This window comes from Thamnophis sirtalis, unplaced genomic scaffold, assembly GCF_051295495.1.
Source record: "Thamnophis sirtalis isolate CommonGarterSnake01/CBP01778 unplaced genomic scaffold, rThaSir2_p1.2 scaffold_2, whole genome shotgun sequence".
Lineage (NCBI taxonomy): Eukaryota > Metazoa > Chordata > Lepidosauria > Squamata > Natricidae > Thamnophis > Thamnophis sirtalis.
Window position 1 is genome coordinate 86,729,841 of NW_028261382.1, and position 144,179 is coordinate 86,874,019.

General features: G+C 43.6%; 2 protein-coding genes across 2 annotated transcripts in view; one reads left to right on the forward strand and one right to left on the reverse strand.

The window, feature by feature from the left end:
* Positions 1–16,757: 16,757 nt before the first annotated feature.
* Positions 16,758–85,970, forward strand: ROBO4 (roundabout guidance receptor 4). Its single transcript, XM_087706315.1, has 19 exons — positions 16,758–16,883; positions 23,444–23,767; positions 32,179–32,336; positions 33,469–33,589; positions 33,759–33,897; positions 35,671–35,798; positions 37,591–37,721; positions 38,804–39,023; positions 40,204–40,325; positions 42,742–42,913; positions 44,181–44,375; positions 44,788–44,830; positions 45,802–45,941; positions 46,777–47,112; positions 49,758–49,871; positions 60,323–60,461; positions 68,178–68,417; positions 77,625–78,031; positions 84,815–85,970. The coding sequence occupies exons 1-19, from the start codon at positions 16,817–16,819 to the stop codon at positions 85,129–85,131; spliced, it is 3,513 nt and encodes a 1,170-aa protein (XP_087562441.1). The 5' UTR covers positions 16,758–16,816; the 3' UTR covers positions 85,132–85,970.
* A 16,886-nt stretch (positions 85,971–102,856) lies between these two features.
* The window catches only part of ROBO3 (roundabout guidance receptor 3), a 233,956-nt gene continuing 192,633 nt past the window's right edge, over positions 102,857–144,179 (reverse strand). Inside the window, exons 10-28 of the mRNA XM_087706316.1 lie at positions 137,721–137,802; positions 135,147–135,315; positions 129,237–129,403; positions 127,759–127,880; positions 127,388–127,604; positions 122,495–122,619; positions 122,050–122,221; positions 120,718–120,912; positions 120,158–120,181; positions 119,996–120,041; positions 117,968–118,125; positions 115,386–115,661; positions 114,721–114,889; positions 112,729–112,956; positions 111,774–111,955; positions 109,870–109,977; positions 107,650–107,829; positions 104,989–105,143; positions 102,857–103,371 (exon numbers count right to left, since the gene is read on the reverse strand). Of these exons, the coding sequence (XP_087562442.1) occupies positions 103,360–103,371; positions 104,989–105,143; positions 107,650–107,829; positions 109,870–109,977; positions 111,774–111,955; positions 112,729–112,956; positions 114,721–114,889; positions 115,386–115,661; positions 117,968–118,125; positions 119,996–120,041; positions 120,158–120,181; positions 120,718–120,912; positions 122,050–122,221; positions 122,495–122,619; positions 127,388–127,604; positions 127,759–127,880; positions 129,237–129,403; positions 135,147–135,315; positions 137,721–137,802 (2,787 nt within the window). The 3' untranslated portion in view covers positions 102,857–103,359. The remainder of the gene's footprint in view (positions 103,372–104,988; positions 105,144–107,649; positions 107,830–109,869; positions 109,978–111,773; positions 111,956–112,728; positions 112,957–114,720; positions 114,890–115,385; positions 115,662–117,967; positions 118,126–119,995; positions 120,042–120,157; positions 120,182–120,717; positions 120,913–122,049; positions 122,222–122,494; positions 122,620–127,387; positions 127,605–127,758; positions 127,881–129,236; positions 129,404–135,146; positions 135,316–137,720; positions 137,803–144,179) is intronic.

The window sequence follows — 144,179 nt, forward strand, 5'->3', positions numbered from 1 at the left end:
TCACCCAAGCAGGGACAGCACTGAACCAGTTTTGGTCCATTGTTGATGGACCTATATCCATGCATTTTTCTTGGTAGCATGACACAAAATTCATTCCCTTCGTCCAAAACAATTTTTAATTTCCCAACCTGTAACGTGCTCTACATGGGGCTGCCCTTGAAGAGTGTTCGAAGACTTCAGTTAGTCCAGAACGCAGCCGCGTGAGCGATTGTGGGTGCACCCAGGTACACTCATGTCACACCTATCCTCCGCGAGCTGCACTGGCTACCCATTAGTCTCCGGAGCCGCTTCAAGGTGCTGGTCATCACCTATAAAGCCCTACATGGCATCGGACCTGGGTACCTGAGAGACCGCCTCCTGCCGATTACCTCCCATAGACCGATTAGATCTCACAGGTTAGGTCTCCTCCGGATTCCATCTGCCAGCCAATGTTGGCTGGCGACTCCCCGGGGGAGAGCCTTCTCTGTTGCAGCTCCTGCCCTTTGGAACGACCTCCCCGTGGAGATCCGGACCCTTACTACCCTCCCGGCCTTCCGCAAAGCCACCAAGTCCTGGCTGCTCCAGCAGGCCGGGGGGCTTATGAAATATCCAGCCCCACAGTAATTGCTAATGTTGTATATTTTAAAGTGTTGTTTTGTCTTATTTATCCCCTTCCCTTGTTTATTGTAAGCTGCCCGGAGTCCTTCGGGAGTGGGCGGCATACAAGATCAATAAACGAAACAAAACGAAACCGTAACCCTAGCCAGAAGAGGGATTCTCAGTTAATTCTTCCATGAAAGTATTAACGTGGTAATGCATTTTGATATATTTACAAGCCAAATGGGTTTGTTAATTTCTCCTGTACAGATATAAATAGCTCAACAATCTTAATTCTAATAATTAATTCTATTAATTCTATATTTATTTATTATAGCACATCAAGATATATGTCGCTAATGCTTTATTTGTTCCAGCATGGCTACACCCCTTGGCCAAAACATTGCCGTGATAGAACAGCCAAGATGGGTGTAATTTAAGGCTAATTCTGTCCTGTTAATGTGAGCCCTGATACCAACATCTTACATAAATTTTCCCAATGATTCAAGAAATATGATGTATTATCCTCTTAAACTGCTCCTAGGAGGGATATTAAGAGGAGGTAGATTCAGATTATTATCAAAGCGATTGCAGTGAAGAAAACTTGCTAATACCCACCTTTTCCCAGACAACAATGCAAATCAAGGGAATTTCTTTACACAAACACACCCACTCTCAAACACAAGTAATGACTATTTCTCAAATAGTTCCATTCAGAAAGTGTATACAGTGATAACGCTCTTAAAAATGGGTCTATCTGCCTTTTTAAAAATGCAGATTCTGGTGGGAGAAGAATCTCTCTGGGAAACCTACAGAATGTATGTATGTATGTATGTATGTATGTATGTATGTATGTATATGTGTGTGTGTGTGTGTGTGTGTTTGTGTGTGTGCGCGCGCGTTATATTTGAGCTGATAAATAAATAAAGGGAGACTAGTATAGATCTATTTCAAGCTATTTAGGTCTCATCAGCTAGCCATACCTTACTGAGATTTGAACCTGTGCTGTTTACATATTAAGCAGTTGTGTTAACCACTAAGCCACAAGGTTCTCCTCCTTTATCAGCTGAGCCAGGATAACAATACATACCTATTTCCCTGGCTTAGCTGATAAAGGAGAAGAGCCTGTGGCCTAGTGGCTAATACAACTGCCTAATATGTAATACAGCCCAGGTTCGAATCCCAGTAAGGAAATGGCTAGCTGATGAGAGCTAAATAGCTTGAAATAGATCTATACTAGTCTCCCTTTATTTATTTATCAGCACAAATGCAACACACACACACACACACACACACACACACACACACACACACACACACAGAGCTCTGTATATTGTGGAAAGCGATGACTAAGAAAAGAAAGACCGGAATGCTACCTTATTAATGCAAATAAGAAATGGACTGGGTTAAAACTGATCAATGCTTTCTTAGCCTCAAATAAAGAGTCTGGTGGGCTATTATAAGGGGCAAAGACAAACAACAATTCAAGAAAGGGAGCAGAAGGTCCACAAGAAGGCCAGGGGTCCTGTCACTTTGCTACCTACCTACCTATAATTTCTTGGTGATCATGCTACGATTGGAAGATTTGCATTCCAGCAAAAGTGATCTGGGAAGACCCTGAACAACATCAGATCTAACTTCCAAAGACGTCTCTCCCATCATTGCCTTTGCAGTCATTAGACTGACCCTAACATGACCCTAAGGAAAACAAGGACTAAACCACTTAATCTTTACTGGGGTTCATGGATGCCTCTTTCAAATGCCAGCCTCTCTGCATCCTGGCAGATTCCCCCCCCCCCCCCTGCTCCGGCCATGACCTGAAGCTGCCAAATTTTGACCTTTATGTTGATCTTTCTACTAGACACAACCCAGCTGGACTAGGAGGTGTGATATAAAAGGAAGAGGTCATTTCATGTCCATGGCTACAGTCCTAGTTCCCACATCTGTCAGGTTTGGGGGACAGGGTGGGAGACAGCAAGCTTTTAACACAGTGCGCATAAGACCTCTAAAGAAATAGTCACAATGCTAGAATGGCCCTCTTTGCATCATCTTTCTTTGGCTCTGATTCATAGGGATCAAACTGTTCAGAAACATGTCTTATGCCCGGTAGAAATCATCTTACAATACCAACAACTATTGAGGCTTGCAAGAAACCGCAGTAAAAATTAGAAGGTAAGAAGTGATAACTGATTTCAGATTAAGACCTTGAGAACAAACCATGGGTTTGTGAGGAGCAGAGACCAGCCATCCCTTTGGGCATTGGTAGACTTGCAGAAACGTGCATTGCTTGTTTGTCTTGCTACTTCACCTTTCTCATCACACTGCATTTCTTTGTAGGGTTATTCATAAAAAAACCACTGTTTTCAAAGTAGAACTGTAGGTCAAAAGCCTAGATGGAGAAGAGCTCTCAAACGTAGCAGAATTGTCCGTTCAGGTTCCATGGTATGTGAAGTAATGCTTTCTAAATCCCCTTTAACCAATCAGTCAACATTTGATAGTTCAACCATTATGCTTAGAGCAGGTTTTAAGGGATTCAGCCTTGGCCTTTGGTATTGATGAAAGAAATGTCCTTCTGGGTTCGGCTCCAAGTGGGGAAAAACACACTGGAGACACGGAGGCTGCTTGGAAAGATGGTTTATTGGTGGACAGGTTTATTGGTGGCTTGAGTCCTGAACAGAAAAGGTGATCATATGCTTCAATGTTGGTAGAGGAGAAGATACGGAAGGACTGAGATGCTGAGTCCCTGGTTTTATGCCCTCTCTGGCCTTTGATCTTGAGCTTGTATTCTGATTGGTTGTCAGACTCCCATGGGGCCATGCAGGGACAACTCTCTAGGCTGCATTTTGAATCCAGGTTTGGTTGAGTTCTCAGATGCCATGTGATCAGTTGAGTAAAGGGCCAATATTATCATGCTTTTAATCCCATCCCCCTGGGGCTGCAGTGAAGAAGTCTTTATTATGTAAAAGGACTAGCTTGACCTTCTTAATGGCCCATTGACAAGTGGGGATGGGCAGGAAGCTACAGGCAGCTATTCTGCCTTTTAAAACATGTTTCTTTCTTTTCACACCCAGAAAAAATATTCCGCCTTTTCAATATTTCCTAGGATATTTCATTTTTCTGGGAGAGGGCTGGGTGATAACTCCCTACAGTCTATTAAGTGACTAGGGGGTCACTGATTAACTTTATTTAAAAAAAATGCTGCTTGGACTTTATGGTAATAAGGGTGCTAGCTGAAGTAGACTTTTGGTGAAGTCTAGTGCTGAAAAGAAGGTTTTCTTTGAGTCCAACATGACTTCGGTTGACTTTCTTGTCTCTCAAAAGAGATTTGCTATTGACTTCTTTAAATAGCTCAGGGTTCTCTGGAATTGGAGCAGGTGATAAATACTGTAAATAAATAAATAAAACCCCAAATCACCCCACAAGCCTGTTATTCTTTGATGGTTTTCCATCCTAAAAGAAACTGTATCTGCAACTATTTAACTTTGTAATATCAGCCAAAATCAGTTGCACAATTCTCCTTAAATTCTCATTTCCTAACACAGGTAACGCTGAACCCAAGCAAGGAAGAGGGATTGCCCGTAACTTGTTCACTGGGAAGGGCAGTTAAGACAGCTCCTGGTTAAAAACATAATTAGGCAGCCCAGACGGGTGAGTTAAAGGGGGGGAAGGTGGGGGGGTGGTGAGAAATCCCTGCTAATTGAAAGTTGCTAAAGTGGGTGGGCAGGAAGACACGGGAGTGAGCAACACAGCTTGGAAAGAGTAAGAATGATAAATGGCTCGTGCATTGGAGTTAAATGGCAGCAAATATCTTTAGGCCAATTAAGTTGGTTAAATCTGTTTTGAATCAATAAAAAAAAAAATCTCGAAAAGCAGGTCGTAAGAGGAAAGGGAGGAGGCCGGGGAGGAAAACTAGGTACAGTAACAGCCATGTCAATAATAATGGATGCAGAGCGGCTTCCTATTCTGAAATGATGAAATAATTGGCAATCATGCAATAAATGTAATTGTAACCATCTCAAACACTGTGTGCCTTTGTGGATAAATGAAAATGTTCCAGGCCCCCTTCGGGGCACCCTGTTTCCCCACTGGATTGACAAAGGGTTTGCCGACAGGCGGTTAAATCTATCAAGAGATGGTCAATTTTGTTTGAAAACAGTCCTTTCTCTCCCCCCCCCCCTCTCTCCCAAAGTGGTGAGCCTTCTTTTATGCAGTCAATCTCCTCTTGCTGAGATGGCTTGAAATCAACTTTTTCCTTGCCTGTTCCCAAAGAGAGGAGAGGAAGAAAGAGAGGGCATTTTTCATGGAACAGGTTTTTCTTTTAAAAAAAAGAAACCCACAAAGTTTATTGGGGGAGGAGAGGAGGGGAAAGGTTGGGGAGGGGGGTCCTGAGATGAGAAATGTCTGGCAATCCAGAGAGAACCCACAAAGAATGTTTCTCTTTTCTTCGGTGATCATTTAATTTAGTTCTTCACAATATTGTGGGAAGGGCCGGCTCGGCCCGGCTGGGGTGGGGTGGGGGAGAGAAAGACCCCCAAAGAGAAAAACCTGGTGGGGATGCCCCCTCCCTGCTTTCTGATGTCACAGATGGTGCAGAGAGGCAGTCTGCTCACAGCATGGTGCCTATATGCTTTTCTCCCCCATTGTTTGCCAAGTTAAAAAAGAAGGGGGGGAGACACAAAAGCTGTTGGAAAACATGCTTAATAACAAATTCCAAATAATTTCCCCAAACAGAGGACTTCAGCTAAGCAGAAGGCAGCATTGTTCGGGGCCGAAGGAGAGAAGGAGGAGGGAATCACCTGCCCCTGGGGCTGTCCAACAAGAGATTCTTTGAATGCTACCACTGAGAAATTGTTGGGCTCTTCCCCCCCTGGAGCCATCTCTCCCTTGTTGCCTTTCTCCTCCACAGGATGCTGCCTGGGATGCTCCTGCTGAGTTTCATGTCCTTGCCCTGGATTTGGGGGGCTCAGGTGTGTCAGTGCCACTGCACCTGCCTGCCAGGACACACCAAGAAGGTCTTGCAGGGACCAAGGAAGCAGAACTGGCAGCTTCCACACAGCTCTCCTCCTAGACACAGGCTAAGAGGTAAGAGACCCACCAACAACTTCCTAAACCAAATGAGATCCCAAGAGTCCTGGGCTGCCTTTCTCTTTGGCTTTCAGACCCACACCTGCTTCAGCTTACCCAGGGTGGGAATGGAGAAAATCTAACAACTTGAAACATCCCAAGAGATGGATCTTAGTGTTGGGGATGGCAAAGCTGAAGCTACTTCAGTGACCTGTGTGAAGTTTGCTAGGAGCAAAGATACTGGTGATGGGAGAGATATGGAAGGACCATGGAAAGGGACATTCAGGGTAGCAACTTGCACAATTAAATAGCATGAACGGAACTTACTTGGTAGCTAAAGCTGAATCAAAGTGTAGCAATGAAAAGCAGAAAAAGAACTTTTCAGTAAAGAAAATGCACATGGAGCCCAGATGAGGAAAGGATGGTTTCAGGATACCCTTCCTATTTCTTGCGTGCCTTAGGCATTATTTGTGAGGTTTGTAAGATTTGGGGGACACAGCCTAAAGGAAATAAGCCGAGAAGACAGGACATGTGAAGAATAGGTGGATTCAGAAAGAAAAAAAACAGTGTAGGAGTTCAACCATAATTTCTCCTGTGGGATGGCGGTCTGAACTTGTATGAAGGAGACAGTCTCAGTGAAGGGATGACTAGCCTGCTGCAATATAGGCCAACTGAAAAGAGCCATAGAAATCCTCTTAACACCTAACAAACACAATTACTGGTGCCGGGTCTAAGCTCACAGACATCAAAAGAGGCTTTGATCAATTGCTTGAAAATGACTTTTTGGGGTTTTTTTTTGTAGAAAACCTAGAATTGCCTTAATTGTTGTTTAACCTTAACCTTCTTGCCTCAAAGGTTGGGTGTGAGTAATGCTGTTCAGCTCCAGACTCAGTGCATTTAAAGAAAGGAAGGAAGAATTAACACATGCCTTTCAACAAAGCAGCTACTGAAACAATGTTCAATTTATAACATTCTTTTAATATAATGGCAGTAAGAGGATAGGAATGATTTAAAAGGAAAAGATCTGCAGCCACATCTGTAGGCAGATTTTATTTTGTAATGCTTTGTTTCCTTTGGATATTCTTGCTGACCCCATAACCATTTTACTCTCTTGCCAAATAAATATTAATTTTCTATTCTTTGGGTCGAGTGCATTCTTCATATATTCCCATGTCGGAATAAATATGAAGGACCCAGTTTTAAGTTTCTAGGGAAATCGAAAGACATACAGAAAATAAAGACAGTGGATAGAATCTAATTACATGGTTTATTTTTTTACATTATATCTGGCACTCATCTCTCATTTTCTCCTTTCACAAATGACCATCCCGAATTTTGGTCCCGCGTACTAACTCCTTCATTACGTTGGCTCTCTGAATTGAGGGGAGATTTTCTGATGTTTGCTTGGATATATTCTGATATTGGGTTGTCTGAGAATTTTAGGTTTATTAATTGACAACGGATGGTGGCCACATTCCTGCTACTTTTCTTGAGATCTTATTACAGTGCAAAGCAGGTTCGTTGACAACTCCATAGAATGAACCAGTCCATCTTCTTCCCGTGACCCGTCAAAACCGCGGAGGACAAAATTTGACGTCATCACAGCGCGACGAAAAAAAATAAAAATTGAAATAAAATTAAAATTAAAGCAAGCCGATTCACATAAAGGTAAGGGTTAGGTTTAGGGTTAGGGTTAGGGTTAGGTTAAGGGTTAGGGTTAGGTTTAGAGCGTTAGGGTTACGTTTAGCGTTAGGTTAAGGGTTAGCGTTAGGTTTAGCGTTAGGTTAAGGGTTACGTTTAGGGTTAGATTTAGGGTTAGGTTAAGGGTTAGGTTTAGGGTTAGGTTTAGGGTTAGGTTTGGGGGGGTTAGGGTAAGGTTTTCGCTTTATTTTTACATTTTTCGATCACAGCACGATGTTTTCGTCGTGCTGTGATGACGTCAAATGCGCGCTTTCGTCGAGCGAGATTTTGTCCTCCACGGTTTTGTGGTGGAACCCTTCTTCCAGTGGTTCTATTGATTTTCAAGAACTGGTTCTGAAAAACGGCATTTTCTGTGCCTAGACTGAAATACTAGATACCATGCTTTCCAGGAATAGATGAAACACACACAAAGTAGGCAAATATTTCTGTCCACTGTCTATAGATTTCACAACCCTTACAGAAGCATCAATGGTAGTTGAGCTATTTCATAGAGAAGTAACGAGACAGGACATCATCCTGGGGATTTGTTTCCCCAGTGTTGCAATGCTTTATGGACTGACCTCAAAGTGCCATCTCATGGCTTCCTGTGGTCACTGCAGCCTCCAACAAACCATATTTAAATAACTGCTATATCACCTAATCAACCTGTTTCTTCCTATATTTGGCAGATCGACTTAGAGAAACAGATAATCTATGTGTAACTACTAGTTCTTGAACAAAGAATTTCCATGCTATTAGAGCAGTGTTTCTCAACCTTGGCAACTTGAAGATGTCCGGACTTCAACTCCCAGAATTCCCCAGCCAGCATACGCTGGCTGGGGAATTCTGGGAGTTGAAGTCCGGACATCTTCAAGTTGCCAAGGTTGAGAAACACTGTATTAGAGGATATACCATCTTGTGGATGTGATGATCATTCACACAGAACAAGAAGAGGAAACAGCTTTCCATAACAGCTGCATTTTGAAATCAATGCAGAAACATAAATATAAATCCAATAAATATCACTTTGAATGAGTCACCTGTGTACCTACTTAACTTCTTAGAGATTAATTCTTGGTGGGCACATTGAAATATTCTGCTGCCTCTTTTTATGCTCTCTAATAATAGAATTCTTTATTGGCCAAGTGTGGTTGGACCCACCAAGGAATTTGTCTTTGGAGCATATGCTCTCAGTGTACACGAAAGAAAAAAAAATACATTCATCAAGAATCATAAGATACAACACTTAGTGATAGTCATAGGTTACTAATAAGCAATTAAATCATACTAGGAAACAAACAAAACAATATAAATTGTAAAGATAACAAGCAACAAGGTTATAGTCATAAGTGGGAGGAGATAGGTAATAGGAAGGATGAGAAGAAGAAGAGTAATATCGTTTTAGTGTTGTGGGAATTAATTGTTTAGCAGAGTGATGGCATTTGGGGAAAAAACAGTCCTTGTGTCTAGTTGTTCGGGTGTGCAGTGCCCTATAGGGTCGTTTTGAGGGTAGAAATTGAAACAATTTATTTCAGGGTTTTGTGAGGGGTCTGTAGATATTTCACAACCCTCTTTTTGACTCGTGCAGTGTACAGGTCCTCAATGGAAGGTAGGATGGTAATAATTATTTTTTCTGCAGTTCTAATTATCCTCTGAAGTCTGTGTCTGTCTTGTTGGGTTGGCAGAACCAAACCAGATAGTTATAAAGATGCAAATGAGAGCCTCAATAATTCCTCTGCAGAACTGAATCAGCAGCTCCTTGGGCAATTTGAGCTTCCTGAGTTGGCGCCGAAAGAACATTCTTTGTTGCGCTTTTTTGATTACTTTTTCGAAGTTAGGTGTCCATTTTAAGTCTTGAGATATGATAGAACATAGAAACCTGAAGGTCTCTACTGTTGATACTGTGTCGTCTACTATTGTAAGAGGTGGTAGTATAGGAAGGTTTCTCCTAAAATCTACCACCATATCTACAGTTTTGAGTGCGTTTAGTTCAAGATTGATCGGGTTGCACCACAAGGCTAGTTGTTCAACCTCCCTTCTGTATGCAGATTTGTCATTGTCTCAAATGAGACCAAGCACTGTTGTATCATCTGCAAACTTCAGTACTTTAAGAGAGAGATCTTTTGAGATGCAGTCATTGGTGTATAGCGAGAAGAGAAGTGGAGAGAGCGCACAGCCCTGGGGGACTCCTGTGCTAATTATACAGGTACCTGATGTGATTTTGCCCAGCTTCACCTGCTGCTTCCTGTCTGTTAAGAAGCTTATGAGCCATTTAGTCTGGTCAGGTACAGCTATCTTTTTTAGTTTAGTTAGAAGACTCTCTGGAGTGATGGTATTGAATGCTGAGCTGAAGTCTACAAAGAGAATCCTTGCATAGAGCTTTGGAGATTCAAAATATTGTAGGATGTAGTGCAGAGACATATTAACAGCATCATCTGTCAATCCAATTTGCTCGGTAGACAAATTGCAAAGGGGTCTAACAGCGGCTCTGTGATGGTTTTCAGGCGGGCCAGCACTAGCCTTTCAAAAGTTTTCATAACTACAGATGTTAGAGCAACTGGTCTGAAGTCGTTCAGTTCCTTGATGGAGGGTTTCTTCGGCACTTGGATGCATTTGAAGCAAGAAGGAATATAGCACTTCTCTGGTGATTTATTAAAGATGGGGATGAAGATGGGGGCCAGCTCGTCAGCACAAGTTTTTACGCAAGAAGAGCTATCTTGTCTGGGCCTGGTGCTTTTCATGGTTTTTGTCTATGAAATAGACTTTGCACCTCATTCTCTGTAATCAGCAGAGGTGGTGGGCCCAATGGGATGGGGTCAGTTGTCGAAGGCTTGGCTGTTGTTGGTGTGACTGAGATGGGGATTGTGGAGATAAGTGGCAGTAGTTTTCTCTCAAACCTACAGTAAAACACATTCTGCCGTTGTTGATTTTTGCTGTAACCCGTGATATTTTTAAAAGTTTTCCACATGTTTCCTGATTCATTTGTTGAGATATATATATTTATAACTGATACTTTATAAGGTTATAAATTCATACATAAATAAACATGACTAAATAATATTAAACAAGAATTAAAGAGACTGTCAAAGGGTGGACATCTATGCTAGCACTGATAAAACTTGTAGGCTTCCTAAAACATTCAGTTGGCACTTCTAGGAGTAAGGTTGAATTAATATTGATAAATATTCAACCTGATCCACTAGGGATCTTTAAATATTCTTATATTAATAATATGAGACAGATACTTAGCTCAGGGGTGGGTTTCAGGCGGTTCGCGGCGATCCCCGCGAACCAGTTGGTCGGCGAACCCGGAAGTAAGTAACTTCCGGGAACGCCGAAGGATCCACCCGCCCACCCGCGTTTCTTACCCGGTTTTGACGAGTTCTGCGCTTCCACGCATGCGCAGAACGCATACAGCGCCTGCACGATCCTCCAGGAGCAGCTGGAGCATCGCACAGGCGCTAGTACGCATGCGTGCACTGCGCACATGCATGAGGACGCCGCCGGCCTCGTTCCAACCGAACCGGTTGGAACGGGGCGAGAAACCCACCCCTGACTTAGCTGCAGTAGAATTGTGGTCTGTTCCAGAAGGAACTACCCTTGTCAGAAAAATAAAAAGTTCCAAAAACTGTAATTCAGGAATCTCATTTTCAGTGTTTCTGCTTCATCACTATGGAAGCATATCCTTTTTTTTTTTGTTCATTTAAAGCTGCAACTGACTTTGTTTCCTCTTTGAATTATTCAATCAGTCATTGCTAGTAAGAGTCTAATACTTAGTTCTGGAGATAAGTATTGATGCTTTCCAGTTGTTCAAGATTTCAACTCCAGCCAAGATGGCCAGTTGAAAGGGGTTGTGCAAACTGTAATTCAGACTTGATGTTGGCACCATGTAGCTCAATTCATAGCTGATTAGAATTTTTGCATTTAAATCTCATGCTCTATTTCAATCAGGTTGCCTTGACACTATTATTCAAGGTTGAATAGCTGTATTGTCTAGTTTTGATAATTGTGTTGTTTTCCAGTTAATGTGCTACTTTGGAATCCAGGGGTGGTGAACCTGGCCCTCTTTGGCATTTCCCCAAATATCTGTCTGAATGCATCATTTCTTTTACTTTTGTGGAGGGAATTTGTGCCTGGGAATTATTCTTTTGGCTTATTCTTCTGGGGTCAATAGCTCACTGGCAAAACATATGCTATGCATATAGAGAGTCAGGATTTAAACTCTATAACCTGTAGTTAAATAGCAGAGCATCTGTATGGTGCAAAACCATATAAACAAATGTGATCTATAGCTACAAGTAGACATGGCTGCAGATGACAATTTTTGGCAACTTCTCTTTTCCAAATCTTTTCTGAATGTTGGGATGGATACTCTGGAACAAGGGTCTCCAAACTTGTCAACATTAAGACCTGTGGACTTCAACTCCCAGAATTCCTTAGCCAGCTGGGAGTTGAAATCCACAGGTCTTAAAAATTGCCAAGGTTGGAGAACCCTTCTCTGGAATGTGGGAATGGGAGGTGGCTATATGGGAATTTGGCAAAAACTGTTCATCATTCTTACAGTTACAAGAGAATCCAATTTTCTTAGATTACAATAGAACATGAGATTCATCTTTTTGAGTTAAAAAAAGTTTTGAGAATGATTGTTAATAGTCTTGCATCTTTATATTAGAAATATACATTCTTTATTAAAAGTATGCAATGTAGATGGAGATTCTCCATCCAAAGATTTAAAGAAGACTTCTATTGATGGATCTTAGGATTCCCCAGTTCACCTCCCCACACCAACATTGCAATGCTAAATGGTATTACTTAGTACTGCAGAAAAATTCTAAATTCTTTCAGCTAAACAGAGAATTTTCTTTTGAATTTTCATTTATAGGATAGATAACATTGGTGAGATTTCCTAGAGCAAGGCTGATGTCCTTAGGAATGTTTTGTTATAACAATAAGCCTATTTTTTTTAAAAAAGAAGTTTTTTATTGACCAAGAAATATGGAGTGATGACCATCATGAGTGATGACCATCATCATGGTAATCAATCAGGATTGAGCTTTAAAAATTTGGCCGGGATCAAGTCCCACCCATTCCCCTTCCTTCTGCTGAAGGCATACATTATGGATTTCAAGGAAAGACACTGGGGACCAACCTGGAACATAACCTGAAGGTAACTCAAATAAGATTTAATACTCAGTTCATAGATTCAACCCAAACCTCAAGAGAGATCATGAGTCAGAGGCTTAGGAATTCTTACATTTGAATATCTAAGCTGGTTTAGCGCTAATTATCTAATAGGACCCATCCTTAGCAATGGGATTTATAAGATTCTTTCAGCTCAAGAGCTAATTCCCATAGATGCTTACCATTATTAGCTCCAGAAGCCCTATAAACATTGACTAATTCGGCCTTAGCTATAGAAGGCGTCCTAATGAATCAGGGCTTGGAGTTGGACCCAAGTCTGAAATTCTTCATTGGCATATTAGCCATTAGCAACTTCTATAAATTGCTTTTCAACCCCCTTTGTCTGCAGGGAACGATCAAAAGCTGCCATTGAACAGACCCATAGGACCAACTTTGCAGTTCTGTCCTTCGTAGATAGTAAAAGCAGCAATTACATGCCTGCTACTACAAACAGCTATGAAGCCAAAGTAATTAGTCCTATGCTTTATAAGACTTGTTCTTATAAAACCCAAGATTCCTTGAGTTGGTCCAATCAGAACTTTAAAGATCTGAAGTCCAAGTGTCTTGTGTATTGTCTGCATCTTAAACTGAAGCACAAATGATCTTGTAGTCTGCATTTTTTTCTGGAAATCCATTCATAACTCCTTCACCCTTTGAAGGATGTTCATCCCAAAGTGCATAGCTAAATGTCTATGGAGATTCTCAGTCATCATGGTTATCCCAAAGGTGCTTTTTCAAGAAGCAACTGGATTTTCTTGCTTTAATATACATCCTTCATCATCACCATTCAGTCAGAGCTGTAGAAGCTTCTTGGAAAAAGCAAAATGTTTTCAAATAAAAACAAGAAAGTCCAATTGCCTCTTGGAAAAACACCTTTAGGACAACCATGAAATGGAAGACTGAGATTCTCCAGAGACATTTGGGAGAACATCTAAACATTTTTGGGGAAAAAAACCCTATGGAACTTAACTGTGTTTTCAATCCAATACTTTGTTCCATTAAGGCAGTGTTTCCCAACCTTGGCAACTTTAAGATGGGTGGATTATAACTCCCAGAATTCCCCTGCCAGCAAGGTCAAAGCTTGTGAAGACCAAGAAACACTGCATTAGGGTTTGAGAAAGTTGTTCTCAAATTGAAATAATGTCATTTTAACATTCGTCTATTATGCATTTGGAGGAAAATAGATTCCTAACAGCAAAAGCAAACGTCTTTCTTTCTTGCCTATTGCAATTTGAGAATGCAGAATAACTAGGTATCTAAATCTGCAAAGACGGTGTCAAACTGATAGAGAAACAAGAAAGAAACCAAGAATCTCTATATTTGGCACATTCTTCATTTACGGAACTTGGCAATCAGATCTGCTGTTACACTCACTTGCCTAAACAGGCACGGAGAAAACTCACCTCCTTTTAACCAATGGATTTGCAAAAATATTTAGAGCAGTAGCCACATTTTGTATCATTGCTATTTCTACAATAGATGCCACTGTTTAGGTTTTCCAAAGATGAACATTCTATACAAACTATTTTTTGTCACACCACGCATATTTTAAATTAATGTCTAATCCTTAGGAATGTGTATTGTTTGGGCAGCTGGTATATGACTTTTCTATAAGTTGAAATTAATTTTTTGGCACACTCAGTAAGTTACCAGTTCTTGCAACTCAGTGTCTACCAGCTGTTCACCTGATATAAGAAGCCCCATGGATGCTTGTTTTAAGTCTTTATCCATAATGCTGCAAATGTAGTTTTTTTTTGGGGGGGGGTGTTAATCTCTTATTTCTTAAGCCTCTCTGTCCCTCTCTCTGTCTCTGTCTCTGTCTCTGTCTCTATCTCTGTCTGTCTGTCTGTCTCTGTCTCTCTCTGTCTCTCTCTGTGTCTCTCTCTGTCTCTCTCTCTCTGTCTCTCTCTGTCTCTCCTTCTGTTTGTTTGTTTCAAATACACTTCCTGCCTGCTTTGCTGCATCCGACTATTATTCTGCTCTACATTCCTGGCAAACTCTGGCTTTTTCTAAGGCATTATATTAAAACTTAGCAGGGAACTAAAAACAAAACAAAGAAACCAACGTGTTTTAAATCTCTGTGGACCTGGTGCAATCCAGAGATATTTACAGGATATGATAAAGAAAAGTCAAGATGACAAAAAAAAATGGTTCAATCAATAGCAATAGCAATAGCAGTAGACTTATATACCGCTTCATAGGCCTTTCAGGCCTCTCTAAGCGGTTTACAGAGAGTCAGCATATTGCCCCCAACAATCTGGGTCCTCATTTTACCCACCTCGGAAGGATGGAAGGCTGAGTCAACCCTGAGCCGGTGAGATTTGAACCGCTGACCTGCTGATCTAGCAGTAGCCTGCAGTGCTGCATTTAACCACTGCGCCACCTTGGCTCAATCAATGCTCTGCCTGTCCTCCACCCCCCACCCCCTCATGTTTGCATCTTTAGAGTTAATTTTTTTAAATCCTACCTTTGTTTTTATAAGTAACCTAAGGCAGTGAACATACATAATACTCCTTTCTCCTCCTATTTTCCTCACAACAAACCTGTGAGGTAAATTGGGCTGTGAGAGAGAGTGTGACTGGCGCAAAGTTACCCAGCTAACTTTCATGCCTAAAGCAGCACTAGAACTCACAGTCTCCTGGTTTTGGTCCTGGTGCCTTAATCACTAGACAGTCTGATTCTTGTGACATGTAAAGCTTGAAAGGTTTTCTCTGTCCAGTCATGACCAACTCTAGAGATTGGGTGATCATTTCTGATTCTCATCTGAGGGAGCCTGCGTTGTCTGAGATATGTGTTTGTTATCATCTGGCCAGCATGAAAATACAGAATGCAGTAACTTTCCCACCAAAGTGGTACCGATTTATCTATTCCTATTTATATGGTTTTGAACTGCTGGGTTGGGCAGGAGCTGAGGTGAGTAACGGTGCTTATCCTATCATGTGGCACTTGGGTCTCGAGCCTGGGCTGTCAGCTTTCTGTCTGACAAGCTCATTGTTTTAACCATGAGCCATCACATCACCCTCTTGTCGTATGAATGCAGTGCTGCAAGGTTAATTCCGCCGACTGCCAGAAGTTCGATTCTCACTGGCTCAAGGTTGACTCAGCCTTCCGTCCTTCTGAGGTGGTAAAATGAGAACCCAGATTGTTGGTGGCAAAATGCTGACCCTGTAAACCGCTTAGAGAGGGCTATAAAGCACAGTGAAGCGGTACATATGTGCTATTGCTATGCATGACACACTAAAGAAAAGTGGAACTTTGAATGCACCATTGTGGATCCCATTTTTGACTTTATGATCCTATTCTGCAAACGTTCCTAGGGGATCTATGTCTTGCAAAGGAAAATGTTGTTCTGGAATTAAAGGCAGTGCACAAAATGCTTAACAGCCTCATATTTTCATACGGTTCTTAAAGGGTGTGATTATATCTTGATGAACGTCTTAGCGGTTCATGAGAAGTTAATTTCAGAACCAGCAAAGCTTTCAGGCAGCTGACATTATCATGTAATTGTACCTTGCATTGTGTATATTCAACTACTGTATAAAAAGTAAATATATATTAACATTTTGAAACGTAGGACGCACTACAATTTAGAGATAAGTGAGTGCTATATAATCAAATCCTGGACCCTGTGGTGTTTCTGAGTGCCACCAATCCCTGCCTTAGTCTCATCATAGGCCTACTGTAAACGCCTACTACACTTTTAGCAAAACAAGAAAAAAAATCAGATTTTGGGGAGGAGGGTATGAAATTATAGTTTGGATTTTTACATTGGCAAAGTGCTTAGCTTGATGATTAGAACCCATTGTGCTACAAAACCGTTTGTATTTTCACCATATTGTTTGGCCTACATGCACAAAACAGGGTTGAGGTAGAAATAATTGAAGGAAGGGAAATGGGAAGGGGAAACAATCTGCTTGAAGAAAAGTTCTGGGTTTTTTTTTCTGTTTAAAAATAGGACAGGGTCCCACTGTGAAGCAGGAATTGACTAGAATGCTTGTGTGTAGACTCATTTTCGCGCAAAAGTGTGATTTTTAGGCAGCTGGGCTTTCCAACTGAAGTTGGAAGATAGCTGCAGCTGAAATTCACACCCAGTTCCACCCCTTCCTGTATCCCGTGGCCAGGAAAGGAAAAATATACGTACATGGACTCCGGAGTGGAGGAGAACTGTTTGCAGTGAGTGAAACTTGGTGTGTGTGTGTGTGATGTGTGTGGGACTAAACAACCTAAAAGTTCTGGCGGTACAATGGAGTGGCAGTGAACAGGGTCTCACCCAGTGACTCTCTTTGGGTGACATCTGCACAACAACTAGGCAACCATGTCAAGACAAAAGCACATTGAGCCCTCAAGGCTCTGGATTTGGGCATCGTTTCTCTTAATGGAAGGTGAGTGGACAGATCTCATGGGTAGAATCTCATGGGTCTACAGAAAGAATGCTCTCTATCCTTGCTTCTGAGACAATGCGTTTAAGGTTTTGCTATAAATTGAGCAGAAAGCTCATTGGGTTCCATAAACTGGAATTTAGGGAGTTTGGATAGTTTGTAGTTTTTTTTAGTTTGTAGTTTATTTATAGGCCGCCCTTTTCCCTGAGGGGACTCAGGGCGGCTTACAATCAAAAAAAGGAAGGGGAGTGTAGGACAATACAAAAAAAGAAATGTGCACAAAGTAAATTAGACAATAAAACTCAACATTCACTCAGCATTCGGGAGGGGCGAAATAAGATTATCCCCAGGCCTGACGGGTTAGCCAGTTCTTGAGGGCTGTACGGAAGGCCTGGACGGTGGTGAGGGTACGAATCTCCACGGGGAGATTGTTCCATAGTGTCGGAGCCGCAACAGAGAAGGCTCTCCTCCGAGTAGTCGCCAGTCGGCACTGACTGGCGGATGGAATACGGAGGAGGCCAACTCTATGCGATCTGATGGGACGCAGGGAGGTAATTGGCAGAAGGCGGTCTCTCAAATAGATGAGTAACTCTCAACAGCTCTTAAATTTACATATTCCTCGCATCCTAATAACTTCGCATGATGAGGTTTGTTCTCCCTTGATGTAATTGATATTATGGCATGGTGTTTACAGGTGCTTTAGGTTTCAAAGGGTTTCTATGCTGATATAGGTATGAAGTAGAATAATTTCAGTTGCAAATCAATTGTTCTGTGCTATGTTGGGCACTTTGCATTTACATTTTCTGTATTTGGGGCATTATATATTTGTGACATCTGGGCCCTTGCAATCCATAATCCGGAACTCAGCAGGAAGCAGAGATGGCAGCTCCTTGCCATCTGCTGTTTCTTTCTTACCACGAAAAACAAGTTTTTAATATCTTGAGCATCAGAAAAACCCGATACTTGTGAGGTTTGTTTGTTTGTTTGTTTGTTTATTGGTCTTGTATGCCGCCCACTCCCAAAGGACTCCGGGCAGCTTACAATAAACAAGGGAAGGGGATAAATACACAAAACAACACTTTAAAATACACAACAGTCACAGTTTCCGTGGGGCTGGATATTTCGAGAGCCCCCCCGGCCTGCTGGAGCAGCCAGGACTTAACAGCTTTGCGGAAAGCCGGGAGGGTAGTAAGGGTCCGGATCTCCACGGGGAGGTCGTTCCAAAGGGCTGGAGCTGCGACAGAGAAGGCTCTCCCCCGGGGAGTCACCAGCCGACGTTGGCTGGCAGATGGAATCCGGAGAAGACCTAACCTGTGAGATCTAATCGGTCTATGGGAGGTAAATTGTTAGCTTAGATTTCAGCAATTCTAAAACCAGCGAAAACAATGCTTGTAGCATGGTTGCATGGAAGAGGCTCAGTGGTTGCAAAATGGTGGTTTGCTTAACACAGGGTTTTAGAACTGTGCATTAGCTGGGTTCACTTATTACACAAATTCATAGACTATGGTTTATAGATTAGAATACAGAATCACAGAGTTAGAAGGGACCTTGGAGGTCTTCTAGTCCAACCCCCTGCTCAGACTGGAAACCCTATACCATTTCAGATAAGTGGTTGTCCAATCTCTTCTTTAAAAACCTCCAATGATTGAGACCCAAAATGTATGTATGTATGTATGTACGTACGTACGTACGTACGTACGTGTGTGTGTGTGTGTGTGTGTGTGTGTGTGTGTAAAAATAATTATAGAGTTTAATGATGAATAGACAAAGGTTAAATAGCAATTATAAGCATTTCTATTTGGGAATGAATTTGAAAGGGAAAAATAAAAAAAACTTTATGGCAAAAAAAAAAAGATTGAGCACACACAACTTCTGGAGGCAAGTTGTTCTACTGGTTAATTGTTCTAACTGTCAGGAAATTTCTCCTCAGTTCTAAGTTGCTTCTCTCCTTAGTTTCCACCCATTACTTCTTGTTCTACCCTCAGGTGCCTTGGAGAATAGTTTGACTCCCTCTTCTTTGTGGCAACCCCTGAGATATTGGAACACTGCTATCATGTCTCCCCTGGTCCTTCTTTTCATTAAACTGGACACATCCGATTCCTGCAACTGTTCTTCATATGTCTTAGTCTCCAGTCCAGTTTGGTGTATTCATACAATACACCAAACCAAAATTATATTATCATAGCTGCAGTTTACTTCACATTACCAGCTTGATCATTTGACAGATAGAAGTTGCATATTTCTACTCCTGGGAAAACTATGATTGACTGTCTATTTCTCTGGATTTTTTTAAAATTAAAAGACAGCCTGTTCTGTACACATTATTTTCATATCCTTTTACTAAAACTGCCTATTATGTTAGGTGGGGCAAAAATCCTGATTCATTGCTTGTTTCTAGTTGGATTTGTCCACAGACTAGAGATAGGGCCACGCCTAGTTTTTAAAATCTTAGGCAGCAAACTTTATTGAATTTGCCAGCAGGTTTACCTCTGTATTCTTTCCCCAATTTGATTTATTTTGAAATTATGAAAATAACAGCTCATTTACTCTTCTCCTATGTGTAATGGTATGTGGGCATGATTTGGGGAGACAGGAGGAAGAGCTGCTAACTAGACAAGAGGCAGACAAGAGGCAGGTGAGTCCTCAGAAGGAATGTGGTTGTGGCAAACATCTCAGAAGGGACCCCCCCCCCCCTACTTTCTTGGACTGTAAAAGTGAGTGGGGAGAGATGTACTTCCAGACTTCCAAGATTCTGTTAGTGTAAAATTACAATAAAGTTAGAGCTGGATGTGCTCCTTGTCTGGATTACCTCACAAAGCTGACACTAAGATTTGGTGTCTTAATAAAGGAGTCTTTCTATATTCCTTAGACCAGGGGTGTCAAACTTGATTTCATTGAGGGCTACATCAGGGTTGTGTTTGACCTCAGGGGGGGGAGGGGCATGGCCAGGGTGGGCATGGCCAGCTCGACATCACTCATGTCGGGGGTGCCTGTGGTGGCTCGAATGCCCTGCCAGCAAAAACAGGCTCCGAAGCTTCAATTTTGGCTGCAACGGCTTCCTGCAACTCTCTGCCAGCGAAAATGGAACTCCGTTTTCACTGGCAGAGGCTCCGCGGGCTGTTCCTTTGCTGTTTCTAGGGCAGCCCTGCGGGCCAGATCTAAGCACCCCATGGGCTGCATCTGGCCCCTGGGCCAGTGGTGGGATTCAAATAATTTAACAACTGGTTCTCTGCCCTAATGACTATCTGGGTAGGTGGGGCTTGGTGGTCATGTGACTGGGTGGGCGTGACCAACTCAACATCACTCACGTCAATGGATGCTTTGCCTTAGCTGTTACAATGTAATAAGGGTTAAACGGAGAGGCAGTTTCTGTAAGCAGGGCAACAAAGATTAGGCAAGAAACAACACCAGAATGTTTCCTTCGGTTCACCGACAAAAGAGCGACCGACAAAAACGCGCCCGACTAAACTGCGGTGACAAAACCGTGAGTTCTGAACCGCGCCAACAAATGAGCGCTGAATCGCACCGACAACAGCGCGCTGATAGAAGCGCACTGTAAACCTAATCCTAACCCTAAACGTAACGCTAACCCTAACTCTAACTCTAACCCTAACCCTAACCCTAACCCTAACCCTAACCCTAACCCTAACCCTAACCCTAACCCTAACCCTAACCCTAACCCTAACCCTAACCCTAACCCTAACCCTAACCCCAACCCCAACCCCAACCCCAACCCTACCCTAACCCTAACCCTAACCCTAACCCTAACCCCAACCCCAACCCCAACCCTACCCTAACCCTAACCCTAACCCTAACCCTAACCCCAACCCCAACCCTACCCTAACCCTAACCCTAACCCTAACCCTAACCCTAACCCTAACCCTAACCCTAACCCTAACCCTAACCCTAACCCTAACCCTAACCCTAACCCCAACCCCAACCCCAACCCCAACCCTACCCTAACCCTAACCCTAACCCTAACCCTAACCCTAACCCTAACCCTAACCCTAACCCTAACCCTAACCCTAACCCTAACCCTAACCCTAACCCTAACCCTAACCCTAACCCTAACCCTAACCCTAACCCTAACCCTAACCCTAACCCTAACCCTACCCTAACCCTAACCCTAACCCTAACCCTAACCCTAACCCTAACCCTAACCCTAACCCTAACCCTAACCCTAACCCCAACCCTAACCCTACCCTAACCCTAACCCTAACTCTAACCCTAACCCTAACCCTAACCCTAACCCTAACCCTAACCCTAACCCCAACCCTAACCCTACCCTAACCCTAACCCTAACCCTAACCCTAACCCTAACCCTAACCCTAACCCTAACCCTAACCCTTACCTTAACTTAAATCACCCTTCTGTCGACGTGCTGTTTTAAATTGCCCTTCTGTCGCCGTGCTGTTGTCGGCACGTTGATGACGTTGCGGTTTTAGCGACGCGGTTTTGTCAGCACACTTTTGTCGTGCGCGCTTTTGTCGGGTCACGGTTTCCTTCCTGCCTTCCTTCCTTACAGGATTAGCCCTGCGAAGTGGAAAAAAAACAAAAGGAGATTTCTTCCAACAACCGGTTCTCTGAATTGCTTAGAAAGTTAACGACCAGTTCTCCCGAATAGGTGCGAACCGGCTGAATCCCACCACTGCCCTGGGCCTTGAATTTAACACCCCTGCCTTAGACCAGGGTGATTCTGTAACTCAAGCATTCAGAATTTGTCCTGGGTGCCTTATTCCTATGCTTCTGTTCAAGGCCCAGGTATTGGATTGATGTAAAAAAGTTATTTACGTTTACAATAAGTAGGTAGAAGTATTTAGATTATTACTTTTTGGGGTCCCTGTGTCTGTCAGTATGTGCTGTGGCCTAGCCCCTGAGCAACATTTACAGACATACGTGCACATATACATAGCAAGACACATAGGTACACATGGGCTTGTCCTTTACTTTTTGGCAAACTGAACTGCTATTTCCTTCTCTCCATACTACTGCGGAGAAAGAAAAGCAAATACATCCTTTCAAAAGATGACGTTTTTTTTAAAAAGGTCATTTTAAGCATTGTGAAAGATTTAAGGAACAATTTTGATGAAGTCATGATTGGGAAAATTAGCTGCACCTGGACTAGAGGAGCAGCGGGAACCTATTGTGTTTGAAAGACCCATGAGACTTTTCATTGTGGCTGGTGGTCCATGACTCTCAGCCTCCTCCAAGGTGACAATGTCAGGAAGCTTTGCAGAGGAAGTTCCAGAAGAATGACTGTGGGCGATAACAAAGAGTTTGACTCTCAGAGAATTCATATGCCTAGAATATCATTGTACATGCAAAGGGGTGGAAGATGGAGGGAGGTTTTACCCGCTCTCATTAAATCCTGATGCTTGAAGGCTAAAGATATCTATTTCCCTTTTTTAAAAAAAAATGGTTATTGTTTAATAATATTCTTTGGAACACTAAAAATGGCAGTTGTTATCTCAGGACTTAGAGAGTTTAGAGTTTAGAGTAGTTTATTTATATGCCGCCCTTTTCCCTGGGGGGGACTCAGGGCGGCTTACAATTCGAAAGGAGGGGAAAACAAACAGATTAACACATAAGACAGTACATCATTAAAAGCACAACATTCATACAATTTGGGTGGGTTACAGTCTTTAACCCCAGGCCTGACGGGATAGCCAGGTTTTGAGGGCTGTGCGGAAGGTCTGGAGGGTGGTGAGGGTACGAATCTCCACGGGGAGATCGTTCCAAAGGGTCGGAGCTGCCACTGAGAAGGCTCTTGTCCGCGTGGTTCATCTTTAACTTTCTTGTAAGTGTACTCCACTTTTCTCCATCTTATTCAAGGGCGCATCCATGATCTTCTAAGGTTTAGTGTCAAGCGTAAGAAATCAGGAGCCAGAGAGCTTCAGAAGAATACAAGTTTATTGTATTCTAAAGCTCTCTACAAGAGCCTGAACTACTAATGGTCAAAGCAAATTGGTGATAGATAAGAATCAACAATGAGCTGGACTTAGATCTCTTGTGAGCAGAAAGAGACTCGAGACTGATGATGTGCTTGACCCCTCCCTCAAGTTCAGCCTGTATCTAACTAACATCTAACTTCATAATAACCCTGGGAATCAAGTTAGATAGGCAGCAGTCTGGCTATGCCGTAATTCATAAGTTATGGAGATACATGGGCCCTTAAATTCTTTCTAGAGGTCCTATCTCCGTCATTCCCTTCCAGTATCAAATCTCTAGTTAAAAGCTCTTACCTCTCAGCAGCAACTGTTCAGAGGTAAAGCTTTTGCTTAATAACCTTAATATGTTCTTTGTTCACCACCATAATCTTCTCACTATAATAAAGGAGGAAGGACTGAAGGTTAGTAAGGAACAAAAATGCACCCCAGCTCTTCCCATCGAGACTAACAGAGGAATAGAGACTGCCATCACAATGGAATTCTAACAATTTGACAGAGGAGATGACGCTACTACCATCAACAGCAATAAGTAGAGCAAGGAGAAGGGAAGAGATTGGCTGGGGGGAAAAATGATCGATATGTTTCTGCTTCCCCTCTCCTTTCTCGTTCTTCCAGGTTCAAGGTCTCGCTCCGTGGAATTTGCCCCACAGATTCTTGATCATCCCTCCAACCTTGTGGTACGGAAGGACCAACCAGCCACCCTGAACTGTCGTGCTGATGGAAATCCAGCACCCACCATTGAATGGTATCGCAACGGAAAGTATGTGAAACCCAGCAAAGATGATGCTACTTCCCAGCCTACCCTCCTGCCAGATGGGTCCCTCTTCTTCCTCCGAATCAGCCAGGAGAAGGGAAAATCAGATGAGGGTATATACCATTGCCTGGCCAGGAATCATCTGGGTAAAGCCATGAGTAAAAATGCATCACTCTATTTAGAAGGTAAGGCACTGAAAGTTCCTGAAGTATTTGCAGTAGTAGTAACATTCGGGCAGTGGTGGGTTTCAAAAATTGTTTGAACCTACTCTGTGGGTGTGGCCTCCTTTGTGGGAGTGGCTTGCTGCCCATGTGACCGGATGGGAGTGGCTTGCCACCCATGTGACCGGATATGAAGATGCCGACGACACTTGTCAGAACCACCTTAAATTACCTCACACACAGCACTGGCATGCATGAGAATATGATGTAAACTTGCTTTTTAAAAGGCATCTTTGGTTTGCGTTAAAACAACTTCAACACACGCAATGTTCTGATTGCACCACAAACGCAGTAGTCATCCTTACCTTTCACAGAGGCACTGAGTTTTATAAATATGAGCATGATAGTGTAGAATAATCATATCCAAGGACCAGTGGTGGGTTTCAAAAAAATTTGGAACCTCTTCTGTAGGTGTGGCCTGCTTTCCGGGTCCACTGGTGGAACCTCTTCTAACCGGTTCGGTAGATTTGACGAACTGGTTCTACTGAATAGGTGCGTACTGGTAGGAACCCACCTCTGCATTCAGGAAGAAGCCTTGTTCATATCACATCCCAGCAACTTTGGGCTGAGTTTGTTTCTTTGAGCCTATTCAATATGAAGAGATACTACTGTCTTTTCTGTATTGTTCTAGCCAGGGCAAAGAGACAGCTATGTATCAACTGCAGTGGTTGGCCATTTGTTTCAGGTTCCTCCCCCTGTAATGGAAGTGTGGGTGACCTTTAAGAAAGGAAAGGAAAAAAAATCAGACAAGAGTGGCAGGAATCCCCTATGCCTTAATAGTCAGAGAAAGAAACTTAGGAAGGACCTACCCTAATTTCAAAATGGTTACTTTCCCTTCATTATTATTATTATTATTATTATTATTATTATTATTATTATTATTATTATTATCATCATCATTATTATTATTATTACTACTACTACTACTACTACTATTACTACTACTATTATTTATTAGTTTTGTACTACTACTACTACTACTACTACTACTACTACTACTACTACTACTACTATTACTACTACTATTATTTATTAGTTTTGTATGCTGCCCACTCTCAGAAGACTCTGGGCGGCTTACAATAAAAAAGGGAGAGGGAATATATAAAACAATACAGCAATTTAAAATTACAGCAACATTCATAACTTAAAGTGGGGCTGGATAATTCAACAGCCCCAGGCCTGCCGGAACAGCCAGGTCTTGGTTGCTTTGCGGAAGGCCGGAAGGGTAGTAAGGGTCCGGATCTCAATGGGGAGATCGTTCCAGAGGACCGGAGCTGCAACAGAGAAGGCCCTCCCCCGGGGAGTCACCAGCCGACATTGGCCGGCAGATGGAATCTGGAGGAGGCCTAGTCTGTGCGATCTAATTGGTCTTTGGGAGGTAATTGGCAGACCCAGGATTTGAGTATGCCTCTCAAGAGGTCAGCAAAGACAGCAGGTTGGGGTGATAAAATGCAGAACATCTTACAAACTCATTAAGTTCCTTCATTAAGCCCCTCCTTCAATTATCCTGTAATGATTTGTGGGAAAGACCTTGGGAGACGTGGCAAAGGAAATGGTCAGATAAGAGGCAGCACTGGAAAGTGCACATGGCAATAATGTCCCAATAAAGCAAGGAGTTAGAAGTGGAGGGAGGGAAGTTTGTACTTTCAAACTTGCAATATTCTGTTAGTGCAATAGAGTAGATTTAGCTCACCTGGTCACGTTTCCTGTCCGATTTACCTGGGAAGGCCGATAACAAACTTGCAAGTCTGAAAGTACAAGCTTCACAACCTCCACTTTTAACTACTTGCTTTATTAGGGTGGATCCTTCCAAAGTTTCTCTCTCTGACCATTTAGCCACTGGAGGCTCCTGTCTCCTGGCTGATGTTTTCCTAGGCAGCATCTCTTCTTCCTTTTCCTCAAGGTCACCCGTGCATTCCTTTACACTGACCAATTTGTTTCTTCCTGGGCTGCAACAATACACCAGAAACACAAGGCATTTCCTTCATTCAAGTATGCATGCTGGGGCAAGAACATACAACAGAGGCAATCAAGCAGCATCTCAAGGATACCAAGCAGACTTCATGTCCTTCACCCAAGAAATCTTTCTAAGTAGCCCTCACATTTCTTACCATCCTGTTAGATACTTCAATCGAATCACTAAACTAAGCTAAGCCATGAGCCTAGCACAGTTTGACACGCATCCATCAGGGATGGAAAGGGATTCAAAGGGATTCTACTCAAATCCTGGGTCTGCCCATGTGGTGAAGGAACCATCCAAAGCATCACACGTGCCTTACTGTGCTGTCCATTTTTGTGCCGATGCTCGCTGGGAGTTGCTAATTCCACACTTAATTAAATATCCCGGTGACTCTGATCTGTTCTGTTTAAACCTCTTACTGTCAGATTCAAATGACTTTTATCTCTTCAAATGTGGCTAAGCTCTGCAACATGATATGTTAGATGTGGAGCAATCTGGCTGACAAATCCGTTCATCTAGCTACCTAATCAATATTAGTTAGGATAATGGATTTGGATGGTGAGATGGGCAGCCTATATGTTAAATGAACAAACGAATAAGTACATTTTATGCATCCAAGTGTTTTAGGGACTGGAAATTCTGTTATGTTCTATTCAAGTTGTCACCTTCCATCTCAGTTCACTCCAAGGCAGAATCCTGTCCTAAGAGATGAGCCCAGGATCAGATTTTGGCCCTCTCTGTTCCCAGCTTTGCATGGCTGTTTCCCCCCCCCCCCCACTAACCTTCAGGGCTTTTGAGATCCAAAGGTACTAATAGAGTTTAGAATCAGGCAGAAGGTGTGTGGCACCTGAAGTCCCCTTTCATCCCCCCCTACTAATTCTCCAACCTGCGGAGAAAGTTAGTCAAGCCATTTAAAAAAGCAATACCCCCCCCAAATTATACAGCCAGCATCTTTCTGTTCTCAATTAAGTTCTGCCAATCTGCAACCATGAGGCTTCTGTGCTTATGGAACATGTTGACTTCATAGCCCTAAGACAAGTCATTAAAGCTATTTCACTTCCTAAAGAACTTGGGAGCTGGCTAATTAAAATATGGTGACTTTGTTCATTTTAGCATCTCATTTGCATTTTTCCTTCTGGGTCATTGTTAATCCACAGGAAGATGTTTTTGTGTCTAGGCCCTGGATGTGGAACTCTCTGCTTCAAGACAGGACTTCCCACCCTACTTCAAATGAAATGAACTTGAATTTGGTTCTTCAGTGGAATCATTTCCACGTCTTAAAGGAGTGGGGGTTTGCTTTTTTAGATTTTTTTAACATGTAGCTAACAAAATTAGCTACCTTGTTTTTGTGGTGTTGTTTTTTTTAAATCTGCTTTTATGTTTTATAAGCCACATTGTGGGTTGTTTTCTCCCCTCCTTTGCAATGAAGGAAACGAGGTAGCAATTTCTGTAGAAATAAATAAATAACACAGAGGCCTCAGGGAGAGAGTAAGCAATGTATTAAGAATAATAAATCAGTTGACAGAAAATAACAATTAAAAGAATAATTGGAACACAAGGTATGGAAGATATTCTCTACCCCCACCCTCACCCTGTGTATGTGTATGTATATGTCCCTGTGCACTAAGCTACATTTTTACTTCCTTGCAACTCACGCACAACCATGTATGCGATATGGGCTGGATGCCACACAACCCTCAGTCCACATTTTCTCCACCTTGGCATGCAAAATGTCTCCCCTGTAGAGTTGTGCAGCTCAAATGATTAATGCAATTAGAATTCTTCTTTAATAAGCAGGCCTGGAGTCTCTCCAATTAACACTTCATTACTGATCGGATTCCCTTCAGCTCCCGTGGTCCGTCAGGAAGGCTCATGGTGGTGTTTGTCAGCTATAAATATTCATACAAGTAAAAATGGCTTGGGAGATGCTTCCGCTAGCCAGGCGCAATCAAGTGTGCCAGGAGAAGCTGCCTTTTTGGTACATTTCTTGCAGAGAATTGCCCTCTCTGGATGGCTGTCAGGCCAAGCCAGGGAAGGATGCCAAACAGGCGCTCCAGGAGTCAGCAAAGGCAGCGTTTTCCATTTTTTTTTCCAGCTTCCTTCGTGATGCATCCCTTCCAAACAAAGTCAGCAGGGTGGTAGATGTTGTTTTGGCATTTTGCTAGAAGTGTGAATCTCCCTTTGAGCAAATTGGCTACAAATGTGTGAAAACTGGGATGGGAGGATCCTAGCCTGGAATATTTCAGACAGCAGACACGAAAAACACCGTTTCATGTATCCAGACATTGTTTTTTTTTAAAGTGCCGCTTTTTTAGCTGCCTCAAACATACACGGATGCAGAGCTTTTCATTTGTCTCTAGAAGTTTACAATTCTGCCTCAAATGTCTCTCAACCGTGACAACCTTAAGATTTGTGGACTTCAACACCCAGAATTCCCTAGCCAGGAAGCTCCAAGCCAGCTGGAGAATCCTGGGAATTGAAATGCACACATCTTAAAGTTGCCAAGACTGAGAAATAATGTGTTAGGGCAGGGGTGTCAAACTCAAGGCCCATGGGCCTGATACGGCCTACGGGGTCCTTAGATCTGACCCGTGGACCTGCCCTGGAAACAGTGAAGGACCTGCCTGTGATGCCTCTGATTTGATTTGATTTGATTTATTACATTTCTATGCCGTCCTATTCCCAGAGGGACTCAGGGCGGCTCACAAACCAAAGTAAGGGGGAGGGGAATACAAACAGGAGGGAAAAAAAACAACGGACAAATAATTACAACAATTTAAAAAACACTCAACAACCACACAATTCGAGCGGGGGCGGGGAAACTCGTCAGCCCCAGGCCTGTCAGAACAACCAGGTTTTAAGGGCTTTGCGGAAAGCCTGAAGGGTGGTGAGGGTCCGAATCTCCATGGGGAGCTCATTCCAGAGGGCCGGAGCAGCCACAGAGAAGGCCCTCCTCCGGGTGGTAGCCAATCGGCATTGGCCAGTAGATGGAATTTGGAGGAGGCCTAATCTGTGGGATCTAATAGGTCTATTGGAGGTAATTGGCAGCAGGCGGTCTCTCAAGTACCCAGGTCCAATACCATGAAGGGCTTTATAAGTAACGACTAGCACCTTGAAGTGTATCCGAAGACCAATAGGCAGCCAGTGCAGCTCATGGAGGATAGGTATGACGTGGGTGTACCGGGGTGCACCCACAATCGCTCGCGCGGCTGCCTTCTGGACAAGCTGAAGTCTCTGAATGCTCCGAAGTCTCCGAATGCTCTTCAAGGGCTGCCCCATGTAGAGCGCACTGCACTCTGCCAGTGAAAACGAGCTTATGAGGGCCATGCATGACCATTTGGGCTCCGTTTCTAGCTGCGATGGCCTCCTGCAAGTGAAAACAGAGCTCAGGGCAGCTGCATACGGGCTATTCAGGCTCCAGTTTTTATTGCAATGGCCTCCTGGAGCCCTCTGCCAGTGCATGGCCTTCCTGGGCTCCATTTTTGCTGGCAGAGGGCTCCAGGAGGCCACCCGCAGCCAAAAACGGAGCCTGGATGAGTGATGTCAAGCTGGCCATGCCCTCCCCGCCAGCCTTCAAGGTCAAACACAATCCTGATGTGGCCCTCAATGAAATTGAGTTTGATACCCCTGTGTTAGACTAATCAGTAGCTTAGCATTGCAAAGACAAGTTAAAGAGCTGTTCCTAAGATCCTTCAGGTTTCCAGAATGTTTTCTAGAACAGGGATCCCCAACCCCCAGACTACAGCTTGGTACTGGGCTGCGGCCCATTCAGAACCAGGCTGCACAAGCGGCAGGGGACTGTGCATGCCTGCTGCTTGCATGGGACCATTTCTTCTTCCACACCCCCAACTGCCGGTGTGCAAAGCTTGGAAGTTTGGGGCCCCTTCCTCTAGAAAGCCATTTTTTCTCTCTTTTTCCGAGTGCTCTTCCAAACAAAACATAGATTGAACCAGTCAGTTACTTTCTAAAAATACCTATGAGATTTACATGAGGGCCAAAGGCATTCTTGAACATAAAGGTCATGCTGGACATTCCTGTTTTAATTTTTGGTGTACGTGCTTCCAATTAACTTTTTAATTAACATGATTTTAGAAACTTCCTGCTGGAGCGATCTAAAAATATCTAGGAAGAATAATATCCGAAGGTAGGAACCCTACATGTAAGCATTTGACTCATCTCCTGGAGTTTTGATTGTATCACAAAAGATTCACATCCTCCACGGGGAACAAATGCAGGAAACAGGCAACATTAAAAAAAGGCTGAATGGCAAAGGATAAAGAATCCCCTGTTTTTCCTCTCTGCAGGGTTTTGCTTTCAGATTGCCTTTCCAGTTCAGGCTGTCAAGGCAATTATTATCTTTAAAGGAGACAAACCAACTAAAGCATTTCCCTATCAACAGCTACTCCAGCTCTTGTTTCATTGCTACAAGATGTTGTGGGGATGACCTCCAGTAAGATGGTCTTTTTAAAGGGTTCCTTGAAAGGAATTTATCTCTCCAGAAAGGATCACCCGCAATGTTAAGGACAAAGTCAATTGATGCAGTGGTGGGTTTCCAAAATTGTTTGAACCTACTCTGTGGGTGTGGCCTCCTTTGTGGGAGTGGCTTGCCACCCCTGTGACCGGATGGGAGTGGCTTGCCGCCCATGTGACCGGATATGAAGATGCCGACGACACTTGTCAGAACCACCTTAAATTACCTCACACATAGCACTGGCATGCATAAGAATATGATGTAAACTTGTTTTTTAAAAGGCATCTTTGGTTTGCGTTAAAACAACTTCAACACACGCAATGTTCTGATTGCACCACAAATGCAGCAGTCATCCTTACCTTTCACAGAGGCACTGAGTTTTATAAATATGAGCACGATAGTATAGAATAATCATATCCAAGGACCAATGGTGGGTTTCAAAAATTTTGGAACTTCTTCTGTAGGTGTGGTCTGCTTTCTGGGTCCACTGATGGAACCTCTTCTAACCGGTTCGGTAGATTTGACAAATCGGTTCTACCAAATAGGTGCAAACTGGTAGGAACCCACCTCTGAATTGATGGCATCTAAAATGTGCTAAGCCATGGTTTGCTAAGCAAGCCACAACAGCCTGCTGAACACAATTTCAAGCCACGAACCATGGTTTTCCAAAATGTCTGGATTTAACATAATTCATTAGATCTTACTCAATAAATAGGTTACTACAAACCCTGATTAATTATTATATATAAATACATACCACACATCTGTCAAATGTTTAAAAGCCTCAAGATTTACTATCAAGGGTCAGGTAGGAACTGGATCTCCTTAGAATTAAAACAGGATGACACAGTGCTGGGGAATCAGTTTTGGGTACCAACTAATCTTGGAATAGTTGATGGTTTTGTTATATTTTTGCCATTTTTTTCAAAGTTTAAAAAAATGAAGCTCACTAGATGCTATCATTGCCTATAAGATAGTTTATAGTTTATAGTAGTTTATTTATATGCCGCCCTTTTCCCTGGGGGGACTCAGGGTGGCTTACAATTCGGAAGGAAGGGAAACAAACAGATTAACACATAAGACAGTACATCATTAAAAGCACAACATTCATACAATTCGGGTGGGTTACAGTCTTTAGCCCCAGGCCTGACGGGACAGCCAGGTTTTAAGGGCTGTGCGGAAGGTCTGGAGGGTGGTGAGGGTACGAATCTCCATGGGGAGATCGTTCCATAGGGTTGGAGCTGCCACCGAGAAGGCTCTCCTCTGCGTGGTTGCCAGTCGACACTGACCGGCAGATGGAACTCGGAGGAGGCCTAATCTATGGGATCTAATTGGTCGAGTGGAGGTAATTGGCAGTAGGCGGTCTCTCAAGTACCCAAATCCACTACCATGAAGGGTTTTGTAGGTGACAAGTAGCACCTTGAAGCGTACCTGGAGATCGACAGGTAGCCAGTGCAGCTCGCGGAGGATAGGTGTTATGTGGGTGAAACGAGGTGCACCCACGATCGCTCGCGCGGCCGCATTCTGGACTAGCTGAAGTCGCCGAATACTCTTCAAGGGCAGCCCCATGTAGAGCACATTGCAGTACTCCAGCCTAGAGGTCACAAGGGCACGAGTGACTGTTGTGAGAGCCTCCCGGTTCAGGTAGGGGCGCAACTGGTGCACCAGGCGAACCTGGGCAAATGCCCCCCTGGTCACAGCTGACAAATGGTGTTCAAAAGTCAGCTGTGGGTCCAGGAGGACTCCCAAGATCTTTTTCTACCGACAAGAAACAATTCTGGCATCAGATAGTCTTGGAAGGCTATTTCCTCATTCCAGTAACTTGGCCACTGATGTCAAAATTATTATTTTTCTATAGGTTTCTGAGAATGAACTAAAAATGTGGCGAGAGGGTGAAAATTCACCTATCAAAGATAATTTTTGAATGCTTTTCTTTGTTTGTAGCCCTAGAAGAGGAATTCCGACTTCATCCTAGTGACTTGAAGGTGACAAATGGGAATTCGTGGTTCTTGGAGTGTGTGCCTCCACCGGGACATCCTGAGCCCACCATCTCATGGAAGAAGAATGGAGTGCCCTTAAGTGCAGAAAATGGCCATTATGAGGTAGCCAACTAGAACCTACCTCTTATTGTAGTCAGCATCTAGATTTAAGTTGCTTAGAGGCAGGCTAACAGAATACAGAGTTGGATGGGACCTTGGAGATCAACTAGAGCCGAGGTGGCGCAGTGGTTAGGGTGCAGTACTGCAGGCCACTTCAGCTGACTGTTATCTGCAGTTCAGCGGTTCAAATCTCACTGGCTCAAGGTTGGCTCAGCCTTCCATCCTTCCGAGTTGGGTGAAATGAGGACCCAGACTGTGGCGGCGATATGCTGACTCTGTAAACCGCTTAGAGAGGGCTGAAAGCCCTATGAAGCGGTATATAAGTCTAACTGCTATTGCTATTGCTAGTCCAACCCCCTGCTCAAGCAGGAATCCCAATACCATTTCAGATAAATGGTTGCACGATTTCTTTTTTTAAAAAACATCCAGTGTTGGAAGCACTTACAACTACTGGAGGCAAGTTTTTTCACTGATTAATTGTTCCAACAGTTGATTAATTAATTAATTAATTGTTATGACCTTCCTTCTAAAATGAATGAGACAAATTGGTAATGATTAACAGTCTCCATTACAGTAAATGTATAGAAATCAGTGGGATTTAAATGGCTGCATTACCACATCATAGGTATTATAAACAGAAGTTAATAAAACACCATGGCTTTCTTAATGTACTAAATGGTACCCTCACAAACCGTAATGACAGTTTAAGCCTGCAGGGGTGTCAAACTGGTGGCCCACGGGCGGGATGTGTCATGTGCAGGCCACGCCCAACGCAGTTCCATGAATGGAAAAACGGTCACGAAACGTCATGTGACGGCAACGTCACGTGGCACCATAAATTTGACACCTGTGATTTAAGGCAATAGCCCGATTCTCACACAACATGTTAAGACAAAGGCAATTTTGGGAGAAGTTGCTGAGGTAACTTTGGAGATTGTGCACCCTCGACTTATCAGTTGTGTTCTTCTAATTTTGAAAATAAAGAGAAATATTGCTAAATCCACTTTGAAGAACAAACTTTCCTTTCCCAAGAGATAAAAAAAAAATCAGGATTCTTTTCTTCAACTGTCCAATAAGGTCATTATCTCCTCTGGTATTCCAAATTCTGTCCTCCCCCACCCTTGTATTTCTGCAGTTCTCGAAAGAAAAACTTCTGGTTGCCCATGCTCAGAAGAGTGATGCAGGAGCATATGCCTGTCTGGCTGTCAATCAAGTAGGAGAGCAAGTGAGCAGAGCAGCCATGGTCACTGTCTTTGGTAAGAAAGTCCACAGCCATTAAAGTTCACCTAGGCTTTGTTTTGCCCTTGAAGGGCCGTTATTTAAGGTAATTTGGAACAATGCATGAACATCTCCTTAAGATGGCCCTTATTAACTGTCAGCCTGCCGAAATGGGATTGAGGAAACATTCTACTTCTTCCATTGTAGAGAGGCCAACATTCATCCGGAGACCCAGTGATGTTGTAGCCAGTGTTGGCAGTAGCGTTCAGTTCATTTGTGGAATCCGTGGAGACCCCAAACTTGTTGTGCAGTGGTATAAAGAAGATGGAGAGCTCCCTCCAGGGAGGCAAGTATAACTTTCTGGATTGTGAAGATGAGTTCCAATTCTATTCATCTTTAGAGTTGTAGGTGAGACAATGATTCTATAACCATTCTTCAGAACCCACCACCTTGGCTGGATTTATTTCTCAGGCGTTGCCCTTGGGGCACCAAACTTTTGTCCAATAGATTCATGGGGTAAAAGATGGTCTTAGGCAGGACTGGTCCTCCTTACTTCCTTACTGCAAATCATCATCATCCCTACAGAAGTTTAGGGATTTTTTTCCTTTGCCATTTCATTCTCACAAGAATTCTGAAAGATAAATTGGGTGGTGAGATACATTCTCAAACAAGCTTCACTGGAGAGAACTGTGCTGAGTATTATTATCATTTTCATTTCATGTACCCCTGCTATTTCTTTGTAAGAAGATCAGAAATGTTTAAGAAGATCAGACAAGACAGCTATTACAATAAAGAACAAACAAACGAACAAATCAAAATTCACAACAGCCAACATAAGAGAGTCCAGGGACATTTTTAGCTAAATGCAAGCAGTCGGGTATCGTATGGCTCTCCAGATTTCTTCTAAGGAAACCTAACTCCTTGATAGAAATCTTCATCAATTTATGCAAGCACGAATAAAGAATTGGAGGGTCTCCCCTCCCTCCACACATACTTCATATCTTTAAAGTCCTGGTGGCAGAGTGATTAAAAGGCTAACTCTGCCCACTGTCTGGAGTTCAATCCTGATAGGCTCAAGGTTGACTCAGCCTTCCATCCTTTTGAGGTTAATAAGGTTATAGGGGGCCATATGCAAATAATGCTTCTACATTGTAAACCACCCCAAAGAGTGCTGTTAAGTTCCATGGGGTGATATATTAGCCTAAGTGCTATTGCTAAATTCTATATCATGCATATATCATATATCATATATATATTTTACAACCCCCGGTATGCCCAAATATGGGAGGAAGATCACTACTTCCATTCTCCGTCCTTCTGCTCATCACAAGAGACCATCCAGACAGAACCCAATATTTTTTTTAACTGTTGCCTTTTTATTACATTTGTTATATTTGTGCTGATAAATAAATAAAGGGAGACTAGTATAGATCTATTTCAAGCTATTTAGCTCTCATCAGCTAGCCATACACTTACTGGGAATCGAGCCTGTGCTGTATTGCCTCTAAGGCAGATGATCTTCCTCCCATATTTGGGCATACCAGGGGTTGTAAAATCTAAATAGATACCTTTCACCCTGGCTGGCTGATAAGGAGTCGAGCTCTGTGGCTCAATGGTTAACACATCTGCCTTAGAGGCAATACAGCACAGGCTCAATGTGAAAGGTATCTATTTAGATTTTACAACCCCCGTATGCCCATATATGGGAGGAAGATCATCTGCCTTAGAGGCAATACAGCACAGGCTCGATTCCCAGTAAGGGTATGGCTAGCTGATGAGAGCTAAATAGCTTGAAATAGATCTATACTAGTCTCCCTTTATTTATTTATCAGCACAAATATAACACACACACACACACACACACACACACACACACACACACACACAAAGATATGTCCAGTGAAGTTTGATAGCTGGCATATTCATGGTGGACCAAATAATATTGCCATTCAATGCATTATCTGTTTTCTTAAAGCATTCCTAGGAATGGGGGAGAATCACAAAATGTATCATTTTGGACATATTCCTAGGAAGGAGAGAAAACCAGTTCTGGCTTATTTTGTTGTCATATAAATAAGGTCATTGTGGCCAGCTGAGAATTCTGGACTTTTCCTCGCAGGTATGAAGTAGACCAAGAAAATGTCCTTCAAATTCACCATCTTACAATGTGTGATGCTGGGAAATATATCTGTGCTGCTCACAGCCACGGAGGGACCATCTTTGCCAAGGCAACTTTAACTGTGGAAGGTGAGCAACTTTCTCTACAAGACCAGCAAGGGGGAGAAAAAGAAGAAGGTCTTTGTTGACTGCTTGGGCAGGGAGTTGGATTAGATGACCTACAAGGTCCCTCCTAACTCTGTTAATCTGATCTAATGACTAAATGCCTGAGTTATCCTTCACAAGCACTTACCAAAATCCACTATTTTGTTCTTAGAATAACAACCCCTTATCCCACAAGAAGATTATTTTTCAGCTACAATAAAAAAGCTAACATTGTTTTCTCCCCCAGATGAACCACTAAATGATGACTTAACTCCCCAATTAATTCCTCCAGAGCAGGGATATACAGATTATTTAAGGGTGATCTGTTAAAAGCTGTATAATGAGCACGGGGGAAGAAGAGGACAAAGAGCTTTTACAAGAGTTGGGTAGGGGTAGGTGGGGGGTGAGGTTGTTAAAAGTAGGCAATGGACCATATGGAATTAGATTAAATGCTTCGCGTTGTCCTAGGGTGACTACTGTCCACTAAATTAAGGCCAGGTCACATCCAAATACAAGGAAACTATTGGTATCATTCTCTGTTAGGTATCTGTTCTGACCCCCTCCTCCATCCAGTAACGAATGCCGAGACAAGCTTAACTGGAATGTACTTTAATTAGCAAAACACCAAAACCTCGGTGGCTGAAAGCCAAGCATAGCAAACAGATAAGGACCTTGGCAGCAACTCAGACAAGACTTGGCAGCAATAAACACAGATAAGGCTTGTCAGCAATCCATCCTGCCAAGCTCACAGTACTGTCCTCCGACATTCAATCCTGCGTTGACTTCTGCAAAGAGGGCCGTGTGCACAAGTAGCTTTTATAGTCTGGAGAGGAGCCTAATGACCACCAGCTGAGCACAATTACCTCCTATAATTGCGTAATTATTCTTGACACGGGTAGCTCTTCGATGGTGTGCATCCAGGAACAACTCACTGCTGGTTTCTGGATCACTCTCCCTTGTCTCCTCCCCACTGGTCAGGGGTGGGTTTCAACCGGTTCGCGGCGGTCCCTGCGAACCGGTTGGTCGCCGAACCCGGAAGTAAGTAACTTCCGGGAACGGCGAAGGGCGTGCCCGCCCGCCCGCAGTCCTTACCTGGTTTTGACGAGTTCTGCGCTTCCACGCATGCGCAGGACGCATACAGCACCTGTGCGATCGTCCAGGAGCAGCTGGAGCATCGCACAGATGCTAGTACGCACACGTGCACCGCGCGCGTGCACGAGGATGCCGCCGGCCCCGTTCCAACTGAACCGGTTGGAACGGGGCGAGAAACCCACCCCTGCCACTGGTCCAAGGCTCAGGTGCCTCCCGGTGGCCAACCAGTCTCTCTGTGCCCTGCTTGGAGTCGGAACCCAGAGTTCTCCACATCCTCCAGGGCCGACTCATAGGGCCCCTCACTGTCAGAGTCTGGCAGTAGCTCCAATGGCTCCTGCTGGGCCACAACAGGTATCTATGGATATTCTCAGTCGCACAGGTTATGGTTGTCCCAAATGTGATTTTTCAAAAGGCAAGTGGACTTCCTTTGTTTGTTTGTTTTTCTTGGAGAGGCTTCTCTTTTCATCCAAGAAGCTTCTTCAGTTTTGACTGGATGGTGGAGAATGGAAGGATTTATACTCCTTGTAGTCGTCAATGAGTCCAAGAATTGTTTTCTTTTTTTCTTCAAGGAAAAAAACAAAGAAAGTCCAGTTTCCTTTTGAAAAACAAAACCTTTAGGATGTCCTTCAAGTACTTTAAAGTTGAGGTTCACATGTATATTTTGGGTTCCTTTTCTGCCCTTTAGATCCACTAGATACCAGGCAGAAGGAATGGAACAGGCCAAAAGATGTTGCAAAGGAACTGATGGATATCATAGTTTGCCTAGTAAATGTGACCATTGTCCCGTCTGCTCCAGCTGCCCACCTGCATTGGAAGGTGAGTTAGAAATACCAAAGGGTGACTTGAGAAGTGATAATAGATCAGAATTTAAATATTCCTGATGACGAGGACCTCTGATTTAGAATGACTTTAATTAACACAACTGTTTCTGTAAATAAAATGTACTCCAACTATTTTTAGGTTGGTGGGTTCATTTATAAACAACAAAGTAATGGCAGGAACCAGGCATGGTCAGAAGGTTAGAAATGAGAAGCAGAGCAATAGTTCCTAAGAAGAGTGATGTAGCCCAAAGCAGGCAAAAACAATAAGCAAATAATTTTAAAGCAAGATCTAAAAATCAGAATGCAAAAGAGAGGGGGAAGGAGGGAGAGAGACCGAGAGATGGTCTTGGATTCACAGGAATCGTTTCAAAAAGAATGAATTCCAGCTTGGCAGGATAGGAGTCTCCCCAAACAAATATATTATTCATCCACTTCAGAGACCAGTTAGATTCAAAACTGCAATAATAATTGTAATCCTAATTGGGCAAATCCTCATAGCTCTTGCTTGCAATAATTCACTTTATATTCTCCATTTTACTTTCTTTATTTTAAAGTGTTCTTCATCACCACTTTTTTTATTTCAAAGGGTTTTGAATCATTTTATTTATTGAATTTTTTTTAACAAGCTTCTGCGTCAAACAATATTGGCCCCAAATCAAATTTGAAATTCAAAACTTTGGGCTAACATTCCAAATGTTACATAATTCAAAACTAGGGTGAACATTCTGGATGAGTTTAGCTCCCATTTTGCTTTCATTTCTTGCTCAGCAAAACCCTCCTTTGCCTGTACAAACTCCCTTCTCTTCCCTTCCCCATCCATTCCTTCCCTCCCTCCCTCCCTCCCTCCCTTCCTTCCTTCCTTCCTTCCTTCCTTCCTTCCTTCCTTCCTTCCTTCCTTCCTTCCTTCTTTCCTTCCTTCTTTCCTTCCTTCTTTCTTTCCTTCTTTCCTCCCTCCCTCCCTCCCTCCCTCCCTCCCATTTACATGGTGACTCTAAGTGGCTTGCAATATTTAAAAATGCTCTTTCTATCCAGAAGGAATCCACTAAAGCACATTTCCAATTACTATATTGCTTGAAGGTCACCCCAGCTTCCCGGCCCATAGAGGCTTACAAGGTATTCTATCATTCTCTGCTCCCCACAAAAATGCACTGGGCTGAATGGGATGTCGCAAGAGACCAACAGACGATTATTCCTGGACTTGAAAGAGGTTACAAGTATGAGTTCAAGGTGCGACCGTATTTGGGGAAGATCCACGGCACCGACAGCAACGTGAGACAACTGTACATCCCAGAGGAAGGTGCAAAAACCTATCACCATGTTTTGACTGGCATTGTTAATTTAATACCAAGCAGGGAAATCTCTCTAGACTAAAAACTGTACTAAATTTTGGAAGGAAATCAGAGCCCCGACTTCAAAGCTGTGGGTTCATTTGCTTTCTTTTTCTCCTCCTTTTCTTTCCCCCTGCTTTTATTTGGCTTTGTTTTTCTTCAGGTGGCCTTGAGTGGGATGTTGAAGAGCTAGATATTTTTGGGGGGGAGGGTGTGGGAGCTTATCCTTCTTATGGGCAAAAATGATCTGAAACTTCTTCACCTTTTCTTCTGGATCTCTTGGAGAAGCCTTGGGTGGTTGAAGAGACCAGGAGTGTCATAATAGACATGAAATAATGGATGGACGAGTCCTGTATCGCAGTGGTGGGTTTCAAAAAATTTTCGAACCTACTCTGTGGGTGTGGCCTCCTTTGTGGGAGTGGCTTGCCGGCCATGTGACCTAGTGGGAGTGGCTTGCCAGCCATGTGTTTTCTCTCTCTCTCTCTCTCTCTTTTCCTTCCTTTTGTCTCTCTGTCCCTTTTTCCTTTTTTTCTTTCATCTCCCTCTCACTTTTTCTTTCTTTTTTCTTCTTTCTTTCTTTCTTTCTTTCTTTCTTTCTTTCTTTCTTTCTTTCTTTCTTTCTTTCTTTCTCTCTCTCTTTCTTTCTTTCTTTCTTTCTCTTTCTCTTTATCTCTCTGTGTGAGTCTCTCTCTCTCTCTCTCTCTCTCTCTCTCTCTCTCTCTGTGTGTGTGTGTGTGTGTGTGTGTAAAACAGTGGTGGGTTTCAAAAAATTTTGGAACCTCTTCTGTAGGTGTGGCCTGCTTTCTGGGTCAACTGGTGGAACCTCTTCTAACCGGTTTGGTAGATTTGACGAACCGGTTCTACCGAACTGGTGCGAACTGGTAGGAACCCACCTCTGCTGTGTTGCCAAACAGCTGAAGGGATATGTGGTCTTGCTTCTGCTAAATGTTTTTAAAGGCAACGGGACTTTCTTTTTTCTGTTTTTCCTTGAAAACCTTCCACTTCTCATTCAAGAAGCTTCTTAGATGAGAAGTGAAATGTATTCAAGGGAAAAGCTGCCTTTTGGAAAAGCACCTTCGGGGCAACCATGAACCTGGATGATTGAGAATATCCATACACTTTCCAACTAGTGCTGTCTCTTTTCCTTAGTGCCAAGCGCTGCTCCACAAATCATCAGTATCACCGTGTCCAGAGGTGGGAATAGCACTGTGATCCTTCATTGGGAGCCCCCTCCACCAGATGCCCACAATGGCATCATTAAGGCTTATCAGGTATGGTGTTTAGTTATTGGACACTAAGGAGATGTTGGAAGGATGGAAGCAACCTCAGATGTTGCTTGCAAAAGATGTTAAGGAGTGGAGGGCTTGGAATCTTGACCATGAACGTCTTTATAGGAAGGAAGGCAAGATTGGTTGTTGGCTTCTTTTTTGCTTTGCTCTGTGTAGTTATACATATAAAGTAGGCCATACGGATCTACACTATATTGCCAAAAGTATTCGCTCTGGATTCCAAGCAGTTACATCCAGTGGATTCTGTACAGCATCCCATAAACCTTCCCTACACAGGAGTAGACCGCATTTCATAGACCAGGAAACATAATTTGTTCCATCCAACCGGGTTATCATAGATAGACTTGTTGATGGGTCACTCGTCATCTTCTCCAGGATAGTGCAATCACTAAATAAACAGCTGTCTGTATGCGGTAGCAATAGCAATAACAATAGCAGTTAGACTTATATACCGCTTCATAGGGCTTTCAGCCCTCTCTAAGCGGTTTACAGAGTCAGCATACTGCCCCCAACAACAATCCGGGTCCTCATTTTACCCACCTCGGAAGGATGGAAGGCTGAGTCAACCCTGAGCCGGTGAGATTTGAACAGCCGAACTGCAGAACTGCAGTCAGCTGAAGTAGCCTGCAGTGCTGCATTTAACCACTGCGCCACCTCGGCTCTATCAACACCAACTCTTCCTTCAGCTACGTCTGGTACACTCTGGGCCCATAACCAGTGTTAGGCAAGCTCCCCGTTGGGAGAGTGAGTACGTTCAGTGAAGCGTTGTGAGAGTTGTGGTGGAGAAAACACAAACCAGCATATAGACACTGCAGTTTAAATTGGCTTTTACTTTCATGGAAATAGAGGTATCAGAGTCCATCAAACAGTCCAAGTCATACACGGATAAGACAGTCAGTCATCAATGTCTTTCAGTTAAGGGATAATCCAAATAACATAGTCCAGTAATCATATAATTAGCCCGGTACACTAAGTTTGCTAACAGTTGCAAAAACTTACAATAGCTCACGGCACTTCCAGATGAGCCCAGCATCTAACAAACAGAGAGAGCTAACAGTCATTCTGGCTCCCTCTTATGGCCGATTGAGGAAAACAGCAACCAATCACATTTTACAGTATGGTTTAAAGAAACAGGTACAACATTGTTACATGGTTTATATATTGCCAACCCAACCGTTAGAATTATATTCCTACCAACAACTGAGTCTGATTATGTGGATGGGTGAGCGAATACTTTTGGCAATATAGTGTATGATAATTCATCGGCCAGACAGTGTCGGCTAGCGACCCTCAGGGGGAGAGCCTTCTCTGTGGGAGCCCCTTCCCTCTGGAATGAGCTGCCCCAGGAGCTTCGTATAATCCCCGACCTCTGGTCCTTCCGACGCATCCTAAAAAGTTGGCTTTTCCAGCAAGCCAGCCTGGCCTGAACAAAACAAAATAAATTATTGATCACTGTTAATTTTAATTCATTTTTTTTAAAAAAATGTCATTGTCAATTTTAATTGGGTTTGGGATAGTCTATTTAATTTTTTTTAACTTTTGTATTATGTGTTTCTTTTAATGTTGTACACTGCCCTGAGTCCTTGGGAGAAGGGAGGCATATAAATCTAATAAACCTATACCTAAACTGTGGCCAACTCATCACAACCAACTTGCCACAGCCAACTGACCCTGGGACAACTCAGTGCGGGAACAAGAGTTACACTAATATCAAAGAAATGGTGGAATAGAATGATTAAAGAAAGGATGCAAAAGGACGGACAGAATGAAACGTGAATGACAACAATTAAAATATTACATTTTATTTATTCTAGCGAATTAAACCAAATCGTTAAATTGTCCTATGGTGAGTTATCCCATGGCGATTGGGTTGCAGGGAGTTGTCCCATTCTGATAACAACATTCCCTTTCAAGCGTTAAATTTGTTTGAGAGCTGAGGTGGCGCAGTGGTTAGGGTGCAGTACTGCAGGCCACTTCAGCTGACTGTTACCTGCAGTTCAGTGGTTCAAATCTCACCGGCTCAAGGTTGACTCAGCCTTCCATCCTTCCGAGGTGGGTGAAATGAGGACCCAGAATGTGGGGGCGATATGCTGACTCTGTAAACCGCTTAGAGAGGGCTGAAAGCCCTATGAAGCGGTATATAAGTCTAACTGCTATTGCTATTGCTATTGCTAGCTTGGCTTCTATTTGCTAAGCAGGAAGAATCTGATATTACTCCAAAAATGAGGAGCTCCAACTATTTCCTCACTATTTGTCCGATTGAATGGAGCTGTTAGACTGTTTCAGCAACTTTTGGCCTCCCAGAGATTTAAGGACCACCGTTCTTCAGTTTTGCAGAAAATAACTTGCTTTATGTAATCCAGGAGAGCAGCCTTTATCTCTTACTTTCCCCACCCAGGTCTGGTTCCTTGGCAATGAAACACATCCAGGATTTAACAGGACAGTAGATGGAGACACGCATAGTCTGGAAACAACAGGACTCCCAAATGGGCATAAATACTGTGTGAAGGTAGCCGCCATCAATGGAGCAGGTGTTGGAGTAGCTAGCCATCCTGTATGTGGCACTGCAGGTCAGAAGTGGTGATTTTTGTCATTCCTTGAGACATAGATAACTATATTTCGGAAATTGTCTCCTTACACGTTTCCTATTTTACAGTAGTGTTTGTATGGTGGGGCACCCTTTGAAGGCATCCTTTTGATTGCAGAGGCTCCATTTTAATATCTTAGTGCAATGGCAGATGTGATGCTAATATGAAATGGCAGGAACCCACCCATGGTGCGCGCGCTATCACGCACACACGTATGCTCACACCAATTCAATCTCCCCGCCCACCTGCACATGTGTGTATGACGCCCCCCTGCATATGTGCACATGATCCTTCCTCAGGCTCCGGAGGTTTTGTTGAGGTCTGGGGAGGGTGAAAACGGCCTCTCCTGGCCCTCCGCAGGCCCTCCAGAAGCCAGAAACAGATCGTTTCTGAACTTCGGTTGGGCCATTGTGCCTGTTTTTCGCCCTCCCCAGCCTCCAGAAACTTTCCTGAAGCCTGGGGAGTGTGAAAATGGCCTCCCCCAGCCCTCTAGAAAGTCACAAGTCAGCTGGTTGCAGAGGTGGGCCTCCTACCAGTTCTCACCAGTTCGGTCGAACCGGTTCGTCAAATCTACCGAACTGGTTAGAAGAGGTTCCATCAGTGGACCCGGAAAGCAGGCCACACCTACAGAAGAGCTTCCAAAATTTTTTGAAACCCTCCACTGACACACACACACACACACACACACACAAACACACACAGACTCACACAGAGAGAGAAAGAGAAAGAGAAAGGAAGAAAGAAAGAAAGAAAGAAAGAAAGAAAAAAAGAAAGAAAAAGTGTGAGAGAGAGATGAAAGAAAAAAAGGAAAAAGGGACAGAGAGACAAAAGGAAGGAAAGAGAGAGAGAGAGAGAGAGAGAGAGAGAGAGAGAGAGAAAGAAAGAAAGAAAGAAAGAAAGAAAGAAAGAAAGAAAGAAAGAAAGAAAGAAAGAAAACACATGGCCGGCAGGCCACCCCCACAAAAGAGGCCACACCCACAGAGTAGGTTCGAATTTTTTTTTGAAACCCACCACTGGCTGGTTGGCATATGCACACACACACTGGAGTTGACAGCTGGTGTACCAGCAGATACGGCTCCATGTGCCAGCTGTGGCACGAGTGCCATAGGCTTGCTATCATGCAACTAGAGTATTCTTGCATGGGTTCTTAGTCTTCAGCATGCATGTTGAGGGTCCTAGAACCTACACCTTCTTCAGGATGTGCATTCAGAGTCATGCTGTTCCGTCACCTGCATGCATTTCATTCCAGACCCCATAGTGGAGAAGATGGCGAAGAGTTCGGACTTTCTGTCAGCTAACTACATGCTGGAAGTAGTGCGTCAGCCCGTCTTCATTGCCAGCATAGGTTCGGCACTCTGGATCATGTTGATGGTGCTGGCGGTTTATGTCTGCCAGCAACAAGCCAGGCAGTTTGGTGGCGGAAGACGCTACGCCCTTGGAGAAGGTAAGAGAGGCTGCCCTTGGCGGTGTCCAGACAACACAATCATAGCTCACAAAGGTCGGTCAAAGATTTAGCATTTCTGTAGATGCCTTTGGAACCATAGAAGGGGGGAAAATGCCACTTAAAAGCAATGGAGGATTATCTGCAGTCAGGAGTACAAAGAAAGGATTAAATGTCCCACCAATGCCTGTTGTTTTCTGAAATCCCTTGAATAATTACCTCTCTCTGCATAAGTGGTGCCACTGGAGGAAACGTATGGTTGGCCTGCAGATAAAAACTTGCTTATTCCTGAAAAAGAGGGTTTATTCAGAATAGCAGAGGGTGCTGTTGTCAACCACGACACAAACATTGTAAACAGACTGTTAATAAGAACAGGGGATCCCCAGCATCTTACTCTACGCTTTCTTCTTTCCAGGACTGTACAGGAATGCAAGCGATGACACCATCATCAAACACAGGTGAGAGATAGCTGGAATTGTAAGGATCCAGGATGCTTGTTTCTTTCTGAATATTTATTCTTGGGGTTAAATGTCAAAAGAATGCACGATGCTATTAAGAGGGAGGGCTGGAGTGAGTTATGGCTGGCCCAGTTTTGTGGCAAAGACAATGTTCTAATTCTTTTGCTTTCTGTTTTTGTAAAGTGAAGTCTGTGTAAAATTATGAGAATTCACCCAAATAATATAACTAGAAAACTTTTGCTATTAACCAATGTAACTTGAGTGTTAAAACGGATGTCATACACTTTTATAATTTCACATAAATAACTGGACATACATAAAGAAATACTGCAGATGTTTATGGCCAACTACTGATGGAAAACACGGTATTTAATTTCATGACTCATCCTCTTGTCAAATTTCTCCCCGGCAGGCTAGATAAGAAACAGATAAACAAATGCACAAGAATCCAGAGACTTTCTAAAAAGTAGTTTTACTGAAGAAAATCCTCGAAGTCATTGTGATAGAATTCCAGCAGCTAAGCAGTAGCTGCTGGAATTCTATCATAATGATTTATTAGATTTTTCCTTAGTAAAACTATTTTTTAGAAGTTTCTGGGTTCTTGTGCATTTGTTTAACTGTTGTTTTTTTTAAAAAAAATCTAATCTGCCAGGGAAAAGTTTAAGGAGAGGATGAATTGGAAAGGAAACACAAATGTTTATCAATGTCTGCCTTGCTTACAGTAAAACTATTGTTGAATTTTTGTGTATGTTTCTTCTCCCCTGCTATTCAACCTGCTAGAGAGTAGTCTCTTGGGGACAGGAATCCTGGTTTACATCTGTCTCTTATTTTGGTTTACATCTGTCTCTTATTTTGGTAACAGGATGATCTGGTGTTAGGTTATTTTCCTTTGGCTGGGCAAAAAATAACTCTCAAAGCTATCATCCTGAACCATGTAAATGAAGTTATATGTGTTTTCCCCTTGACTACAGGATAGACTCCAGTGATTCTCCTTGGCTTTCAAATACATGGAAATCCACATCTGGTTCCAAGAATTACAGTACCAGCAGCAGCCTCAGTAGCCAACTTCTGTGGATGGAATCCAAAGACAGCCAAGAATTCCACAAATCTAGTATACATTTTTTTCTCCTTCATTCATGGCCCAGTTGAAAGTCTTGTTTCTATCTTTATTATAGTTCACTGCCTTTTAATTAACCTTGTGGGGGTAGTTTATGGAGGTCCAGATAAAATCAAAGAATGTGCATACAAAATTCAAGAAAAGCAAGATAAAGCCAGTAATAGGTTTAGTGTGCAAGGCAAATTACCTTTTATATGACTTGGGTAACTCTTTTATACAACACTTCATGCAAAAGATGGCCTATTGGAACTCAATCTAGAACAGGACTGGGGAGCTAAACCTTGCAGAAGCTGTGGCCTTCTTTCCAGCATGCTACCCCAATGGGCTGGATGCTGTCCAGGGTATAGGAAAAGTATCTTCCTCTGTTTTTCTTGCGTAATCCCTCAAAGTGGAGGAAGGAGATCCTTTCTCCAAAAAGGAGATGGAAGAGGTTGGAAATGCACATCCTGTGACTCCTTTTGCACCAGCATCTTCCTATAAAAATGAATAAATTGATATGTGGTTTTCAAGAAAATAAACAATATTTACATGAAGCAAATCTATTTTAATGTTTCTTCTTCCTTCTTCCTTCTTCCTTCTTCCTTCTTCCTTCTTCCTTCTTCCTTCTTCCTTCTTCCTTCTTCCTTCTTCCTTCTTCCTTCTTCCTCTTCTCCTCCTCCTCCTCCTTCTTCTTCCTCCTCCTCCTCCCCCCCTCTTTCTTCTTTCTTATGCAGTGTGAATTAGGCCTTACCAATCCTGCCAATTAGTTGTTCACTACTGTAGGGATTTGACTGTAAAGTCAGAAAATCACATGCATCTCTTTTTGCCTTTTGTGTCTTCATTGCCACAGCAGTGTCCTTTGATAGGCAGAGTCAAGGGTCACGAATCCAGACTGTTCCTTTGGTGCCCGATAGCAGCAACAGTAGCCCATATGGAGCTTTCCGCATGAACCTTCCCGCAAAAGATCTCAAGGCCTTCTACAGTTCTTTGCCATACCTTTCCAATCCTAACCTAAAAAGTATGGCGTTAACACAAGCTGGTGAGCTCATGTCTCATGGCAGCCAGAACCTGAGGACTGATCGTGCTAGTGGCCAAGGAAGAACACAACAAGGGCCATGGAAGGCAGCTGGTTCCCTGTCTCCAAATCGTACCATCAGAGGATCCTGGGTCAAATATGACAAAAAGGGTAAGGCAAAGCCCCTTCCCCAAATAAGTGAACATGTAACTAAGCTTTATTAAAAGCTTCTTTGAAAGAAACCAAAGTTGATATCCATCACTTCCTCTATAAACTATAATGATGGAATATACAAATTCCGCAAATGAATAAACATTAAAAAAAAAAAAAAAAAAAGCAGTCCAGATTTTGCAAGTTCAGATTCAGGAGATGATCCCAGATTCTAAAATGTATCTCTCTCCATCATTTCATGTCATGTAGGGTTTTATATACGGTTAACATCATTTTTAATCTAGAGACTTAATGCTACAGTATTACCTCATGGAAGACTTGCTGCAGCCCAAAATAAGCCTTAATGGTCTTTTTCTGTATCCTGTCAGGCTCTACAATATCATTTTTGAGGTGTAATGACCAGAAATGTCATTCCGGCTGCAATCTTGTCATAGTATTATAGAAGGCCAGTTATCTCAATTTCCTTCTTAAGGATTCCTAGAGTGAAATGGACTTGTTTCCTTCCCCACCAAGGCTATTGAATTGTCATCTGGAGTTACTTCTACACCATAACTCCAAGACCTTTTTGGTGACCAATCACTGTTGCCACCTTAGATTCCATTAGTATGCATCTGAAATTGAGTTTTCTCTCTCTCAAATGTCCGTGACTTTGCATTGCATTGTACTAATCAGCCATTTTCAATCCCTTTGGGAGCTCTCTGCATTCTTTCTCTTCTCTTTTACTGCCCCAAATAAGTTAATATCATCTGCAACGTAATTATTTCAGCTATCCAAGTCCAAACAAGTGAAAAAGCTTTGGTGCCAATGCAGATCTTTGTGGAAGGGATGCAGTGGTGGGTTTCAAAAATTGTTCGAACCTACTCTGTGGATGTGGCCTCCTTTGTGGGAGTGGCTTGCCACCCATGTGACCGGATAGGAGTGGCTTGCCGCCCATGTGACCGGATATAAAGATGCCGACGACACTTGTCAGAACCACCTTAAATTACCTCACACACAGCACTGGCATGCATAAGAATATGATGTAAACTTGTTTTTTAAAAGGCATCTTTGGTTTGCATTAAAACAACTTCAACACACGCAATGTTCTGATTGCACCACAAACGCAATAGTCATCCTTACCTTTCACAGAGGCACTGAGTTTTATAAATATGAGCACAATAGTGCAGAATAATCATATCCAAGGACCAGTGGTGGGTTTCAAAAAATTTTGGAACCTCTTCTGTAGGTCTGGCCTGCTTTCCAGGTCCACTGGTGGAACCTCTTCTAACCAGTTCGGTAGATTTGATGAACCGGTTCTACCGAATAGGTGCGAACTGGTAGGAACCCACCTCTGGAGGGATTCCTATACACTATGCATTTCTCCATTGTGGAAATGAAGTCCTCATTATCTGCTTCCTGTCCTTTCACTTCTTGAATCAGTTACGAGTCTGTGAGAGGTCTTGTCCAACTCAAAAAGTCAGAGGTGCCTTCACTGATTGCTGCCTTCACCCACAAGATCATGAAAATGAATAAGGACATCTATCTAAATGTCAAGAGATTTCCTGCAGGTAGCCAAGGAATGGAAAAAAAAAAGAATTCTCCTTGGTTGTAGCATCTCTCCAAACTCACCCTTCCTCTTTGCAAGGGGACTTAATTGAATTATCTCCAAAGTTCAGCTACAGATTTAATGCCATGGCTTTTGTGGAGTGTAATAGAAAGCCTCATTTGCTTGCTGCAGCTGCTAATTGCCAGGAGCGATGCAGAGCGGCGCATCCACTCTGTTAAGGACACAGCAAGGGCTGAGTTACTTGGAAATTAACTTGGCAGCTCAAAGAGCATCCCTATCTGGGGAGCCTGTTACAGCTTTGGCCTTCGTAGTCCTTTCTACCATGTCAGAGCCTTTAGCCACCAGCTGTGGTTTTATGAATCGAGGGAAGTAAGATTTGTGCACACGCAGGACCCATAAGTGTAAATGCCTACTCAGGAACATGCATTTGCTTACATGTTTGTATAGATATGATTTCTTATTTCTTATGCTCAAAATCTCCAGAGTCCTTTGGTGGAATCTTGAAATGCATACTACCTGACATTTGCAAGGAATGTGTTTGCAAGGGCTGGCTAGGCTGCCCATCTCATTACATTTCATCGAAGGCTTTTTCACCTTTATGGTGGGCCATATGCCATTTGGCTGAAGCAGCTCGTGCTCCTCCCACTGGAAAGGGCTGACTGTCACCCGGTGTGGGCTCCAAATCTTCAGTTTCATGGGCAGCAGTTTCCTCTGATTCTTCAGATCTATGACTTGGAGTATCTTCCTGGACAAGTAACAACTTCAGTATCTGGATCATCCTAGCTTCACCAATGGTCGATCATTGCAACACCATGAATTCAGGTTGATCGGACAGGCACGTACTACCATAAAAGAGCCAAGGTGGCGCAGTGGTTAAATGCAGCACTGCAAGCTACTGCTAGATCAGCAGTTCAGCGGTTCAAATCCCACCGGCTCAGGGTTGACTCAGCCTTCCATCCTTCCGAGGTGGGTAAAATGAGGACCCAGATTGTTGGGGCAATATGCTGACTCTCTGTAAACCGCTTAGAGAGGGCTGAAAGCCCTATGAAGCGGTATATAAGTCTACTGCTATTGCTATAAAAATCTCTTTCTCTTTCAGAGCTGCAACAGGTGCACAGCACACCCATGTCCCCATCTGGATTCTCAGCAGACTGGAGCAACCATAGCAGCCCAAGGAGTGTTGTCAGTTCTGGAAAGCATCAAAGAGTCCATGGTAAGAGAAGAAATGTTTGCCTCAAGGTTTGGGGCAAAGACCCCATCAGTTGAGGATATTTTGTTGGACTGGAACCCACCATTTGATTTCTAAGACATTGCCATGACTTATCTGAACTGATTTCAGTAGGATAGGAGGCTAGGCAGAGTGCTCTTCAAGCGTGACCCGACAAATGCGCGCCCGACAACAGCGCGGCAACAAAACCACGGCGATAAAACCGCGACGTTGACAGCGCACCCACCAAATCGCGCCGACAAAAGTGCGCCGACAGAAGCGCCATTACAGTTAAGGTAAGGGTTAGGGTAAGGATAAGGGTAAGGGTTAGGGTTAGGGTTAGGGTTAGGGTTAGGGTTAGGGTTAGGGTTAGGGATAGGGTTAGGTTTAGGGATAGGGTTAGGGTTAGGTTTAGGGTTAGGGTTAGGGTTTGGTTTAGGGTTAGGTTTAGGGTTAGGTTCAGGATTAGGTTTAGGATTACGGTTACGGTTACCTTTAGGGTTAGGTTTAGAGCGCGCTTCTGTCAGCGCGCTGTTGTCGGCGCGCTTCTGTGCTCATTTGTCGGTGTGATTTCAAACTCACGCTTTTCTCCCCGCGGTTTTGTCGGTGCGCTTTTGTCGAGCGCGCATTTGTCGGTGAACCCTCTTCAAGCATGATTTATAGGAAGAAGAAGCAAGACGAATATGGTGGGGACTGAGAACAATGCATTTAACATGGTCCTTGGCTCAAGTGATTGTCCTCTGCTGCTTAGTCAGGTATAATAGACACTTGGTTCTTCCAGGTGAGATCTTTTTAAACACTTAGATCCCAACAGATGTAATCTAGGCTGGCCATGCCGAGTTTCTGTCATCTTTGTGTTCACATGCAATTACTTATCCCCTTTCTGTCCCCTCTTTCCTTCTTTCCATCTGCTGAAAGAATGGCCTCCTTTTTAATATCACAAGCCTAGCTGTGGAGGCAAATAGGAGAGAAGAGAAGCAGTTAGTATTTCAGAAACCAATCTGCTCAAAGAGAAAGTCTGACATGCCCTTAATATTGTCTTCAATATTTCATTTTCCCATACACCGACTGGAAAAATGGAAGGGAATTTGTATTCCAGAGGCAAGCCGGTTACTGCGGGGGGAAGACTACTTTTTACAGAAAAGCTATTCAGAGAGAAGGCCGGTGCAATGAGCCCTATTTCTGATTGGTGCAACAGAGCCACTAACCTAGTTTTAGTTAGGGAACCTGTTCTGACCCCCTCCTCCGACATTCAATCCTGCATTGACTTCTACAAAGAGGGCCATGTGCGCAAGTAGCTTTTATAGTCTGGAGAGGAGCCTAATGACCACCAGCTGAGTGCAATCACCTCCTGTAATTGCATAATTGTTCCTGATGCTTAGTAGCTCTTTGATGGCGTGCATCCAGGAACAACTCACTGCTGGCCTCTGGCTCACTCTCCCTTGTCTCCTCCCCACTGGTCCAAGGCTCAGGTGCCTCCTGGTGGCCAACCAGTCTCTCTGCGCCCTGCTAGGAGTCGGAACCCTGTCCAGGGTCCTCCACATCCTCCAGAGCCGAGTCAGAGGGCCCCTCGCTGTCGGAGTCTGGTGGCAGCTCCAACAGCACCTGCTGGGCCACAACAGGAACCAAAATGCAAACTGAAGCCCAACTATCTTTCCAAATATTTCCCCAAAATCTGGCAATGCAGTTTTCAAGCTTAAAACAAGAGGGTTGTGCAGTGGTTAGAGTGCAGTACTGCAGGCTACTTCAGCTGACTGCTAGCTGCAGTTCGGCAGTTCAGATCTCACCAGCTCAAGGTTGACTCAGCCTTCCATCCTTCCGAGGTGGGTAAAATGAGGACCCAAATTGTTGGGGGCAATATGCTGACTCTGTAAACCGCTTAGAGAGGGCTAAAAGCCCTATGAAGCGGTATATAAGTCTAAGTGCTATTGCTATTTTTTTAAAAATCCCTTGATATTGCAAGATGATGTACCATAATCTATATGTTACAACAGTTAACTTTATTTCTAAGTTACCCAGTAACTGATGTTAGTTTTAACAACATTGATTAATGCTTTGTTCTAGAAATTTGGGATGTGTAATGTATATGTGTGCCTGAGTATGGGATAAGAAAATGCATATATGCATGATAGCTTAGTCTAGTGATTAAGACATTAGGATAAAAACTGGGAGAATGTGAATTCTAGTTCCACCTTAGCCATGAAAGCCAACTGGGCAATCATGGGCCAATTACCAGGAGGGTGTGAGTTCTAGTCTGCCTTAGGCAAAAGAAGGTGGCTGGGTGACCCTGGCCCAGTTACTCTCTCTCTGGCCACCTCACCTCATAGGCTCGGTGTTGTGGGATTTGTAGGAGGAAGGAGGAGTGTCAGATATATTCTACATCTTAAATTGTTTATTAAAAAAATAAATAAAGGCAGGATATAAAAAAAACAAATCACTATTTTAAAACGAAGCTTTAAAAAAACTTTTACAGACATGACAAGCCAAATCTAAGTGGGGGGAAAAAATTGTAAAGAAAAGTCATATTTGGCACACTTCTATTTTTCCTACTGTTTATCTCTGACTTTGGCGCTTTGCAATCTGATTTAAAAATTCTGAAAATATGCAAAGCTGTTGGCTAGTCCAGGTAACGATATTGTGGTGGGATTGGTTTGGTAGACTTTTAAAATAATGCCATCTCATTTCTTGTTTTTGTAAGCGTTCTTCTTATTGGGTTCATGCGTCTAAGCTGATGCCCATCTCTCTCTTTCTATTCCAGTAGAGAGCAGCAGAGTATCACTGGATATTCATTGAAACCTCAGATTTTCCCCAAATTCTTTTTTAAATAGGAGGGTCATCTTTGATCCAGCTGGAAATATTTTAATAGAAAGGGGTGATAGGGTTCCCCCCACCCCCCTCTTTCATTCTTCTTTTGGAGGTGGGGAGAGGAGGGAGAAATCATTTAAAACTCAGAATCATCAAATGCATTTATTTATTCTGGTACCCTGGATTCTTTATGACCATATCGCGATATGATTTTGCCTGTAGAGAAACGGCTTTTTCTATTATGATTTATCATCCCTCAATAAATGCTGAAAACCGAAACTGAGCATTGCAGTGGGGAAAAAAAATTGAGGACAGGAGAGCTAATCTCTGTGGTGCCCCAAGCTTATGTTTATTTTGCTTAATGGCTAATTCTGGACTGCCGCAGGGAACTTGCTTTTCCTCTGAGTCTTTGACAGCATATGTGAGAGAATATGAAAGCAGCCTCTATTCTTTTACCTCATTCTCAGATTGTTTTTGTGCTACTTTTATTGTTGCAAGATGATCAAGAACTCTTCCTTCCTTCCTTCCTTCCTTCATTCCTTCCTTCCTCCCTCCCTCCCTCCCTCCCTCCCGCCCTCCTTCCTTCCTTCCTTCCATCCATCCATCCATCTATCCATCCATCCATCCATCCATCCATCCATCCATCCATCCATCCATCCATCCATCCATCCATTGCAGTGGTGGGTTTCAAAAATTGTTGGAACCTATTCTGTGGGTGTGGCATCCTTTGTGGGAGTGGCTTGTCGCCCATGTGACCAGATGGGAGTGGCTTGCCGCCCATGTGACCGGATATGAAATTATGAATTAGTACTTAGGTCGGTCCAAGTAGCTATTCAGAAACTCTGGCATTGAAGTATGCAAGTCTTAAAGCTGTCAAGTTACAAGATCCTTGCCAGTGGTGGGTTTCAAAAAATTTTGGAACCTCTTCTGTAGGTGTGGCCTGCTTTCCGGGTCCACTATTGGAACCTCTTCTAACCGGTTCGGTAGATTTGACGAACCGGTTCTACTGAATAGGTGTGAACTGGTAGGAACCCACCTCTGATCCATTGCCTCTCTTGCTGCCTTCTGCTATCTGATTGGAAAAAGTCCCCAAGAACGATGCTCATTCAATGAAAATATAGAAAGCAAAGGTGAATGAAGAACAATAGGTAGTTAATTGTACATGATATCTACCTACCGGTATATCCCTGTAGAAGTGCGTTAAATAAGTGCCAATGTTTTGGAGGCCATCCACGAGAATCAGTTCTCCAGATGGGAGGGAATGAATGAATGAATGAATGAATGAATGAATGAATGAAGGAAGGAAGGAAGGAAGGAAGGAAGGAAGGAAGGAAGGAAGGATTGATTTCCTTTTCTACCTACAGCAAAAGAAAAAGACCAGGAAAGAAAAATTCCATGGAATTGTTGAATGGCTCTAAATGCAAATCTTGTATGCTTGCAAAAAAAAACCAAGGTCTCCCCCTCTTTAATATTTGTTGAACTCTGTTGTTTAAATACTTTCCCAATTCTCAATAGTTCATCTTTAAAGAGCTCTAAAAGTGAAGGTAAGACTATTAGATACTATTTGAACAGTGTGTTTATCTAGCCTGCTCTGGTGCTAAATATATGCAACGCCTTGTGTACTTCTGTGCTTTGCTGCCATTGCTTTATTATGGGATTCTCACTGCCAGATGAGTCTTGAGCCGACAAGCTGACTCCCCAACCAAGAGGCCACTTGGAAGCCCTTTCAAATGCTTAATGAGGCACCAGCATTACTACAGATGAGGATTTTCCTTGTAATCTATGTACAAGTCCTCCAACACACCTTTCCCTGTGTCCATAGATCCTTCTTGGTTATTCATGAAGTAGTGTCTGCAATGAATAGTCAATCTGGCCAAATTGGACCTTCTGGGAGAAAGGATTTAATGGTGTGACTCACAAAAGAGCTTTACCAATGGTTGTGATCAGAGGTGGTGTTCAGCTGGTTCTGACCAGTTCTAGTGAATCAGTAGCAGAAATTTTGAGTAGTTCAGAGAACCGGCAAACACCACCTCTGACTGGCCCCACCTCTGATCTATTTACTGTCTCCCGAGTCCCAGCTGATCGGCTGGGTCTTCTTCTGTTGCCCTGCACAGGAGAACGGAGCTGGAAAGCAGATTAGTGGGGTGGGGAGGGAATGGGGATTTTGCAGTATCCTTCCCCTGCCATGTCCACCAAGCCACGCCCACCAAGCCACATCACGCCCACCAAACCACGCCCACAGAACTGGTAGTAAAAATTTTTTAATCCCACCACTGATTGTGATGCTGGTTTGTATTATGTGTGCTCTTAGAGCAGTGGTCTCCAACCTTAGCAACTTTAAGACCTGTGGACTTCAACTCCCAGAGTTCCTCAGCCAGCTTTGCTGGCTGAGGAACTCTGGGAGTTGAAGTCCACAAGTCTTAAAGTTGCCAAGGTTGGAGACCACTGTCTTAGAGCACACAAATGCCCTGATGAAAAGCTGATTTATATTTCCAGGACAATCAAGCAATAAAGCTTTCCTTGAAATTTACTACATCAGATTGCAGGCAGTGTGGTGTAATGGTTAAGATACTGGAGTGGGAATGGAGAGTCCCAGTTCTCATCCCACCTTAGGCAGGGAAGCCAACTGGGTGACTTTGGGCTAGTCCCTCTCTTTCAGCCACAGACTGGAAAGGGAATATACCTGTTTGTCCATTCATCCATCCATCCATGAAGAAGATAGTGATAAATCCAAATGATGTTTCAGATGCATTTAAGGGTAAGATCCAAAGAGTCAATCAGGATAATTATGTGATCAAATGAGAGATTCCTAAATCAAGAAGAATTATAGAAGCTCCAAAATTGTGTTGAAAAGTTAAAACAAAGCTGGTGAACCTTCCCTAGAGGCACCCACGAGGCCATTACAAAAAGGGGAGCTACACTTTTACGGGCTCACTAATGCAATGAGCAGATTAAAAAGGTCTCTGTTGATGAGTTCCAAGGGCAGCCAGCAAGAGAGGAAATGGCTTCTTTGAGTAATCAGGTGCCAAATCAAAATCTCAGCCAGAAGCAGCAGAATGAACCAAATCACTACTTTAATACTAGCTGCATTCCTGAAAGCATGAAGCCATGTGGCTTCACACACGTCATTTAGCGTATATTAAATTTTATTTCCTTCTGCTGATAAGCAAGCTAAGAAAATGTCTCAGGCTTGTATTCACAAATGTATTTCCTTAGAAGGTATAGACCAGTGTTTCTCAACCTTGGCGACTTTAAGTCCTGTGGACTTCAACTCCCAGAATTCCCCAGCCAGCTGTGCTGGCTGGGGGATTCTGGGAGTTGAAGTCCACAGAACTTAAAGTCGTCAAGGTTGAGAAACACTGGTATAGACGACTGTTTTTTCTTGGGAAAGAAACACTCAAGAGGACAAAAGGATAGAATCCATAGTTTGGAAAGGCCACTGGAGAAGACCTTCTTCTGCATTATCTTCCGCAGATAATACAAATTAGCCGGTGACCAGGAGGGCCTTTGCATATCTAATTGGCCAGTCAGGTTCATAATAAGAAAGGCAATCTCTTAGATACTTGGCCATCGAGTCGTTTAACTTCAAAGATTAATACTGGATTGAATAATGCTTTGGAAGAACTGATAAAGTTGTGGAAATCTTTTATTGTGGCATACAGGATCCCATATCTTGCATATCTTGCTCTTGCTAGCAGCCTATCTGCTATGTCTTTCATCACTTGAAATCCCTTACATTTTTCAAAGGGAGTGTAGGAAGTTATCACCCAGCCCTCTCCCGGAAAAATGAAATATCCTAGGAAATATTGAAAAGGCAGAATATTTCTCTGGATGTGAAAAGGAAGAAACATGTTTTAAAAGACAGAATAGCTCCCTGTAGCTTCCTGCCCATCCCTACTTTGTCAATGGGCCATTAACTCTCCCCTTCAGCTCCAGGGGGAAGGGATTAAGGCATGATAATATTGGCCCTTTACCCAACTCGCCACATGGCATCTGAGAACTCAACCAAACCTGGATTCAAAACGCAGCCTAGAGAGTTGCCCCTGCATGGACCCATGGGAGTCTGACAACCAATCAGAACACAAGCTCAAGATCAAAGGCCAGAGAGGGCATAAAACCAGGGACTCAGCATCTCAGTCCCTTCCTTCTCTTCTTCTCCACCAACATTGAAGCATGTGATCCCCTTTTCTGTTCAGGGCTCAAGCCATGTGGTCCTGTCCACCAATAAACCATCTTTCCAAGCAGCCTCCATGTCTCCAGTGTCTTTTTCCCCACTTGGAGCCAAACCCAGAAGGACATTTCTTTCATCAGGAGAACATGTTTGTTTGTTTGTTTGTTTGTTTGTTTGTTTGTTTGTTTATTTATTTATTTATTTATTTATTAAATCTAGAAACTGCCCATCTCCATCTCAAGAGCATATGTTGCCATAATAGTTGCGGACAATCAGTTTCCAAAATCATTTCAACCTCCCTATTGTGTTTAGTTTATGGAGTCCTCCACGAGTCAATTTCTCTTTCACTTTGATCTGTTTAATTCTGCTCTTTATGATTCCACTTGTTCAGGTTGTATTGTTGACGTTACTGCTGTTTTTTCTTTTTGAATTTATAACCTGGGGCAAATCACTGCCAGAGAACCCAAGAAACATCTCAAATTCAGTCTGCTTCTTTAGGAACTACTGGGAAAGCTCCAGTCTGAATTTTGGGAGGACAGCTAACTGTGTGAACAAGTGCTGAGCCTAGATGGCCTCCAATTTCTAAAGCAGCGGTCACCAACTGGTGGTCCAAGGACCACTCGTGGTCTGCGAGAAAATGTTGGTGGTCTGCAGAAAAATTATTCACATTTTTTATATTGCACTAAATCAGAGGTCCTCAAACTACGCCCCCCCGGGCCCGATACGTACAATGAATGTTTGTGTTGCTGCAGAGAGTCTTCCCCTCCGGGGTCTTTTTCTATGAGTTGGAGGGGAGCAGAAATTCCGTCTTGGGGTCTACTTCAGCCTCCTAGTGCAGGGCTTTGGGCGAAGGCTGGAGGGAAGTCCCACTGATGGAGAAGAGCCGGAGGAGCTTGTTCCAGTGGGACTGTATCATGGCCTGGAACTGGCTGACCATCTCAACCTGCTGAGCTTCCAGGTACCTGGCCTTACACTCCTGCAGGTCTTCCCTCTGCTTGGAAAATCTATGCTCATAGTCCTCAGTGATGGGCTTCTGCTGAGTCTCCTTCTCAGTCAGATCCAATTTGAACCGACCCAGCTGTTTTGCCAAGTCTTTCTCATGGTGGCTGGCTAGCTCCAACAACTGTTTCCTGTTGGAGCCCTAAGGACTCCAGGTGGGCAGGCGAGGAGTGGTTAGGAGAGGAGGGATGAGTAGAGGCTGGCGAGGTGCCCCTCAACATGAGTGACATTGAGTTGGCCACGCCCACCCAATCACAGGGCCACCTAGCCATGCCCCACCGAGCCAGTCATTAGGCAGATCATATTAGTGGTCTGAGGGGTTTAAAATTATGAATTGAGTGGTCCTTGAGATCCAAAAGGTTCTAAAGTATGCTCCAAACTCCCCAATGGAGAACATGGTCCGACATTGTCATTGGTGCAGACTTCTATCATCAATCTGCTTCTTTCTTCTCCAGCAAAACTGGCATGGCTTTCCCACGACCTTGTCTGTTTAAGAGACCAATAGAAAGATAGGCAGAGAAGACAGCAACAATTAACACCAATTTGAGAAATTACTCAGGGGACGGCACCAGGGTGTTGCACGTGGGCTGGGCAGGTAATGAAGCATCTGTGGTCAGCATCTGGTGTAGAGTAGCCAAGGGAATATCTCCTCTCGGTGCCTTCTAAAACAGGGATAACAGAAATGGTGGCAACACACCTTAATTGACGTGTAGGAGTGCTAATTAAAGCAGTTTAAAAATGCATGTGTGATTTCAGCCTAAATGTCAGAAGCAAAGAAAATCTTCTCAAGGCACGACTCACGTGCTTTCCTTATGTTTCCTTCGGTTTAAAACTGGATTGGCACCAGTTACTTGCTGAAGTCCAGAGCTGAACACATAATACACATAATGGTCTGAAGGGAGAGTCTTCTGGCTTAAAAAAAATCAAGGAAAGTACTGTATTTGCCTTAGCAAACAAGCAAACAAGGACAATAAGTTATAGCCTGTACTATGTGACAGGATCCATTTCTTGAGCCTCCATGGGCAACCTCACTAGAACTGTGATCTACAGAAGACACCTAATTGTAGAAACCAGCTTGTGAGAAACGCTGTAAAAGTGTCATGACTTTAATCTTCCCCCCATCGCTGCAGGAAAAGATTTGCCTATCATTTTGTCCAAGACTCAGTTGCCGTTTATTTGGATCTCTCCTCTTCTTTCTTTCTGATGGACTCATAAAGTGTATCCTAATCTGGATTGGATCTAGCCACCCAGAGGGGCTTTGGGTAGCTATTTAATGAGACTTTCAGGGGAAACATGTTTGCAATTTTCTACAAGTTGACTCATCTCTTGTTTGCTGGAGATGGGAAGGAAGCAAACCAACTCATGCGTGGCACGACAAAACCGCGCTATGCAAAATAGCGGAGATTAAATCGCGTCGCTAAAGCCACGATGTCATCACCGCACGTCATCACCGCTGCGACAACAGCGCGGCGACAGAAGGGCGTTCTACATGCTTTGTTCTTTGCCTCCAAAGGTAGCCCTCCTCCTCCAGCTGAGAGCGGCAGCGGGCACGGGGCAAAGCGGGCTGCCCAGCAGCAGCAGCCCGCGGGAAGGGTCCAGCACAGCCGTGGGGGGCAGCAGGAAGCCTGCGAGGGGCCCGAGTGGGGCCGCCGCCGGCGGAGGACGCAGCAGCAGCAGCGGCTGAGGCTCTCCCGGGGCCGGCGAAGCGGGCTTGCCCGGCGGAGGCAGGCTGCCCTCTTCTTCCTCAACAACATCTCCTTGGACGGGTGGCCGCCGCCGCCGGGCAAGCCCACTTCGCCGGCCCCGGGAGAGCCTCAGCCGCCGCCCACCCTGCCTCTTCCTCCGGGGGAGGCGCCGGCGCCGGTGGCTGCCCATCCAAGGATAAGGGCATCGCGGTTTTGTGGTGGAACCCAATTCATGTGCTTATCCAATGATTGTGTGTGTTTGTGTGTGTGTTTGTTTGTTTGTACATTTCCCCAAACAATGTTGTTATTATTGTATTTGGTCCTGTATTGTTACTTTTCCCCAAAAAACTCTTTTAAGCCATTGTGCACTGCTCAATGATTTCGATCATTTTGGTAAGGTGCATTAAAAGAGCCAAGGTGGCGCAGTGGTTAAAAGCAGCACTGCAGGCTACTGCTAGATCAGCAGGTCAGCGGTTCAAATCTCACCGGCTCAGGGTTGACTCAGCCTTCCATCCTTCCGAGGTGGGTAAAATGAGGACCCAGATTGTTGGGGGCAATATGCTGACTCTCTGTAAACCGCTTAGAGAGGCCTGAAAGGCCTATGAAGCGGTATATAAGTCCACTGCTATTGCTATTGCTATTATACATAAATGTAATAGTAATAATTTAAAGGGACTAAAGTGGAAGGATTTGGTTTGGCTAATTGCTTGAGCCAGTTGTCCAATATGGATAAAGTGCAGATGGTGGGAAAGTTGACATTCGTTGATCTTTTCTCCCCTCTTTATGTTCCTTCTTAGGGAGAGCCAAAAAGGTGCTAAAAACTTACAGCTCGTCCAAGTTCTCACTGTGCAGTTCACAAAATGGCCCTTCACTGCCACCGCCTCCTCCTATCCCACCCGGTTTTCAAGCTCTCCAAGATTCCAGCGCCAAGCAAGAGTAAGATGGGATATTGAATATTTTGGTTGTTTATCTTAATCTCAGAGCCTCTTTCTGCAGCCTCCTTCTACCTGGTGCACAAGATGAAGTTGATGTAAACCTCTGAGATGCTGGATGATTTGAGACTGAAGCAGTGTAGAAACTCAGCAATAAACAAATACTCTGAGACAGGATCCTAAATGTTATTGATTGAATTTTTAAACCAAGCACCAAAATTAATATTAAAAAAAAACACACCTTGAATTCAGTTAAGATATCAATAGAAATGAACGTATGTAGATCAGGATTAAATTATGGAATCTTTGGAGGTCTCTGAAGTTGGTGGTTTGCTTGCAGGTGTTTCATTACCTGCCTAGGAAACATCATCGGTGCAAGTGAATGTGGAGTTAGTTTCTTGCATATACAATGGCTTGCCCTGCCAGTGTTGTTGAGGGCGTGGTTTTCTCCTTGGTAAGGAGGAGGAGCTAATCAAGGAGAAACCCACATCCCCACCAACATGGGCAGTGCAAGCTACTGTACGTACAAACCTGTTCTGACCCCCCCTTCTCCATCCAGGAACAAAAGCCAAAAGCCATGTAACTAAAAAGGTTTCTTTTAATCAGGCAAGACTCTCATTGGCTGCAAGCCACATAAACAAAGAGATAAGCACTCTGGCAGCAAGTCCTACAAAGCTTGGCAGCAATGCCCACAAACTCTGGCAGCAATCCAGCCTGCCAAGTTTGTTTCTGGTTAGTCCTTAACGTGAACGTTGACTTCTGCAAAAGGGCGTGGCACAAGCAGTCTCTTTTATAATCAGGAGAGGATCTTAATAAGCATCAACTGAGTGTAATCCTCTCCTATGATTACGCAGTTGTTCCTTCCTCCGAGTAGCCCTTCGACGGCGTGCATCCCGAAACAACTCACAAGTGTTTTCCTGATCACTCCCTCTGATCCAAGGCTCCAGCGCTATCTGGTGGCCAACCAGTCTCTCCTTGCCCTGCTCGGAGTCGGCACCCTGTCCAGGGTCCTCCACTTCCTCCAGGCCCGACTCATAAGACCCCTCGCTGTCGGAGTCTGGCGGCAGCTCCAACGGCACCTGCCGGGCCACAACACAAACCCCACACTCACTAGCCCTGATGATGTTCCCTAGTTTGGTAATGAAACATCTATATGCAAAGAACCAAGCTCTGAGCAAGGGGGTTGGAAGACTTCCAACTCTGTTATTTTGTTAATAACTTTGTTAAAAGAGCACTCAGAAGTCATCATTTAAAAAAAAACACTTCCCTCAGTTAAAGTTAAGCTAACAACTGATAACCCAATACTTCACTTGTTTTAAATGAAGACAGTTCAGGTGAGAACGAACAAGATGGTGGTTGGCTTGCAACCCCCTGCAGAATAGGGTCTCTTCTGCTTCTCCTCTAACTTTTGATAAAGAGCCACCTTGCAGAAAACTCAGAGTTCACCCTTCGCTGACTCATCTTCTGGTTGTGCCAGATAGTAGTATAAATTGCCTGCTCCTTCCTCTGGCACCAAGTAGGCAAATCTACATACTTTGCATATTATTCAGAGGCACCCTTATGATGGATCATCAGGATGGCAGGAACAAATGTGGCTGGGAAATGAATCCCAACTATCCTGTCTCCCTATTTTGCACTTAAAAAGCTACAAATCATAGGATGATTCCCTGCCTGGCTAGAAGGGAGCATTTCTCATTGAAGGGGGGCAGGCCTCTGTACAAGTGCCCAGCTATTTAAGTAAATGGGCAATTATCATTCCAGGCAAGTAAATCAATCCATTAGTGAAATATCAGCTGACTCCATCCTTTTTTTTTTTTTTTTTTGCTGCCCCTTTGAATCCCACATTTACGTAGAGAAAAACGTTGTCCTTGGATCTTGCAGGAAATAATTTTGGTGTCATTTTAAATTTATGGGCAATTACACAATAATTGACTGCTCTATTGAAAATTCATTTGGTAGGAAAGGAGAGCAGAGAAGAGTTTGTGTAACAGGAGTGGGTGAAGTACATTTCCTGAGGCTTCTCCTTTCTTTAGCATGTCCCAAATGTCTCTTTCTGGTCATGGAGAAGAAAAGATTGGTCTTTCCACCCACTTCGGATGACCCCAAGGTTACAGATACACTCAAATAAGAAAAATTTCATATAAAACTCTTGCTTCTTTTGTTCAGCAGGCAAGATACAGCATATTTGCTTGCCAAAAAGGCTGCTTGAGCATGGAGCTAAACTCTGAGCCCATGGATGAATCTCAATGTCTATGCATCTGGTTAGGATTAGATAGGTTAAACGGAATAAGTCTACATGATGTTACATCTTGCTTCTCTATTTACAAGGCATGGTATCTGTCTTACATATGTAGATTCTGTGATGGCCCTTTCTTTCTTTCTTTCTTTCTTTCTTTCTTTCTTTCTTTCTTTCTTTCCTTCCTTCCTTCCTTCCTTCCTTCTTTTCTTCTCCTCCTCCTTCCTCGTCCTCTTCTTCCTCTTCCTTCTCCTCCTTCCTTCTCCCCATTCTCGAACTCAATTTTTCTTCCCCTACCATAGATTTGGACCCACTCTAATCAATCTTGAGAGTTAGTGTGCTGATAAACAGATGGAGAAATGGACAGAATCCTGAACCTCTTTACATAACATATTTTCATCTTTTAGACATAGTCATGTAATTACCAAGAGTCTAGCTCAATTCATAGGAAGCTTCATCTACTGTACTTTTAACTGCAACAGGTGGAATGGGAAGTTCAGAAGGGGCCTTTCTTCTTAGTTTATCAGTATGTAAAGGAGACAGTAGAATATTTGTATTTTCAGACTTGCAAGATTTTGTTAACGTAACTTTAGAATACAGTTATCAGGCCCAAACCCAAAGACAACAGTGAAATCTATCAACTCCATTCCTTTATTAGCCTACTTCTAATGGCAGAATGTTGTCAAACTGAGGCTATGACTTTCTACCCTAACAGATATTATTAGGGTGGATGGACTAGAAGACGGTTCCACCACAAATGCGTGAACGACAAAAATGCGCCTGACTAAACCGCGGTGACAAAACGGCGCCGACAAAACCGCACGACAAATGAGTGACGAATGAGCCCTGAAGCACGCCGACAACAGTGCGCCGACAGAAGCACGCTGTAACCTAATCCTAACCCTAACCCTAACCCTAACCCTAACCCTAACCCTAACCCTAACCCTAACCCTAACCCTAACCCTAACCCTAACCCTAACCCTAACCCTAACCCTAACCCTAAACCTTACCTTAACTTAAATCACGCTTCTGTCGGCGCGCTGTTGTCGGCGCGCTGTTGTCGACGCGCTGTTGTCGACGCGCTTTTGACATCGCGGTTTTAGCGCCGTGGTTTTGTTGGTGCGCTTATGACGTTCGCACTTTTGTCGGGTCACGCTAGAAGGGTTCCACCACCTCCAAAGTCCCTTCTAACTCTGTTATTTTGTTATAAAATAGATTGAATGATGGGATTGCCTTTTTTAAAAAAAAATTCTACTCACTAAGACATAATCTTAGGAATTTGGGTAGCGTTGGATACAAGAAACTAAAAACTAAACTTCTAATATACGGAAATGGTACATGAACAGACGTATCACAGCCCATTTTGATTGCTCCTCTCTCTAAAACTGTCTAGAGGATTTTTAGAAGGGAACATACTGCTGCCTCTTAGTGACTCTGCCCTATCTCCTCTGGTTTTCTCGCACTACAGCATTTTTTTCGCAGAGAGGAAATGCAGTTATTTAATTTTATTTATTGATTTAAACATCTTTCTAAGTCACTTATGGTTAGAATAAACCCTTTCTGATGTACCAAGTAAAAATATAAAGCATGAGTTAAGCCATTACGTAAAATCCAATTGAAGCATCCATATAATGTTGCTAAACTCAAGACAAGCAACAAATATCCAGGGACGGGAGAGAGAGAGAGAGAGAGAGAGAGAGAGAGAGAGAGGGAGGGAGGGAGGGAGGGAGGGAGGGAGGGAGGGAGGGAGAGGGAGAGGGAGAGGGAGAGGGAGAGGGAGAGGGAGAGAGGGAGAGAGAGAGAGAGAGAGAGAGAGAGAGAGAAATGTCTTAAGGACAAAGCAGACACATTTTAATTTCCTCTAAGAATTGTCTTGTTGAGTGGATATCTGTGTGATGTCCCTTGGAATGTAAGTTGGCAGCTGTAGCTGAAATTTGAGTGGGTGTTGTGCTGTCTAGCGTGCCTGGCTCAACTAAGTGGTATATTGGTTTGGTTTTGATAGAACAAGTGGATGACTTCTAGATAATGACAGCAGCCTGGTAGCGTCTGTGCTGCTTGAATGATCTTCGCTATCTCTGCCCATTATTATGGGAGCTAGCAAGAGGCTGACTTTAAAACTAATCAAGGAGAGAACTAACTTAGAACCAAGAACAAATTTCCTGACAGTTAGAACAATTAATCAATGGAACAGCTCATCTCCAAAAGGTTGTGAATTCTCCAACACGGGAAGTTTTTAAGAAAGATTGCACAATCATTTGTCTGAAATGGTATGGGGTTTCCTGCCTGAGCAGAGGGTTGGACTAGAAGACCTCCAAGGTCCCTTCCAACTATTCTATTCTATTCTATTCTATTCTACTCTACTCTACTCTACTCTACTCTACTCTACTCTACTCTACTCTACTCTACTCTACTCTACTGAGCCAAGGTGGCACAGTGGTTAAATGCAGCTCTGCAGGCTACTTCAGCTGACTGCAGTTCTGCAGTTCGGCTGTTCAAATCTCACCAGCTCAGGGTTGACTCAGCCTTCCATCCTTCCGAGGTGGGCAAAATGAGGACCCGGATTGTTGGGGGCAATATGCTGACTCTGTAAACCGCTTAGAGAGGGCTGAAAGCCCTATGAAGCGGTATATAAGTCTAACTGCTATTGCTATTGCTACTCTATTATATTCTATTCCTTCTGAGATCTACTCCTGTGTGATTTAAATGAAACACATAAACGAGTAAGTAACATTTTTAGTTCTTTGAGAATAACAGTAGCAACACCTGGAAGTTTTTATCGGACACTGAACTGAAGTTCACACAGGAATGCTATTTTTAAGGTGCTTGTTTCAGGTTTGTGTAAGGTGACAGGCACAATGTACTGACACGCAAGGGACAATGGCTGTTGCTAACTTTGCCTGCTCTTTGGGCGGGGGGGAGAGGTAGAGAGAAAGGCTGAGGGACAGCTTTGCAAGTGATGGTGCAGCTCCTGACGTGGAAACGGGCATTCTTCCGGTTCTGAAATCACTCACAGCTTCTGGCAGACTTGTAAAAGTCTTCAGTTCAGGAAATCTGCTAAAAATATGTAATTGGGCCAAGGAGGTGAGAATGGTAGGCTGGGCTCACTGTCAGAGGCTTGCTACCTAGCTTGATCTGCTGGGGAGGAGAAAGGGGTCCCTGCGGATTTCACTCCGCTAGTCACTGTCAATTCTAGGGGTCAGTGCTCATCTCCATTTCGAGGCCATTGAGCCAGTACTGTCTAAAGAAATTTCTGCAGTCATGTGGCCAGTCCCAGAGCTCTGTTTCCCATCCCATCAAAGTGGTACCTATTTATCTACTTGCATTTGCATGCTTTCAAACTGCTAGGTTGGCAGAAGCTGGGTGAAGTAATGGGAGCTCACCCCATCATGCGGTGCTCGGGTCTCGAACCTGGGCAGTTGGCTTTCCAGCTGAGAAAACCAGCATCTTAACCACTGAGACCCCATGCTGCCCCTGAGGAGGAGAAAAGGGGTGGGAAATTTTTTTCGCATTTCTAAGTTCTGATGGCATGGAATCCGGTGTGACCCGTCAAAACCGCGCTCGACTAAGCCGCGCCCAATTAAACCGCGTCGCTGACATCATCAACAGGGCGACAACAGCCAGCGCGGAGAAAGAAGGGCGCTTTAAATAGCGCTTTGAAAGCAAGCCGATTCAACTTAAGGTAAGGGTTAGGTTTAGGGTTAGGTTTAGGGTTAGGTTTAGGGTTAGGTTTAGGGTTAGTTTAAGGGTTAGGGTTAGGTTTAGGGTTAGGTTAAGGGTTAGGTTAAAGGTTAGGTTTAGGGTTAGGTTTAGGATTAGGTTTAGGGGGGTTAGGTTTAGATTTAGGGGTTAATTTTAGGTTTAGGGTTTACAGCGTGCTTCTGTCTCAGCGCTGTTGTTGCCCTGTTGATGATGTCAGCTACGCGGTTTAGTCGGACGCGGTTTAGTTGAGCACGGTTTTGTGGTGGAACCGGAATCAGGAGAGGCAAATAGAACTCTTGGGTGCCAGCAGCATCTCCCTTGGGCCTCCCAGGTTCCTTCCTTGCTAGCCTCAAACATTGCCCTCATTTCCAAGAATGTTCGAACCTACTCTGTTCTACCGAATAGGTGCGAACTGGTAGGAACCCACCTCTGTGCTGGATGTAAAACTGGTGGAAATGCTAGCCCCCCCCCCCCAAGGCTTTATCTGCAAATCTCTCTGCTTGTCTAACAAAAAAGAGAAGATTAAGTTATGTGGTGTGAGACAGGAAGATCTTTCTTTTTGGGAAGAAGCATTAAGCACACCCTAACCAGACTACCTCCTAGTACAAAGTTCAAAGTTCAGTAATAAGAGTTTATGGGGTAATGGGCATAAATGGTACATGGGTCTTTCCTAATAGGCCATGTTCACCATAACAATAGCATTAAGGTTTAACTGCTCCATAGAGCTTTATTGAACTCTCTGGGTGGTTTACAATGTCAAAGCACTATTTGCATATTGCCTCCAACACTCTGGATCTACATTTTAATGACCTCAGAAGGATCCGTCTGAGTAACCTCGAGTCCCGTCAAGATCAAACTCCAGGCTATGAGCTGAGTTTGCCTGCAATACTGCAGTTTAACCTCTGTGCCACCAGGGCTCTTGGGTACAAAAATCCCCACTGGGTAGCCATTTTCGGTTCCACCACAAAACCGCGGTCGACTAAAGCGTGCTTGACGAAACCGCGTACCTGACGTCATCACAGCGCGACGAAAAAAGCACGCTGTGAGCTGTAAAGCTAAAATTAACACGTAAACCTAAACCTAACCCCCCGAAACCTAACCCTAAACCTAACCCTAAACCTAACCCTTAACCTAACCCTAAACCTAACCCTAAACCTAACCCTTAACCTAACGCTAAACCTAACACTAACCCTTAACCTAACCCTAACCCTTAACCTAACCCTAACCCTAACCCTAACCCTTACCTTTTTAAAGCACCCTTTTTTCTCCACGGTCGTATTTGTCGCACTGCTGATGATGTCAGGTACGCGCTTTAATCGGGTGCGCTTTAGTGGACCGCGGTTTTGTCGTGCCACGGCCATTTTGTGGGAGTGCTTAAAATTCTGCAGCTGACATTCCAGTTGTAGCCACCAAAGAACAATTGCTGAGGAAGGGAATTCATCTTCAAGGGTTTTTTTAAGGTACTGAGACCAGATTAGAAAATCAAAGCCAGCAATATCCTTTTCGTTTCCCCCCGGAGACTCAGATGTTCATAAGTGAGAGGACTTGAAGGCGTCTGAACTCTTAAGATGTCAGATCATCCTCCAGTTTTGTAATCAACCAATCCTATGATTCCCACTCATATGCACCAAAACATGGATGTACACTCCTCAAAACAAAACTAGCTAAAAACATAGAGAAATGGCCTCTTTTCTCACATTTTGAGTTGTTCTTTTGTCATTTTTTAAAAAAGAGATAAATTATTTGCCAGTCATTTACTCTCTGTAATTGTTGCCTGTTTCTCAGGTGCTCCTGTACATGCTATCTTGATCCCCCAGAGGACTTCATGAACCAGCAGCTGGACAAGGATTCTCTGAAGACGGTCAAAGAGTCCCTGGATGAAAACCAGTCCTTCCCCACTTTGCCTTACAACCAATTTTCCGCAGCTCCAGTCCCCGTATCTCTCAGCGATGACCAGGAGACAGTTCTCACCCCAGAAGAGGTGGCAGACTACCTGGAACTCAGTACAGAAACTGACTGTCAAAGGTAAACATCTACCAAACATCAAAGTTCAGTAAGAAGAACTTGTGCGAGGACAGGCATAAATAGTCCAGAATGGCACAACTTCAGGGGTGGGTTCCTGCCAGTTCTAACCTCTTCTATAGAAGAGGTTCCACAAATCTACTGTCCCGTTTTGAACCGGTTCCAGCTCCCTCCCCCCACCCGTCCGCACCATGCTTGCCCTGCCCACTGCTCACTGATTGGCTGGCTCACCAATCACCCCGCCCACCTCTAAGAGTCCTATCTAAACCTTAAAGCCTTAAAGCTGTCAAGTTTGAACACCCTTGGGTTTTTTTTTCTAAAGGGTTAGGGGTGCAAGGGTCTTGTAATTTGACAGCTTTAAGACTTGCGTGCTTCAAATGCCAGAGTTTCTGAGCCAACATTTTGGTTGCTAAGCAAGAGCGTTGTTAAGTGAGTTTCACCACATTTTACAAGTTGGCCATGCCCACCCAGTCACATGACTGCCAAGCCACTCCCACTTGGTCACATGGCTGGCAAGCCACTCCCACAAAACAGGCCACACCTACAGAAGAGGTTCTAAAAAAATTTGAAACCCACCAGTGCACAACTTGGTGCAGCCAACTAACCGTGGCCAACTCACGGCAGGACCATTTGTGGTGGGCCAATTCAACAATTCAGTTTAAACATTTAAAACAATTTTTTAAAATATTTTAATTTTTGTCGTTCTCATTTCACTTTGTCCCTCCTTTTGTATCCTTTCCTTAATTTCACCATTTCGTTTATATTTGTGTCCTGTCCTTGTCCTGTGGCAAGTTGTCTTGGTTTGAGTTGGCCATGGTGAATTGTCCTATACCCTAAACAGTTTTCTCCATGGATATATTCCTCATTGCGTTGAGAAACATAGAGTCTGACGCATCTTTCAGATTTAGTATTCACTCCATGTCCTCTTCATCTAATCCTAACTTTGAATCATTCTATTTTTGCTTCAAGAGCTTCATTTTTAAACAAGCGCACATCAGATGGCATATGGCAGATTTATTTTAATGTATTATTTTGTCCAATATGTTCTCTCTCTTTTTTTGCATGCTATACATTTTAAGGTTATTTTTAATTCCCAGTTACGTGCCTACATACAGATTCCATCTAATATGTGTATTTATAGTCAGAAAAAAATGGAGATCATGCATTGGAAACAATGAGAATGTTAAAATTGAAACTTGGTTCTTCTTTAAAATTCCCAACACAAAGTTGCAGTCCAGTCAAACTCTCCCCGGCAAGATGGAGGGGAAGAAATGAAGAGATTTATTGTAGAAAAATGAAGAAGCCATTATAAACATTTCTCCTCCTCATAATTAAAACCAACTCTAGGACAGACAAATTCCATATATTCTTTGTTTTGTGAATAGTCAGATAACTTCCAGATCTGGTTATCATGTGGTTACTTTTGACGATGTGAGAACTACTGTCACTGGTGGTTTTATGGGCACATTCTAGCCTACAACACTGAGATGTTGATCTCTCGTCCATGTATGTAAGGTCAGATCCACTTTTCTGAGATCAGCCTACCTCAATGATATGCTGTCATCCAGCTCAGCATAACGTTCACGCAAATATCTTGCAAAATACAAATCAACTGAAAGAGTAATTAAGAGGCCAGAGTCATCCTAGGAATGGGGATGAATTGACTCAAGATCTACAGTCCGTGCACTAATCCTTAATGTACATTAAGGTAAAGGTAAAGGTTAGGGTATGTACATATGGGCTAGTCATTCCTGACTCTAGGGGACGGTGCTCATCTCCGTTTCAAAGCCACAGAGCCAGCGCTGTCCGAAGACATCTCTGTGGTCATGTGGCCAGCATGACTAAATGCTGAAGGCGCATGGATATTTTAAAAGGCTGCTACCTTCCCACCAAAGGTGGTCCCCGTTTTTCTACTTGCATTTTTACACGCGTCTGAACTGCTAGGTTGGCAGAAGATGGGACAAGTAACAGGAGCCCACTCCGTTATTGTGGTGCTAGGGATTCGAACCGCCGAACTGCCGACCTTTCTGATCAACAAGCTCAGTGCCTTAGCCACTGAGCCACCACGTCCCTTTCCTTGGATTAACTTTGGTAAAAAAAAGAATGGATCTGTACAGCAGAAAACGCTTTTGCTCCTATTTCAATATTCATAACAAAACAATGTAGAAGTGGCACATCTGGCCTTGTGGCTTCAGAATTATCTCTGAATATTGGCCACATCCCAGTCTGCTTCTATGCTTCTTTCTCTTCACCTTGTATGTCTATGGAGATTCTCAATTATTCAGGTCATGGCTATAAATATGAGTGTTTACCACATGGTCCTTTCAGCAATTTCAAGAAGGTTCCACACCAGTGGTGGGATTCAGCCGGTTCGCACCTATTCGGGAGAACTGGTTGGTAACTTTCTAAGCAGTTCGGAGAACCGGTTGTTGGAAGAAATCTCCTTTTGTTTTTTCCCACTTTACAGGGCTAATCCTGTAAGGAAGGCAGGGAGGAAACATTCTGGTGTTGTTTGTAGCCTAATTTTTATTGACCTGCTTACAGAAACTGCCTCTCCTGTTAGCCCTTATTACCATTGTAACAACTAAGACGAAGTGCCCATCGACCTGAGTGACATTGACTTGGCCATGCCCACATGATCACATGACCACCGAGCCCCGCCTACCCAGCTGGTTATTAGGCCAGAGAACCGGTTGGTAAATGATTTGAATCCCACCACTGTTCCACAACTATTTGCACTATTCAGGGCACAGATAAACCTCCAAGTGGCCTCAAGGACTCTCAGAAAGAGTGCTAACAACCAGATGACTGCATGGAGCATAAACCCTTCCATTCTGCACTATTCAGTCCAAACCGAAGAAGTTTCTTGGATGAGAAGAGAAATGTTTTTAAAGCAAAAACAAAGGAAGTCCAATTGCCTTTTGAAAAAGCACGTTGGGGATGTTGTCCTGCAGACAGGCAAGACTCCATGGAGATACAAAGACCTCCAAAGTATCCTAGACTTAAGGAAACTGCACACAACAGCTTCAGCCTGCCAACTGCTCAAACTAACGTCCCATAACTGCTGCTTTGGTGGTTTGAGGACAGCTTGGTAAGTGGGACACAGAGTAGCAGACTTTATGGGAAGCACAGTGACTCCACTGAGATAATTACAGCTCTTTTTAAAGCCAACTCAATGTTTTCGGCAATGTTTAACAACCTTCAGCTGGTTCTGGGTGCCAGTGAATGACATCGCCTTCCAGTTCCAAGCCACATCTCCTCTTGAGGCACGGAAAAAATGTTCTAGTATACTTCCTTTGGGACTGAAGTGGCAGGATTATTTTAGTTTTGACAAAGGTAAAAATTCTGCCTTCGGCAGGGAGAGACTAAATGATTTCTGCAAGAGAGAGAGAGAAAAAATTGTTAAAGTTGTAGCCTAAGCATTCAAAATCTATGCAGATGCCTGGATTAGCTTTATTGCAAAACACCCATTTTAGTTAATAGAACGGCAATTACTAGAAGGCTTACTATTGTCTTGGTGACCATCCACTCTATTGCCTATCCACAGAACGGTGTTTTGCAATCTTGGCACTTTTAAGAAGTGTGGACTTCAACTCCCAGAATTCCCCAGCCAAAGGAATTAGGGAATTCTGGGACTTGAAGTCCACACCTTTTCAAGTTGCCATGGTTAAGAAACACTGCCAGGGAGTTTTACATGCCTTCTACACAGTTGTAGGAAATGGGCTGCTTTAATGAATTTCTCTTGGAGGATGGAAATTTCAGAGATAATGTTTTGGATTCATTTGCCTGCTTATGAATGTACAAGGTGAAACAGAGACCACCATCTGAAAGCATCCATGCAAGTAGGCAGAACTGGATTCAGAAGAACACAGTTCTGAAATCCAAGCAATTGTGAAGCCAGAGTTGGTTAGAGTTGTTGTGCCAAGTATCCTTTCTACATGTGTACAATCCATTTGGAATAGACATTCCAGAGCACCCACAAAAAAGAGGGGTACTCGATCAACCATGCTTAGAGCTCTTTTTACATTACATTACCTTACTACATTACAATCTAGATCGGGGGTATCAAACTTGATTTCATTGAGGGCCGCATCAGGATTGTGTTTGACCTGTGGGGTGTGTGGGTGTGGGTGGCCAGGCGTGTGTGTGGCCAGCTTGACGTTACTGGTGTCAGGGGTGCTTGTGGCCCAAGCGCTCTGCAACCGAACACGGACTCCCAAGCTCCATTTTTGGTCATGACGGCATCCTGCAGCCCTCTGCCAACAAAAATGGAGTTCAGAGTGGCCAGTGTGCAGCCCTCCTGAGCTCCATTTTTGGCTATGACAGTCTCCTGCAGCCCTCTGCCAGTGAAAATGGAGCCTCCCGTCGCAGCTGAAAATGGAGCTTTTGAGGGCTGTGCACGGCCCTTCTGAGCTCTATTTTTGCTGGCAGAGGAATTGTGGGCTGGACTTTCATTGTTCCAGGGAGACCCTGCAGGCCAGATCTAAGCACCGCATGGGCCGAATGTGGCCCACGGGCCTTGAGTTTTGACACCTCCGATCTAGAGTCTCCAAAATACAGCCGTTGTAGGATAAGAAAGCTAATATTTTATTTTTCTTCTTATTCCATACACTTTTTTGGAATGAGTTGCAAAAAAACCTGTGGCTTGGTCTCTCACCCCGCAAAGTCTTGAAGAATTCCACAGGGCCAATTAGTGAGACACAATGCAGGCAGCTTAAGCAAGTCTGAACCATCTTGTTTGCCCCTTTGTGTTCCCGAGGATAGGCCCAGTCTTAGAAGCCTTTGTGGGTCCTCTCACCTCTGCGGTGGGGCTTTCTGGAGCCACACCTTTTTTATTTTAATGCTAGATTGCTATTTCTGAAAACGTTTGGGCAGGATGTGGGTTGAATGCAGTGTTTGATCTGGAGGCGTTGCATTCAGGCTGGTGGCAAAATATTTCCCATCCCTTAGATTTGCGCTGTGGTTATGGGTGAAAAAAAACAGCAGACGGTTATTCATACATTATATTGTGCCCTATAGCTTTGTAAGGAAAGGGGAGAAGTGGATTTTATTGCAGAAGCTGGCTGAGGAAATCTGAGAGTTGAAGTCCACAAGTCTTAAAGTTGCCAAGGTTGGAAACCCTTCAATTAGACTGAAGTATAGAAATATACAGATGTTGTTGTTGTTGTTCAGTTGCTAAGTTGTGTCCAACTCTTCATGAGCCTGTGGACCATAGCATGCTAGGGCCCCCTGTCCTCCATTGTCTCCTGGAGTTTGCCAAAGTTCATGTTCATTGAATGGATGACACTATCTAATCATGGCACTATCTCATCATCTCATCCTCCCTTTTCTCCTTCTGCCTTCAATCTTTCCCAACATCGGGGTCTTTTCCAATAAGAGAAATATTGAGAAGTATTCAGCTATGGATCATCCGAGGAATTAATGTCAGAATGTTAGTGGGATACAATATGTATGTTCGTACCTTGTTAATTAGTTCTGCAAGGCTTTGTAGTTGTATATTGCTCATCCCTTTAATTGCATTTTTTTTTGTTTTGTTCTACAGAATTTTATGATAGTATTTTTTTCCTTCTGTCTTGATGACCAGCTTCCCAGAGTTATTTATTTAAGAAGGGCGGCCCCTGTACATTTTCTAAATAAAGAAATGAAGTGAAGAACAACATGTCCTTGTTTAAGTGGCATCCATCTTGTTAATTTAATGTCTTCAGTGACCTTGTATTTTAACTGAGCTGATGAGGAATCCAGAAGGCTCAGACAGTTGCTAGCCAAAACAGCCCTCTATAATATTGGTTTTCCTTTCTGGGTCTCTGTAGCTGAGCCAGCAGTTTCACCTACATTTCTCCTTCCTTCGGAAAACAGCAACGTTATTTCTATTGAGGTCTGTGGCCTGTCTCTACCACTATTATTTTCATTTGCTTAAGACTATTTGTGTTTGCTTAAGACAGTGTTTTCCAACCTTGTCAACTAGAAGATGCATGGACTTCAATTCCCAGAATTCCCCAGTCATCTGGCTGGGGAATTCTGGGAGTTGAAGTCCACATATTTTCCAATTAAGGAACACTGGTTTATGAGATCATGCATGCTTAGTAAAAAAAGGTTCAATTTCTTCTCAGCCTACCAGTTATTTATTGGGCAGTATTGACTAAAGAGACCAACAACAAAAATGAAGATTGTTAAGCAGACGATACAATAAAAACCATTATGAGCCATGGTGGCCCAGTGGTGAGAGTGCAGTACTGCAGGCTACTTCTGCTGACTGCCAGCTGCTTGCAGTTTGGCAATTCAAATCTCACCAGGCTCAAGGTTGATTCAGCCTTCCATCCTTCCGAGGTGGGTAAAATGAGGACCCAGACTATTGGGGGTAAACTGCTTAGAGAGGGCTGTAAAGCACTGTGAAGGCGTATATAAGTCTAAGTGCTATCGCTTTTTATTATTTTTCCAATAAAGCTTATAAAGACAGCATTATTTGGCAGGGTTTTCTCCCTGGATCCATAGCAAAAAGGGCACAGTTTTTAAGGGGGTGGGGGGAAAGGATTTCATCCATGAAGTACTTTGGCCAGAGAACAGTTTTTTAATGGCCTGAGTTTTGAGCGGTGTATGTTGTTGGAAAGTCTTGGTATGGATAGAATAAATAATAGGAATAGAGATAGCAGGTAACCTTAAGGCTGTTTTTCAGCACTGAAATGTGCTGTTGCCTGTTTCATTTCATTTTTGTAGATAAGCAACACCCCCCCCCCCCCCACACACACACCTCATCCATTCCGTTCAGCTGGGCTTGCATGGGAGAAAATGACTGGGCAGTTTGATGGGAGACAGACGCACAGCTGATTTTCTTTTATTTTCTGCTGCTTAATCCTTGGAGTTATGACAGAACGAATCCAAACAACTCATCACATGGAGTGATATGTGTTCCTTCTTCACCAGTGACTGAAGATCTCCAGCAATGAAGTGGGAAGGAAGAGATGGTTCCATCTGCTTCCCTTCACTGCTTCACCCCTTGCCCTATCTGAAACACCTTCCTCCCTCCCTCCCTCCCTCCCTCCCTCCCTCTCTCTCTCTCTCTCTCTCTCTCTCTGATCCTTACGCGGAGGAGAGCCTTTTCAGTAGTAGCTCCGACCCTTTGGAACGATCTCCCCGTGGAGATTCGTACCCTCACCACCCTCCAGACCTTCCGCACAGCCCTCAAGATCTGGCTATCCCATCAGGCCTGGGGTTAAAGATTATAGTCTGTCCCCACCCGAATGATGAATGAATGTTGCTTTTATTTTAATTATATGTTATTTATATATGTCATTGTGTGTCTTCCCGCCCTATCTGTTGTAAGCCGCCCTGAGTCCCCCCAGGGAAAAGGGCGGCCTATAAATAAATTTACCATTACCATTACCATTACCTTTTGATTGACATCATCAGAATTGATGGTGGAAAACTTGCAAGAAAGAGGAACAATAGAGAAGTCCTCTTTTTCTGGTGATGACCACCATAGATGGACACAACTATAATGTTTCCAGGCTGAAATCTGTCCTCTAATTTGGCTACCCTCCTTTGAAAATGTCTACAGAGAGTCTCAGTCATCCAGGTCATGGTTGTCCCAAAGGTGCTTTTTCCAAAAGGCAACTGGAACATTTCCTTGAAAACGTTTCATTTCTCAACCAAGAAGCTTCTTCAGTTCTGACTGAATAGTGGGAAACTTTCATTTTTTTTCTGATTTATTAACAGGATGCTTTTTATTTATTTTGTGTTAAGTTATGTTATGCTATGTTATGTTATATCTTGATGCAGTGGGATTACAATACAGTGCTTTTTTCCCTTTTAACCCTAATTAATTGCAATTTTTTTTGTTCTATTTGCTGGTTTTATGACCAGATTAAAAACTGAATGATTGAAGCTTGAGCTCAGGTTGCTGCAAGGATGAAAATTAGCAATTCCCCTCTCACCATTCGCTGCAGACCCAATCACTATCCATTTGCCATTTTTAGAAACTGTAATCAATGCCAAAACACATTTAGTGCCGTTGCTCATCGGATGCTGAACTCTTTGTCCCAATTTTGTTCATTTGCTGCTGCAGCTGTTAAAGCTGTTGCTATTACGGTTTGTCGCACAGTCAGCCAGATGTTTAGACTGGATTCGGCATTTTTATCTACCTAGCGAGTCTTCCCCAAGGACCCGCAATACACAGATGTTGCTGTTCGATGTTGTTGTTCAAAGGTATTGTGGCAAAATGTAAGCTGTTCTAAGTAAAGCGGTATTTCGTAATTGACTGATGGTGATTTTGTCAATGTCACCGATGGTGTTCAAGAGGCACTCCAGTTATTTTGGGATTCTGCTTTGTTTGTAGAACAAAACAAAAAAAAATGCAAAAGAGCCGAGGTGGCGCAGTGGTTAAATGCAGCACTGCAGGCTACTTCAGCTGACTGCAGTTCTGCAGTTCGGCTGTTCAAATCTCACCGGCTCAAGGTTGACTCAGCCTTCCATCCTTCCGAGGTGGGTAAAATGAGGACCCGGATTGTTGGGGGCAAGAGGCTGACTCTGTAAACCGCTTAGAGAGGGCTGAAAGCTCTATGAAGCGGTATATAAGTCTAACTGCTATTGCTATTGCTATTGCTATTGTTTGCTGTGGCAGTGGTTGTAGCTGCCATGATGATGCAGTGGTTGGAATGCAGTATTGCAGGCTAACTTATTGCTCACTGCCAGGAGTTTGATCCTGACAAGCTCAAGGTTGACTCAGCCTTCCAATCTTCTGAGGTCAGTAAAATGAGGACCCAGATTATTGGGGGGGGGGGATATACTGATCTGTAAACTGCTTAGAGAGGGCTGTAAAACAGTATATAACAGTATATAATACAATGCAATAGCAGAGTTGGAAGGGACCTTGGAGGTCTTCTAGTCCAACCCCCTGCCTAGGCAGGAAATCCTATACCGTTTCAGACAGATGGCTATCCATCATCTTCTTATAGACTTCCAGTGTTGGGGCATTCACAACTTCTGGAGGCAAGCTATCCCACTGATTAATTGTACTAACTGTCAAGAAATTTCTCCTCAGTTCTAAGTTGCTTCTCTCTTTGATTAGTTTCCACCCATTGCTTCTTGTTCCACCCTCAGGAGCCTTGGAAAATAGTCTATATAAGTCTAAGTGCTATTGCTATTGCTGTTGTTGCTACTATTATCACTATTATTCATATTCTAACACCAGCATGGTCCTCTCTCTCTTTCAAGGGAGCCAGATGACAGTGACTCAACCACTTCCCACATCCTCTTTCCATCCCATAGCTATGGCTATATCTGTGGTCCTCTGGCCATTGAGCTGCTGGAAAGCGATGCGTTGGATGAAGATGAGGATCCCAACATGGTGGAAGGTCCCTGTTCACCCACCAAATTCTTCCGCAGTTCCTGCCAAACCCCGTCATCCAGCCTAAGTGAAGATGAGGCCTCCCTAGGAGGCTCCCTGGTGAATGGCTGGGGATCTGTTTCAGAGGACAATGGCACCAGCACTCGCTGCAGCCTGGTCAGCTCTTCAGACGGTTCCTTCCTGTTGGATGCCAACTTTGCTCAAGCCCTGGCAGTGGCAGTGGACAGTTTCTGCTTCGGGCTGACAAAGAAGGAAGTTGACAGACCTTTGACAGGTAATGGCATCGGGCCCTTCCCTTCGTCACGTTGGATGGGACCCCAGACTGTGTTTGGATGTTATCTGTGCTCCATTGTAGGACGAGAGAAACATACTTTTCTTTCATTGCAAAGACAGTGAGCCTATGAAGAAGGGCTCCTTGGTCACCTGGGATTCCAGCAGAGTTCCAGTTCAAACTTTAATCATAGCACTCAGCTTTTAAGTAGTTCCCACCAGTGATGGGATTCAGCCAGCTCACACCTACTCAGGAGAACCAGTTGTTAACTTTCTAAGCAGCTTGGAGAACCGGCTGTTGGAAGAAATCTCCTTTTGGTTTTTCCCACTTTATAAGGCTAATCCTGTAAGGAAGGCAAGAAGGAAACATTCTGGTGTTATTTCTAGCCTAATCTTTATTGCCCTGCTTACAGAAACTGCCTCTCCGGTTAACCCTTATTACATTGTAACAGCTAAGGCGAAGCGCCTATCAATGTGAGTGACATTGAATTGGCCATGCCAGGGGTGGGTTCCTGCCAGTTCTAACCTCTTCTATAGAAGAGGTTCCACAAATCTACAGTGCCATTTAGATCCGGTTCCAGCTCCCTCCCCCCGCCCATCCGCACATCATCAAGATGAAGAGTGAGAGGAGGAATTCTGGGAGTTGAAGTCCACAAATCTTAAAGCTGTCAAGTTTGAACACCCCTGGAGGTTTTTTTCCAAAGGGTTAGGAGTGCAAGGGTCTTGTAACTTGACAGCTTTAAGATGTGCCTGCTTCAAATGCCAGAGTTTCTGAGCCAACATTTTGGTTGCTAAGCAAGAACGTTGTTAAGTGAGTTTCATCACATTTTACAAGTTGGCCACGCCCGCCCAGTCACATGACTGCCAAGCCACTCCCACTTGGTCACATGGCCAGCAGGCCACTCCCACAAAGCAGGCCACACCTACAGAAGAGGTTCTAAAAAAAATTGAAACCCACCACTGGTTTCCACCCACCACCACCACAGTGAGACCGGTCTATCAGGGCAACCTGGTCTCCCCAAACATGGGGCGGAGCATGCTGCTTCTGCTTTTTTCTTTCAGCCCCAATCCAGGGGCTTTCACAGGCAGTCACTTTCACAACGGACTATTTCCGTGTTGTTTATCGACAAAGTAATAAAGAGAGACTAGTACAGGTCTATTTCAAGCTATTTAGCTCTCATCAGCTAGCCATATCCTTCTGGGATTCGAACTCGGGCTACTTTCAGCTTATAATTTTACACCGTGCTAACTGTGTGCCTGAAAAACAAACTTCTGTTTCTGATTTTAATCCCAGTAGGTTTAAGAACTACTTTTCTACTTCTCTTAGCAGTGACGTGCGGTGAGGTTTATGGCTGGTGAGGCAGTCCTCTCCCCCAACACCCCACTGACTAAAGCACTTTCTTTCACCCGCCTGTGCTCGCGGCAGAGCTCAGGCGGGCGAAAGAAAGTGCTTTAGTCAGTGGGGTGTCGCAGGAGAGGAGAGAATGCCTGAGCATTGCATTTCTTAAAGAAAAAAGAAGAAAAAGGACATTTGAAGGAAAAGAGGGAGCGTGGGGTGGGCGTGGGGGGCATCAGAAACGGCGAAAGAGAGGAGGAAGAGTGAGCGCGACGCTGCAGCTTTAAACAGAATGACAGAGTTGAAGCCTCTAAAAAATGCGCCCTCTACTGTGAGGCAGGAGAACTGCGTGCCTCAACTACCTTGGGATTTTTTAGGCTTTTAACCCTCGCTTAACTCTGCTCGAGCGCCTAAAAAGTCAAACTAGATGAGGCATGCAGTTCTCCTGCCTCATAGTAGAGGGCGCTTTTTTTAGAGGCTTTTTTTAAACAGGCAGTAATTCACGGTGTGACAGCAGCTAGCTAGCCTAACCTCAGCACTCGCCTTTTCCCGTTTACATTTGTTTTCCTTTTCATGACTGACAGTGGTGAGGCTGTGCCTCCCCTGCCTCCCCTGACTGCACGTCACTGTCTCTTAGTGATATTCTTAAATGTTGACAATATTGTTAGGGATGGGGGGGGGAGGATGCTTCTCTAGGGTGGTTTGCTATTACCCACCCCCCAAACTCTGAGGGTCCCTATATCTAAAACAAAGAAAAAAAACATCCCTCTAGGAAGAGACCATTAATAATAATGGGGGTGGGGTTTTTTCGTTTTTCATTTTTTAAATGAAGGTTTGGAAAACCAGGGTGGTAAATTGACCATTGAAAACCAGAATGTTTTATTTCTAGTCCATTTCATTGCTCGGTGTGAAAATAACAAATTCCAGTCATAAGAAATTCACGGACCCTCTCTTTTTCTTTGAAAGAAATGTCAAAAGCAAGCTCACTTTCATCTAATGGATGAGAACCAGTAGAAAAAAAAATTCAGAAGTTTTCTGCATGACATTCGGGTTTCCCCCCCCAAAGAAGTTAAAAGTACTAGGAAACAAGAGCAGAGTGAAGAATAGGAGAAAAGCTTGATAGAAGGGCACTTACTTTGCATCCAGAGGGATCTGAGGAAAATCCCCTGCCTGAAACTCTGAAGAATCATTATCTGTCAGGCACAACAATATTACGATAAAGGAACCCCGTAGAAATCAAGTTTTCTGTCTTCCTGCCCAGCATGAATCAATGAGGCTGGTTTATAAACAGATACAGCAAGGCAAATGATTTCTCTTGTGCCATAAAAGCTGAAGGTTTGCAACTTGTGGAGAAGTAAAACATTCCAATGCACTTCAGTTCGCTTCAGTTCAATAACATTGGCCTCCTTACCAGTTGTTGAAACATCATTCATTGTTAGTTAAGTTGGTGGGCAAGATGTTGGCAGGTGAAACCAGGGCCTTTCCCTCTCTGGCAGTTGAAGAATTCTACAAGGGTAGGAGCAGAATCAGCATGTTCCTGTTCTGACCTAGGCTTCCCAAGAGCATGAAGCAAACTCCTTGTTCCGACAAAACCCCCTTTTATTAATTTACTGTGAATTCTGCTCATTCAGATCCAGTAAAGTCTTTCAAGGGAGGATTTACAGTCACAGACCTTATCTGGCTTGGAGAGCTGACAGGTCGATATCGGCAAAGCTTGGCAAAACTTGGCAAAACTTGGCAAAACTTGGCAAAACTTGGCAAAACTTGGCAAAACTTGGCAAAACTTGGCAAAACTTGGCAAAACTTGGCAAAACTTGGCAAAACTTGGCAAAACTTGGCAAGGAGTCTCGGAGAGTCAGAAACCAATTAAGCGAACTAATTGTCTCCTGCAAACTCCCCTCCCCTTTCGCTCCTCTTTTATTTCCTCTGGGAGGGGCCATTCATCATCCACCTCTGGCCTTACTCCCAAGTCAACCCCTGTTTTTTAGCTGGCAACTCTGACATGTGCACACTGGGAACAGGATCCAGCTGTTCGTCTGCGTCACTGATATCTGACTCTGAAAGCATCTGATAACTGACATTCGGCTCTGGCCCCCTCTCTGCCTCCGACTCAGAGCCCTCATCAGAGCCTTCCACAGACTCCAGGACTAGCTCATGTTCCTACCAATAGAATATCTTCTATTCAGGTTTGAGCACTTCCATCCAATCTCTGTTCCCGATAATAATAGAGGCAGCCAGGAAAGCAGGACTTGCTTTATCACTGCAGCAATGTTGCAGAAAATGACAGGCTTTAGACTTCTCGGGATACAGGAAAAGTTTATTTGGCAGCCAGGTTCAGAAAGCTAGCCCATGGTTTGAGCATTTCCATCCAATCTCTGTTCCCGATAATAATAGAGGCAGCCAGGAAAGCAGGACTTGCTTTATCACTGCAGCAATGTTGCAGAAAATGACAGGCTTTAGACTTCTCGGGATACAGGAAAAGTTTATTTGGCAGCCAGGTTCAGAAAGCTAGCCCATGGCTTAGCATTGCAAGTTCTGAACCACCTTCATTATCGAAGCACACATTCTTATACATTCTCAAAAGCATTGCAACACGGAAATACTTAATACCTTTCTTAGTGGTTACCTCGAGGAGAAAATCTTATAAGGAGATGGGATCTTACTTCTCCTTTTGTTTATGGAGTACGTGTCATTAACAGACTTTAACTGAACCTTGGACTTTTGACATAGTTTTGACATAGCAGTTAGCAATAGCAACAGCAGTTAGACTTATATACTGCTTCATAGGGCTTTCAGCCCTCTCTAAGCGGTTTACAAAGTCAGCATACCACCCCCACAGTCTGGGTCCTCATTTCACCCACCTCGGAAGGATGGAAGGCTGAGTCAACCCTGAGCCGGTGAGATTTGAACAGCCGAACTGCAGAACTGCAGTCAGCTGAAGTAGCCTGCAGTGCTGCATTTAACCACTGCGCCACCTCGGCTCCGTAGTCTTTTGGTTAGGCGCTGGCTTCCTGTTCTTTTGCAAGTTGCAACTCTGCCTATGTGGCTTTAATATAGAAGTAAAGGGGCTCTAAGAGACTGTCCAGCCTGACCCAGTAGGTTTCACACTTAAATGTCCAAATCTCACTTTACGTCTGCTTTAGCAATTCTCTGTTGCTGTTAGAATAAGGATTTGGCTTCGGGTTTTTTATCTTTCTCTCCTTCTACCCATTTTGAGAGAGCTGAACATGCCAAAATTGATGGCACAAGCAAGGAAGCAAAAACTGTGGGGGCAAACTCAGAAGAAGGAGAAGGAGCAAAAAAAAAAAAAAAGGCTTCTAGACACAACTATGCAGTCCTGGAATAACACAGCCAGATGGCTGCTCCTATGCTCCTTCCCTCAAAGGCAAAGGCAAGATTTCCACCTTCTCTAATTGATTCCTTTGAAGCTTTCCCAAGCTCTGTCAGTTACTCAGCCAGATCCCGCTTTGTCAGCCGGCCTTAAGCTGCTTGATCCTTACAGCCCTCTCCATCTCACAACCAGAGTCCTGTGTTTTGTGTTCCCGTCCCTGCAGTGCAAAACAACAAAGGGATTTAGGATCAGGGCATCTTGAAATTTCCGGTGTGTGTGTGTAATGAGGCCTTTGAATGTCTCTTCTTTATCCCGGACCATTTTACATAAAGCATCCATACTGGATCGCCAGAAATAGCTGCATTTCCAGAAGGCAGAATAGATCACTCTATTCTTCAATCCATTACGATCGCAGGGCTTTCATTTCAGTCTCCTTTGCCTTGTTGCCTCCATATCTTTGTAACTCAAGAAATAACTGGGCAAATATCAAGTTAACTTTCCCTAAAACCACCTTTCCCTGAAAACACAAGCGTGCATGCCTTTTTTTCCCTGCTGGGCCAAGAACCGTACTGCAAATTGCAGAAAAGTGCACCATTATCTTCCCATCTCTATATTAACGTTGGATTGGTTCACATGTTTACCCACAGCGCAAACAAAGGAAAATGAAACAAATAATAATAATAATACATGATGGCATCCAATTGGCGTTCAGCTGCAGCTGGAATGGAAGCATGAACTGAAAGGCTTGGGCGTCTGTAATTTGCTAGCTATAAATTAATTGTGACTTGAATTTTACCCTGTTGATCATTTCCTTGAAATGCACACATATATATCCATTTGGAATCCATTATAGATACTCAAGGTATTTTGCAGTTGTGGCTGGGTTTTTTTCTCTTTCTCTTCTGCCTTTTTGCCGGCATAAATTTATGTTCTGCGTGAAACACTCCTTAGAAACAAAGGAACTATCCTCGAGGAGGATAAGGAGGAGTGGAATCTAGAGAGAGGAGAAGGAGAAAGGAAGGGGAAGTAGAGTAGGAAAGGATGATGGAGGGAAGAAAGGAGGTAGGAGAGGGGTAGAAGAAAGAGGTGTATGGAGAGCAGAAGAGCTAATAATGGGTTTTTATCTTTTTGGGCGTTGATGACAAGAGGAATGGAGGAGAGCCTTCTCGGTGGCTGCTCCGACCCTCTGGAACGAACTCCCCGTGGAGATTCGGACCCTCACCACCCTCCAATCCTTCTGCACCGCTTTGAAGATCTGGCTGTCCCGGCTGGCCTGGGGTTAAGATTCCAACCCCACCCGAATTGTGTGACTGTTGTGCTCTCTTTTAATATGTTGTATTGTTTCCATATTGGAATACTGTTTGTCTTTCCCCCCCTTCCTTTTTGAATTGTGAGCCGCCCTGAGTCCCCTCAGGGAAAAGGGCGGCATACAAATAAAGGAAATGAATGGAAAAAAAATGAATGAATAATTACTATTTAATACTATAGGATACTGGCTATGTATAGTATACATGTGATTGTATGCTATGAAAATGGAAAATAAAAAAGTATGCGGGGAAAAAAAACAAAGGAACTATTCGTGATCACCCAAAATATTCCATAAATTTAGCTCTTCCCCCATTCCAGGAATTATTCCAAGAATCCCAATCAACCTTGTAAATTAGTTAGAGGGTTCTAAAGCATCTCTGGCTGGGAATGTTGGGTTTGGAAGTCCCGAGGTCATTGGATCGTTGAAGGCTAAACAAAGTAGTGCCTATTTCTGTACACACCATGTGTTTCCCATGGGTGCACTTATGCAGACAGTTGAAGCTTTGCCTGAGCTATAATGGGCCATTATAGTTATTTGTTGCTTTTATGTCCTCCAGAAGCTCAAGGTGGTGGAGATACTAATTTTGCACTTCCAATAACCCGGGGAAGCTGCCTGAGCTGAGAGATAGCAGCCTGTTCTCAATCAATCCATAAGCTCATGGTGGAGAGAGGATTTGGCTCTCTCGGTCCTAATCCAAATGGCATGGCTTGACATCACAGTTCTCACAATACGTTGGGGGTTCTTGGAAGCTCCACTTCTTATCTTCTGATGCATAGGTGCTGAACGTGTGCCTGTTCTCTTCTCCCTGCAGATTTTTTGCCTCCTGTATCTCCTCTGGATGGCCTCCTGCATCCTCAGGCTCTCCTGAAGAGTTCAGAAGAAGTGCAACAGAGGCTTGGATCGCAGCCCCTCCCTGTGTGGGAATGGAGCACTGATTGGGTGGAGGAGATGGAAGCCAAGTATATGCAACCAGCTGAGAACTGGGAAGCTGCTGTTAAGCCAGAGAAAGGCAGGACAGCTGCACCAGAAGAAGCCCAGCTGGTCCCTACTTCTGTCCAACAGGGAACGAATGACAAGTGTGGTTGCTCCAAGGTGGAGGGCCACCTACCAGGAATGCTAAAGCAATAGCTGCCCTGCTTTGGTTGGAGTTTGGTGTCTGGAATTGGATGGATTTTAAATTCTTTTTCAGTGCTAGGAGTCTAATTCAGGAAAGCCGTGGCCCCTGCCAATCATCTGTAGAAATGGACAACTCGCCTACTTTCATTTTTTTTAGAAGAGGAAAATGCTCATGTTCCTTCCATCCTATTTTTGATTTGATTTTTTTAGAAGAAACCAGACTCAATTTTCAGTCATCTTCCCTGCACCAATCCAATAGTCCCAGGTAGCATTTCTTGGTGTGAAAAAGAATAAGTTGTACCTGCCTACTTCCAAAATTGAAGAATTGGTTTGGAAAGCAACTCTGATTCAGGGCTGACATGACTTGGATTTGGACCTGGACTTTAAAATGGTACATGTTTTCTTTTGCATTCTGGCTGGTGCTAAAGACATGGTATCCGGGGTCAAAAAGCAGATAGGGAAATATCATTTGGATTGACACTAGGCTAATATGACTTTAAGGACAAGATTTCTGGTCAGTTGGAGCTCGAGGCTCAGGAAAAGGAGATCCTAAATCCAGACAAAGTAGGGTGTGCTTAGGTTTCTAACATACCTAGATAAGAAATAGCAGAACTTGCATTTTTTTTTTTACTTTATCGCTACTTTATTTATAGGATGGGGCACCTAGCAAATGTTCTGCAAGTGGTCAGTGGGACATGGGAGGTTTTGAAGCTTTGAAAACCTTCTCAGACAAAAGGATGATGGCTCTTGAGGCTTCGAACTTATGCCAAGCTGTGACTTAACAAGCTCGTGACCCGTCAAAACTGTGGTAGACTAAAGCGCGCCCGATTAAAGCGCGTACGTGACGTCATCAGCAGCGTGACAAATACGACCGCGGAGAAAAAAGGGCGCTTTAAAAAGCGCTTTTAAAGCAAGCCGATTCACATAAAGGTAAGGGTTAGGTTGAGGGTTAGGGTTAGGGTTAGGGTTAGGTTAAGGGTTAGGGTTAGGGTTAGGGTTAGGGTTAGGGTTAGGGTTAGGGTTAGGGTTAGGGTTAGGGTTAGGGTTAGGTTAAGGGTTAGCATTAGGTTTAGGTTAAGGTTTGGGGGGGTTAGGTTTAGATTTACGCGTTAATTTTAAGTTTACCGCTCACAGCGTGCTGTTTTCGTCGCGCTATGATGACGTCACGTACGCGCTTTCGTCAAGCGCGCTTTAGTCTACCGCGGTTTTGTGGTGGAACCAGCAAGCTGCTGTACCTGTCAACCTCCCCCCCCCACACCATTTCTTCTGTTGCAAAAGGCATGTGAGCTTGGTTGGTCAGGTGCAACAGGTTCATCTTACCTGACCCACTTCTGCCATGTTGCACTTGGGGACCCACTGAAATAAGTTACTCTGAACAATGTTTTATTCATTATCATTCCCGGGGGTTTTGTTTTTGTTTTGTTTCGGGTAGTTTTGCTCAAAGTCATCTGATTTTGAAGGAGGGAACTTCACTTTTCCTGTCCCTTCTGCTTGAGTGAGTCTCTGTGAGTCCAAATAACCAAAGACTCAATGTATGTCATCCCGGAACCTGCAGCCCTCGGCTGCTTCAAGTTTATAACGAATGGAGGTGGAGGAGGGAGGAAAGACTTATTGATTTCCAATGCTGCAACTGACTGATGGGGGCCTTTCAACCTCCCACACCTTTGCGCCTCAGTGAGCAGGCAAGAGAGATTCAATTAGTTAAATGCCTTGTCTGATGGAAATATCTAGCCCGGCCTTTGCTCTCTGCCATACTCACTTTGGATCAGAGCTTCATCTGGCATTAGAAGGATGGCTGCTTTTCAGCTGCATTCTAGCATTCCATAAAATAAGAGTTGAAGGATGCTTTATAGACCAGAGCAAATGACTCATCCATACTAGGCACTGAAGAGCCCTCCTGGATAGAGACAAAGACCATGTGGTCCAACATTTTGGGTCCCACAGTGGCCAGCCAGATCAATTCAAGAGCTCCTAGCAAGCATCAACAAGACGAAAATTGCTCACTTCCACGGTTACTCCCCAATAGATGGTATTTAAGATCTTCTTCTTTTGAGTTAGTAAAGATCCATTAAGTCCAATAACTTTTGGTAGTCGTTCAATGAAATGACCTTGGCAGGGGCCATCACTCCAGCCCATGGTAATGAATTCTGTAATTCAGTCTTGTTTTGAATGTAGACATGATTTCAGAAGCGACTTTGTGAGGCCCAGTATCCCTCCCAAAGGAGGCATTAGATAACCTTAATGGTTTATGCAATGAAATGACTGGGTTATTAGTAAAGAACATTTCTAACAATACTATTATCAGAGAGAGAAGGGTGGTAGCTCAGTGATAAAGCATATACTCTGTGTGTCAATAATCCAGAGTTCAGATGTTCACCTAGGATTGAGGAAGACTCCCATCAAAGCTTTGGTGAGCTGCTTCCAATTGTTATAAACCAGGATTTTCAATTCTCTCCAAATGTACTGAGAATACAACTCTCTAAGGTTTGGTAATAATGATGTCAATACTTTCTTTTTGGCTACATTCTTTTTGTGTGAATCCTGGATTGTAGTCTTGACATGTATGTTGGATACCACCAGTAAAAAAAATAATACAGAAATTGAAAAGTGTTTGTTCCCATTTCTATACTAAAGCAACCATTCTTTTCATTAGCTCTCTTATAAATCTTGAATATGCATCTTCTGATGTCCCAGGTAGAATGACTCAAAGATCTGACCCATCTTTTCCTGACATGGTGCTGCAGCAAAAAGCTACAGAGTTACAGAGAGCAGAAGAGCATTGGCCAATTAAAATGCTGTCAACTTTTAAAGATTGACCCTTTTCATGGCAATCAAAAGGATGCTTCCTCTTGAACTGAACCATTCCGATGTTCAAGGTTGTGAAGTTTTATTCTTGCTTAGCCGAGAAATGATGCATTTCTAAGCAGTAGATCCTATTGATCAACGGATCAATCTATAATAACCCTACGGGAGATAAATAGATTTTGTCTGCATTTCAGCCAAGTTCCTAGATCCATTATTTTGATTTTTATAAGACCTCTTTCTTCAATTGGTATATAAGGGAGCTAGAATTTTAAAAAAAGTTTTTCTAGCTTTTCAGATTTGTCCCATCCCATCTCTAAATCCATTAATAGTGAAAGTTGTTATTATTATCTCTTTTATTCATTAAATATGAAACTCGGTACCAACTGAACATTTAAAAATGTATCACAAATATCATTGGTTGATGTGAGTTGCTGCCAGCATCTTAGGTATCAACCAAGTATCTTCTTAAAATCTATGATGTTCTGAGTAGTGCAGTTTTTTTGCAGTTCCACTGGTGTTATTGCAGGAAGCTGCAATTTCTTGATGTATTTTGTAAAATTCTTGGACATGATACCAAGCGCCATGGATGAAACATGTAACAGTGATACCCATTGTCATTGGGGCACTTGGTACCATGTCCAAGAATTTTACAAAATACATCAAGAAATTGCAGCTTCCTGCAATAACACCAGCGGAACTGGAAAAAAAACCACCATACTTTTTAAGGAGATACTTGATTGAGGATGATGATGATAATAATGATGATAATGATTATTGTTGCTGTTATTATTATTATTATTTTCCAGGAGCCAAGCGTCCAACTCTATCAATTACACAGACTGGATGATCAGTATTGTCCAGTCTGCTTTGGTTAGTCCCCTGGACCAGTGGTGGGATTCAGCCATTTTGCATCTATTCGGGAGAACTGGTTGTTAACTTACTAAGCAGTTGGGAGAACCGGTTGTTGGAAGAAATCTCCTTTTGTTTTTTTCCACTTTACAGGGCTAATCCTGTAAGGAAGGAAGGCAGGAAGGAAACATTCTGGTGTTGTTTCTAGCCTAATCTTTATTGCCCTGTTTACAGAAACTGCCTCTCTGGTTAACCCTTACATTGTAACAGCTAAAGCAAAGCACCCATCATCCTGAGTGATGTTGAGTTGACCATGCCCACACGGTCACATGACTACTGAGTCCCACCTACCCAGCTGGTCATTAGGACAGAGAATCAGTTGTTAAATTATTTGAATCCCACCACTGCCCTGGACCCTGGGTCAGAAAACTTTTCTGTTTAAAGAAAAAAAGGAAGTGGCTGTGGAGACTTTGACTTCGCACCACAAAAGAGGAAGAGCAGTAATAGTACTGCACGGGGCATGACTGATAGTGGGAAAGGTCTTCGTTGAAAGTGTTCAAAAGTCAGTGTTTTTCACCACGTTGGCACCTTTGACTTTCCTTATTGGAACCAGAGTCCTGTAAATGCATTTTCTCACTGGTCTGTTAGGTTTCATCAACCCAGACATGGATTGACAAGTGTCCTCCTTTCTTCTCAATTATTGACCTCATCCCTTTAGACTGTCTATGCCATCTTCAGAGACCTCTAAGGGGACAAGGCTGATTTGAGCCTCGGCTTCTTGCTCTACTTTTAGTCTGTGTACATTCTTGTCCATTGAAGCCAACGGTCTAGGAAATGGACATGGGAGAGATGACGATTTGGCTATTTTTTAATAAACTAGTTTTGCAATTCTGGGTGTTAAATGTTCCCCACTCTGACAATTTCAAATATGGAAGCATACATTTTGAGTCAACCTCTTCCATGTATGCTGCCCACTGACTTCCATGTCAAAGGCCCTGCATGGTAGTGGAGCGTTTTGCAATCTTTTCACCAGCCTCCTCCCAACAGTTCCAGTATAATATTATTTATAGGGTGAATAGAAGATGTAATCAGCCCACATCACATCTGGTTTGCTTGTTTGGTGATTAGCTGGAATGATGACACATCCTCACAGGAACATTTACCCTGCAGGCAGCTATGATGAGACTAGAGTGCCTATAAGCCATTCTCTCACATGTCTCCTTATCTTTTGCTGGCAGAGGCCTAGGTCTGCCAACATATGAGCCACAGCTTGGTTGAACTGCACTCTCCAAGGATATCACATTTAGCTCTGCCCAGTCCTGCCACCTGCATTTTCAATTCACTTTAAAGCTAGACCTCCTTTTGTCCGTTGATTACATCCAAGTACATTGTAATATACATGTCATGTTCTGAGCATGCTAGCTTCGTTCCATGGTATTGGAAGTTGAGATATAAAAGTAATTGTTGACAATTGCAGAATTGCCCTGTGTAGTTAGCCTGTTCAGAACTTTGGCCAGATTTTTCCCTCTCCAGATCATTCCATTTTTTTCCTGCAGAAACCCTGCAGATTTCTGGAACATTTGATTGGTTTAACAGAGAAATAAATAACCAGAGGGCCACTTGGTTTGAGGAGCAGAGTTTTTCACATCTCGTCTTAGAAATGTAGGAATTAGAAAGAGGAGAATTATTAATTTAAATTTTAAAAGTTTAAAAACTTTAATAAAAAATATAACTTTATATAGTTTGAGCCTGATCCCGGGCCACATTAATGGCGGGGATATTTCTGAGCAGTTAGTCATTCTATGGTCTGTGTGCATGATGGTCCTAGGGGGAACTGTAAAATGCCAGCTCCCAACATTTTTGGAACCAGGCTCCAGTTTAGTGGAAGACAATTTTTCCACCTGGGGGAGTGGAGGAGGAATACACACAACCTAGATAACTTGCATGTGTATGCTTGTTTCCCTGCTGCTTAACTCCAGCTGTGTGGCCCAGCACTTAACAGGCCACAGATCGGTACTGTTCCATGGCCCGGGAGTTGGGGTCCCTTGCAGTAAAAGATAGGTTGTTGCAAACAGATTAACAGAGGTGGAAGGGACCTAATCCAAGCTAATCCAAGCCCCCACATCATGTAGGAAGACCCTACATCATTTCTGAGAAATGGCAGTCCAATCTCCACTTGAAAGCCTCCAGTGATGAAGCCCCCACAACTTCCCAAGGCAACTTCTGTTCCATTGGTTGATTGTTCTCACTGTCAGAAAATTCCTCCTTATTTCCAGGTTGAATCCCTCCTTGATCAGTTTCCATCCATTATTCCTTGTCTGGCCTTTGGGTGCTTTGGAAAATAGCTTAACTCCTTCCTCTCTGTAGCAGCCTCTCAAATATTGGGACACTGCTATCATGTCTCCCCTTGTCCTTGTCTCCACTAGACTAGCCATGCCCAGTTCCTGCAACTGTTCATTGTATGTTTTAGCCTCCAGTCACCTAATCATTTTGGTTGCTCATCTCTGCACCTTTTCTAGAGTCTCAACATCTTTTTTTTGTCTAAGATGTTGCTTGAATAGTGCTACAATCACAGTAAATATCATTATTCACAGTCAATAGTTTTTCTCATATTAATTCTTTATTAACCTTAACAATGGGTGTTGGGTGTTCACTGTTTTTGCCCTGTTTTTCACGCATAACATCTTGAGTTGAACTTCAGATCTTTCTTCCTCCATCTTTCCCAAGGCTTGAAGTTAAGTCAGAGTGAAAGTTGGCCTCGGGAGTTTTGTATTCCAAGTCAGCCCCGTTGCACTCAGCGAGCCAGATGGGGTCAGAGAGTTAAGTGCCTGTGGATAGTTTTAAAAGGATGGATAATTTTATGGCTGTGACAATAATTTTATGAGCTTTTGCTTCTTAAGATGAACTAATTAGAATTGGTAATTCAGAACGTCAGCAGAGCTCTGGCAAAACTGGGCATAAAGTTTGGTGAATATATTTTATCTTTGAGAGTGACAGCACAATTTGCTTAGCATTCAGTCCTCTCCTGCAGCATCCCATTGGTTTTCTGAAGGTTTGTGCATTCATCCATTGTAATGATCACGATACTACCAAACTACTCAAGATAAAGCTGTAGTTGGGATAATATTATTTTTTTAAAAAACCTCGTAGAAATCATGATAATTCTATTTTCAGTACTCATCCACCACTGTAAGTGAAAAATGACATCATTCCATAAAACAGAAAGTCTGCGTGTAAGATAAGATGCACAAGCATTACGCACACACAGACACACACACAAGTTATTATCAGAGTGAAGATTACTGAAGCATAGAAATTAGAGTTCATTGCTTGTTTATTTCAAGTATTTCTGCACTGCCACAATTACGCATCTTTAGATGGTCCACAAATCAAATGTCTATAAAAATAATAAATGACATCAATCTCACAAGACATCATTAAAATTTGCTTCCTGTCCACTACCATTTGGATGGGGAGCAAAATGTTCAGGTCTGTCAAAAATACCATGCTTTAACCTTAAGAAGGCTAAAGTAGGAGTGAACTAATGTGGGTAGTAACAGAAAAAACAGGGCTTTATGGGTATTGGTTCCTTTCACTGCCTAACCTGAAGGAAACGGAAACATCTCTTCCCAAGCAGAATGGACAAGTCAGGGGCAGTCATCCTGGAGGAGATGTTCTCATAAATAATGTAGTAAAAGGTAAAAAAGGTAAAGAAGTCCCTGTGGATTTTATTCTGCTGGTTGCTGCTGACTCTAGGAGGTGGTGCTCATCTCTGTTGCAAGGCCATTGAGCTAGCTCTGTCAGAAGATATTTCCGCGGTGATCTGGCCAGCACAATGTCATGGAACACTGTTACCTTCCCACCAAAATGGTACCTATTTATCTACTTGCATTCTTTCGAACTGCTAGGTTGGCAGGAGCCGGGGCGAGGATGGAAGCTCATCCTGTCACGTGGTGCTGGGCTGCTGGCAACTTGGGCTGCTGGCTTTCCAACCGACAAGCCCAGCATCTTAACCATTTTGAGCCACCACACAATCCAAGTAACATGGACTCTTACTTTAAAAGGTTTTATTCGAATTCATGCAACCACTGTGGTGGCTCAGTGGTTAGAAGGCAGTACTGCAGGATACGTCTGCTGACTGCCAGCTGCCAGCAATTTGGCAATTCGATTCTTACCGGCTTAAAGTTGATTAAGTCATCCATCCTTCTGAGGTCAATAAAATGAGGACCCAGGTTGTTGGGGGCAATAGGCTTACTCTTTAAACCCCTTAGAGAGGGCTGTAAAGACCTGTGAAGTGGGTATAAAAGTCTAAGTGATATTGCTTGTAATACATTCCATGGGCTCATATCACTGTACAATGTCTAATAAAAATAATAATAAACGTGGTCACAGATTGACTACAAGCAAGAACATGAAAAAAAAAAAAGCAAACATGTCATATTGGAAGAGCTGCAAGAAATTTCCATTTGCCTGCAAGCAAGAACTGATGGGACCAAAAAAATAGACAACGTATAGAAAATGAAGATGCAAAAGTGTTTCCAGATAACAACCAGACTGAACAATTGTTGATAAGACAAAAGTCTAGATGGTAAATGTGTGTGGGTGCCTGAAGACAACAGAATAGAAGATGCTGGGGGTCAGGGATGTTAGGTAGCCAGGAGAAATTTTATCCTTAACACTGGTGCTGATTGCTGTTTTTAGGAATCAACCATATTGGGTGCCCCAAGAAGAAAATTCCCAATGCTGGGATCTGGGATGGGAGTGGCGGAACTTTTTCACGTTAACAAACACAAGGACAGATGCCAGGACAAGATTCAGGGTGGAACTTACGCAGTGGTGGGTTTCAAATTTTTTTAGAACCTCTTCTGTAGGTGTGGCCTGCTTTGTGGGAGTGGCTTCCCAGCCATGTGATTGGGTGGGAGTGGCTTGCCGGCCATGTGACCAGATGGGCATGGCCAACTTGTAAAATGTGGTGAAACTCACTTAACAATGCTCTTGCCTAGCAACCAAAATGTTGGCTCAGAAACTCTGGCATTTGAAGCATGCAAATCTTAAAGCTGTCAAGACCCTTGCACCCCTAACCCTTTAGAGAAAAACCCCCAGGGTGTTCAAACTTGACAGTTTAAGACTTGTGGACTTCAACTCCCAGAATTCTTCCTCTTGCTCTTCATCTTGATGATGTGCGGATGGGCGGGGGGAGGGAGCTGGAACCGGTTCTAAATGGCACTGTAGATTTGTGGAACCTCTTCTATAGAAGAGGTTAGAACAGGCAGGAACCCACCCCTGAACGTATGCTTAAAAATGATGCTGGTTTCTGTTTATGATCATTGTGCATATGGAGTGCTTGTGCAAGAAATTTTTTGATGCCAGGATCAGGGACACAAGGAAGCCAGGAGGCCAAACTTTTTTTTCAACCAGAATGCAAAGATGGATGATGGGACACAATTTGTGGTGGAATTTCCTGCTTTCAAATGGTGCCGGTTGCTCTTTTAAAAAAATCAAGGCTATTGGGTGGATGGGGAAGAAAATTCCTGATGCTGGTGTCGGAGACGTGGGAGGCCAGGAGGCCAAACCTTTTTGGAATCTGAATGCAGAAAACAGATGCCCTGTCAAGATTCAAAGACCAGCAAATAAAAGCAGGATGACTGTGGCAAAAGAAATCAAAGATAACTCCAATAGTGACTAAGGTGCTTTGGGTGCAATTCGAAAATATCTGGAGCAATGCCATTTGCCTTGACCATCATCAGTATTGACCATCATCAACATTGACCATCAAGTGCAAAAGGCAGCTTTGCTTGGAATAGCTTACATCCGGACACAATGCCTTTAATGCCATCCAACCATGTTTGTCAAAAGTGTCAAACCCATTCTAAATATCTAACGAACGATATGATGAATAATAAAGATTTGGTTTTCTGTAGGTTTGCCTGCCAAGTTTTCAGAATTATCATTCCCCCCTCTCTCTCATCTTGCTGATGGCCACAAACTGGAGAATCAAAGATAGAGAACTCTAACTAGTTGAATAAGGGAGAGAGCCACCACTGAATGGAAGATAACTACCATAGATGTGATGGCAAACCTATGGCACGCATGCCACAGGTGGCACATGGAGCCATATTGTTGAGCCCTCGACTTACGTCCGGGCGGCCAGCAACAGCCAAGCTGCGCCTGATTGGTTAAGACGCGGCTTGGCTACACGCGGGCTGCTAGGGGCGCTCCTCTTAGCCTCCCTGCTTGACAGCTCTGTATAAGTAGCTGTCAAGCAGAGAAGGTGCTGAACTGCTTCTGTACATAGTTAGCCGTGCTGTTGTTAATAAAGAGCTGTCAGTTTACCTCAGACTGCCTTCCGCCTCGTCCTTCGTCCGGACTTCTAAACATATTTGCCGGCACAGCAGCCCTTGGAAGCCCTCAGCTTGGATGCACACAGGTGTGCCAGCTGGTTTTCAGCCTTCTGGAGAGCCGGGGGAGGCCGTTTTCGCCCTCCTCAGGCTTGAGGAAAGCCTCAGGAGTCTAGAGAGAGTGAAAAACAGGCCCAATTTCCGGTTTGGGCCTGTTTTTCACCCTCACTAGGCTCCGGAGCAGAGGTGGGTTCCTACCAATTCGCACCAGTTCGGTAGAACCGGTTCGTCAAATCTACCCAACCGGTTAGAAGAGGTTCCACCAGTGGACCCGGAAAGCAGGCCACCCCTACAGAAGAGGTTCCAAAATTTTTTGAAACCCACTACTGCCACACACAGAGAGACAGAGAGAGAGAGAGAGAGAGAGAGAGAGAGAGAGAGAGAGAGAGAGAGAGAGAGAGAGAGAGAGAGAGAGAGAGAGAGAGAGAAAGAAATAAAAAAGAAAGAAAAAGAGTGAGAGAAGATGAAAGAAAAAAAGAAAAAAGGGACAGAGAGACAAAAGGAAGGAGAGAGAGAGAGAGAGAGAGAGAGAGAGAGAGAGAGAGAGAGAGAGAGAGAGAGAGAGAGAGAGAAAGAAAGAAAGAAAGAAAGAAAGAAAGAAAGAAAGAAAACACATGGCCGGCAAGCCACTCCCACAAAGGAGGCCACACCCACAGAGTAGGTTCCAAAAATTTTTGAAACCCATCACTGCTCCGGAGGCTTTCCTGAAGCCTAGGGATGGTGAAAACAGCCCATCCGGCAAACCAGAAGTTCGTCTCCCCCCGCCCCACATGGGGGTTGCTCGTGTATGTGTGGTGCAGAGGCCACTTGTGCATGCGCAGGTAGGGTTGTTTGCACATATGCAGGTGGGTGGGCACATGTGTGTGTGTGAGATATCGTGCGCTCGGAAAGTTTTGGCACATCTTTAGAAAGAGGTTAGCCATCACTGAAGTATAGAAATATGCAGCTTCTTGTGCAGTGTGCATGGTTTTTGTCTCCTTAATTACCTAGCTGTACAAAGGATGGTTACAATTTGACCACCATTAGGTGTCATGTTCCACGAAAAGCCAAGAGGAATAAGGCAGAACCTTTCAAGATTAACAAACTGTATGGGCAGGGACAGATTTGAAAAGATGCTCCCAGATTCCTTTTGATTTTGGGCTATTATAGACTTCCCTACATCAAACAGGTTAGGGTGAAGCATGAACCAACCAATCTGTAATGCTATGTACGAATAATCTTCAGAGACAGGGAAGAGCCACAGCTAGGGAAATGGTTGGATAAGAGGTTGCTTAGCCCTACAGCAGAAATGTGGATGTGGCAAACATCTCAGAAGAGACCTTCCCTAGTTTCCTTAGAGTGTAAAAGAAAAATGGGGAAAAGTTTCAGACTTGCAAGGCTCTATTAATTAAACTTGCTCTAGAGAAGAATTGGATGGTGTGATGGCTCAGCAGGTAAGAACTGGATTTGTCAGCCAGCAGCCCAGGTTCAAGACCTGAACATTGTGTGATAGGGGTGAGCATCCATCGTCACCTAGCTCCAGCCCACCAAGCAGTTGAAAAGCGTGCAGATGCAAGTAGATAAATAGGTACTACTTCCTCTCCCCTCCCCTCCCCTCTCTTTTCCATTCCTTCTTCCCTTCTCTTCCTTTCCCTTTCCTTCTTTTAGGATTAGTTCATCTGGACACGTTTCTTGCCTTGACTACCTTATAGGGCTAAATTTGGATCAAGACGTGGTCAACTGTTTTCTAGAACAGTGTTTTTCAACCTTTTTTGTGCAAAGGCACACTTTTTTCATGAAAAAAATCACGAGGCACAGCACCATTAGAAAATTTTAAAAAAATTTAACTCTGTGCCTATATTGACTATATATAAAGTAATTTTCTCATGGCACACCTTACACTATGTCACGGCACACTAGTGTGCCGCGGCACAGTGGTTGAAAAACACTGTTCTAGAAACAGGAAACAAAAGCTTTGGGAAAGATACTCAATGCAAGTATCTATACCCGTTTACCATCCTAAGCCTTGTTCCACTCTTCCAATCCACTCCTGCCTTTGCTTAGGAAATGCACTTTTGGGCAAACCTTGGAAGAGGAGCTCTTAAACAGCTGCTTCTTGGTACAGTTGAGATTCAGAGTCATATAAGGGGAAGCTCTACATGGCCTTTTGCCAGGCATCCTACACAGCTCGGCTATATTTGTGGCCCCTTCTGGTTTAATCAGGGAACTCCAGGGGGGTTTCCTGCCGAAGAGGGGTTAAGTAAACATAGACAGCTGCTAGGCAGGGAGCCTGGAAACCCAAACCTTTTGTGTTTGTTAAGTGTGGCTGAGGCCCCATTTCCTTCAATATATTACATAAACATCCCTTCCATCTCAGAACAGAAGCCTCATATGGTCCACAGTGATGAGTTTAGCATCTGCAGCAGGAAGATCTATGAGCTCAGGAGATTTGACTGCAACTTTGGGAACAGCTGCCGTGAAAGTGGATGAAGTCACTGACTTCTTTTGTTGAATCAGCTCGGTGGAATCAGAAGCTGGTTTGGGCTGGAAGCTTGGTCCAGCCCAGGTTGGCAGGACAATTGGAAATTGTGTCTCTGGCTGGTACAGGGCATGATTTATATGAATGGCTGATTGCAGTGAAGTGACAAGGCACTCCCATGAGTCCCATTGCATTCATGTAGATTCTGAACACATGTATCTGGAAGAATGGGGAAGAGAATTGAGCAGCAAATGAGAAGGAGAAGCTTAACAACCTAACAGTAACAGAGATGGAAGGGACCTTGGAGGTCATCCGGTCCAACCACTCTGCTCACACAGGAGACCTATACTAGGGATTCGAACCGCCAAACTGCCGACCATTCTGATTGACAAGCTCAGCGTCTTAGCCAATGAGCCACTTAACCAGAAACGGAGGGTCAGCCGGAATATTTTTTTAATTGCATGGATAAATGGATAAACACTTTCTATTAGGAATGAGCACAACCCCTATGTCTATCCTGTTCGTGAACATTCCTAGCTTTGCATATTGTAATTTAGATGGTTAAAGACACTGAGCTTGTCAGCTGGAAAACTGATAGCCTGCGTTCGAGTTCCGAATGCTGTGTTGCGGGGTGAGCTCCTGTTCCTCACCCCAGCTCTTGCCCATGTAGCAGTTTGAAAGCATGCAAATGCAAGTAGATAAATAGGTACCACTTTGGTGGGAAGGTAACAGTGTTCTTTGTGCCTTTGGCATACAGCCGTGCTGGCCACGTGACCACGGAGAATGTCTTCAGACAATGCTGGCTCCCTCAGCTAAGAAACAGAGATGAGAACCATGCAACACAACTGGACTTTTATTCTGGAATTCTGGAAACGATAGCAAGTACTGTTTGTGACCCTCCACTTGTTTTTTTTTCTTTAGCTTTGGACTTTTATCTCGTCTTATACTTAATTCCCACAGGACTGTCTTAAGTCTGTTTACCCATGTGGTATGGCTGTATTATTATTATTATCATCACAACAACAGAATTGTATCACAGCAGCCAGTTGTTTCGCCAGATTTGGCATTGGTTACTAGTCGGGCCCCACCCAGGGGCCTATGACATTGTAACGTATTTTCGTAATATGCGTGCAGATCCAAGCAGTGCGGCTTTTTGCATTTGACTGATGGTGATTTTGTCAATTTTTAACTGTTTTAAATGTATATTCAAGTGCTTTTGGAAGAGCACCCAGTGTGCCAATTACCACTGGAATTACCACTGCTGGTTTGTGCCATAGTCGTTGAATTTCGATTTTTAAGTCCTGGTATCTTGCGATTTTTTCATGTTCCTTCTCGGCGACCCTGCTATCACCTGGTATTGCGATGTCTATGATTGTGACCTTATTTTTCTCAACCAGTGTGATGTCTGGTGTATTATGCGCCAGTATTTTGTCCGTTTGTATACGGAAATCCCACAAGATCTTGACCATCTGATTTTCGGTGACTTTTTCAGGCTGATGTTCCCACCAGTTTGTTGCTGTTTTAATATCATAATTTTTGCACAAATTCCAATGGATCATCATCATCATCATCATCATCATCATCATCATCATCATCATCATCATCATCATTATGCTTCTCATCTTCTCTACTACCTTCTTTTATTGGCCTGATGATGATGATGATGATGATTCTGTTATTTTGCAAGTACATTGAGACCTTCTGCACCAGAAACAAATTCCTTGTGCGTCTAATTACACTTAGACAAATGCAACTATATTCCATTCTGTTCGATTCTAATTCCTATTCCTGTTCCAAACTGAATTGCTCGAATTGAATTGAAGGTTTGTTTTGTTCTAAATGGTGCTTGTTCTTCAGCCGGGCAGCCCTGCCCCTACCATGTTGCAGTACTGTGGCTCTTCCCATCTCCTAAAAAGCTCATCAGAGTAAGCCTTGATGCAAAGGAAACAAACTCATAAATCCTACTGAATGAGCTTGTCTTCTACTCCTGCTTTATGGCCCAGTTGCAACAGACTTCTTTGAAGGCATGCCAGAATAACTTGAAGAGGAATGGATTGCAGGGAAGAAGTTCAAGGCTCAATTTGATTTCCCACCAGCCAAAATGAAAGAGGCAATCCTTGTTTATTTACCCCTAGGTAGATATGTATTCTGAAAGAGCGCGCTAGAAATTGTTTTGTGGGGCTGGTTGGCAAACGATCCCCACTTTTGCAGGCCATAAACCTCATCTTCCTGGGAAAGCAGTCAGACAGTTTCTTGAACAAAATTTCCCCTTGATTTACAGACTATAAGCTCATTCATCACTAAGAGCAGAAGGATGAGGGGGGTGGGGATGGTCGTGTATTCCCACCAGGAGGATAAATTGAAAATATTACTTCCCTGAACAAATCATTCCCAACTTTTTTTAAAAAAAAAATAGCCCAGCTCTCTGCCATCTTGCACAGCAATTTCCATGTGCTGAGGTACACCTGGGAAAGGTAGATTGGGGTAATGGGCACTGCAATTTACATTAATAGCACACCACAGTGGGCAAGGAGAAGACCCTGTCCCAGATACCTGCTCAGTTTGACACCCAAGGATGTTCTTACTTGGCAATTTCAAATCATTTTAATTGATCACATCCCTTCAAAGAAAACAGAAGCAGAACATAGGCTTAGGCTGCCTATAGGACCCAAAGTCATGAGGATGCCAATCAATCAATCAATCAATCCAGTGGTGGGATTCAAATAATTTAACAACCAGTTCTCTGCCATAATGACCAGCTGGGTAGGCATAGCCTGGTGGTCATGTGACAATGTGTCTGTGGCCAACTCACGTCGATGGGCGCTTCGCCCTAGCTGTTACAATGTAATAAGGGTTAATTGGAGAGGCAGTTTCTGTAAGCAGGCAATAAAGATTAGGCTAGAAACAACACCAGACAGTTTCCTTCTTGCCTTCCTTACAGGATTAGCCCTGTAAAGTGGGGAAAAAATAAAATAAGATTTCCTCCAACAACCAGTTCTCCAAACTGCTTAGAAAGTTACCAACCGGTTCTCCCGAATAGGTGCGAACCGGCTGAATCCCATCACTGAATCAATCAATCCGAATAGAGCGGGAAGTGACTGTGGAGGTCCTCTAGTCCAACCCCCTGCTCAAGCAGGGGACCCTATACCATTTCAGACAGGTGGCTATTCAGTCTTGTCTTAAAAACTTCCAGTGATGAAGCACCTACAACCTCTGAAGGCAGGCTGTTCTAGTGGTTAATTGTCCTCGCTGAAGTTTCTCCTTAATTCCAGCTTGCTTTTCTCCTTGATTCGTTTCCATCCATTGTTTCTTGTCTTGCTTTTTGCTGCTTTGGAAAATAGGTTGGACACCCCTGCCCTTTAGAGCAGGGATGTCTATCCTGGCAACTTTAAGACCTGTGGATTTCAACACAGAAGAGCTGAGGTGGCGCAGTGGTTAAATGCAGCACTGCAGGCTACTTCAGCTGACTGAAGTTCTGCAGTTCGGCTGTTCAAATCTCACCGGCTCAGGGTTGACTCAGCCTTCCATCCTTCCGAGGTGGGTAAAAATGAGGACCCGGATTGTTGTTGGGGGCAATATGCTGACTCTGTAAACCGCTTAGAGAGGGCTGAAAGCCCTATGAAGCGGTATATAAGTCTAACTGCTATTGCTATTGCTAACACCAAGAATTCCCAAGCCAGCATGTTAAAGTTGCCAAGGTTGGAGACCTTTACTTTAGAGTAAAATAAAGTAAAGTAAAACAAAGTTTGTGAATAGTCATGTATGGCTTTATTTCCCTAGCTCTTCTCTTGGGGGTCTCTCGGATCTTGCCGCTTGGCTGACCCTGGGCACTGATTTTACTTTCTAATGTGCTGTCTTCAATTTGGTTCAACTCGGAAGCCCTTTTGGCCAGCTAAACTACAGAAATGATCTTGTGTCAGGAGTATTTGTATTTTATTATTTGTATGCCGCCCTTCTCCGGGAGGACTCAGGGCGGCGAACAATTCAAGCGGGAAAAAAAGGGGAACATAAAAGACAAAATACAAATAATAAAAGTAGACAACAGTCGCACAGCCATACATGTCGAGAGGGGAGGGGAACTCATCACCCCCAGGCCTGCCGGCAGAGCCAGGTTTTGACGGCTTTTCGGAAGGCCTGGAGAGAGGTGAGGGTCCGAATCCCTGCGGGGAGTTCATTCCAGAGGGCCGGAGCTGCCACAGAGAAGGCCCTCCCTCGGGTAATAGCCAGGTGGCATTGGCTGGTAGATGGCACCCGGAGGAGGCCAACCCTGTGAGATCTAATGGGTCTGTGGGAGGTAATTGGCAGCAGGCGGTCTCTCAAGTACTGCTTAAGGAGTTGAGGTGTTTTGTTCAGCCATCAGGCAATAGGCTTGCTTGAGGCTTAGTGCGTTGCTTGAACTCAGCCAGTTGGGAGGCTCGTAAACCACAGTCTATAGCTTCATGATGTAGCCAAGACAAGATTGACCTCATCCTTCTGTTTCATATTTCTGGCCCTCGGAATGATACAGCATGGGTTGCACAGGTAAACCCACCAGTGGCTGGCCAGGTTAGGTGGTCTTAATAGAATGGACCTTATAAATTCATTTTAGTTTGGCTTTTATTCCAGTGCCCTGGAGCCCCAAAGGTGACTTTTAGCTGCAGTGAACCTTCTCCTCAACGTCCTCATAAGTATTACAAATAGGGCTGAACTGTGTGGCAAGACCCTGTAAAGTGGAGGCACAGGAAGCCAGACGTGGGTGAGAGATAGAACAGAGGTAAAAAGCTGGAGATGAAATAGGAACTTCTCTTTTTTATATTTCTCCTATGTACTTTGCTGTAACAGTCCAAGTGAACTTCCCCTTTTGAAATGTCATGCTTGTCTCGTGTATGGAAACGCCTTGAGAATGTACCGTGTGGAACACGGCATAAAAGTAGGATCCTGGGCAGAGCTCAGGTCAGTTCAGATGTTGGTGTGTGAACACGCTGAACTCGATGCATCCAATAAACCTGTTTCTCTCACTTTCGTGGTCTCAAGTCCTGCTCTTTCGTAAGTAGATTACTAACCACAATCTGCTGCAACAGGAAAGTTGCTGCAACTTTGTGCAATTCGATAAAGCAAAAACGCTGAAGTTTCTGGCAATTCCTTTTTGGAAAGGGAGGTGGAACAGGCAAACTACCTGTGTTACAATATCCGTGAGGATGCATCACCAGGGGAGGGGGAAAAAAAAGCACAGATTGCTCAGCAAGACTCAGGTTAACAAATAGCTTTATTGGCCATTTTACAAAAGGATTCATTAGCTACCAAAGAAATCCCCACGGAGCCCTGCTTTATGGCAGGCAGGGCGAAGCACCTGGGCAGCATCTGATTATGTGCTTGATGTGATGGGCTCTTTCAGGGCCCAACAGGAGCTGAATGTCTGCAGATCCACTTCATTTTTCTGCCTCGTCTCCCACTTCTTACCCACCACTGCTAGTGGCGCCAATCTCCCCATCTCGAAAAATGCCCAGCCTCTTCCCAAACAGGCCCAACGAGCCTCAAGGCTTGAATGTCTCTTTGTCTCCATTTATAAATACAGTTTCCTTGCCTCTCAGGGACCGTCAACCTCCAGGAAAACAAACCTATTTACATGGAGCCAGGCCGAACTGCTCCTTTGGAAGGATCATAAATTAGATGCACAGAAAACCACCAGGCCCCAAGTCTCCAGATGTCAAACTCATAACCTTGCTTTGCTCATGCCAATGGCGTTTGGTTTCATCTTTTCTCCTGAAAATGCAAGAAGAGAACACATCAGTATGCTTGTTCCTGTCATTTGTTTGCCTTTCTGTATTGCATCATCCAGGTTAAAAAAAAAAGGGGCCCATTTATCTCCTTCTCAAAGCCCATCGCCCCAGGCTGCTTAGAATCCAGATGGGCCACCTGTAGATCACACATCTGGACCCCTGCCCACTTTTCTCACTGCCTGGTTGAGCCGTATCTTGGCTAGTTGCCAGTAACTGACCCCGACTGGTATTTCCTAGCAGTTTATGGGGAGCACTTAGATTATTGGCATCGCAAAGCTAAGAGCAACAGCAAACTAGCAATCATCGGTGATTTCTGAAGAAGGAAGAAGGAACTGAGGGAGACAGAAGCAGCTCTGGTCTATTTTGATGTGCATGAATGCAGATTATTACCAACCTGTAAATGTTTTGGCTCACACATATCTCCAAGGTTTTAAGTGTTATTTCATTCTCCCCCACCACCAATGATTTGCCAATTCCCTGCTTAACGTATCTAAATTTTTTTCTAAACCCACTTTGATTATTGTCTCTAAAAGTCAAGCTACCTATGATTGGACTCACTAGTGCAACTACTATAGAGTTGAAGGAGATCTGAATCAAGTCTCTAGCATAACAAGGACATGATTCAGAGGTGGGTTCCTACCAGTTCGCACCTATTCGGTAGAACCGGTTAGAAGAGGTTCCACCAGTGGACCCGGAAAGCAGGCCACACCTACAGAAGAGGTTCCAAACATTTTTGAAACCCCCCACGCCTCCCCCCCACAGACAGACAGACAGACAGACTGACACAGAGAGAGAGAGAAAGAGAACGAAAGAAAGGAAGAAATACATAAAGAAAGAAAGAAAAAAGAAAGAAAAAGAGTGAGAGAGAGATGAAAGAAAAAAAGAAAAAAGAGACAGAGAGACAAAAGGAAGGAAAGAGAGAGAGAGAGAGAGAGAGAGAGAGAGAGAGAGAGAGAGAGAGAGAACACATGGCCGGCAAGCTACTCCCACTAGGTGACATGGCCAGCAAGCCATCCCACAAAGGAGGCCACACCCTCAGAGTAGGTTCCAAATGTTTTTGAAACCCACCACTGACATGATTGGAGTTAAAATTTTGCCTGGACAAAGCTCCCTTAGATGCACTGATCTAGGAATCTTATTAAAAACATTATTTAGGTAGTTTAAGACCTCACATGTTTGCTCATTAATGTGGGGGGGAAAAGATAAATCTTGGTTTATAGACCCCACTGATCTATTTAATACAACACTCAAAATATAATGCTTTGTTTTATCTTAAACATGGCATACAATTTAGCAGGTTGTATACTGCAGGCACTGTGAGCTAATCTAATGCTTGGTTTGTCTGCTCCATATCCAATGAGCAATCCAGAAGAGTCCAAGCAGAACAAAGAGTTAATACTCTTCCCAGATTCTGTGGTTCTAATACACGTCAGGATACACCTCCTTTTTAGTTGTTCTTGAGATCTTGATGGGTCTATCAGCTTTGTGTGACAGCCAGCCAACCTTTCTCAGCCCATCCCAAACAAGGGTTTTGAACCCCTCCTTCAATCATGCAAAAGAAAAGGGAAAATGGGGGCAGCAGGGAGCCCTGTGCAGTCACCTCATTGCGATCCCCTGTTGTCCGGCTGCGTCCTGATCCATGGCCTCTGGATGCCGTGGAACCCCTGGAAGAAGAGCTTCCTGTTGTAGAGCAATTGCTTGACATCTGGCTCCGGGAGAGAAAGCTGGGCTTGTTGTAGGGAATAATTTCTTCTTCTGCCAAGAGACACCCAACAAGAGAGTTTAAAACAAACCAGAGAAAAGCAACAGTTTCTCTAGCAATGCACACCACAGCTGTTTTGCAGTCTACACAGTTGTGGAAATAAGGATGGGATAAAAATAAGAATAATCACCCCCTCTTCCATCAATCATCCTTTTCTAGGTAAGTAGATGTTTGTGAGCACACTCAAAATCATGAAATAACAGCTGTCGATTCATTTCAAGTCCTTGAATGAACATCACCCATACCTGTGTGATCATTTCAAATTACCTCTAATTCCTGCTCTTCAAAAAAAACCTACTTAAGAAGCAACTTCCGAGCATCTGTCTTGGCAAAAATTCAGCCCAGAGAACAGGAAAATTCTGGGCTCAGTACAGCAAGCAAATGGTCCTTGTCAGCTGCATAATTCAACAAAGTGGCATTACAAATAAAAGTTGTGGGTCTTGAAAGAGATCGCCTAATCTCCATAATTAGGTCTTGTGGAAGTGCCAAAAAGTAAAGGGGAGTTAGAGGTGAGGAGAGTGATTAATTGTAGAAACCCCTGCTCGTAATGGTCACCTGCATGATCTAGAGTTATGTTGATTCCTCCAGAAATTCTTCACTAGCTTGGATCGTAAGCTGAACTAACACACCTCCTTTCTCTCCAAGTGCCTCAGAAACAGCAACTTAGGCACTAAGAACTCTGGGAACTGTAGCTATCTATCTATGTCTATCTATCTATCATCTATCTATCTATCATCTATCTACCTATCTCTATCTATCTATCTATCTATCTATCTATCTATCTATCTATCTATCTATCTATCTATCTATCTATCTATCTATCATCTATCATCTATCTATCTATCTATCTATCTATCTATCTATCTATCTATCTATCTATCTATCTATCTATCTATCTATCTATCTATGTCTCTATCTATCTATCTATCTATCTATCTATCTATCTATCTATCTATCTATCTATGTCTCTATCTATCTATCTATCTATCTATCTATCTATCTATCTATCTATCTATCTATCTATCTATCTATCTATCTATGTCTCTGTCTGTCTGTCTTTCTGTCTATCTATGTATCTATGTATCTCTATCTATCTATCTATCTATCTATCTATCTATCTATCTATCTAACAATCTATCTATCATCTATCTATCTATGTCTCTATCTATCATCTATCTATCTATCTCTCTCTCTCTCTCTCTCTCTCTCTCTCTCTCTCTCTGTCTGTCTTTCTGTCTATCTATGTATCTATGTATCTCTCTCTCTCTCTCTCTCTCTCTCTCTCTCTCTCTCTCTCTCTGTCTGTCTTTCTGTCTATCTATGTATCTATGTATCTCTATCTATCTATCTATCTATCTATCTGTCTGTCTGTCTGTCTGTCTGTCTGTCTATCTCTCTCTCTCTCTCTCTGTCTGTCTGTCTGTCTTTCTGTCTATCTATGTATCTATATATATGTCTCTGTCTGTCTGTCTGTCTGTCTGTCTGTCTGTCTGTCTGTCTGTAGTGGAGGGAGGATTTAAGTATAGACATTCACATTTTGTCACTCTGCCAAAGCAAAACTGGAAAAACAGGAAGACCATCCATTGCCCAAAGGACCGAGAGCAATCTGGTTTGCTGTATATGTCTTTATTATAGGAAGTCCTCGACATACAACTACAATTGAAACCAGAATTTTCATTATTAAGCAAGATGGTGATTTCAGTGAGTCATGCCCAATTTCATGACCTTTTCTGCCACGTTATTAAGCAAATCATGCAGTTGCTAAGTGAATCACATTGTCATTACATAAATCCAGCTTCCCTCACTGCCTTTGCTTGTTGGAAGATAGCTGGGAAGGGCACAAATGACATTCGATCCAATGTCAGTTGCTAAGCACCTGGATTTCTACCCCGTGACTGTGAGGATTGGTTGTAGCTCACGTTTTACGTGTTGTAGTAACTTCAAATGGTCGCTAAATGAATGCTTGTAAGGCGAGGAGTACCTGTATTGAAATCTACTGCAAACTGCTTTGAGACTCATTCTGTTGAAAGGTGAAACGTACATCAAACGAGCAGAAGCTCTACATTTTTCAAATGGGAAAAGCAAGCAGATTTCTATTTTTTTATATAACAATTCAATTTGCCAAACCCCGTGCTTGACCTTTCTATAGTACAGTGTTTCTCAACCTTGGCAACTTGAAGATGTCTGGACTTCAACTCCCAGAATTCCCCCAGCCAGCAAATGCTGGCTGGGGGAATTCTGGGAGTTGAAGTCCAGACATCTTCAAGTTGCCAAGGTTGAGAAACACTGCTATAGTAACTGCAGCAGAAAAGAACATTTCCAAGATGAAACAACAGGCCCTCCTCCTTGAATTTTCAAGGAGCTCCCAAGTAGTCATCTTCCTTCAAAAGCAGGAGATGGATGATTATTCATCTCGCTGGCCCGTGATTCCAGATCAATACGCAATCTCGCAATCAATCCACCCGTAGTATGAGAAAGGCTTCCTATGACTAACATTACCATCTCGGTGCTGTTGGTAGAGCTGGCCAGCCACTGTACGATGGGCAACTTTCCTCTCCATGGCTGAGGAACCGTTGAGGTCTTTCTCTAAAGAAGGCTCACAGTTCAGACGCGGGGTGCTGTCTGGAGCAGAGCTGCCGAGATCTTCTGCAGGTGGTGGCAAAGGTGGTGGCGGCAGATCTGCAAGTAGAACGGAGGATTAAAGCATCCGCTCTCGCTTTCTACGAAGTCCCTGAAAGGTCTTCAGTCCTCCAATGTATTCAAAAGATTCGTGACCCGTCAAAACCGCGGAGGACAAAATCGCGCTCGACGAAAGCGCGCATTTGACGTCATCACAGCGCGACGAAAAACATTAAAAATTGAAATAAAATTAAAATTAAAGCAAGCCGATTCACATAAAGGTAAGGGTTAGGTTTAGGGTTAGGGTTAGGTTTAGAGCGTTAGGGTTACGTTTAGCGTTAGGTTAAGGGTTAGCGTTAGGTTTAGCGTTACGTTAACGGTTAGGTTTAGGGTTAGATTTAGGGTTAGGTTAAGGGTTAGGTTTAGGGTTAGGTTTAGGGTTAGGTTTGGGGGGGTTAGGGTAAGGTTTTCACTTTATTTTTACATTTTTTGATCACAGCGCGATGTTTTCGTCGCGCTGTGATGACGTCAAATGCGCGCTTTCGTCGAGCACGATTTTGTCCTCCACGGTTTTGTGGTGGAACCAAAAGATTCACCTTAGAGCAAGGGGCCTCCAAACTTAGCAACTTTTAGACTTGTGGACTTCAACTCCTGGAATCCCTCAGCTGGGAATTGAAGTCCGCAAGTCTTAAAGTTGAAGTAGAGTGTTGAACTCCACCAGCATTAAAATTGCCAAGTTTGGAGACCCCTGTCTTAGAGCATTCATACTGGCAGCCTTAGGAACCTGAAAATCTCAGAATGGTATGTGCTGCACTCTGAGTGGTGGTGCTTGGAGAATCAGATGGACTTCAGTTGTTCAGTACTTCAGTTGTAGTTACTAAAAGAGCAGAACTGCTTGCTGTTATTAGCAGGAACCAAAAGCAAGTGGGAAGATCAGGACCAATGTCAGCAAATGCAGAGTTTGTCATTGGCTAGCTTACTTCAGAACTGGAGTGTCCAGACAACCAGCCAGTAGCTACAGATGTGGAGCAAACCAAAAATGACTCCTCCCCTCACAGATCACCCCGGATGCTTCCAGGTGAAAAGCTTTCATATCTATAAAGGAGAATATTTCCAGCTCAGGGTTGAAATGAGGGGTTCTTGATGCTGTCTCAACTTGGTTGTTTCCTTGCAGATGTTTCATTACTCAAACTAGGTAGCATCATCAGTGCTAAGATGTTACCTAGTTTGGGCAAAGAAACATCTACAAGAAAACAACCAAGCTCAGAGAGCAGTAAGGACCCCTTGCTTTAATTTCTTCCCTAAGTAGGATTTGACCTAACCTTTGGGCCATGGAGGTCATGATGTGACCTCATGCAATGGCCTGAATACCCAATCAAACCAAAATGGAAATCTCATATGAGCATTGTGAGAATCTAAACATCTTGCAATTGTGACAAGGAGATCACATGTGTGGATACACATGTTAAACATCACAAAACCAAACCAGGGTTGTTCTCGAGGATTTTAGCGGGCACGCTACCATCCTGGGGCTCTGCGTTCCTCTCTCCAGCCCTAAATGGTGGCTTATTAGCCTTTTAAATAAGTAGCCATTCTGCTTAGTACATTGCTTCATTGGTCCCTAATGGCTGAGTCCCAATTTAATACTTTCAACATGTGGCTTGCCTGCGATACGAGAAAGAAAACATTAAATGCGTTCCTGAAAACAATGGTGTGAGCAAGATTCTTTAAAAGGAAGTGGAAAGTAGATGCTTTCCAGATGTGAGTGGCTGCTTCTTGGTACATGGAGGAACTAAACCGATTAGGTAATGGAATTAAGAGGATGCTATAATTAAAGGCATCAAGCCAGTTTCGTATAGTGGTTACCGATCTGAGGCTAAAAAAACCAGGAGACTGAATTTGAATCCTGCCTTAGGCATGAAGCCAACTGGGTGACTTTGGGCCAGCCATTCTCTCTCGGCCCTAGGAAGGAGGAGACAAAGGAAGACCACTTCTGAACGCATTGCCAAGAAGACTGTCTATAGGTTTGTTCATGCACTCAACAGGAATCAAGAGAACAGAAGAGGATTTAACACTGTATAGCACAAACGTGGGAGTTACCTCCTTGTTTCTTCTCTCGACGATAGTGGCTGGACTTGGATTTCTTTTTGCCTTTTCCTTTCTGACCCAGAGGAAGCAAAACATCACCAAGGCTGGGATGGGTCTTGCCTGCCAGTAAAAGCCCAACGTCAGTAATAACTTAGCTTTCCCCAACAACTTATTGGCAAAGCTCAGAATTGCTCACCTGTGCTAAATGGATTAAAAAACACAGGCAAAATATGCACATTATGCTAAGGCGTCATGTGGCATGTTGGATTTTGGGTTTGGGTGATGGGTGAACTCCAGCATAATGGCTGATTTCCTCATATTCAGGTCAACCTGAAGGCCCCAAGCACTTCACCTTTTAGCCTCCAATAACCCATGAGACAGGACAGTAATTTTCATGGTATTGACTACAAGGGGACTCTGAACCTGGTCCTCCCAGTCTAATGAGCTAAGCACTGCACCATGGAGACTCTTGAAAGCCTCAAAGGGAATTAGTCTTCCATCGCGCAATTACATGCAGTCCTCAATTTATGACACTTAGAGACTGTTCAAAGTTATCATGGCTCCCCCCCCCCCCTGAAATACTTAGGACCAGGTTTCAAAGTTCTGACAGCCAAGCCCCCATCATAGTCACATAACCACATTTCAAGCTCTTGGCAACTGGCCTGCATTTATGGATATTTCCCATGGTCAAATGACCACAACTGGTTGTTCGTAAGCAGCCTAGAGTCACTGAGAGTGAGTAGACAGCCATATAAATCCTCTAAATAGATGAGATAGATGAGATAGATAGATAGATCGATAGATCGATAGATGGATGGATGGATGTATGGACGGACGGACGGACGGACAGACAGACAGACACAGACAGATGATTATAGCTACATAGCTAGATAGCTAATAGATAGATAGATGATGATTGCTAGATAGCTAGACAGATGGTAGACATACATACATACATACAGACAGACAGATAGATGATAGATGATAGACAGAAAATCAGATGATTGATAGATGATAGATAGATAGATAGATAGATAGATGATAGAAAGATAGAAAGATAGAAAGATAGAAAGATAGAAAGATAGAAAGATAGAAAGATAGAAAGATAGAAAGATAGAAAGATAGAAAGATAGAAAGATAGAAAGATAGAAAGATAGAAAGATAGAAAGATAGAAAGATAGAAAGATAGAAAGATAGAAAGATAGAAAGATAGAAAGATAGAAAGATAGAAAGATAGAAAGATAGAAAGATAGAAAGATAGAAAGATGATAGATAGATGATAGATGATAGACAGAAAGTCAGATGATTGATAGATGATAGATGATAGATAGAAAGTCAGATGATAGATGATAGATAGATAGATAGATAGATAGATAGATAGATAGATAGATAGATAGATGATAGATAGAGAGACAGTCAGTCAGATGATAGATGATAGATTATAGATAGGTAGGTATGTAGGTATGTAGGTAGATCGATAGATCGATCGATCGATCGATAGATAGATAGATCGATTGATAGATAGATAGATAGATAGATAGATCGATTGATAGATAGATAGATAGATGATATTTTTGCTGAAAACTATTTACTTCTGTTTTTAGCAAAAATACCCAATAGCAAACAATGGCTTTACATAAGCATGGCATTCGCTTAACAATTATGGTATTCACTTAACAATCAAGCAAAGAGTAATAAAATCAAATCCACACATGGATGACCCACTTTATAATTGTCATGACTTAGAACTGGAAAAAGCTCCATTACAGTTGTAAATCAGGACTACATGTCACTACAAATATTTTACTCTTCCTGTAACAGGAAGCCAGTTCTCTTCAACGAGGATGCCACGGCCATCCCTGTTCCTGTGATGCTATGGGAACACCTAGGAAGAGCGCTTTAGAAGATGAACTCACCTTGACCCGGGGAGTCCACATTCTCTGCACTGTGCGCTGGTGTTTGGCTCAGGTTACGCCGGTGACTGTGCCTGGGAAGCATGGCTTCTGACCTCTCTTCGGGCAGGTTTAGATTGGGATTAGACTGAGTCAAGGGAGGACTTGAGGGCCTTGGCAAGGGACCTGAGCCATTGGGTAACCGCCTGCGAAGCAAAGGAGCAACAGATTAAATGGACAGGTTTTTGAGATGTCCCAATTTTCTAAATCACTTAAATGTAGAACATTATCAGATGTTTTTGGAGACTAGGCATAGCTTTAGACTTCAGATAGCATGCTTGAACACCATCAACATGACAGGCCCTGTCTGCTTTCACTTTCCATTGTACCAAACACTAGAGGGGGCGAAGGGTATCTTGGGGGGTTATTTCCTTACTTAATATATCTTCCTCCTTTTTTCCCAATTCATCAAAAGAATTAATGGCACACATTGATAAGAGAATGATGTATTTATTGAAAGTGATTCAATATAGCAGTTAGACTTATATACCGCTTCATAGGGCTTTCAGCCCTCTCTAAGCGGTTTACAGAGTCAGCATATCGCCCCCCCAACAACAATCCGGGTCCTCATTTTACCCACCTCGGAAGGATGGAAGGCTGAGTCAACCTTGAGCCGGTGAGATTTGAACCGCTGAACTGCAGATAGCAGTCAGCTGAAGTGGCCTGCAGTACTGCACCCTAACCACTGCGCCACCTCGGCTCCTCTCTATGGTCAAGTCTATATTAGCACTCAAACTGCAGTGGATTAACATCTGCCTAAAAGGACCCTTCTCTTGCTCAGTCGCTTCCCATAGCAAAGAGACACCACAGATACTGACCGTAAAGCTTCTGCAGATCATTAGGAGGAATGTGGAGTCTCTGAGGGCCACATTAAAGGTGACATCGTAAGCCTAGACTGCAGACTTGGGGAGCCTCATACCTGGGCAGATGGGGAATCTCAAAGTGGTGCAGCCTGGGAATGTCCTCTGAAGCTCTCATCTCTTCCCGTGGCGAGGGAGTCAGAGTTGCCGTGGACTGCTGTCCATAGGAATTTGCAGGAGAAGAGGCATCGTTGCGAGGTGGTGGAGGAGGACATTCTTCTTCCTGGATGTTCTCCATTAAGTAGGTCCTCTCTGGCAGAGGTGGACACCATTCCTCCACCTCTGACCTATCAAAGGTTCATACATTGTCTTAAGCCAGGACTTATTTTAACCATCGTTTATTAAACATATGTTTGTTCAGTTCCACCACAAAACCGCGGTACACTAAAGCGCGCTCGACGAAAGTGCGTACGTGACATCATCACAGCGTGACGAAAACAGCACGCTGTGAGCGGTAAACTTAAAATTAATGCGTAAATCTAAACCTAACCCCCCCAAACCTAACCCTAAACCTAACCCTAAGCCTAACCCTTAACCTAACCCTAAACCTAACCCTAAACCTAACCCTTAACCTAACGCTAAACCTAACGCTAACCCTTAACCTAACCCTAAACCTAATCCTAACGCTTAACGTAACCCTAAACCTAACCCTAACCCTTAACCTAACCCTAAACCTAACCCTAAACCTAACCCTTACCTTCATGTGAATCGGCTTGCTTTAATTTTATTTTAATTTTAATTTAATTTATTTTTAATTTTATTTGTCGCGCTGCTACTGATGTCACGTACGCGCTTTCTTCGGGCGCGCTGTAGTGTACCGCGGTTTTGGTGTGCCATGTGTTTGTTCATAAGTAATATTAAGCCATTAGAACTCTCACCTACACATATGTGCAACAAACCAAGCAAAGCACGTCATGGATTCATCGATGCCTAAAGTAAGCCATCCAGCAATCTACATGGCTGTCAGTGGACTAAAAGATGCTTAATGTAGTTACTAAATTAATTTGTTTGGGCTCATAGTGAACATTTGAGCCATCAACTGCTACAAACGACAACTAAAGTGAGACAAAGCAAAACCAAGCTTAGAGCATTTTCTAGGTTTTCAATGAGCTGGTTTAATTATTTTCCATTTCCATTTATTGAATTTATAGGCCGCCCAATCCCGGAGGACTCCGGGCGGCTTACAGAAATAAGAAATAAGAAATATTAAAAAGGGTTAAAACAGATAGGACACAACAAATTAAAAGAAGCACAACATGCACCCAGTCTAAGCGGGGCTGGACCTCAATCAAGAGGTCAACAGTCCCAGGCCTGCTGGAAAAGCCAGGTTTTGATAGCTTTACGGAAGGCCATGAGAGTGGGTAGGGCCCGGATCTCTGGGGGTAGCTCGTTCCATAGGGCCGGAGAGGCAACAGAGAAGGCCCTACTCCGAGGCGTCGCCAGCCGGCATTGTCCAGCTGATGGCACCTGGAGAAGGCCCATCCTGTGCGATCTTACCGGTCTTAGGGAGGTATGCGGCAGAAGACGGTCTCGTAGATATCCGGGTCCTAGGCCATGTAGGGCTTTAAAGGTGATTATGTTGAATGAAAAAAAATATGTTGAATGAACTCAGCCAATAAACTAGTTGGGAAGACTAGGCTCCCAATACTCAACTAGTAACCTAATTGAACAGACGCATGCTCCTTGTAGCATCAATAGGGAGAAATTAAGGGAGAAGAAAGTCATAGGCAGAGGGGCATTTAAGGGTTCTGGAGGTTAAAACTTGATTTTTGAGTCAGTTGAAGATATCCTGCGTGGAACTATTGACCTCAAAACTGGCAATACTGATTATAATTATTTTTCCTCTCGTACGTTCCTCTCTGTTCCTAAGCAGACCATTAGGGCAGTCTGTACTACAGGAAAATGCATTACTCCTGGAAAAAGCTGGTCAAAATTCAAGTGCAAACTCAGCCTTAATATGAACATGAAACCCACTTTTCAGTGCCAAGCTCTTTCAGCAGAAAAAACACAGTAAAATACATGTAATTTCCCAGTCCTCCGATGGGCCTTACGTGAGTTCTAGTTCTTCTTCCTCTTCTTCTTCTTCTTCCTCCTCCTCTTCCTCCTCCACATATTGGCTCAGCTCATTGGCAGATGGTGGTGGGGGCAGCACTTCTGTCCAGTTGAGGGATGGTGTTTTTACTGGCTTCCCCATCGATTTCTGTTTCCCAGGTTTAGCAACTACGGAAAGAGAGAAGTTAGACCTTCCATTACGGTAAAAGACTTTGGTTGCCAGCCTAGTCCTATCTGCAAAGAACAACTCTTATTAAAATTAATGAACCTGCATGTTTTCTTAAAGAGGTCACCTCAGTATGCTAACTTTATAGTTCTCCTAATCTTCCTGCAGCAATTTGTGTTTCTCTTGAACAAGATGTTATGCATTTTTATGCTACACGTATTGTATCGCATTGTCATCAATGATGAATTACCTTTTTCTAGGAAATGCCAGGCCTATTCTTCTCAAGACAAGAGGACCACATTGCAAGTTGAGACTAGATACATGATACACTTGGAGAGGATGGGAAGGGCAGAGGAAGATCTCTAGACTAGGGAGAGTGTAGGCTACAATTTCCATCATCTCTAACTTGCCTACCCTAGCCACATCTTAATTAGACTTGTACTATCAAACATTTGAGTACGTCCATGGTCTAGCTTCTTGTAGGCTTATGGTCCCTACCACTCTCCACCCTGCCCCGGTCGGGCTGGGCATACTGGATGGTAGAGATGCCAGGCTCGTTGTTCCATTGGCCTTCCTCTTCATCAGGTGAGTGTAGATGAGTTGCACCATATGGTACCACAGGAGTTGTGGCATATGGGGTGGTGTGCTGGGAAAATGCCCCATTGAAGGTCCTCATGTCATCACTGGCCGGGTCAATGGTGCTGTATATGGGGCCATCGGACACCCCCGTCCCAAACTTCTCTGTCTGAGCAATGTAATTAGAAATCCCAGCATCTGTAAACAAGGACAGATGTTGTGAGCCTTTACCAGGTTTACGGGTTGAGCTGAAGCAGATTAAGGGTGCCTCAATTCCAAATGCCTCTAACATCTGTAGGTCTTTTATTTGAACTTATCGAGAGAGAGAGAGAAAAGGGGGGTCCTTGTTGTATTTTCAAAATCCTGTTTCAGTTTTTTCTCTTGGGTGGGAAACATCTCTCAGCCACTTCCTTTAAAAGATCCAGCTTCTTACTGGAGCCTGCCTGCCCACCCTCTTCCCCCACGGATCAGCTAGATTTTTTATTTAGTTATGTATATATCAAATATATAAATAAAGAGGGAGCCGAGGCAATGCATGTTTGCCTCTTGCTAGCCAGTTCTGGTTTTCTCCCATTAACGTTTTTATTGAGTTATAAAATAATGTAAAATTCAAAGTGAATAGGAAAGCAGTGGGGAGGGAAAGGGGAAGGAGAGGTGAGGAAGGATAAGAAAAAAAGAAAGAAAAAGAAGCATTGACTTCCGACTCTCTATGCTAGCCAGTTGATTTGATTTGATTTTTTATTGTATTTCTATGCCGCCCTATTCCCAGAGGGACTCAGGGCGGCTCACAAACCAAGTAAGGGGGGGGGGAATACAAGCGGGGGAAAAAAGGAACAACGGACAAACAACACCACAATTTAAAAACAATCAACAGCCACACAATTCGAGCGGGGACAAGAACTCATCAAATAGCAGTAGTATTGACTTATATACCACTTCATAGGCCTTTCAGGCCTCTCTAAGCGGTTTACAGAGAGTCAGCATATTGCCCCCAACAATCTGGGTCCTCATTTTACCCACCTCGGAAGGATGGAAGGCTGAGTCAACCCTGAGCCGGTGAGATTTGAACCGCTGAACTGCTGATCTAGCAGTAGCCTGCAGTGCTGCATTTAACCACTGCGCCACCTTGGCTCAGCCCCAGGCCTGTCGGAACAGCCAGGTTTTAAGGGCTTTGCGGAAAGCCTGGAGGATGGTGAGGGTCCGAATCTCCACGGGGAGCTCATTCCAAAGGGCCGGAGCAGCCACAGAGAAGGCCCTCCTCTGGCTGGTAGCCAATCGGCATTGGCCAGTGGATGGAATTCGGAGGAGGCCTAATCTGTGGGATCTAATCGGTCTGTTGGAGGTAATTGGCAGCAGGCGGTCTCTCAAGTACCCAGGTCCAATACCATGACGGGCTTTATAAGTGACGACTAGTGCCTTGAAGCGTATCCGAAGACCAATAGGCAGCCAGTGCAGCTCGCGGAGGATAGGTGTAACGTGGGTGAACCGAGGTGCACCCACGATCGCTCGCGCGGCTGCATTCTGGACAAGCTGAAGTCTCCGAATGCTCTTCAAGGGCAGCCCCATGTAGAGCACGTTGCAGTAGTTCTAGACCAGTGATGGCGAACCTATGACATGCGTGTCAGTGCTGACACGCGTAGCCATTTGGGGTGACACGCACAGGATTTCATGCGATTCATCCTCGGCTCCTGCTCCTGCACGGCCGGCGAGGATGAAAGAATCTGTGCTGGAGGAACGGGGGGGGGGGGCGGGACGTGTGATCTCCCCACCCACACTCACTTACTTTATCGCCACCACCCCTTTCTGAGCGCAGGGGCTGCTGGTAAGGCGTGCGTGCCGTGCGCACACACGTCATCAGCGCGGCGAGAGAGGACCCGCAGGAGAGGAGCGCGGGAACAGTGCGCGCCTCTCTCCAGTCAGGCCGGCACAGAGAGTCTACAAAAAAGTCACTAATAGGCAGGTTAGTTAAAGAATTCGCCCTCCCCCTCACTTATCTCAATTCACGGCAGGGCTGTGGAGTCTGCTGCTTCCAGCTCCACGTCCTCATCAACATGCCGTTCCGGCCCGCCCCCGCTATGAATATTCATATTCTTCGCCCTCGCGTCACTAGGAATATTCATAGCAGGGGCGGGCTGGAGCGGCATGTTGATGAGGACGTGGAGCTGGAAGCAGCCGACTCCACAGCCCTGGTTCACGGCACCCCAAACAAGTTCAATAATATCAAGGGCAACATACAAATCGACTGATGAACAAAGAAGTTACTAAGCAGGTATGTTAAATAATTTGTTTTTGGTTTATTAAATACAATTATATATTGCAATTATACATTTTTGTAGTTTAAACTATAAATTGCGCAAAATTATGTTTTTGTCAAAGTGACACACAACGCGAGTTATGCTCGATTTTTTGCCGATTTTTGACACACCACGCCAAAAAGGTTGCCCATCACTGTTCTAGACCTTCCGTGCTCCTGAGAGTCACACTTGACACTATGGAGCTCTTACCATTGTAGTATCTTTCAGTGACGTTATGATTTCCTGTACAACAGGCCATTCCAGGATCTTTTGTCTTCCCATTCCGTAGCAGATTTGGGGCTGGCCAGGAGTCTGCCAGCCATGGGTAGCTGGAAGCACTGGTAGCCATGGCCAGCATGCCAGGGCGGCTAGAGGAGAGACGGAGAATTATTTATTTGGTGACTAATGTGACAGCCATTTAAAAACAATTCGAGTAAGCGTGCATGCTTTAGTTAATTAATTGATTAAAAATGGTTTCAATTTAATACAGGTCTTTTAATTAAATTCAATTATGAGGCAAAGAAAGCACTTTCAATTATCAGGGGTATCCGACCAAGGGAAATGTTAAGACTTGTGGACTTCAATTCCCAGAATTCCCAATGGCTGGCTAGGGAATTCTGGGAGTTGAAGGCCCCAAGTCTTAAAAGTTCCTAAGGTTGGACACCCATCTTTTGGATATGTACAAGGTTGCAACAAGCAAGGTGTTAAAGGAAGTGTTGTATTTTTTTGGTTCAAAAATGCACAGCTTTAAATTTTGGAGTTTGGCTTACACCACATTTTAAACTTTGCTGCTAATGTTCAGATACCCAAATTGGTGTCCTGGGGAGTTGAGAATTATAGCCCAAAAACATAACAGGAAAACACTTGACTGAAAATGGCAGGAGTTATTTATTTTCTTGCCTGATTTCTTAATTAATAAATAATTGCATTCTCGTAATGTTCAATAGCAACCCTTTATATATTTCTTGGTATTTGAGGGATGACTGTATTCCAACATGCTGTTCTGTTTGGTGATTAATTTTTTAATCTTCTCTTTGGGTGAAGTGTTTCGAATGATCCTGAAACAGACACATGAAACGTGGCATATAATGAAACAAGGTACTCTGGAGGGATCTTCACTGAAAACTACTGAAGGGGTTGAAATAAAGATTAACTGACAGCCTGCCAAAAAATGGGTAACCTCTGAGTTATATGATGGATTATCATCATGGTTTCATCATTTCCTTCAATAATAATCTTCTTCTTCTTCCTTCTTCCTTCTTCCTTCTTCCTTCTTCCTTCTTCCTTCTTCCTTCTTCCTTCTTGGGGAAGAAGGACCCAGATTGTTGGGGGCAATATGCTGACTCTCTGTAAACCGCTTAGAGAGGCCTGAAAGGCCTATGAAGCGGTATATAAGTCTACTGCTATTGCTATTGCTATTGCTATTCTTCCTTCTTCCTTCTTCTTCTTCTTCTTCCTCCTTCTCCTCCTCCTCCTCCTCCTTCCTCGTCCTCCTCCTCCTCCTCCTCCTCCTCCTCCTCCTCCTTCTTCTTCTTGTATGTTCCAGCAAAACTCTGGAGCAATTTCAAGCAAACTTGGTACACAGATGACTTCTCCTCTGGAAACAAATACTGGGGTGGGGAGACACCCCTGGGGTATGTCTGTGTCTGTGTGTGCATTCCAGCATAACTCTGGAACGCCTGGGCCATTAAGAGACTGAGTGCGGCATCCTAGAACGGCTACTGTTTGTGATGTCAGTTCCTTCGCAGCTTCCTCTGGAAAGCCAGCCATGGCATTTACCCTCCAGTGGACCAATGGGAAAGCGCCCCATGGATTTGGGGCAAAGTGCCAGGATCGTAGACAGGGTGGGAAAGAGGAGTGCATGGGAGGGGCAAGGGAGAGGGCAGGGATGATGGGCAAGGGAGTAGGGGAAAGAAAGCCCCAGCTCAATGGCTCCCTGTCAGACAAATGCTTCGAGGTCTATAAATACCCAGGCAATGCTGGGTTATCAGCTAATATCAGATAAAAAGGGAGGGAAGAACTTTGTCTTTTCAGAACATGCTTGTGATGTTTATTGCTCCTTAGAAATGCCTTGATTAGCAGGACTTAGTTGACCAAAGGCATTTAACTGATCAATCCAAATCAATTCACTGATTAAATGTTGCAGTAGCTGTAACTTCCAAGATTTTGCCCCAATCAAACAGAAACGTAAAGCTTATGGGAGAATCCTTCCAATTAGCCCCAGGCCTCCGCACTCACCTGCTGCTGCCGACACGCGCTGGTCCATCCGTATGGGGGAAAGAAACTGCAAAGGAGAACAGAGCAGACTCTCAGGGATGCTCCTTTCGAGAACAAAAGAAGGGGAGAATTGATGGTATGGAGGACAAAGCAACACAATGGGAAGGGGGCACAAAGCCTTACCTGCTGGCGTGTAGGCAAAGGAAGCTGAAAAGAGAAGCAAGCAGAGAGTGAGGCAGCTCAAAGGAGGTCATCGCTGGGGTCAGCATGGATGGGCAGGGAGTCTAAGTTAAAATGATGGGGCACAGCAGGTGCATTGCATGCAAAATGACATGTGTTCCAAATCCCAATTAAAGGGAACCCACCAAAGGGGAGAAGGAGACCTCAAAATGGGCGGGGTGTCCCAGTTACATTTTCCTCCAGGACTCAGATCTCTACTTGGCCCATTAACACAGTATAGAACAGAAGGGGAAGCTGGAGGCAAGAGGAAGGAAGTCTTCCTTCCCCTTCCCCAACAAGGGAAGAGGTTTAGGAGGGGTGGTCCAGCCTCCAGGGTAGGATCCAACTTCATCTTTGGTGCAAGTGAGTCCATTGGAGCTCTCCATGGTGCTGAGATGCCCCATTCTGCTTAGTAGGCTTCTAGTCAAAGACAGGCCAAAGGACCTAGTATAAGACAGCCCACCTACCCCCTCCTTTAAGAATGCTAGAGTGGGGAGCTGGGAGTAAAGATGAGTTTATCTTGCCTGTATAGTGGCTCATCTCCTTTCTCTTCTTTCGGCGACAATAGATCCACACGCTGAAGCACATGAGAATGACCCAGCAGGCTCCTCCGATGCCAGCAATGAAAGCCGGTTGTTTCACGACACCTGTGATCTGCTCAGCAAGGCTCACACTATCCCCATTGTCCACAGGGACAGTGTCCTGGTCTGGCAGGGGTTCTGCAGCAAACATGGAAGGCAAAGGCATTTGGAGTCAGAAGAGGTACAAGGCTTGAGCACGGTCAGTTATGAGATGAGGACAGTAACCAGGTTGAGGATTGCAGTTTTCCTTTAGCATATCAAGGAGAGAGCCAATCATATGAGTCTCTACTTTCACTGTTCTAAAATAGCGTGGCACGACAAAACCGCGCTCGTCAAAATCGCGGTGATAAAATCGCGGCGCTAAAGCCGTGACGTCATCACCACGCGTCATCACCGCCACGACAACAGCGCAGCAACAGAAGGGCGCTTTAAAACGGCGCCGCAGCAGAAAGCCAACTTCAATTAAGGTAAGCATTAGGATTAGGTTTAGGGGTTTGTTTTAGGGTTAGGTTTAGGGTTAGGTTTAGCGTTAGGTTTAGCGTTAGGTTTAGCATTAGGTTTAGCGTTAGGTTTAGCATTAAGTTTAGGGTTAGGTTTAGCATTAAGTTTAGGGTTAGGTTTAGGTTTAGGGTTAGGTTTAGGGTTAGGTTTAGGGTACTGAGTGCTTGGGAATGCGCGAATTTGCCCTCCGCGATTATGTCATCGCGGTAGGGTCGCCTTTTTCCTTAGCGCTTAGAACGGCGTGAATTAGTCTTCACGGTTATGTCTCCGTGGATAAGGGCTTCGCTGATTTGTGGTGGAACCCTAAAATAGCAAACTACTGTTCTATTGCCCTGACAATATTGCATGTCTGTCTCACACTTCCTTCATCCTATTGCATTTTATCACTTTTCCTACCTTTTGGAATCAGCTGACTCCCGTTTCAGAACTAAAGTTATGGAACATTTGCAAGAGAGACATTGCGAGATGGTTTATCTTTGAATGAACGTATTTAAGAAGCCCTTGAATGAATACCATTCAAACCATCTAAAAGCACGATAGTCATAGTGGGTGGATGTAATTTTAGTCATTGTCCTCTTGGTCGTAACACATCAATTTATTATAGGCCATAACTGAAAAGACCATCTCTCGTTCATATGACAGCTGTACCTTTGAAGATGCTAGGGATGTGCTGCAGAGCTTCCCCAGGTGATCCACCTGGTTGGACAGGATTGTATGGAAATGAATCCTCTTTTTCCCCAACTGTGGGCATATGAAGGAGTCCCGAATACTCACTGATCTGTATGGTGATCGGGGCGCTCCTTACTCCGATGCCAGCACTAGTGGTAGCCGCAACCTCTGTGCGGTAGATCATGCCAGGGATTAGCCCCATCAAAACTGTGGAACGCATTGTGCCATCCACTGTCTTATTAATGTGATAGCGAGTCTCGTTTCCCAGACACCAAACCTGTCCAGGAGGAGGAGAAGACCATAGTAACTAATGGCTGAAGACAACATTACCCTGCAAAAAGAACTAGCTGCACATCACTGGATTGCAGTATCTAACAGAGTAAAGAATGGATGCATTGGCCAGGCAGTTGGACAAGCCAATCTACAACATGTAACCCAACTCTATGATAATATTCCCCAGCTTCTATGACCATCAGAAGTCCAAAGGACTTCAGATCCATTCTTTTGGGGGTGTCCCTCATTGCAAAAGTTGTCAAGGAACCCATCTTACCCGATAATCTTGAATGATCCCATTTTGTTCTCCAGGTGGAGGTGGCTCCCACGATATGCTTATACTAGTACTGTTGCTGGTTCCCACCGTCATAACAGAAACTCCTTGTGGAGGAGCACTGGGGGCTGAGGAAGAGGAAGAGGGAAGAAAAGGGATTTCTTGCTCAGAATAGTCTGATGAAGATAGCCAGCATTGCAACTTCTACTCCGAGTTGTGAAAGCCCACCAAGATATGTATGGTCAGGACATGCTGGATGAATTTTGATACAACGCTAAGGTTCGATACGGATTTGCCTGGTTTTTGCTAAACAGAAAACTGAAGAGCATGTGGTCTTTATTGCAGACAAGAAATTCGCAACAGAAATGGAGAAGCAATCATCATGAACAGAAAGATGCCAGAGTCACTACTTGACTACAACATCAACATGTTAAGTTTAAGGCAAGTCACTTAACATTGCAGTGATCCAAGTCTCATTTTCCAATTCAAGACACAGCTGTATAGCATCTTGCAACACTTACAAAAAACATTGTGGGAGACTGGAATCTTAAAATTGGAACTAAATAATATCTGCAATATTGGGACAATTTGACTTCAGTATACATACTAAAGCTGGAGACAGACTAATAGAGATCTGCTAAGGAAATTCAATGTTTACAGAAAATACCTTCTTCCAACAGCCTGAAAGATTACTTTACACATGAACATTAGTCAACGGACAAACCCAAAATCAAATTTACTATATGCTCTGCAAGCTGAGATGGAGAAGATCTATTCAATCAGCAAAAACAAGATTTGGTATTGCCTGTGGCTAGCATATGAACTCCTCCTTGCAACTTAATTCATCAGACAGACAAGATATTATCTCGGCAATATTCAATATGATTATACAGCGAAGGTAAAGCATGTATTTAGTGGATTAGAATTGATAAATAGAGTGCTTGAAGAACTCTGGATGAAACCTTGTGACATCACCAAAGATAAAGCCAGAGAAATATATTGAAATGCAGAAAGCAAAAGAGGATGAAATTGCTGTCTGCTAAGATATTGAAAATAGCTGAAGAAACAAAAGGAAACAGAGGCAGAAAGAAATGGGTGTAACTAAAACGCTACATTCTAGAGAATGGTACAAAGAGACAGTGAGTTATATCTACACCGACATACAAAGAAACTGAGAACAACAATAAATGAAAAAGGACAAGAAATTTGAGAAAATTATAGAAATTGGGGGAAAATTTAATACAAAGTGGTCATAATAAAAGCCAAAGCTCTAAAGAAGCTAAAAAGAATGGCACAAACACAAACACACACACACACAGACAGACACACACACAGAAGATGAACAAGGTGGGTTCAGAAGAGGCAAAGGCAACTGAGATTACAAATAGCATCCAGTGGAAAATGAAAAAAGACCAGAATCTCTTTTTATCTATCTATCTATCTATCTATCTATCTATCTATCTATCTATCTATCTATCTATCTATCTATCTATCTATCTATCTATCTATCTATCTATCTATCTATCTATCTATCTATCATCTATCTATCTATCTATCTATCTATCTATCTATCTATCTATCTATCTATCTATCTATCTATCTATCTTTGTCTCTCTCTGTCTATCTATCTTTGTCTCTCTCTGTCTATCTATCTATCTATCTATCTATCTATCTATCTATCTATCTATCTATCTATCTATCTATCTATCTATCTATCTATCTTCTATCTATCATCTATCTATCTATCTATCTATCTTCTATCTATCATCTATCTATCTATCTATCTATCTATCATCTATCTATCTATCTATCTATCTATCTATCTATCTATCTATCTATCTATCTATCTATCTATCTATCTATCTTTGTCTCTCTCTGTCTATCTATCTTTGTCTCTCTCTGTCTATCTATCTATCTATCTATCTATCTATCTATCTATCTATCTATCTTCTATCTATCTATCTTTGTCTCTCTCTGTCTATCTATCTTTGTCTCTCTCTGTCTGTCTGTCTATCTATCTATCTTCTATCTATCATCTATCTATCTATCTATCTATCTATCTATCTATCTATCTATCTATCTATCTATCTTCTATCTATCATCTATCTATCTATCTATCTATCTTCTATCTATCATCTATCTATCTATCTATCTATCTATCTATCTATCTATCTATCTATCTATCTATCATCGATCGATCGATCGATCGATCGATCGATCGACCTACCTACCTACCTACCTACCTACCTACCTACCTACCTACCTACCTACCTACCCACCCACCCACCCACCCACCTACCTACCTACCTATCTACCTATCTATCTATTTGTCACATTTAAAATAAAAAAGTGACTCTGAGTAACCTATTAGCTGCAATAACTTGTGAATAACTCCTTAAAGACATTGGTGCACTCTAAGCTTCCTCCTATTCTGCCTACGGATGAATTTCTATCATGACCAGGAATCAAGAATAAGAACGGAGCGTGAGACAGCGAAAGCATTTAAAAACGGGAAAGGCGTTAGGGCTGAATACTGACATTGTGCTCAATATTTATTTATTTGTTGATTGATTGATTCAAATTTAGAGATGGCCCATCTCACTCACAGAGTGATTCTGAATTGTGCACAATTGAAAACATTGAAAACCATATAAAATATTGTATTTCAGTAAAAGGAGGCACAGTTAAAACAAGGGTGGCAATTGGAGTTTGCACGGCAGGGGAGAGCCTTCATGGATGTCGACTGTACTGAGTGAAATGTCGGATTAGGGGAGACAGAAACCGGAATTACAATTGCTGTGAGAAATGTCAACCACCAGAGATGTTCTGATGATACCACTTGATACTTGGAAGTGGAGAAGACTTAAGTGAACTCTTTTTGAACGTGCTGGTCTGCTGCTCCATATTAAAAACAACAAACCCATTTAAAATCATGTTAACAGGCAGTGCCAACCCAATGCAAAGAAAGAGGGAAACTGATGTAGCCAACAGATTTTATCTTCCTAGGCTCAAGCATGGCATACATACTGTGGAGGTGCCATGCCTGCAACTAAATTATATATTGTCAAAATCATTATTTTCCCAGTTATAACATATAGCGTAAAAGGGTAGATGATCAGAAAAACTGAACAAAAAATGCACGCTTCTGAATTATGGCGCTGAAGAAGATTGTTGGGGAAATAAATAATTTATTTTTCTTGGATTGCAAAAAGAAGAAATCATTCAAGAAGAGATGAAACACAACCAGAGCGCACGTGGAAATACTAACAATGAAACCAATGCTTATATATTTTGGACGAGCAAGCAAAGCAACAGGCAAGATTTATTAAAAAAAAGGCTGGGATGCCTGGAAAAAATCAAACTCAATTGAAAAAAGCCAATAAAAGAACAAGTGACTGGCTATAAGGTATAAGAACTAAAAAACAAACCCTCACTGATAATTCTGGTGGAATGATGTCCTTTGGAAACCAGAAGTGACTGAATGACTGAACAATCTCAACATACTCTGTGAAATCAGCCGTTGTGGTTTATCAGCTGTGATTTATTTAGTGTGTCTTGTTAACCTGACCAGTTTCAATCTGTTAAAACAACTCTCATCCTTATGCAGGGTTCTTGTTCCTCCTGCTTATGGGCTTTCTGTAGAAATCAACAGATCAGCCAAGCAGAAGACCCTATTTGGCAGAAGATACAACCGCTTCATCAATGCATGCGAACTTTATAAATCAAGACCACGTACTTCGTCTGTCAAATTTGGTTAACAATTAAGGCCAAATGATCAATTTTTTTTGCCTGTTCACAGGAAGACAATTGGGGGGGGGGGGAGAAAAGGGAGCATATGGAAAGGATTCTTTTTTAGTGTCTTATAAACCACCCCGAAGATAATTAAATCAAAGGGCCAACATTTGATCAATCGGGCAGAGAGCAAATGTTTGATTATTAATAATAGATGAATAGCAATAGCAATAGCAATAGCAGTTAGACTTATATACCGCTTCATAGGGCTTTCAGCCCTCTCTAAGCGGTTTACAGAGTCAGCTTATCGCCCCCAACAACAATCTGGGTCCTCATTTTACCCACCTCAGAAGGATGGAAGGCTGAGTCAACCCTGAGCCGGTGAGATTAGAACCGCTGAACTGGAGATCACAGTCAGCTGAAGTGGCTGCAGTACAGCACTCTAACCACTGCGCCACCTCGGCTCTTAAAAAGGCCCCCGAGAATCCTAATTCTGTAAGATATACTGTATTTTACAAAAAAAAAATCTCAGAGATCTCCTAATCCATTCTACCAATGTTAACAATCAGCAGTCATGAAATAGTTCCCTGGGAAATTATTCCTTTCCTTACTTCTGTCTAACAATCAATACAGCATTCGGAATTCATGTCTCCGTAGAAAAGAAGTCTATAGTGCTTACGGTTCGGAGTTAGACACAAAAAAATGACGATGATAGAGTAGCAATAGCAATAGCAATAGCAGTTAGACTTATATACCGCTTCATAGGGCTTTCAGCCCTCTCTAAGCGGTTTACAGAGTCAGCATATTGCCCCCAACAACAATCCGGGTCCCCATTTTACCCACCTCGGAAGGATGGAAGGCTGAGTCAACCCTGAGCCAGTGAGATTTGAACAGCCAAACTGCAGAACTGCAGTGCTGCATTTAATCACTGCGCCAACCAGAGGTGGGTTGCTTCTGGTTCGGCCTGGATTGGGTGAACTGGTAGTGGCTGTGGCTGTAGGCCCCACCCACCTACCTGCACATGCGAACCGGTAGTAAAAAATTTGGAAACCCACCACTGGAGAAAACCTCAATATTCACATGACCATTGAAACCAAGAGATTTGGTTATAGGCAGGTGGGGATGACTCGGGCATAAAGATAGCAGCTTTCTTTTCCTACCAACCTTCTTCTGGGGTTCGCACCAGGAGCACCTCACTATCCATGCCCTGGAACTCATCAAAATATGGCCGGATCTTGACCTCATATTCTTGGCCTTTGCGTAGGTCTACTAAGACAGTGTTCCGTTCAACAGGTGACTTCACATCCTGCACCAGCCAAGCGCTGTTCTTGGGCCGGTACATCACCCGATAACCTTGGATGAATTGAGCCTGGCGATCCACCTGAAGGAAATAAAGGGAGAGAGCATTGACTGTATGGGGTTGGGACCTATTGCCTGGATCCATGCTTTTCCCATCCAGGATCCCATTTCTTTCTCTTGCTATTGGTTCTGATGATGTTGTTTCAAGAAAAAAGTATGAGCTTATTTGCACTCACAGTCCAGGTGACTTGGATGGTGGTGGAAGTGAGGACAACGGGTTCCTGGAGCTGAACTACCACATCCCCAAGTTCCCGTTGCACCTGCCGGTGGTCAACTCCTTGTCTGGTGGGACTCACATCTATCAAAAAAACCCCCACAAATCCCATATCAGATGATACTCTTTGCAACAAGACCAACATCAAATATCCAAAACAGAAAAAGTGGTCACCAAGTTATAGAGATGCATACTCTCATCAAGTTTGTTTCTAGGTTTTACTGGATTACTTAACTCTAGGTAACTTGGTGACTTCAAGAGTTAGAAACATGCTTTTGTAGCAATGTTCAATCTGTGCTAGGCCAACTGAACTTTCTATGGAAAGATTGTAGAGGTACAGATGTACAACTGGAGATTATAAACCAAGTACTCTTCTTAACTCTGGTTCCTAAAGGGTTTTCTCAAAGGAACAAGGAATAATGGATGGAAATTGATCAAGGAGAGATTCAACCTGGAAATAAGGAGACATTTTGTGACAGTGAGAACAATCAACCCATGGAAGAGAAGTTGCCTTCAGAAGTTGTGGGAGCTTCATCACTGGAGGCTTTCAAGAAGAGACTGGACTGCAATCTATCAGAAACGGTGTAAGGTCTCTTGCTTGGATGGGGGGGTTGGACTAGATGACCTACATGGTCCCTTCCAACTCTGTTAATCTAATCTAATCTATCCTGAAAGGCCTAAGAGGGCTGAGAACTAAAGTAGAAGGGACCATATATTATTTGAGTAGATTTGCAGACTTCTCTACAATTACTTGGAGGACTGCAGAATGAAAGTAAGAAGAAAAGAGTTCTACATAGCTAATCACCCAACACATGTGCACAGCTTCTGATTCCTTATAACCACCAGGAAATAAATCTTCTTTTTATCTCTTTCACAGGTGGAGTAAAACCTATCACAACAGCAGTGGAATTCAAAATGAGGCCTTGATCAATCTTTTAACCCCTGTCATAAACTTCCATCAGTGTTACTATCTGGCTCCCTTCACACATACATCAAGCCAGGGTTTGTTTTAGCCCTAATTTTCTAAATCCTCTCATAATTACCTGGATTCACACAACGCAAAACCTCATGGTTGGATCTTCTTCCCATAGCAATAGCAATAGCAGTTAGACTTATATACCGCTTCATAGGGCTTTCAGCCCTCTCTAAGCGGTTTACAGAGTCAGCATATCGCCCCCACAGTCTGGGTCCTCATTTCACCCACCTCGGAAGGATGGAAGGCTGAGTCAACCCTGAGCCGGTGAGATTTGAACCGCTGAACTGCAGATAGCAGTCAGCTGAAGTGGCCTGCAGTACTGCACTCTACCCACTGTGCCACCTCGGCTCTCATGTTAAGCCCAAACCAAATAAGTGACATTAAATGACATTTAATCCACTGCATCAACCAAGCTCATGTCAGATCAACCCCTCCTTCAACGTAGCGCCAAGTGGGAAACTTACCTTGTGTACGAACTGGCTCTGAGACTGGGCTGGGATCACTGAGGCCATAGGAGTTGACAGCTCGTACAAGGAAGAGGTAAATGGTGTTTGGATTCAAGCCACTGACTGTGTGCTTTTCAAGCTTGACATCATCTGCCACGGTTTGCCAAGTGCTGCCTGAAGACTGACTGCAATGGGACAGAGTTCAAAAAGGAAGGAAGGAAGAGACAGCACAGGCTTCATGTGTGCCCTTGGCCTCTGATTTAGCTGGCTTAGCAAAAGTCTGATTTAACAACACCCTGATTTAGCAAAATTCAGAGGCAGAGAGGTCCACCAGTGGTGCCTGGTGTGCATGCTTACAACATCCCACAATTTACCTTGAGATCAACGAGCAATAGAAATTTAGCTTAATTTAATTTCATTCCTTTTTATTCACTCTATTTAGGCACCACTGACTCCCAACAACTCTAGGTAGCTCACTGCATAACAACGAAGATAAGACAAGTCAAAATCATAACCAACCAACCAAAATAAGTAAAAGCAGATTACCAATGTAACAATAATGGGTAGGACTTTTGATATATACCAACGATTAGTTCAGATTTTTCTTATCATGAAACGCAGGAAATTAGAGGCTCCATTAAGACAAGACTATTGACGGCTTGTGACATTCGTGAACAACTATTTGGGCTCAGGCAAACCTCATGAAGACCCCCTTTGTTCCTCTGGCTGTTGGGTTGCCCCAGATGGTCTTGGGTTACCCCCCTGGCATTTTAGATTCCCCACACTTCCCTAAAGGAAGATGGTGCAAAGCATTCTGGGAAATTTGAAAAGGCAGGTGGATTTTAGCTGCTTGCTATGGAAGATGGCCCTCTTCCCCGAGGAGGGACCATGATGGATGGCATTAGAAAGAGACCAATTTGTCCAGACGGTCTCCCTGCCAGCCTTAAAAGATCTCAGCAACTGCAGAATGACTTTGCAATTAGAAGCACAGACGCTGCAGTTATAAGCCCGGCCTTTTGTAGACACAAAGGAACGGTAGACAAGATCCCTGTTTGCCTTAACCACTGAATTTTAAGGTTCACAAAATTGTTTTAGAATTGCTGCCCGCTTTGAGCTTTCAAGGTCCAGAATTCAATGGAGCTCTGATTGACAAGCTTTTGGCTCAGGTACAAAATGTAAACAGGGACTTGGCCCTTAGCCCAATCTATTCTCCCTGCAATCAGAAAATCTATTTTTTGTGAGCTTTTTCGACTCTGCTTCAAAGAGGTGCAATTTTTCCGTAGCCTTTAAATGGGATGCGGGAACAATGGGGTAATATATGTTCCATGCTGGAAGCTAGAAAGAGATGAACCTGAATGCAACACCAGGACATTTCCAAGGCTTAGAAATGGGAGAGCTCAGAATTCAGATCGGCTCTGAATTCTACGCTGAACACAGAGATGCTCAAGTCCACCTTAAAGAGGATTTGTAGCAGATGCCAGGCTGAGCCCAGCCTTGTGTTTCTCTGTCCCTTCGTGCATGCTCCCATACAAGTCTGGATTAGTTTACTCAATGATTTATGAGGTAGCAGGGGTACCTCCCCGTTTGCCAAACCCTCTCACTGTAAGTGACTTGCTCAGCCACCTGCGCTTCCCCCCCCAAAACTCCCCTTCTAGAACAGATGGCTCTGTTAGGTAAGGTGTGTGCAAACCACATGAAAAAGAAGAGTTTTCCTTCATACACGCATCCCTTGGTAGCTCAGCTGCAGGGAGGCGGAATCCGAACAGGGCCTGTGTTGGTGATATGTGCGTCGTGGGCAGGAATCACAAACAGAAGCTTAATATGGATTTAGCAGGGGAGGAAATGGATGGTCTTGGAATGTACCGACAGCAAAAAAATTTACACAGCTGCCTGGATCTGCTCTCTTGCCCTCTGAAAATCTAGCTCCGGACACAGCTGATAGATGGGGAAGTGTGTGTGTGGGGGGGGGGGGGGGGAGAGAAAACAGCTCAGATCTTTATAAAGCCAAGTCTTCTTTTTCGTGACCCGTCAAAACCGCGCTCGACTAAGCCGCGCCCGATTAAACCTCGTTGCTGACGTCATCAACAGGGCGACAACAGCCAGCGCGGAGAAAGAAGGGCGCTTTAAATAGCGCTTTGAAAGCAAGCCGATTCAACTTAAGGTAAGGGTTAGGTTTAGGGTTAGCTTTAGGGTTAGCTTTAGGGTTAGGTTAAGGGTTAGGGTTAGGTTTAGGGTTAGGTTAAGGGTTAGGATTAGGTTTAGGGTTAGGTTAAGGGTTAGTTTTAGGGTTAGGTTTAGGATTAGGTTTAGGGAGGTTAATTTTAGGTTTAGGGTTTACAGCGTGCTTCTGTCTCCGGGCTGTTGTTGCCCTGTTGATGATGTCAGCTACGCGGTTAATCGGACGCGGTTTAGTCGAGCGTGGTTTTGTGGTGGAACCCTTCTTTTTCAGGTAAAAGGTAGAAGTTGCCATTCTTGGATAATAGAACAGGGATACCCAGCCTGACTTGGGTTGTGCTTCTTGTAAACTCCACTCCCTAAAATAGTTTGTAAGTTTAATTTTATTTATAGGCCACCCAATCCCGAAGGACTCCGGGCAGCTTACAGAAGGGGAAAGAAAGAAAATAAAAAATAAAAATAAAAGACAAGTTAAAACAACACAAATACATTCATTTCAGTCGGGGCTGGACCTCAACAATGAGGTCAACAGCCCCAGGCCTGCTGGAAAAGCCAGGTCTTGACAGCTTTTCTGAAGGCCATGAGAGTGGGTGAGGTCCGGATTTCTGGGGGTAGTTCGTTCCAAAGGGTCGGGGCAGCCACAGAGCGTGACCCGTCAAAACCGCACTCGACTAAACCGCGCCCGACTAAACCGCGTCGCTGACGTCATCAACAGGGCAACAACAGCCAGCGTGGAGAAAGAAGGGCGCTTTAAATAGCGCTTTGAAAGCAAGCCAATTCAAGTTAAGGTAAGGGTTAGGTTTAGGGTTAACTTTAGGGTTAGCTTTAGGGTTAGGTTAAGGGTTAGGGTTAGGTTAAGGGTTAGGGTTAGGTTTAGGGTTAGGATTAGGTTTAGGGTTAGGTTAAGGGTCAGGATTAGGTTTAGGGTTAGGTTAAGGGTTAGGGTTAGGGTTAGGGTTAGGGTTAGGGTTAGGGTTAGGGTTAGGGTTAGGGTTAGGGTTAGGTTAAGGGTTAGGGTTAGGGTTAGGGTTAGGTTAAGGGTTAGGGTTAGGGTTAGGTTAAGGGTTAGGTTTAGGGTTAGGTTTAGGATTAGGTTTAGGGGGGTTAGGTTTAGGTTTAGGGTTTACAGCGTGCTTCTGTCTCTGCGCTGTTGTCGCCCTGTTGATGACGTCAGCGATGCGGTTTAGTCGGGCGCGGTTTTGTCGGTGAACCGCCACAGAGAAGGCTCTCCTCCGGGGAGCCGCCAGCTGACATTGTCTGGCTGACAGCATCCGAAGGAGGCCGACCCTGTGGGATCTGACCGGCCGTTGGGAGGAGTGTGGCAGTAGGCGGTCTTGCAGGTGTGCTGGTCCTAAGCCATGTAGGGCTTTAAAGTAATGACCAACACCTTGAATTGCGTCCAGAGACCAATGGGTAGCCAGTGCAGCTCGTGGAGGATAGGTGTAACATGGGTGTACCTAGGTATACCCAATATCGCTCGTGCGGCTGCATTCTGGACTAGTTGCAGTCTCCGAACGCTTTTCAAGGGTAGCCCCATGTAGAGCGCGTTGCAGCAATCCAGCCTTGAGGTGACTAGGGCATGAGTGACAGTTTGGAGTGCCTCCCGATCCAAGTAGGGCCGCAATTGGTGCACCAGGAGAACCTGGGCAAAGGCTCCCCTGGTCACAGCCGACAGATGATGTGGGTAGGGGTGAGTAATATTCAGGGATGAATATTGCATGTTGAATATTTTGTCAGTGTGCTGGATGGAGTGAGCAGAGCTAAGAGGAGCCTACATTAAATTGACAGTTCAGGAGGGTTCAGCTTTCTGCAGTGAGAATTCTAATCCTGTCCCAGCGCAATAGATGATAAAAATAAAATAAAATAAGGAAAGCATTCGTTTCTCCCCCATTGTCCCGTCTTTGCAGCAAAATCTCATGTTCTTTTGCTGACTGGAACAAAACAAAACCCGGACTCTGTTTCATCACCTCTGTCAAGGGGCAGCCAGCCCAACAGGAGGCATAAGATTGCTTGACCCATGGGCTAAGGGGAGATGGAGAACTGTTTTATTGCCCAAGATCGCATTACATGGCTGAAAGCAGCAGAGCAAAGCTAAAAATGTGAGGGGTTTTCCTCCCATCTCCCTCCTTCTTCCCCTCTTCTCATGCAACAACCTGCTAGGGAGGAACAGATTGTTCTTACAGGAGATCTGATTTAATCATTAGGGGAGAATTTGTGAAATCACAGAAGACATTAGGCCCAGGACTGTAGATTGCCTAGTCTTGAACAATGGATTAACTCTTCTATTTATTACATTTTTTTATCCCACCTTTATTACTTTATCAGTAACTCAGGCAGCAAACAAACCAAATGGTCCTTTCTCAACAACAACCCTGTGAGGTGGTGTAGGAAGTTATCATCCAGCCCTCTCCCAGAAAAATGAAATATCCTAGGAAAATATTGAAAAGGCAGAATATTATATTTTCTCTGGATGTCAAAAGGAAGAAACATGTTTCAAAAAGACAAAGTAACTCTCCCTGCAGCTTCCTGCCCTCACCCACTTTGTCTATGAGCCATTAATGCCTGAGCTAGTCCCTTTACATAATAAAGACTTCTCCCCTTCAGCTCCATGGGAATGGGATTAAGGCACGATAATATCGGTCTTTACCCAACTGACCACATGGCATCTGAGAATTCAACCAAACCTGGACTCAGCCTAGAGAGTTGCCCCTGCATGGCCCCATGTGAGTCTGACAACCAATCAGAATACATTTCTTACACATGAACAGGAAACAGATAGGTGGGGCCAAACAGATTATGAAAAGCTCTGCAAGCCCCTCCCTCGACCCTTCTTCTTCTTCGCCCAACACCTGGAAGCATGTGATCACCTTTTTCCCCAGGACCTCAAGCCATGCGGTCCTGTCCACCATTAAACATTAAACCATCTTTCTAAGCAGCCTCCATGGCCCCAGTGTCTTTTTCCCCACTTGGAGCCGAACCCAGAAGGACATTTCTTCCAACAGTGGGTTGGGCTGAAAAAGAGTGACTGGCTTTCATGCCTAAGGCGGTTCCACCACAAAACCGCGGACGACAAAATCGCGGTCGACGAAAGCGCGTATGTGACGTCATCACAGCGCGACGAAAAAGATCGAAAAATGTAAAAATAAAGCGAAAACCTTACCCTAACCCCCCCCAAACCTAACCCTAAACCTAACCCTTAACCTAACCCTAAACCTAACCCTAAACCTAACCCTTAACCTAACGAAAAATGTAACGCTAACCCTTAACCTAACGCTAAACGTAACTCTAACGCTCTAAACCTAACCCTAACCCTTAACCTAACCCTAACCCTAACCCTTAACCTAACCCTTACCTTTATGTGAATCGGCTTGCTGTAATTTAATTTTTATTTCAATTTTTCGATCTTTTTTGTCGCGTTGTGATGACGTCACATACGCGATTTCATCGACCGCGCTTTTGTGGAACGCGGTTTTGACGGGTCACGCCTAAGGCAGGACTAGAACTCACAGTCTCCCGATGACTGGCCCAAAATCACCCAGCCAACTTTTATGCCTTTTTAGGCCTAAAATGGGCTTTAAAGGTAATGACCAACACTTTTTAGGCCTAAAATGGGACTAGAACTGGTTTACAAACCATCACCTTAGCCACTATACCAAAATAGTTCTCGAGCTTTTTCATTCTAAAATTGCCCATCTGCCTGCTTCATGCCCAACAGTATCTGGAGAAACAACTCTCAGGAAACCCGTGAGTTACCTGAATGCTTCAATAATGTATGAGCTGATAGGAGCGCCTCCGTTCCCAGGGTTTGGCTTCCAGATCAAAGCAACACTGTTCTTGGTGACATCAATGACCAGAGGAGCTGAAGGTGGACCTGGAAGCAGGTTTGGCTCTGGAAGCTGCATCTGGAGATCTACTCCATTCTCTGGAGAAAAAAAAACAAATGTTGAGGATGAAGAGAACATTAGCCAGAAGGTCTTCAAGGAATACTGATCAAATCAACAACAGAAAGTGGGCTTTGTAGATGGTGGGCTGAATTCAGCCTTGTGCAACCTGTGGCTTCCCGATGCATTTTACATTTGGCAAAGAAAAGAAATGCATGATCTGGAACATTGGAATTGGAATTGGAAAGTTTATTTATAGGCCGCCCTTTTCCCTGTGGGGACTCAGGGCGGCTTACAATTCATGGGGAGGGGAATACAAACAGTGAGACATAAAACAATACATAATTAAAAATAGAACACAACATTCATCATTCGGGAGGGGACGGATTACAATCTAACCCCAGGCCTGACGGGATAGCCAGATCTTAAGGGCTGTGCGGAAGGTCTGGAGGGTGGTGAGGGTACGGATCTCCACGGGGAGATCGTTCCAAAGGGTCAGAGCTACTACCGAGAAGGCTCTCCTCCGCGTAGTCACCAGTCGACACTGACTGGCAGATGGAATTCGGAGGAGGCCTAATCTGTGTGATCTAATTGGTCGCGAGGAGGTGATTGGCAGGAGGCGGTCTCTCAAGTACCCAGATCCACTACCATGAAGGGCTTTATGGGTGGTAAGTAGCACCTTGAAGCGCACCCGGAGATCAACAGGTAGCCAGCGCAGCTCGCGGAGGATAGGTGTTATGTGGGTGAACCGAGGTGCACCCACAATCGCTCGCGCGGTCGCATTCTGGACTAGCTGAAGTCGCCGGATGCTCTTCAAGGGCAGCCCCATGTAGAGCACGTTGCAGTATTCCAGCCTTGAGGTCATCCTATGAGGAAGATATAACTATCTGTGCAAGGAAGTATGGACTTTCTTCATCCTGAAAACTAGGGATTCCTGCTAACCAGGAGGATATTAATAGAGTTTACTGCCATGAGATGTGACAACAGCCATAAACCTTTATGATCTTTTTCCCACTCCAAGGAATTAGGCAAATAGTGGTTTGAGGAGACAAGAAACCAAACATTTAAGTCTGGCAGGTTTCAGAATCTTTACAAGGATGTAGAAAGAATGGCCATGTTTAGATTTGCTGGTTGACAAAAAAGCCACTCAGGGCAGATCTCTGGGGCTTCTTTTGTTTACCTAACTGTGGACAGGATCTTTCTCTGGGACACACTAGGAGAAATGGTGTTTGGCAACCAAACTTTAAGACTCGTGGACTTCTGCTCCCAGAATTTACCAGCCAGCATGTCCACAAGTCTTAAATTTACCACAGTTGGACAACCCTAGATTGAAATCAAACTAGATCTGCATTTAATGCAGAAATTTTTTTAAAAAATGGAAGTGCTCAGGGAAAGGTTCTGTAGAAAGTTAAAACCCACTCCTCTCCTAGAAAAAATGAAATATCCTAGGAAATATTGAAAAGGCAGAATATTATATTTTCCTGGATGTGAAAAGGGAGAAACAGTTTTAAAGACAAAGTAACTTCCTGCAGCTTCCTGCCCACCCCCACCCCCTTTTGTCAATAGGCCATTAAGATGCCCAAGCCAGTCTATTTACATAACAAAGACCTCTCCCCTTCAGCTCCAGAGTGATGGGATTAAGGCATGATAATATTGGCCCTTTACCCAACTCACCACATGGCATCTGAGAACTCAACCAAACTTGGGACTCAAAACACAGCCTAGAGAGTTGCCCCTGCATGGCCCCATGGGAGTCTGACACCCAATCAGAATACATTTCTTACATAGGAACAAGAAACAAAGAGGTGGGGCTGAACAGAGTATTAAAAACCCAGCAAGCCCTTCCCCTCTCCTCCTCCTCCTCCTCCTCCTCCTCCTCCTCCTCCTCCTCCTCCTCCTCCTCCTCCTCCTCCTCCTCCTCCTCCTCCTCCTCCTCCTCTTCTTCTTCTTCTTCTTCTTCTTCTTCTTCTTCTTCTTCTTCTTCACCTGGAAGCATGTGATCACCTTTTCCCCCAGGACCTCAAGCCATGTGGTCCAGTCCACCATTAAACCATCTTTCTAAGCAGCCTCCATGTTTCCAGTGTCTTTTTCCCCACTTGGAACTGAACCCAGATGGACATTTCTTCCAAAGGTTCTTCATTATTGGCAGAAGCCACTTAGGACAACTTCATTCTCTCCCAACTATGGTCTGAAGAAACCAAATGTTGCCTTCATTTTTAGGGCATACCTAAAACACCTGCGCTCCCCTCCCTGGCCCTAGGCATTTATTTTCAGAAGAAATCCAATCATCTCAATTGGGTTTAAGAGTTTGGTCTATTTTTCAATGCCTCTAAAGTTACTGCCCCTTGCATACCCCAGCACCACAGAAGAAGCAAAGCAAATACAAAGTCCCAGGTAAACCACACTCCCCTCCATCTCCACTCAAGGGGTCCTGCAAATGACTCACCTTGTACTGCCAGAAAGCCACTCCACCTGGTTTCACCGGTTGAGCTTGTAGCAATGCAAACATACAGCCCAGAATCGGAGATCTGAAACAGGGCAAAGAGAGAAACTGTTATCCCTTTCTGCTCACTGCAATTGTCGTTTGGACTTTGGAGTTTTCTTGCCTTCAGGGAGTATAGATCCTATACTCCCTGAAAGGCAGCAGAGAATCTGCGTGTTTGTCCCAAAATCTGCACAACGGAAAGATGTGTTGCCAGGAATGAAGTCCCACCCATTTTGTCCATAGTAAGGTCCAGATTTTTCAGTTGTGACACTGAAATTACCATCTTGCAAATTTCGACCACTCTCTGGAACTGCCAACATTTGGAACAACTATTATTTTGACCTCATTTTATCAACAAGCAACATGAAGGTACTTCCATTAATTACCTGTCTGTTATCGTTCATATTTTCCCTTCCGTCTTCCTTCTGGGGTATGATAATTCTTAGCTCTCTTTTTGAGAATGCTCTTAGCTATAAAAATGAACTGGGTGGAATGCCCCCCCTCAAAAAAAATGACTCAAGTGGCTCAGAAACAAATATATGTTCAAGCAAAGATGTTGCTTGATTTCCCTAACTCTCTAATGTAGCCTCACACTACAACGAACAAGAACATACATTCAATTTTGCAGCTACTAATATTGTTGGTCGAGCAAGCACAAAAACAGGGAAGTGACTGAAGCCTGGGAAAATGGGCCACTTGTCAGTCAACAGGATTTACCACCGGCTTATCAAGTATTTAGAAGGCGAAGGCCGGGCAGCACCAACAAATGACAGCCAATGACATAATAGACAGCTGTCAACACCCCAATTAACATCTAAAAAAGGTCCAGATTTTTCAGTTGTGGCACTGAAATTGCCATCTTGCAGATTCTGACCATCTCTGGAACGGCCAACATTTGGAACAACTATTATTTTGACCTCATTTTATCAACAAGCAACATGAAGGCACTTCTATTAATTACCTGCCTGTTATCGTTCATATTTTCCCTTCCGTCTTCCTTCTGGGGTATGATAATTCTTAGCTCTCTTGCCAGACTATTTATTTATAGTTAAAACATGAGATGCTTCAGGTATGAATACAACTGGGGGAGCTAATATATAATAATGACAACAACAACAACAATGGTTTAGTATTAAATTAAAGATGTGAGTCAAAATAAAATTAAAGTGGAACAGTTGACGGAGCCCATGAATGAAAAATCAAGTGACAGATGGAAAGAAAAGAAAGAAGCCTAACTTTGACAAAATTAGAAGAGAAAAGAAAAAGTATCTGCCTAGCGCATAAAAGCAGAAGAATTGTAATTCTGCACAACCGAGTCATTTCTACAATAAGATGTTGGATCTCTCACCTGAACCCTTGCTGAGATTGAGGCAGCCTTCATCAGGGTCTATATGCAATACAATAGCAGAGTTGGAAGGGACCTTGGAGGTCTTCTAGTCCAACCCCCTGCCTAGGCAGGAAACCCTATACCGTTTCAGACAAATGGCTATCCAACATCTTCTTAAAAACTTCCAGTGTTGGAGCAGTCACAACTTCTGGAGGCAAACCGTTCCACTAGTTAATTGTTCTCACTGTCAGGAAATTTCTCCTCAGTTCTAAGTTGCTTCTCTCCTTGATTAGTTTCCACCCATTGCTTCTTCTTCTACCCTCTGGTGCCTTAGAAAATAGTTTGACTCCCTCTTCTTTGTGGCAACCCCTGAGATATTGGAACGACTGTTATCATGTCTCCCCTGGTCCTTCTTTCTATTAAACTAGAGATACCCAGTTCCTGCAACCGTTCTTCATATGTTTTAGTCTCCAGTCCCCTAATCCTCTTTGTTGCTCTTCTCTGCACTCTTTCTAGAGTCTCCACATCTTTTCTACATCGTGGGGACCAAAACTGAATGCAGTATTCGACGTGTATGGAATATCAGGGGTGTCAAATATCAGGGGTGTATATCAAGGGTGTCAAACTCACTTTCATTGAGGGCCGCAATGAAATAATAAAGGAAACATTTGGTTAACTACAGAGGGTTTGTCTTGCTTGGGAGCCAGGTCAGAACAAAAAGGCAAGAAATAGAGTTTGAGAACAAGTAGTTGCTAGTTGTGTTGACGATCATGGAAATGAAAGGAAGGGGTTGCTTTCATGTCTTCACCTGGTGGGCTCTATGATTTGAGGACCACTGACTTGCTTTCCTCCATGTATCAGAAGGGCCTGATGAAGACAACTCATCCTGGGGGGACCATTAATTCATGTTAGTCTTCTGAACCACCTGACAGTTCTAATTTTTTCCTGGGCAAAGCGCCACAACTGCTATCAAACAATGCTATTAGGTGCTCTGGGACCCAGTTGATGCATTAACCTCCTGACTCTGACACAATGAAAGCACAAAACTAAAGTGAAATATTTCACTCCCTGCTGCCTGCTGGCATTAATTTTTAAACAAATGTTTAGCATTTGGTCTGTGTTTTGATAAGTAATTCATGAATAACTTTCACATTACCCTGTCACTGTATTTGACTCTAGTGCATGAAAAAGCAGATTGGACTCGCCCACTTTGGAATTGCTACAAGGAAATGCAATGTCTAATGCTATGAGCTCTAAAACGTTTAGCTAAGATCTTGTAGTGTAGGAGGGATTGTTCCCTTGTCTCTGGGCTTTTACACCACATCTGTCTCAATTCAAATTATGCAACAAGGAAATCAGATGCTCAGAGCCACAGCTCAGTGGCAGAATCCTTGCTCTACAAGCAGAAGGTGGTAGGTTCAATTTCTGGCAGTGGTGGGATTCAGCCAGTCCGCACCTATTCGGGAGAACCGGTTGTTAACTTTCTAAGCCGTTTGGAGAACCGGTTGTTGGAAGAAATCTCCTTTTGTTTTTTTCCCCACTTTACAGGGCTAATCCTGTAAGGAAGGCAGGAAGGAAACATTCTGGTGTTGTTTCTAGCCTAATCTTTATTGCCCTGTTTACAGAAACTGCCTCTCTGGTTAACCCTTATTACATTGTAACAGCTAAGGTGAAGCGGCCATTGATGTGAGTGACATTGAGTTGGCCACATCCACCCAGTCACATGACCACTGAGCCACACACCCCCAGCTGGTCATTAGGGCAGAGAACCAGTTGTTAAATTATTTGAATCCCACCACTGATTTCTGGAATCACTGGCTAAAGAGGAATCGAAATCTTTGTTGCCCCATTGTTGAGAGTTGTCTTTGGGCATCTCTAGGTAGCAACATTTGCACGATGGGTGGAGCCAATCCCAAGAGCCGAGGTGGCGCAGTGGTTAAATGCAGCACTGCAGGCTACTTCAGCTGACTGCAGTTCTGCAGTTCGGCTGTTCAAATCTCACCGGCTCAGGGTTGACTCAGCCTTCCATCCTTCCGAGGTGGGTGAAATGAGGATCCAGACTGTGGGGGTGATATGCTGACTCTGTAAACCGCTTAGAGAGGGCTGAAAGCCCTATGAAGCGGTATATAAGTCTAACTGCTATTGCTATTTTTTCAATCCCAAACTGGGACAGGAAAAAGCCTTTGCGAATGGATGTTTAAAACTGGCAGGTTCCGCAACGTATGAAAAATTGAGTTAACCTTTAGCTTTGCAAAGCTACTTCGATTTATAGAAGAATGGTGTGGAATATATATAACAAATGGCTTGAGCCAAGTCTAACTGGTTTCGTATGGGTTTATGGTCTGGCTGGAGCCAGGGATATTAGGTGGGTGAAACTGACACGTCCTCGTGCCATAATAAGTGTGCTCCTTTTCAAAATGCAGCAAAAGTCTTTGTTGGTTTTCCTAACAGAATGAATGTCCTGGATGTATCTTCTTTGTATGTGGGATCTGGCTCTAGAGGGCCATCAGAAGAGCATGAAAGCAAATGCTTTGTGGTCCCCATGCTTGCCTTTATGCACAGAATGATTTTTTTGCCCAACTATCAATCTGTTCTAAGCTATCAAATTATCTTGATGCATTATATCCATCGCAGTGCATTTATAACAGCAGTGAGGTTTACAGTCCCCCACCTCCCTCTCCCAATGGAGTGAGCATTTCTTGGCATCTCCGCATCTAAAAACCACACATGCACACACCTCCCTTCTTCTGCAATATTGTAAATATTCATAAATTAACTTATACTGGGGGGTGATTATGTGAAAGTGCCGAGAGACTTTGGACTCACTGAATCAGTGGGAAATTGAAACCGTTAACCACGTGTGATTGTAATGCATCAAAATATGCACAATGCTTCACTGGGGAAACAGTTAATTTCTAAGAAGAGGTAAACAAGCAAGACCCAAACATTTGTCTTGTCAACTGTTACGATGCTTTTCAACTGGAAGGCCCTCATACAGGAATATCGCAAGAGCTCTGGCTTTATCGTAGCTTTATCCACATGTATTAGAACTGTAGCTACAAGATCCAGCAACTAACACTTCTAACACCACGCTGGGCACCATGTTGGTGAAGGTATATGTAGATGACAGGATGTTGACACTGGTTAACGAACATGGTCGTTTGCACAGGACAGGAAAAATATATAATGAAGAGTGTTGTGACTCAGCAGAAGTTTGCTGTGAGTTGAGTCGGGGTGCAGGAATAACAATGCAGTTGGGGCTCGTTAGTGTGGTCTTCTGGAGATAAAAGGACTGATGGTGCCACGCCCTGGTTGCAGAAGTCAACGTTCGTCGTTCGTTCATGGTTCATGGTTCATCGGTCGTGGTTTGTTTGTGAGAGGCACTTGGATAAGTGATTTGCTTTCTGTAACCCTGATTCAAAGAGACACTTGGAGAAGTGATTTGCTTTCTTTCTGTACACCTGGTTTGTCCGTAAGAGATCTTTGTTTTTGCATTCTGTTATCTTCTTGCCAGAGACTTTATTTATGTTTATTTTGGGCTCGCAGCCAGCGGAAGCCAGGACTGATAAAGTTATTTCCTTGTACGTCTGTCTGACTGTCATCTTTGAACGAGCGAAGAAGGGAGGGTCAGAACAGAAGACTAATTAGAAGAAAGGTGTACCACAATGGTTACTATTAATAAGAGGCTTTGTTTCTATCTTTTTGCAAGTCTAGGTCTTATTGTTTAATTTCCAGAATGGCTCTCCAAGGTCCTGGCATCCTCAGCATTTGGGTGAATTGACCACAATAATTCAGTTCCGAGATTATGCTTTTCCTCCAAGAACTGCATTTATCAGTTAGGACTAGAGAGTGAAAGCAATTAACCAATACTTGATTCAACAAGAGAACCAAAGTTGAGTCCCTACCAAAAAGCATTAGACCCACACAATCAAAACTGTCTAAGGAGACTTTGGGGTCAAAACTTAATAGATAAGAACCAGATTGAATCCCTCTTTGCAAAACTATTAAATCTAGAATCCAGAATGTCAGCCCTGTTATACCAGGTAGAGCCAAATTCAAATATTGATTATTACATTGTAGCTCTTCTGATTTTCTGCTGATTGGGCCTAAAATGTCACAGAACTGGATTCATGTGTTGCATTAAAACGTAGCTGGAGAAAAAGAGAATAGCTTGCTTCGCTCAGCACAGGAAGCCATAAAACATGGGTTTATAAACTACATTATATACTAAAAACCCAGTGTCAGCCTTGGAAGCCATCTTTTTCGTTGGAGCTTCGGGGAAAATGGGAGGGGTGATAACAAGGAGTGGTGGAGGATTAGCCATAACAAGATTCCTTTCTCTGGGAGCCGAGAGCATTCGGCCTGCACCTGGATGGGAGTGACTGAGGGTTGTCTCCAGTTGGGACAGTGAATTGATTGGACCATGTGATGGACCTGTACGTGCAGGGGATGGGTCTTTGACTTTCTTTTGGGTGGGAAAAACCCAGAACTTTCAGATTCGGGTTTTCCCAGATGTGCCAATATGACATCTCTAATAAAATGGAACTTTGAGGAAGCCTTGGAGTCTTCTTTCATTGGGGGTGTTACCTGGAACCCTGAAAACCAGTTAATATCTATGATGGGGTGATCAAGGCCCACAGATATAGTGGTTTTTGTTGAAAATCTTAAGTATATTATTACCGGGATTCAGCAACCAAAATATAGTTTTCTCCAATAAGATTTTTCTTTTAACACTTAAAATAGGCAAATTAAATCTCTAGGAATGATTTAAAGAATGTATTTTGGGTTGTTGTTTTTTTTTTTTTTAAAAAAAGCCACATCCCCAAATATCATTCCAGGAAGCAAAATAATGTCCCTCTCTGAACTAAGAGATTCCTGGTTTAGAAATTCAGCTTTGAACACGAACCACAAGCAGTAGTATAATTGGCTTGATTCTATCATTGCACTGAGACAATTATGGTTTTCTGAAAAGATTAAAGTGACTGGACGGTAAATAACTCTGGCTGGAGAACCCTGGTTAAAAAGAGTTAATTACAATTGAGCTCTTGGCAGAAAGTTATGTTATAACTTTGCTCATAATGGCATTCGCCGCA

What these genes read in the sequence shown, in the direction of transcription:
- ROBO4 (XM_087706315.1), top strand. Translation starts at nt 16,817, where the DNA reads ATGTCAAGACAAAAGCACATTGAGCCCTCAAGGCTCTGGATTTGGGCA. An exon ending in ACGCTACGCCCTTGGAGAAG is followed by an intron (nt 44,376 to 44,787) that starts GTAAGAGAGGCT and finishes TCTTCTTTCCAG; the next exon opens with GACTGTACAGGAATGCAAGC. An exon ending in CCAAGAATTCCACAAATCTA is followed by an intron (nt 45,942 to 46,776) that starts GTATACATTTTT and finishes TCATTGCCACAG; the next exon opens with CAGTGTCCTTTGATAGGCAG.